Consider the following 144,179-nt stretch of genomic DNA (forward strand, 5'->3'; position numbering starts at 1 on the left):
TCGGGGATAACTTAATCCAATATTTATCATTGCAAAACCAAATTCTATCCGTCTCCTGTAGCCATAAAATCAATTGTACACCAAAACAATAAATTACAAAATTTATTACCTCAAAAGGAATGGAATGGAAAAACTTCAAAAATGCATTAATAAGTGATATGATTGATTAAGATGACTGGAAAGTTGCATAAATGACACACAAATAAGAATCGTTCAAGGAATGACTTTCTTAATCATGCATAAGATCATCAGACTGTAATTTCCAGAAATACTAATGTTAGAAGCTAAATAAGACAAATGCAAAGCATAATATCAATATAAGTACAAGAGGGCTTTGAAGATCCTACTGTGGGCCCAGCCTAGGGAATCAGAAAAACATTGAAGAAGAACCAAGCTATGAACTAGAATAAGACACTGCTTCCATTCACTAAAAATCTATTCTTATAATAAAATACTGCGAAACTTGCTTGACAATACAAAAAGCATAATCTTGCCTCTCTACTTGCTATTCTATGTTCTAGGGCCAATTTGAGTCTCTTATTTATACATAAAGTGGGGAGCATCCTCCTTGAGAGGAGGGATGCATTTACCTTCAAAAATCCTAAAAAGGGGGATCTTTTCCCAAATCCAACTCACAACAATAGAAGGAGGCAAATATACCGATCCATTCAAGTTTAAGTCTTCATGCTATAGGAAACAAGTCCCTAAAATCTCTCTAGTGCTGAATTCGTAAGAATATGCCCAATATCTCTGTAAATCCTGCACAATAAGAATATTAAGGCATGTACAATATGAAAACCACATCAAGTCCTCTAGGAACTCATTAAGGTAGGAAAGCATACCATTACATGCAAAATGTGGGGTAAAAAATAATTCTATGTGCCTAGGAGTGGACTAATGGGCCTTATAATTTACCTATTTTGGAGGTCCATCAATGGGAGAAATATATCATCACTATATATGACTATCCATATGTAAGGTTCAACTTCTGAGGAGACCCTAAACTAGTCCTTACTCCCTATGCCACATGGGGAGATATGGGTTAGTGATATTTGTATTTTAAAGTTATGTGAATTTTAGGACTTTTTTTTTTTTATGTAATTGAACTCAATAAGATTATATATATATTTTTTGTGGAACAAATGTACTAACAAAATGCATGTGACGTGCAATTATTGGATCAATCAGGCCTGAGGGGCTTCCATGACATTGACATTGAGGTATAGATGAGGAGCAGGCCACCAAAGAGTGGAAGAGAGAGTTCTCTAGTATGTGTAGAGGAACTTGGAGGCTTTAACCTACCAGGTTCCCATGACATAGATAGAGGATCTCCCTGAGGGGATTCAACACCATGTAATTGGTGTACCACAAACATGGGTTAGTCTCTTTTGATGGGTAACAAATGCCCTCATTTACTATCATGATGCACATTAGTTCCAAAGGCCCCAAACCTAGTTATGTATTATGATTAGACCGATCAGACACTAGATATGATCAGTCGACTACAAGCCCTATTTTTGTAGGGAATTTTTCCACTTTTTGTATATATATATATATATATATATATACATATACATATACACACACACACACACACAAATATATATATATAGATATATGCAACTCAATAACTACACAATATTCAATGATATTGTTAGTTGTAGTCCCAATACATGCAACACCAGACACAACCAACTGATCATAAGGTGAGTAAATCACTTAAGTTGCAAAGGTTAAGTTTTGAGTTTGATGACTTGCTCCATCAATGAAACCTACAAATATTGGATCATCCATCACCATTTGTGAAAGCATGTCAAAAAATGATCAGAAACATCGAAAAAAATCTAACATACACAAGTCATAATATATACAATAATTACAAAACAAAGTAAATGCATGGGAAATATCTCATGCATAGCAATTTTTGAGGTAAAACCCCTTTTTGGGATCCATAAGAACATTTCCATCATAATCAACCAATTCATAGGCCCCTTTATTAAGCACATGCCTTACAATGTAAGGCCCATACCACATAGACTTGAATTTTCTTTCCCCTAACGCATTCTTGTCTTGGGCATAAACCAATACAAGGTCACTCTTACGAACACTCTTAGATGGGCAAACTTAACATACTAACTTTTGACATGTTTCTTGTGTGCCTTGTTTGCAATAGTGACATCTCAACACTTCTCATCAAGATGTTCTAAATAGGCAAGACACTCTTCCAAACTAGACATGTCAGGAAGGAGCATAACTTCCATTTTTAAGGATGGTATTTCACATCATCTGAGGAGAATCAATTCTACACCATGTACCAGTTTGAATAAACCCAGTCGTAGTTTTAACTGGCATTCAATATGCCCAAAGGGCCAAATATAACATGATATTCTAGTTGGTCTTATTTTCATTGATCGTTCATTGCAATATGGCCTTAAGGAGTTATTAACTACCTCAAATTTTCCATTCAACTAAGGATAATAAGGCAATAAATGCTTCTACTTAAACCCTAATCTTGAAGCCAACTCAATGATATTCTTATTCGAAAAGTGACTGCCATGGTCATACTAAATTATGTGATGATTTGAATTAAAATAAATAATTTCACAGTCTCACCATCATTCAAATAGCTTGGAATGGCTTCGACACACTCAATAAAGTAGTTGGAAGCCATGATAATGTACTATTAGCCCCTATCCGAGGCTGAGCAACAAGTAGTAAAGTCCACCCCCCACTTGGTGAATGGATGATAATGATAACTAAAAAAAGTGGTGTGAGATGCATAAAATTTTTCCATGTATAGACTTGATGTTGGTGGCTATTTTTTATGACCTTGATATGATATTTAAACATTGAAGGCCAGAAGTAGTTGACGCACAAAATCATTTGGGCCATTTCCAACCTAGAGAGGTGACCACCGTGCTCATCTCGTGGCAGTTATTTAATTATTTCTTAGCTTCATCAAGGGTTAAACAACATCTTAATATAGAATCCACATGTCAAAGGTAACAAGTACCATTGATAATAAAGTAGTTTTTGGCTATATGTCTAATATGACATCAATCATCCCTTGAGAAAGATGCATGAAACTTCAAAGTTTCTGTAGAAAATAAATGATCTGCACCCTTAACCCTGTTTACAAGTTTGCATGTGTCTATTTAGGCCCAACCCAAATGTTTTGTCACGGTGATACAAATTTCAGTATGCATTTATTACAAAGATTAAAGAGTGCTTATACTAATTTTTTACTTTTCTATCAATTGATAATTACTGCAAAAGTTATGGAAGCATTCAACACATCTGAGAAAATAGTTTTTGGTCAATTTGACCTCGGAAAAACCCCACAGTCTCTTGAGGGAAACCGGTCTTCAAAGGAGGATTTTATTTCTTGAGAAATTTAGAATAAGTACATAAAACAAACATAGTACTTATCTCCCTTTTCTGCTACAGCATTAAATTCTATTTTTCGGAAATTTGTGCCCAATGATTATTTATTTATTTATTTTTATTTATTTATTTATTCTATTTTATTTTATTTTTATTTTATTTTTATTTATTTATTTATTTACTTTTTTAATTTTTTTAATTTTTATTTATTTATTTATTTTTCAAATTTCCACAAAATTACATGCCAATAATTTTTTTTCTCTGCCTAGTTCCTCAAAATTCGTGCTCAGAATTATGGCTTGAAAATTGTGCAATTGCTTCCTCGATTTCTGCACTGAAGGGACTATTTTGCCTCAATTTTGTGCCATTTAGTCGTTGAAATCCTCCTCGATATTCATGCTAACTGTGGTTGACTGTCCTCAAATTCATGCCTCAAATTTTGAGCCCGAACTAAGCAACTTCCTCTTTGAAATTCGTGCTCAAAACCTCCTTAAAATCGTGCCTTGAAAACCCTAAAAAAATATGCTATTGTCCATTGAAAACCATGCCTCAACTCCTTGAAAATCATGTTGTTGTTTCCTTTCTATTTTTGTGTCTGTTGAAGGTTCTCCTCCTTGGGATTCAAGCTCCTCTTCTCTAGCTACAATTTCTCTCCTCCTCCATGAAGTTTCTCTTGTCCTCTCTTCTCTTCATGCTCTCTCAAGTGTGAAGTAAATAATGAGATCCATTTTTCCTCTTTTGTCTCCTTGGAAAAGATTGAATCCTTAAACCTAGGATCCAATGGTTGATATTTCATCCTCAAATCTCAAGATGTGTGGTTGAGATCAATTATCCCAAATGACCCCCCTCATACATTGGTCCCATCACTTAAAATTCTCCTTGTACCTTTTTCAAGTTGTGTATCTTTTCTATTTTTTTTCAAAAAATGATTTTTCACCTCACTTTAATATTAGAAAAGTACATTTATTACTTTACACAAAAGTCACTATATAAAGTACACGTGAATTTAATATTAGAAAAAATACATGGTACAACACTTCCAAGTACCTTTTCCACCCATGAAATTAATATAACTCATAAATGTCTTTGAGACAAAAGTAATTTAATGTACTTACTAGGATAGAAGGGATAAAAGCCTAGTAACACCTCTCCTTAGTACTATTTTCATTACTCTCTCTTACCAAGGAAGGTGTTTCTCACCACTCTATCCTATCTCTAAAGAAAACATGCTTTCCTCTTGGTAAATACTTGGTGAGAATGTCTGTTACATGCTCATCAATGGATATATACTCAAGTTTCGCTGCCCCCCTCGTTGTACCCAGTCTCTGATGAAGTGGTATCTGATCTCTATATGCTTTGACCGATTGTGAAATACTGGATTCTTAGAGAGTTTAATACAACTATGATTATCACAATAAATCATAGTCGCTCTCAAAATTTGACCAAATAAACCATGAAGCATCTTGCGAAGCCACAATGCCTCACACCCTGCTTGACTAATTCTGCCTCTGTGTTGCTTAATACTGTTGATCTCTGTTTCCCGCTGAACTGTGACACAAATTTCGAGCCCAATGAAAAAGAACATCCATAAGTAATCTTCCGGTCACTGACATTACTAGCCCAATCTGAGTCTATGCAACTAATCAATCTAACCCCATCACATTTGACATAGTCTAGACCATAATCCATTGTGCCTTGTAAGTATCTCAACACATGTTTTGAAACCACCTACTGTACACTCTTGGGTTCCATCATAAACTAACTCAACGTGTTGATTGCAAAAAAAATATTTGATCTAGTGTTGACTAGATACATTAATGAATAGATGAGCTGACGATACAAAGTGGGGTTTTCCAACTCGGAATCAGGAGCATGAAACTTCTTCCAGTTGGTGATCATAGGAGTAACCATAGGACTACAACCATCCATACAAAATCTCCTGAAAATATCACCTACATATCTTTCCCGACCCACGAAGATATGTCCATCCTCTTGCCAAACCTCCAACCCTAGAAAGTAATGCATCAACTCTATATCAGTCATATCAAACTCTGAAGCAAGATCTCTCTTTAAGTTCTTGACGAGTCTGTCCTCCCCTGTAATAAACAAGTCATCCACATATAGAACCAGAATGAGTGGATCGTCACCTACTAAGATAAAGTATAGGTTTAGATTTGCATCATTCTTCTGGAAACCCATATTCTGCAAGTAGGCATCTATCCTCTTGTACCATGCCATCGTTTCTTGCTTCAGACCACACAAGGATTTCTTCAGCCTACATTCATGGGAATCCCTCCCATGCAACTCAAAGCCCTTAGGCTGCTCAATGTACACCTCCTCCTGTATAACACCATTGAGAAAGGCGGTCTTCACATCCATCTGGTGGATCCTCCATCCCATCTCAGTTCGTATAGGTATCACTTCTCTAATGGAAGTAAATGAGCAACTGCTACAAAGGTCTCCTCATAGTCAACTCCCTCTACCTATGAGAACCCTTGTGCCACAAACCAAGCTTTGAAATTCTCCATGCTTCCATCGGAAACATGTTTGATCTTGTAGAGCCACCTGGAAGTCACCACTGACTTCCTATCAGGATGTGGAACTACCTCTTTGACATCATTCTTCATTATAGAGGCATACTCCACCATGACATCCCTCCAGATCTGCTGAATAGCGGCCTCCTCAAAACTAGATGGCTCTGTCTCCACAAAATCTGCCACAAATCCACCCAACATCTTTAGTGGTCTAGTTCAGTGTCTCTTGAAGCCATCTTGGATTCCTCTTCCCTATAGTAGTCTCCTGTAGTGGTATGGGAAAATCCTCAACTGATTCCTCTCCTCCTGGTGAGGAAGGCTCTAAAATAAACAATGAAGATCTTGCACTCTAAGATATTGTGCCTGATGAACTTGGACCAGGTGATCTTGTACCAAGAAAAGCTGTATTATGTGAACTCGTCACCCCTGAAGAAGGTGAACCTCCTGATCCTGATGTACCACCTGATGCACCTAAAACCTATGGTGTTGGCCCCTGATGAGGAGCCTGCTTCTCTACCTAGTCAACCTCCCGAGAACTCCTCAAAACCCTCTCCTCCTCAACTGTCACATCCCACCTCAGGACAATCTTCCTTTGTGCAGGAAGATAGATATGATAGGTTTTGCTGGTCTCACTGTAACCCACTAGGATACCCCTCTTTGAATTTGGTTCCAACTATGTCATCTTCTCCTCATGGATGTGTGAATATGTAAGGCACCCAAATATCCTGATGTGCCCAACTTATGGCTTATTGCTGGTATACACCTCCTTAGGTGTCTTGCTCCCCAAGACTCTGTTTGGGCTCTTGTTATGCAAAGAAAGTGTTACACGCCTCGACCCACAAGAAGAAAGGTAAACTTTGATCATGAAACATCGCTCTAGATGCACCCACAATGCTCCTATTCTTCCTCTCTTCCACCCCATTTTGTTTAGGGTCATAAGGCATAATGAGCTCCCTATTTCCGCCAACACTCCCACAAAATTCCCTCATCTCCACAAAAGTATACCCGCCCCCATTTTATGATCTTAACACCCTGATTTTGTTCTCTGTCTTTTTCTCCACAAGAGCCTTAAACTCTTGGAATCTCTAGAAGACCTCAACCTTGGTCTTCAGGAAGTAAGTTAAGGTCCTCTTGGAGTGGTCATCAATGAATGTCACATATACTCATATCCACTCAATGAAACATGGGACATAGGACCACATACATCATAATGAATCAAGTCAAGGATACTTGTAGCTTTTCTGTCACTGCTCAGCAAAGGTGTCTTGGTGTAATTTCCCAAAGCACACCCCCTGCACACATAATGAAGCTCTATAGCTCACATAACTCACTGCTACTAGTATGTGCTACCATAGCTATAAGAGGTTGAAACATAAGTTTGTATAGCATCCACTACGAGCTCTAATCACACAAGCATACTCGATACTAGATCCCTGGGGATATATCGAAACTTGTACCTTTTGGAACGATACCTCATACCCCCTGTCCTCCAAGTTAGAGATTGATATCAAACTCTTCTTCAACCCCAAAGCATAAAGAACATCTGTCACCTTTAGAGGAGGTGATGACTCCCTTTGAAATGAAACTGTCCCCATACCTACAACTTTGAATGTGGAGTTGTCCCCAAGCACAACCTCTAAGTCAATATCATCCTCTAAAAGGCTCGTGAAGTTCTCTCTAACTTTGATCATTTGGAAGGATGCTCCACTATCTATGAACCATGCATAAGAAGATGTGACATGAGTGGCTAAACTCACCACCAAAGCACACTCTGAATCAAACATAGCCGCAAAATCATCCACATTTGTTGAAGCTGCAACTCCCTGTTTCTTCTTACCCTTCTTGTTGGGACACTGTATAGCATAGTGACCCATCTTCCCAAAAGTAAATCATTTCACTTTGCTCATGTTCTTCTCCTTAGCCTTCTGCTTCCCCTTCTCCTACTTTACTCCATTAGAAGACCGCTTCTTGACCTTATTACCCTTATTTCCCTTTGCGACAAGAGCAACATTCTCCTCTTCACCTCCCACACCACTCTTGTTGCTACCCCTTGCACTCCTCCTAATCTCCTCCTGGTTGAAATCGTCCCACATCCTCCTCCAACAAGGAAAGTGCTCTTTGGCCACTAAACAGTGGATAAAGAAATCCCACTTCTCGGTGAACCCATCTAAGGCAATCCTAACCAAATGCTCTTTTGGAACAACCTCTCCAATGGTAGCTAAATCATCCTTCACTTGTGAGACTCTGGTGAGGAAAGAGGTGACACTATCGATCTTGGTCATCTTGGTGTTTCGTAGCTTTTGTCTCAAAACCATCTTCCTATTTTCATTATAACTTTGGTGTAACGAGACTAAGGATTCCCACATATGATAAGCATATCTCATCCCTGAAACATGAGGGAATAAATGGTCCTCAATGACATCTAGAATAATCCTCTTTGCCTTCACATTCTTCTTGTTGAACTCCACCAACTAAGCTAGATTAGTGGGTTCTTGTACAACTGATTCAACAAAATCCCACACTTCAACTTCCTCCAGTAAAATCATAATCCTCTCCTTCCATGGGCCAAAGTTTTCAACCCCTCCCAATCTGTCCTCTACTCTCAACCCAGTATCCATGACCCCACAACCAACAAAATGGAGCAAATCTGGGAGCTAGAACCTTCCTCCCTCTGAATTTCTGAAGTCTTTGGGTTTCTAGCAATGCTTAAAAGGTATTGGTTCACTGTTTGAAGACTTTAGATGCTTGCTGTCCTCTCTATAAACTAAGTGAAAATTGAGATATGATCCTCAACTTTTTTTTTTCTAAGATTGTCCTATCAATATGATACAAAAAGTAATTATAGTGAGACATGACCTCAATAGTACTGAGCATCATTCATAATAAAATAATATTGTCTAGCCTTGACTGCCCCTACAAAGGGGAAACCAATCCAAGAAATCAATTTGACCCCAGAAAATCCCCATAGCCTCTTGGGGAAAATCGATCTTCAAAGGAGGATTTTATTGCTTGAGAATTTAGAATAAGTACATAAAACAAACACAATACTTATCTCCCTTTTCTGTTGTAGCATTAAATGCTCTTTTCTGGAAATTTGTGCCCACTGAGTTTTTTTAGTTTTCTACAAAATTACATGCTCAAAATTTTTGCATTTTTATCTCTGCCCATATCCTCAAAATTCGTGCCCATAATTCTACCTTGAAATCTATGCAACTTCTACCTCTATTTATGTGCTAAAGGGTGACTGTTCTTCCTTGATTTTCATGCCATATAGTTGTTGAAATCCTCCTCGATATTTAGACTGATTGTGGCTAGCTGTCCCAAAATTCATGCCTAAATTGAGCAACTTCCTCCGCAAAATTCATGCTCAGAACCTCCTCAAAAATCATGCCCAGAAAACCCTCAAAAATCCTATTGTTTTCCCTTGAAAAATATGCCTCAACTCCTCAAAAACCATGCTATTGTTTCCTCCTCGATTTTCATGTCTACTGAAGGTTCTCCTACTTGGGATTCAAGCTCTTTTTCTCTAGCTACAATTTCTCTCCTCCTTCATGAGGTTTCTCTTCTCCTCTCTTCCCTTCATGCTCTCTCAAGCGTGAAGTAAAGGATGAGATCCTTTTTTATTCTTTTGTCTCCTTGGAAAGGGTTGAATCCCTAAACCTAAGATCTAATGATTGAGATTTCATCCTCAAATCTCAAGATGTGTGGTTGAAGTCAATTCTCCCAAATGACCCCCCTCATGCATTGGCCCCATCACTTAAAATTATCTTAGTACCTTTTTAAGTTGTGTACCTTTTCTATTTTTCTCATAAAATGAATTTTCACCTCACTTTAATATTATAAAAGTACACTTAGTACTTTACACATAAAGTCACTTTATAAAGTAGAATTGGATTTAATATTAAAAAAAATACACAGTACAACACTTCTAAGTACCTTTTCCACCCATGACATTAATATAACTCATAAATGTCATTGAAACAAAATTAATTTAATGTGCTCACTAGGCTAAAAGGGATAAAAGCCTAGTAACACCTCTTCTTGGGACTTTTTTCAACTGTTTGGCGATATATAATAATATCTCCATACCAGGGATATTTCAAAGATATGAGGAACACGTGCTCGTCAAGAAATGAATCATCACCAAAATTTGTTTCACCCTCTCAAGGCAACTTTGAGATAAGTTTTGAGAAAACTATGAATTTTTTAGATTTTCCAACATAAAGTCAATATCAAATTCTTACAAAATGACAATCCATTTATTGAATTTCCTTTCGAACACTTCCCTAGTTAGAATGTATTGAAAATGATTGATGGCTGCTACCACTGTGGTTTTCTTTAGTAGGATATAATGACGGAGTCTTTGGACAACATAAATTACTACTAATGCCAATTTTTGGACATGCAAATATTTAAGGACCCATAAAGCCAAGAATGAGGTAATAGATGCAATGCTCATTGAGCTAATCATCTTCCTGAATGAGAACCATACCAATGGTAAATTCTACTACAACTAAATGAAAAAGGAAATCTTTGCTATAATTAGGTGAACTAAGTAAATGAGTAGAGGTTAATGCCTTTTTCAAAGCATCAAATGAAAACAGGTCATACCCATCCCATATGAATATGACTCCTTTCTTCAACAAAAACATAAACCATATTGTGATCTCAACATAATTCATGATAAAATGACTCAATTTTTTTTTCTTTACCATGAATATTTGAAGTTGATGAATGTTTGATATTGGAGGTGACTAAAATATTGCCTCAACCTTTAAAGGATCGACCATGATTCCCTTATTCGAAACAATAAATCCTAATAAGTGGCCAAAAGTCACATAGAAAATGCATTTCTGTGGGTTTAATTGTATCTTATAATATCAACATTGTTCAAAGATCTTATAGAGGTGATCAAGATGACTAAATACCTTGTGAGAGAGAGTAGTCAAATCATTGATATGAACCTCCACGATGTGATTGATGTCAAGAAAGGCATTGAAAGGTGGATCCACAATTTTGAGGCTAAATGACATTTTTTGATACATGAAGGGGCCCCATAGACATATAAAGGATAATTTATGTTGATCCTCTAGGTAGATCTCTATATGGTTATACCCAAAGAATCCATCCATGAAGGAAAAAATCTTGCTTCCCGCACACATTGATAATTTGATCAATAAAAGCTGTGGGGAAATTATTCTTAGGACAAGCCTTGTTCAAATCTCGAAAATCTATACATATATGTATGGTCCCTTGCTTCTTGTCTATTAGACTGGGGTTCAAAACACATTCAATCAAAGGGACTAGGTAGATGAAGCATGCTTTGAGCAACTTTTCTACCTCAACTTTGATTGTTGTTTTCTTTCTAGGATTAACCATTCATAACTTATGTCTAACAATATTTTCATTTTTATAGGTCTTTCTCTCATACTGAAAGGTTCTAGGATCAATTCCCAACATCTCTCCATAGACTAGGAAATGACATCACATAACTCCTTAAAGAGATTATATAAAAATAGACCTCTCTAAAAAAATAGTCTGCTCCTATAAAAAATTTCTCTATGATGCCAGGTTTCTTAGAAATTTTTATCTGAATAGTCTCAGGAATGTTAGCCATGTTCCCTTTGGTGTAGATAGAAAGATATGTTAAAGTATTCAGGGGTTGAATCTCATTTCTTGACATGATCGAAATGAATTCACCAGATTCATTTCTATGCTACTCTAAGAGAAAATATGATCGATGATGCAAATCATTCCACAATCTATTTGGACTAGTCATTGCTTGTAGGAGTTCCTCATTTGATGGAAAAACAATATTAAGGTAATCATAGGGTTAAATCGATGGTCTAAATGGGTACTATAGCAGGGTCCAAATTATCCATATAATATGTGGTTGGATCAACATCTATAGTGCTATCAACTATAGCTTGGTAAGCAATCTCAACTGCAGACAAAGGAACAACCATCCCTACCCTTTGAACTTCTTCAAACATGGTAGAAGGTGAAGGAAATTTCCAAGGGTCCTTGAAATAGTTGATATAGAAGGAATTTTTTCAAGGAATCGACATGGATGAAGTAGAGATGATGTTGATATATGAAATTTAAAGAGATAAATTAAAAGTGTATTTATCCAACCCCAAAATTTTCAGTAGGCTTCTGAGATTGGTCCACCACTTGGACAATGGATTCTGATGTTGCATGAGGGTCTGGATGACAATAAGTTATCTGATCAATTATAACAATATTTCCTTTAAAAGGAAAGGAAAACATGCGAAAGATCATGGATATAATTTCTTGGATTGCATAGACCTACTTCCATCCCAGCAACAAATTATAGTTGATTTTTGCTTTGATTACTTCCACTTTAACATTGAAGGTTTCTCCCCTAACCTAACTAGAAATGCATGAATAATCCCACAAGCCTATGAGAATGAATATCGAATATAGTTAACAATGTCGATGATGAAACCGACTTAAGAAAGCTTATATCTTTCCAACATGACATTGACACGACACATGTAGAAGTTTGTTCATCAAAAACCATCCTAAAGATAGTCTTAGCATGATAAGTCATCTAAATCTGAAAAGGAGGCATGGTTTGATGCTGTTAGTGTCAAACATGATAACTTGAGAGCTCTTAGGGTCCATAGCTTCGATAACATTTAGGAATGTGCTCCTTTGCTTGGGATATGATTAAAGCACCTCCAAAGATGACATAACACAAGGTGCCTGGGCTAGATCTTCTACAATAGAATAAATTTGTGCATCCATAGCATTAGGATTATGTGTCAAACACTTAAGTGAGCCTTTTGGCACACAAGGTATAAACTCAACCATAAGTCTCTTTATGTGAAGAGGTTCCTGTGGGGAAGAAGATTATTTTATCTTTAAAGACTTAGGTTCTTCATAATCATGGGTGCGAGTTGAAAGATATACCTTAGCACTGAAAATTTAAATGTTTGATATAATTTCCCCTAAACTCAAATCATTCTGGTTTCCCCCTTGCCGAGGACCAGAGTAGGAAAAACATTAGCAAGAAGTTTCTAACCATGGGGAAATGGTTGTTTAGCACAACCTGTTGACTAGAGGATTCCCAGTGTGCTAACAAGCGCCATGCATCTTGCATCTTAGGGAAAATATGGGTCAAATGATCTCCACTGTAGGGCTTGCAAAGGAAATTCACTTTTAATTTTCCATTCCTTCCCCCACAATAAATATTATCACTAGCCTTAGGTGCATTATCCTTACCCTTCACACTCTTCTTTCCACCCTTATTCATTTTCTTCCCTCTATGTTGTTGGTTCCCTTTAGAAGTACAAGGCTGGATTGCATTAACTACAAAATATTGTAAATGGGATGCGATTGTTGGCTGTGTTTTCCCTATAGATGGCTAATGCAAAGACATATACTACAATTGGATTACATTAAAATTAGAAACTATTGAATCATGAGAATCGATCACACCATTAACATGAGGTCATGGATTCAGTTTGACTAATTCATCTTTGATATCGACATGTTCAAAAATATATCATAAATAAACCCTAATTTAGAGTAAATTAGATCCACTTCCTAGGCTATAAAAATATCTTACTCTTCTTTGTACAATCCAGAGAGCAACACATCCTTTGAAATTGGTGGCTACAATGATTCCAAGAACCATTCTAGCAAAAAATAATTGAGTATTTCTTCCTTTATCATTTGAATTATCCTCGATCTTTCTTGAATATGGTAAGAGATATGAGTGGATTTTTCCTATTTGAAGTTATCTAGGAGCTCAATACCATCATCATATCTCATAAGGAGTTGGAAATGGTTTAGAAATACCATAGATAAAATGTTAAAGGTTGACATTGATCCCCCTTGTAGTTCAATGTACCACTTCAGTACATTCCCTATCAGGGTGTGCTAAAAGAGCCTCAACTTGATCAAATAATTGATGAATGGGTTTGAAGAAAACTAAAGATGAAACATGATAATGTTATTTTCTAGACCCTCACTTGAATTACCTTCAAACTTGGGAATGCCTTATGGAATCTTGGTGGGGATCAATGGTCAATTTCGATCATACTACACTAGGTCATTTGTTGGCTTTGAAATATTTGGAAAATTAAATGTTTCCAAAAAACCTATACATGGTTAGGCCATTAGGCTACAATCTCCAAGAGGAGGACATCCTGATGGCCCAAAGCTAAGAAAACAATAACTTGGATTTTCACTGGCCCCATGTTTCTAGTGGTTGTTCATAGAAGCCCTCAGGATCAAATTAAAAGGTTGATTTCTAAGAATAAATGAAGGGAAACCTCCACTAATGGGATTCCTAAAAGATTGAGAGGGTTCCCCCCTTCAACATTCCATAAGAGGGAGGAACCCCTTGTAAAGGGCTCTAAACACTTGTGATAGGTATGGACCCTTCTAATATTCTAGAGGGAGGGAAGACATTAATCCCATGTTGATCGAATGACACCCATCGAGCTGCTAGAAAGTGGAAACATTCCACCCATTTTCCCCACAATTGCTTGAAAAGGATTTTCCCTCATATAGAAACTAGGAAATAATAAAGGCCCACTTCCCATTGATGAACTCAAAATAAAGACATGGTTGAGGGTAAGAAAGTGGATAAAGCACTAGCATAATGAGCATAAGGTTGGCTTCTCCCACTCATGTTAGGAGTGAAAAAAGGCCCAATAGCTGCAAAAACTAGAATGGATGTAAAGACAATGGATAAAGGAAGGGGGACTCGCCCTCCATAGACAATAGGTGAAGAGGTGTGGACACACTTATTTTAAGTAGAAATTCTAGTGCTGCTTATGTTGGACATTGTGAAAGAAGGAGAGAATGAAGGAGAGTATTGAATAGAAGTCCCAACAAAGCATACCACCCATAGTGGTCTCTGGGTAAAAGACTAACATTGAGATCAAAAGTACTTGGAATATCCTCAACCTCAACACAAGCTAAGCTACCTTGTGGACATGATGGAAATAGAGTCCAGACAGGAACATGATCATTAAGATCATGAATAAACCCTTGGGATTCAAGTTCATCCTTAGATAGTGATCCCTTAAAGCGAAGTTTCACTTCCTCTATATTAGGTCTAACTGGTTCCTATGAACCAAAATCACCTAGCCTATGCCACACTTTTAGGAGAAATTTCGTGAAGCCTTCTTTATTGGTGATTTGATCCCTCACCCACCTTGGAAATATAAAAAAAAAAAGACTCAAAAATCCTAATTCAAGCTATGAGCACAAAGAACTCACCTAAAAATACCTAAAGCAAAAGGTTGATAAATATCTCTTTGGTTTTTCCACTTCAGGTGATTAGCATTGAACACTTAAATACAAAATTGTGGATATAGGGCCTTCTGGAGGTAAGCTTGGGATGATGAGGGTCTAGGTCCTACCGGTAAAGTTATGAGAGGCAGTTACCTTACCCTCTTAATATAGCCTTTACTGGTGCAAGTACCCTTTCTTCATGGGGCACCCTCGAAGTTCACTATATTAGTGGTATAATGTTTACCTCAGGTACTGTATGTATTCCCCCTATAGTTAGTTAGGTGGAATGTAGGAAAGGAAACTAAATTTCTAGCTCATAATTTGAATTTGAAGGGGAAAGTAATGGGAAGGGGTTCAAATAGGTAGGATAGAGGGTATTTCTCTTTCTTTATCCTTGCACTTCCTAGTGCTTAACTTCTGTGTTAGAGGATATTCCCCAACAATATATATGATGCTAGGATTTGCACTTGTTAATCAACTTCTATGTTTGGTTTAAGTGGCCTGAGAGAGCTTACTCTCCACACCTATTCCAAGGACCTAATTAAACCTAGACTAATTGTTTTACTAAACAAAGAAAAAAGTCTAATTTATTTTAATCAAACATTGCTTTTATTTTGGTATTATTATGGCAAGGTAAATGAAAGTGTGATTAATGGTGTTTTAGACTTAATAAAATAAATCAAACTAAGAAAACCTAACTAAATGCATCAATTCATTATTTTTATTCAGTTAAAAGCTTGAGTTTCTTCAATATTTATTACTTCTACAAAATTTTATTGCAATTTTTTCATTTTACAATGCAAGTTCCATGCCTAAAAAATGCAACATTTTAGACTACAATGCAATTTTCAAGACCTGCAATGCAACTTTTTCAAATTACAATGCAAATCTCTTAACTTACAACGCAACTTTTTCTTTTCCTTTTTATTTCTGGATTCAAGACAAAAATAACCTTTATAGAATTTCAAAACAAACAAACAAACAACCACACAAATTAACCTTACCTAAATGAAACCAAAACGAAGAAGATGCAAGACAATGAAAAAATTATAACAAAGATGCAATAGTTGCAACAAAGTGCAACAAATGAAAGCAGATGCAACAAGTGCACCCATGATAGAACAAGTGAAAAAAAATTCGTAGATGAAATGGGGATTGAACAAAAGCAAATGACCAATACAAAAAAATCCCAATAGTACTAACACTTCATCCAAAACAACCCAAAATTCTCAACAAGAAGTGAAAAAGTGCAAACCTATTTTTTAATGCAAAAGTATGCAAGTGGTCACAAATTTTTATTTTCTTTTCTTTAATTCAAGTTTACTGTAAAAATGAAAAAATAGGACTATAAACAATAAGAAAAAGAGATATTTTTTTCCCCAAGTTCTAATGAAAACAAGAAAGAAGTGAAAATATGTGAAGCTCACCAAGAAAGCAATCAATTGAATACAAAGGTATAGATGACCATAAAAATAGCCAAAACCACCCACATTAAATCAAGAAAAATGATGAAAGATGCAAGACCCTAAAGGAAAAGTTAAAGCCCATACCCTAAGTTGGTTTTAATAAAACTTGTACAAGAGAAGGCAAGAAACCCAAATACTAGCTTTCTAGAATAGAATGTAATAAAAGCACATAGATACACACTTAACAAAAAACAAGACTCTCTTGGAAAGCCCTCATATAGTCGAAGTGGATAATTTATTCAACTTCAAGAGGGATACATTACTATTGTTGAAGCAAAGCACGTGAATACATGACTGTACCCAAAATAAAGTGCATATATATGCGACTATTTCCAAAGGCAGTAGTGTATTGCAAAAGGAAAAAATAAAAAAAGAAAGCCTAGATCTGAAAGATTAGGTTGTTCCACTAGATAAAGCAAACTAAAAAAATTCAAAGATAAAAAAAAAGCTTTATAAAAACCCAAATATTGTCAAATAACCCTAGGAGATAAATTATAAGGAGTTTCTCCATAGTGGAGTTGCCAATTTTGTTGAGGAAAATCTGCCCCAAGGTTAGGGTTGAGAATCTTAGCATAGTAGATAGTTGAAACCCAAGAAATCAATCCAAATGTACATGCAAAAAAGGAAAATTATAATCTACTAGATAGGAGACCTATTTGGAGGTTCGATGGTTGTAATAGATCATTTTGCCTCTTGTTCGCTTGTTTCCCTTGAACTTTAGGCCTACAACCAACACAGGTGGAAAACAACCAAACAATGAAGAATCAAAGGATACATGTATTCATATTGTCAGTTTAATAAAATCTTAAATCAAAAAATGGAAACTAATAACATATAACAATGAGATTGAAATGAGAATTAGTTACTTTACTATTTAATTCGAAGCAATGATATATTCACATATACCTACTCCTCATGGCATGCACTAAATGGAACCATCCTCCAGATTCCTCTTGCTTGGCCACTAAATGTCTCCTCCTATAGTATTTTTCTCTAAGGTGACAAAGAATCAATCATGATATAGGTGAGGGATAAGGAAGACAAGGAAACTAGGGTTTCATAAGGGGAAATGCTTAAAATCACGTGGGGAGATAGACTTGGATCCTGGGAAATTTTCTAGAGCTAGGTTGACTATGGAAAGAAATGGATTTTCTCATACCTATGGCATCCTTTATACTACCAAAAACTAGTAGGGGTGGTTAAGGCACAAGCTCCAGCAAGTGGCTTTTGATCTAACCCGTAAAACCCACATGAAAATGTGTGCATTTAGTTTTGTTTGGTTGCATTTTGTAAGCATACATGAGTTTTTTTAAGGAGATTCTCTTATACATGCAGCTTGCTTTGATGATAGTAACAAGCATAAGCAGGATGTTAGAACAATAGGTGCATATGAATTAAAAAAAAAATGTTTTTTGAAGACTTTTTAGAGAACATTAAGTATGCCATAGGGAATAGCATAAATAAATAAATAAACAAAACATCACAAAGTAAAGTGTGGAAAAAGATGCTATAACACATTGACTTTCCCTTGTGTGCATTGATGATGAATGATTTTCTATCCTTGATGAGGCAGTATTGGTTGCTTTTCTGCAAGAAGGTCACATCCTAAATGTACATATAGGTAATCCAAAATACAATGCCACATACATCAAGTAGAACTACACTGAACTCTACTTCATCAATAAAATCAATACTAATGGAAAATTTGATCTAGCATTGTTTATTTAGGTTTATCTCTACCTCCTTGTTGACCCAACCCAATGGATATGGGATAGGATGGTCATGAGCCTCCACTCCCAATTTCTTAACCATATATGTTGCTATGAGATTCACTTGTGATCCCGAGTCAAATAGAGAATCGATTTTTGTCTTCTTGACCTATATCTTCTATGGAAGAGTGTGTTCATTTCCTTCTCATACTATTGTTGAAGGCTACTCAAATTCACCCCTTTTTGCACTGACGTACATACAATTTTCTCATCCACAAAGGAGTTTTTTTCCATTTGATTGCTTGAATCAATGGCCATGATATTTCTTCTTAGCATCTTTCTTTCTATTCTTTGAGTTGAGCTTTGGTTGCAACTTCCAACACTTCTACTTTATATGACCATGAATGCTACAATGGTTGCAGTGGTTGTTGGGATCTTTGCACTAGTGTGCTATGGTTGTTTAATTTTTGTCTTCCCCCCCTCTCCACCTTTTCTTCCCCTCCTTGGAAGCTTCTTGATGCTACTTTTTCTTTGACCCACTTGATTTCCCTTTCTTTTGGCCTATGTTCTCTAGGTACTATGCCTATACAAAAGCTTCATCCATCACTCTGGGTTTGAATAACATCATTGTCTTTTGTATATGGATGTGTGGACCCCCAAGATACCTGAAGAGTATGTATAGGTTCTTTGTGGAGATATACAACATTATTTCCATCTCCCTAAATTTCGTGGTGTAGTCCTATACACTCTACCCCTATCTCTTCTTCAAGTAATGCCATTGGATTCACTGGACCTCTACATACATGATAGGGTAGAACTATGAATTTATGAGAGTTTTAAAATACTCTAACTTAGTTACCTAAGGATATCCTTCCCATATTAGGGTTTCTATGTGGCTTTCCCATCAGGTTAGGGCATAGTCCTTGAATTTCATACATGTAAATGAAATTTTTTGTTCTTCCTCTATTTCATGAACATTATAATAATCCTATAACTATTGCAACCAATGAATTACCATTAAAGCATCAATCTCAATTTGATATGGCTTGTTTTCGACCTTCACTTCCATCTTGAATAGTTATTGGGAATACTTCACGATGGTTCAAATAGGTTATTGCTTTTCACGTTATTTCTTAGACTCCTTAGGTTCTTTATAATCCCTTGGTTCCCCCCTTGATCTTACCTTTGAGTTCGAACATTTATCTTCTCTAACCCTGAAATTGTTTTCTAGAACCACCATAATGAGATTCATGTTATGAATGATATTCGTGAACTATTCTTCTAGCCTAGAAAAACCTCTCCTTTGGCTGATCTTAAGGGCTATCAATAATTCATTGGGCATGGCTAGGGTTTTGTGACTTTATAGTTAAACCTATTTGAATCCTCTGCAACCTCCCACATAATACCCAAAGAGATATTATCTAATACCAATATGATCCGTAAACTTCAATGGATACCCCATTGGATAGCTCATCATAAAAAATGTACTAAAATAAGTTGAAAATCCGAAATCGACATTATGGGGGTTAATTTCTCCTTAGATTTATGGATTTGTTAATCACTGTGTTATGCTTATGCATGCAATAGATAACATATGAAAAATAGAGAAACAAAATAAACTCACAAACCAAATTGAACACAAGATATGATATGGGAAACCATTACAATCCCAAAACCTAACTAGAAGGTGAGTTTTCTCTACTCATTCTTTCTCTGAATGGAAATGGATGCAAGTATAAAGGAGTGAGTCATGTGGCCCATGGCATGAAATACAAAAACCATCTTTTTTTAATCTCTTTCTGTCTCCCCCTCTCTCCACTCTTAGCTACTCAATTAATCTATGGAACAAAATGCTCTTGTATTAATACAAACCCTTTTCCTCATAGTGGTCCAGTTATAACACAACTCGATAGCTTGTTGGCTTGTTGGGGCCTGACCCAGGTTCATAGTTAATTAGCCAAAGATATCCCGGTACTACTGGCCCTTTCGGCAATAGTCCACAGAGCACGGATTGAGGTCTCACCTGAAGTAGTATGGGAGGGTGCTAGAACAAAATTTCTGCACCCTGGAGATGTTTGATGAGTTCGCTCGGTCCACGGTTTGTTCCTGCGTGCAGATTGCTTCACGCACTTTCCCATTCCTCGTGGTCTGATACACTGCCTTCGCGCAACCCTACCTAGGGGATGTGCGCCGTGCTCTGTGTTATTACCCAAAACCTTGCTTATATTCCAATATTAGTTAATTATCTTTGCCTACTTGAGTGCTTTAAGTTATACTTAACAACATAGGACCTTCATACAGGTGCGCGCAGTAAATAAACAATATATTTGCAAATTATATCAATCATGCATTAACCCAAGAACAGATACACATAATTATATCAAAGCTTCTCTTTATTGATTCTTTCCCTGGTTACAGACTCGACTCACCCTGCGCACTCAGCTGCAGGGGTTCGCTCACTCAACTGTGGACTACTAGGCCTCTGTGCACTCAGCTGCAAAGCCTTCTCCTACTTTACGACCCACAGACACACTCTACACTTGGACTCCACCACTTATACTTCTCATTCTTTCTTCATTATTTGTTAGTCTTCTTTTACACTTAGAGCCTCGCTCTATTTATACAATCCCATGGTCCGCGGACCATGGGTAGGTCTATCCAGCCGACATTACATTACAAAACTAGGGCAGACAACCCTGTGACTCTATCATACTTTTGTGCCCCACGCCCGCAATTCATAGAGCTTTATAACAAGGTTCGGTCAAAACTTAGGCTTTAAGCCCCTAAAAATGCCTTGGGGGGATTCCATGCCCAACAGGCTCCCAACACAAACATCATGACTCGCCCTCGAGTCACTCTATTGGAGCAACGATCTTTGCACGGAGTCCCTCCAACTATTCTCGAACTGCAGCAAGGTCAACATCACACTAAGCTACTGCTTACTGGATCTGCTGCATACGTTGTTCCAAGACCTCTTTGTCAGGAGTGCTTCTCTGCATTAGGACGTGCATCCCATGCATGTGTGCGAGCTTGCCTTCAATTTCTTCCATGATGGTGAAGGCCTCGTCGATGCAAGGCTAAACGTGCACCTTCAGGACTAATTTCTTATGTCGTGTTGTGTCCACCTGCTCCTTTAGCTCTTTAGCCTGTTGCATCCGTGCAAGCCTCTGAGTGAGGACCACCGCCTGCGTAGTTCCTTGGACACTATCATACTGCTGTTGGAGTTTTCGCACCTCTGTCCCTAAGCGCTGGATGTTGGGGTCCTCCTGCAGATTTGTGAGGACCTCAAGTGATACTTCCAACATACTGGTGCAGTCTCGCACTACACCACCAATTTCCTCCAATCCCGTTGTGATAGCACTAGCGCGCTGTTATATGAATTCTGGGGGGTAGACGGCTGTGCCTTAAACCGTAGCTCGACGATATGAAGGTTCAACTCAAGTTGAACCTTTGTCATTTCTTCTCTTGCCTCGCAAGCCCCTGCTGCTAAACTGTGGATCCGCTCCTACAATGGTATGTCTGCTGGGATGGCCAGCTCCGAGACATTTTGGCAAGCGCCGTCTATCACCTGTACCAGCTATTGATTCTACGACATCACTTTGTCGCGCTACAAGCTTAGTTGTTCCATATTTATTTTCTGCTCACTGAGGAATTGTAGCGCGTGGCTCTCCCTAGCTCACAACTCTACAGTTATCCCATCCTGCAACACATATAAGGTCTCACATGGGAGTGCAGCTAGATTGAGACCGAGACCTTTCAGCGCGCTAACCGAAGGCCTATCGGCCTCATTTGATGGCATTAGTGCTTCTTCCGGTAGCACTATGGTGTTTGTCATCCGTGCACACAACATCTGCTCTGTTGCTGTTGAGCCGACTGCGAGGTTGGCCGAAAGGGTACTAGCCTGGGGGGCGCGCCTGTAATCTGGTTCTCCTGCATGAAATATTGAAAAGCCTCAGAGGTGACATCGCGCATGGTTTCACCAATGTCATGCAGATCACCCTCGGTTAGGGTGATCGGTCAATGGACAACTTTGATGCCTTGACCTTCTTACACGACCCTGCCCGCTTTGTTGGGTGCCGACGCTTTAGCTGTGTCAACGTGGTTCATGGGTTCGCGCCTCCTTCTTCTGTCTCTGCTTCCTATTCTTCCTGCCCCTGTGTCGTGTGGTCCTCACCCACCTTCACGGCTGCTTCCTATGCTGCTGCTGCTGCTGCGGCCTTTTCCTGCTCAGCTAATTTCTGTGCCGCGTCCTGCGTTGCCCACACTTCTGCTGCCACTGCTTCCTTCCTTCGTTTTTTGGCCAACTGTGTGATGCGCAGCTTGGCCTTGTCTTTCTTTCTTTGCACCACCGACTTCTCGATCTCTGCGATGTCTGGGGCACGCCACTCCGGCGGCCATGCCTCCAGGACATTGAAAATGACATTGTTTGTGGCTACAAAGGGTAGCTTTGTCCACTGTTTAGTCAGGTCCTTGCGCGCCCTGATATAAATGTTATGCATGTCTGCTTTAAATTCTACAAAACTCTGCAGACTGTTGTAAACAGTGGGTGACAACCATGGCTTACGGTTGATCCCCATTTTGAGGTTCATCTCCATGAACACCTAGAAGATTTTGCTGTCGCGTATTGTCTTAGCATCCTTCGTGGCCCAGAGCGAAGCGTAAATCCCTGTCAATTATGGGGAATTGACTATCCTCCGAAAATTCCCCTGCTAGGAGCACTATGGACAACAAAAGCCATGCATAGTGGAACATTTTTCCCTGTTCCTAAGCTTCGCGGAAATTTTCTAAAAACTCCTTGCAGAAGAACTCGGACTAGCTAAACTGGACCCCCTCTGTGCACTGCTCAACCAATGCTACCACCGACACGGTACTTCCTCCGCGCGACACTTGCGCATGACCTTTCCTACCAAGATTTGGGTCACCACGCGCACTGCTTTCTCCTTGATGTTGGAGATGGCATAGCCCCTCTTCTTCTTTTCCAGCTTGTACTTTTTCTTCATGGCCTCCACGATGGCCAAGTCACTACCCTTCCCTTCCGATATGTCTGCGGGGTCCTCTCCTTTACATGGAAGCTGGGAGATGCAGTGAATCAGGTCTACCGTGATGGGGATGGGCTCCTCTAGCCACAAACACCCATCATGCACTAGGCAGAGCAGCTGCTTGATGACGAAAATGGTTATTGGTGTGCGGTGGAAGTGCGGCACCTAGAGCAGATTCAGTAGCAAACCTTTTCCACTTCGCGACACCACTTTTCGCGGCTCTAGCTCTGTGACCCCCGCCACGGTGTTCTGCTTGCACTTCATGAGGTTCCCGGTCTCAAGGTGAGGGAACTTCTCGTGGTCAACGAGGTCCAAATCTTTGAATTTCAGGCTTAGAATGCCTCCCAGGTGCGTGCCTTCAAACATAATGCTGTCTAGGAGGAGCGGGGTCTGGAGCAAGCTCTTGGTCTCGTCTAGGTCCTTGGGCACTTTAGCCTTCCCTTTTCACGAGGGGACATAGGCGAGCAATTTTGTCGCGGGGTGCATAGGCTGAGTGTCCTCTTCCATGCCTTCATCCTCCTCCTCTGCAATGATAAGATCCTCCAGATCTTCTTCTTCTTCATCAGTCTCTATGGTGACGACTTCCCCTTTTCCTCCATTGACAGCTTGGTGCACAACGGGTTTCGCGGGGACACACGTACGAGGACCATTGCTTGTTTGTCCTTCTTGGGTCTTGGCATGCGCGATGATTTCGAGATTTCTGCCACAATCCTGGCGCCTTCTGGAACATCCCCCATAGTCAGGGCCTACGCGGCCTCCTCGGCGGTTATTTCTGTTATCTCCATAACATCCTTAGCTGTTGCCATTGTATCTGTGTAGAAATCTATCACTCACGATCTCAGGGGCTCAATCAACACTCGACACTCAACAATTAGGGCTCTGCTTAATAACTCAATTCACAAATGACCAAGTGTTGTTTGCTGGGCAGTCCTTTGTAATTTATAACTCTTTTTGAATTTGAATTTGACCGTTCCCCCCAAATCCGGTTCATTAATGCTCCCTTGGTGGCAGATTTTCCCAAATCTTACCCATAAATCGCGTCTTAAATGCCTGTCTTCTGCTCAATTTGGCCTCAAGTCAAGCATCCCATCGTGAATTTCAACGGTCACTTTCTGGCCAACCCGCGTGGCAACGCAACCCCCCTGTGCAGTTGCGGACCTTGTGATTTTTTGTTTTAGTGAGTAGATCCAACCTCGCACAACTTCTAGGCAGAGTAGTTTATAGTCCCGTGCTTCCTTTCAACTGCTGGGAGCGCTAAGACTGTTCCTCCTTCGGTTAGTCAGGTGGCCATGTCATTGATGTGTGGTTTCCTCCAGTCATCCAGAATTATTCCTGGGAAATACCTACCTTTTACTGTTACTGGTGGCATCGCACACCTTATCCTTTGCATCGCACCACCATGGTTAATTCTCTCAGTAATATGCGGTCCAATCTAAGGCATCAGACTGATCAATTCACGATTATAATGCTCAAACTTGTCAAGAAAATCGTCCCTTATCTCCCCTTCCAGCTTCTTGACTTCTGCTTCTACCAAAGCGCTTTTATTCCTTAATTGCACCCTTTCTATTTCAAGTTCTTGGAGCCTAAAATTTCCCTGTGACTTTTTCTCAAAGATCATCTTGCGCTTGTTTAGATTTATTACTCCATTCATGTCAGTGGCTCAATCTATTCCGAATAATGTGGGATAGGGATTGCTGTCATCCATAATCTCTATCACTTAGAAATCTGCTAGTGCGATCGCTCCTTCAATGTCTACTGTGATTCCCTGCAATCTCCCCATAGGTAGGATCTTTTGTTGGTTTGCCATTTGCAGTTGGATAGGAGACCATTGCAGCGTAGGCCTTCCCATGTGCTCCCATGTATACTTTGGCAGGACGTTTGCGTTCGATCCTAGATCCGGGATCAGTTGATCCATCTCATATTCCCCGATGTACGCGGTCAATCTCATCTCCCTTCCTGTTCATGTCGTGTGCTTCCCAAGCTTCCGGACTACGTGCGGTTCTCCTGGCGCAGTCCCAACGCATCTAGTTATGAGTTCTTGCAGTCGCTTTACAGCCTTGCTGTCACGCAACAGCTTCATGCATGTCTCCAAGAATGTATTGAGCATCAATGGGTCCATTTCTAGTTCCATTCTGTCTTTACTTCCTAAAGTGGAGGCATTCGCGAAGCTTCTCTTATCTTTCATGAATGTCTCCTTAGCATGCTCCAAGTGAAATTCTGGTTCCTTTGTTGGAGCCTTGCGAAGCCAGGTACTTTCTTCGGGCTGCTTGCTTTTGTCCTCCCCTGTCGTAATACTGCTTCGGAGCACGATATTTACATTGGGGTCTTCCTCGCATGGCTTAGACCTCATCATTTGCAGGTTCTGAGACGGGGAGGCTGGAGTGCTCCTTTATCACGCAACCTCGCTATCAGTGTGGGACAGTCCTCCATCTCATGATCAAACTGCATGCAATATAAGCATGATGGTCTTGTTGGATTTATACAATCGCGGGCATAATGCCCCGACCTTCCGCAATTGTAACATATTAGTTGTCCGCGACCTCTTCCTGGTCCAATTCCACCTCGTCCTCATCCGCGCCCCTAAAATTCAGTTCGCCCCATCCCTGTGTTCTAGTCAAGGGGCCATGTTTCGGCTTGAACTCTGTAGGTAGGAGTATGATCCATCATCAGCTCATAAATTCTACAAGTGCGCTCATCATGGCCACCTGATCTATAGAAATTACAGAACAAATGCTGTGAATTCTGCGTATACTTCTGTAATAGATGGCAGTTATCTGTAGCATGCTTTCCTCCTATCTGACAAATTGCACACCATAATGCAGGTGCCGTGCTTGGTCCTACTTGTGCCTCCGGTCTCAATGGCATTGGTCCTCCTCTCGCGAGGTAATTCGCGAACACTGGGCAGTGGTCCTTGTCGTGCCCCTAGCCCTTGCACTTTACACACTATACCTCATCGCACACTTCTGGACGAGCTGCCCTGTCCTGTTTCAAACTCTGCATCTCAAGGCACAAGTTTTTCAACTGTGCGTGAATCTGTTGGACTCCCAGGTTAGGATCTTGTATCGGAGTCTCGTGCAATCTCATCGCGACCTCCAAAGCCTTAGCTTGAGTGGTTAGCCTTTGTTGCGACATCGTGTTTCGTAGATGCGGTATTAACGAGGCTACAAACCATTCACGGTGTTTCCCGTCTGTTAAGGTCATGTTCGCTTTGCGAATTGTGCACTTTAGTCTTTGATGAAACTCCCATGGGGTTCTGCCTGGTAGCATTGAGATTTCCTTGAATCTAGTGATCGACTGTGCCTCCAACTTTGGCTTGCTAAATTCTTTGTTTAGCGCAGTCTGGATATCCCCTATCCTCGCATTCATATTGTCATTGGAATGCTTAATGTACCAAGTTAGCGCGCGATCCTGTAGAGTGCTGACCAACGTTTCCTTCCTTATATTATCGTTCGTGATGCCCTGTGCTTCCCATACAGCTTTTATCACGAACCAAAACTGGTATGGATCTTCATTCCCTACTCCCTTGAATACTGGTAGCTTTATCGTGTTGGCCATACTGCTTCACAGTGGTGGCGGAGGTGGTATGGGGGAAGTCGGGGGTGAAGATGATGGGACTGTTGGTGGTGTGGGTGGGGTGGTATGCGTGGAATTCTCTGCCTTATCAGGTTGATCACACTTCTTGGTGAAACCTTCGTGAGCTCTTCTTCGTCCCCTCGTGGAGGTGATATCAAGGGGCTAGTTTCTAGCTCTCTGTTACCTTCGTTTCTGTAGATTTTCCCACTCCGCGTAGCCCCAAACATCAATTTATTCGCATAACCCGCTTTTCACACAGTAGCATTTTAATCCAAGTGTTCAAAGATTTAACGTACTTACCTCGCGGTCCCTTGAGGAAGCGTCGTTCTACCTCGCTATAGTTGACTGAAGTATCTACCGCGAATTCAGTGATGAATCCTCCTATGATTCGATCGAGCCAGTGATCGACAGCGCGCACGATCTTATCTTCCGATGCTTCCAATCTACGCACCAATTCTGGAGTCCACACAATAGGTTTGTCGAGTTTACACCTTCCTTGGTTATCTGCTAGCTTTGCGATCCACTCGTACAACTCAGTAGGGAAGGATGCAAAGAAAATTTTGTGGATTTCTGTATATAAGTAGCAATCTAACCACTCTTCCTTCGATAATCGCGGATTCCTGTTTTCCTGCACCGTGAACTCGTGAATCTTTTTGTCCAACCACTCTTCAATTCCTTTCTTTTTCGGATTCCAGTGATATGACATCAGACATCTTTATGTAGATCCCGGTCCTGGCAACAGAACCATTTGTTGGCTTGTTGTGGCCTGACCCAGGTTCGGAGTTAATTAGCCAAACAAATCCTGGTATTACTGGCCCTTTCGTCAACAGTTCGTGGAGCGCGAACTGAGGTCTCACCCGAAGTAGTATGGGAGGGTGCTAGAACCAAGTTTCTGCACCCTAGAGATGTCTGATGAGTTCGCCTGGTCCGTGGTTTGTCCCTGCGCACAGGTTGCTTCATGCACTTTCCCATTACTCGTAGCCTGATATACTACCTTCACGCAACCCTACCCAAGGGTTGTGTGCCATGCTCTGTGTTATTACCAAAAACCTTGCTTATATTCCAATATTAGTTAATTATCTTTGCCTACTTGAGTGCTTTAAGTTATACTTAACAACATAAGACCTTCATACAGGTGCGCGCAGTAAATAAACATTATATTTGCAAATCATATCAATCATGCATTAACCCAAGAACATATACATAGAATTATAACAAAGCTTCTCTTTATTGATTCTTTCCCTGATTACAGACTCGACTCGCCCTATGCACTCAACTGCAGGGGTCCGCGCACTTAGCTGCGGACTACTAGGCCTCTGCGCACTCAGTTGCAGAGCCTTCTCCTACTTTGTGACCCACATACACACTCTACACTTGAACTCCACCACTTAGACTTCTCATTCTTTCTTCATTATTCGTTAGTCTTCTTTTACACTTAGAGCCTAACATTATTTATACAATTCCATGGTCCGCGGACCATGGGTAGGTCTTTCCAACCGACATTACATTAAAAAACTAGGGTGGACAACCATGTGACTCTATCATACTTTCGCGTCCCGTGCCCGCAATTCGTGGAGCTTTACAACAATATTTGGTCAAAACTTGGGCTTTAAGCCGTAAAACATGCCTTGGGTGGATTCCATGCCCAACATAGCCTACTAGTGGTTAAGTTTGAATCCTTCAAACATTAACTAGAGTTGAAATATTGACACATAGAGAGTATTCTTCATCATGCTCATGTGGCTAGAATTTTTTTCATGACTAATGGAGGCTTTCATGGCATCCTCTCGAATCATGGTGGTCAAAACAGGAAGGTCAAATTTTGGATGTTGTAACTTTTGGATACAGACTCCATTTGAGGTCTTTTTTGCAATGTTGGAAAGGAATATGAGTGAATAATAACACTATGGGTGTGTAGGTTTAGGGATCAACTTTATCCCTCAAAAAATTCCTTTTAATTCCTCGAACTTCTTCTAGAAGGTTTCAGGCCCCAATTTGCCAAACTCAAATCCGCCAAAGAAAATGGGGCCTGTGAGTTGATTCCTCCAATTTTTCCACTCTAAAGGAATGAAGATGGATGAAAAATAATATAATGAGCCAACCCATATCATTTTTAGTTACATAGAGGAGGGAAGTCCTATTACATTAAATGGATTCTTCATGTCTTTGAAGGACTCTTTGAAATTCGTAGGCTTCCCTGGAGTCCATGGGAATGTCACATAGAAACAAGCAAAGTTCCCATCCAAGATTCTTAATGGATGAAAACTTCTACATAAGATGACCCTAAATTGAAGAAACAAGAAAAATCCCAATACATCAAAAACCACAAAACACTACTGGAGAACCAAGGATCTATCTATTTTTGAAGTCAAATGAACTAGAAGGACTAGACTGAAAAAAAAATGCTTACCTCTTATTGATGGAGAAAATGACCATGATCAAAATTTTAAAGTTCCAATTAAACTCTTTTCCATTTGGAATAGTGATTTCAACTAGTTGATTGCTTCCAATTATCCTTTACGATTTTGCTTCAATAAATGGAGACTTATTATATGAGTATAATTAAATGGGTAAGGAAAAAGGAAATACACAAAATTTAAAGACTTAACCTAATTGATATAACTAGTAATTAATCTACTTATTAATCTAAATTTCCTTAAAATTTTGTGTAAGTGGAAATGAATGAAAGGAATAAACAAAGATTTATATCTTTGGTTTATTAAATGATATTGCGTAATTGTAAGAGAAAATGAAATTCATTTAAATAGTTAATGAATTGAAATTATTTCAGAAATAAAATTAGATCTTTAACATGAACAATCACAATTGATCAATAGTAATCAATAAAACCAAATACTAAAGCGTAAAAGTAATTAACGTTTTTCGAAAAGAAAATAAGGAAACAAATACAAGAAGTAGAACCACATCTATTTAGCTTTGATGAAAATACAAAATCGTGATGATTCAATTAATATTAAGGAAATAATAGTACAAAAGTGCATAATCTATTTTCTTCCCCAAAATTAGAACCCCGATTTAATTTTCTCAATAGTAAAAGTAAATCTGGAAAATAAGTAGTCTTTTTGGACGCGGTGATAAAAATAAATAGTTTGCTAGGGAGAAAATTCTATAGAATATTTGTTGGTTGATTGCCAACATGCATAAATATCTAGAAGGTTAGACAATTTTGAAAGAGTGTTGAGTCACATGTTGAATCAATAGTTATAATATTGTGCTTTAATAATTGGCGGTTCATTTGTCATCTTAGAATTAAGTAACTTGGTCGTTTTGAAATGACTTTGAGGTTTGAGTAGATATATTGAGATTGAGTCCAAATCAACTTTTTGTATCTCTCAATATTTCCTTGGAATTCCTTTATGCTTTCACAAGCTTTCTTCTTAAAGAACTTCTGGTTTTAAAGAATTCTCCTTTAAAGTCTCTGTTTCTAATTCTATTTCTTTTATTACCAGATGAATGAATTACATCAGGGGAGAACATGTTGAAATTTGAACTAGGTTCGAGCTTCATAATATCTTATATAGTCTTAATCTTATGTATTCGATAGAAAATAGAAATAAAATTTATTATTGTTATTTTATAGCATGGGTTTCATGCTCGAGGTCAATTTATTTTTAGGTCAAAGCACCCATTGTGTGCTTTTAGGGTTTGTCATAGAGTCAAGGGGTCAAAAGAATCATTGTCATATGTAATAGACCCTATTGGGCATTTTGTATCAAGTCAAATAGTGTCGAAGTGTCCCTTAAAGACAAAGTCGACCTGAAAAGAAGAAGTTGGCCTCATTAAGGGCAATTCACACTCCTAGAAAGCCTATATATAAGAAGCATTCAACCTCATTTAAAAGACAACCAAGAAAGTTCGTTTAAGAAATAAGTAAGTAGAGCGAAGTAAGATCTAAGGAATAATAAATCAAAGTCTAAACCCTAATTTTTGTCTCCTTTCTCTCACACATGCAAAGAAGAAGCTAGGGTTTCTACAGCTACAAAGGATGAAATTTCAGATCTCCAAAGCATGCCGAAATTTGTGATAAAAAAGGCAAGTCACATCATTCATTTGTCTAAGAAAGAAGAAGCAAGGCTAGTGAAAAAGAAAGGTAGGCTAAATTAGCCTCTAACATCCACATGTGTGAAATTTTATAAGATTATGTAAGGTTGAAGTTGCAGAGGTTGTTGAGGATCGAAATTGCAAAAATTGCGAGGGTCGAAGTTGTAACAATTGTTGGAAGGTCAAAATTTATTGCTAGAATATGTTTAAGGAAATGTGATCAAGAAGGAAGGTTGAATTGGTCTTTGATGGGTCTCAGTCTTGAGTCTAAAGGTCTTGGAATTTGTCATTTGAAGATTCTATAAGAAGAGAAGAATTTTTGGTGGGTTTTCCTCTGTAGGAGAGGTTTTGGCCCTGGATAGCAGCGTACAACTTGTGTCCATTTGTTTTATTGATATTCATGTTTTAGTAGCCATTTGATGATAAGAACACCATAATAATCGAGATAAGAAGAAGAAAAATTATAAGTACGTCAAGATAAAGTAAAATAACATCACAAGCAGTTATCAAGTTTGGAGAAATCACACCTAATCTAGCTGCCGTAGATTTCTCAACATGGTATCAAATCCAAGGTGACAAGGAAAGGAAACTTAAAGTTCACTCAATTGAAAAAGGATACATAAGGAACAAATATAAGAGGAAGAGCATCAATAAGATCTAGTCATCACATTACAAAGACCCTTGATGAAAGAACTATTGGAAGAATAAAAGAAGCCCTCAAGGAACCTACCTCCATCTCAAAGAAAGAAGGACATTACACATTTGAAGCATCTTGGGAAGCCTCCTATATTCTCATCATCATCCAAAGGAATTAAGAAGAGCCCTTCATGATCATCAAAAGAATCAAATTGATCTCCCTCATATTGAAGAAAATATCACACCCCAAGCATTTTGAAGAAAGAATAACATCTCTCCTCATCTTGAAGAAACAACATTGTCATTTTGAAGAAAGAAGATCATCCCTCCTTCATTCTAAAGCTCACACTATAGTGGAAGACATCATCATCAAGGAGGCATATTCATTTATCAAGTAAGTAAATTATATTCATGTCTCAATCTACAAATAAAATGACTACTTTTTGCAAGGAGAATAATAAACTTGTTCGGACATCAAACTACCTTGCATGGAAGAAGAAAATAGATTTGATTCTCATAGAAAATGAAGTTTTTGAGTATGTCAAGGGATCTATAACAAAGAATCCTCAAGAAAAATCTCAAGCATCATCAAAATATATGAAAGGAGAAATAAGGTCTTAAAGAATCCTCATTGAATCTACCAAGGATTCTCTCATTCCCTTTGTAGCAAAATTGAAGGCATAACAAAAAATCTATGACAAGTTGGTAGAGTTGTAACCTTTAAGTACAATTGGGGAAATAATATCTTTAATAACCAAATTATACAAAACGAAAGTATCAAAATAAGAAGGGATAGCATCATATCTCCTGAAAGTATCTCAAATTAGAGATCAACTACAAGATCTAGGAGAAACAATGTCTAATCCAGAGATGACCACATATGTACTCAATGCAATACCAAATGAATGGGGAAACGTTTGTATCCAGCATCTAATGAAAGAAGGAATCTACACCATTCAATGATCTATGGGAATTATGTAAGACTGAAGAAACTAGATTAAAAATAAAGAATGATGTTGGATCGAATGAGCAAACACAAGCATTTGCAACAAGTTTGACAAGGAAGAAAAGAAAATTTGGAAAATTTAAGCGTCAAAAGAAATTTCAAAAGAAAATTGACATGTCTAAGATTTAGCGTTATGAATGCAATGAATATGGGAACTTCAAAATGAATTGTCCTAAACTCAATAAGGGAAACAAGGAAAGAAAGGAGTGAATCCCATGTGACCGAAGAAGTAACGAGAAGAGAAGAAATCTAAGAAGGAAGAAGTGAAATACCTCTACTATTAAAGGTATCCCATACATTAAGTTTATTTTCAAGACAAAAATCATGGTAGGAAGCATTACAATTATGATAAAATGCATTATAGTAGTAATTGATATGGCATCATACTAGAAGTAAGAAAGGATAATAGAAACAACAATTTGCATGGCTGAAGCAAGTCATCTAGCAAAGATAATAAGATAAGAAATCATCACACCTCATCATCACCAGAACGAAGCATTTACAGAAAAAGGATAATCAAAGAGCCTCCATTAGAATATTTTCACCTTTAATTAGAAGAAGGAAGTACTACATAGATAGTCTACATTCCATGGAATCCACAATTTAAACAGATGAAGATATGGAAAAAAGTGCAACATGGAAATTCAGTTGAAGCATTTTCATCTTCAAGCAAAGAAAAGGAAGCCGCTGAAGGAAGTATATATGATCACATGAAGTAATATGTATGCATATATTTGGTAACTTTTAAATAGATAAATAAAGTCATATCATCACTTAATTGTAGATATAATGGTTAGAATTCTCTATCTCATGAGAATGATTGAAGAAGAAGGAACTCTTACATGAAGGCATCATATAATATGCTTGAAACTCTTCTACATGATGAAATGATAAAATCAACATTACATGACCTCATGGAAAATAGGAGATGGTTGGAAATAATTCTTTCTATATAGAAGGAACTATGTATATATATCCCGAGGAAGTTGTATATGAATAAGTTGGAAGGAGATTTAGTAAAGATGTATCTACAACCACTTAGATGAGATATTAATCAACATATGATAACAATAAGAAGGACTAGCTATGACATCTCCATGAAGAAGCTATGAATACTTTGATAGGTATAGTGAAGAAGGAGAACCCTGATAAATGTCTTGGAGATGGATTCATATAGTATATAAAAATATGGTGATGTTGCAAAATAAGATGTTATGATGAAGGGCCATCACGAAGAGGTAATTCTATTTTTGAAGTTCACTTTTGATGTTTGAAAGCAAGCATCTGGTTGAATTGGAACATGGTTACCGACAAAAGGTTGTTTAAATTCACCTACAACTAGAATTGAATGAATGATTCTGAGAGGAACATGAAGGATATCCAAATGATGACAAAGAAGTCCACTTTGCGATGAAAAGAAGGATGATAAGACTATCAATAATTGGTTCAACACTATGTTTTGTTGAAGCGAAGTGATATAGAAGATGGCCCAAGCCCTACAAAGAATTTATGGAAGAATATTTCTCCATGATAAAGAAGTTCATTCATGACATGATGATGCAGAAATGAGGATCCATATAAGCAACTGATAGTACCATTACCTCCATGGAAGAATAGATAATTGTTGTTGAAAACAAGTCCCTAATTAAGAGGAAGCTTGGGTATATTCCTTTCATGTAAAGGAATGATTAGATTCTCCCTAGTTGAAAGGGAGGGATAGAGACATGATTCTTGTCTTCACCTTATGAAGAAAGAATGGAGGATTATGTAAGCATCTGAGACCAATACAAATAAACTTTGAGGATGAGGTAGGGCATCCAACAAGAAAAAGTAGTCGAAGAGGAAATTCCTTGAGGATGTGTAAATCCAAGAGGAATGGTCCTAAAAGGATATACCTTATGAACATTTAGATGGGGTATGTGCATTGAGAGACAATTATGAAGGTGTCTATAAATCATTTTCTCCCAAACATTTTTCTCTAATCTAATGGAGAGGTAGAGTTATTAGTCAAGGCCTTTCTATAATGAGATGCACTGAGAATATAACTTATTAGATGGATTACCAATCCTACTCTTCTTATGAGAATTCTTCAGCATGATAATGTCCATGTACCTTCTATGTATTATGTATTAAGAGGGAGTGGCGAAATTTGTAACTAGGTTCGGTCTTCATAATATCTTATGTATTTGATATAAAAGAAAGAAAATTTATTATTATTATTTTATAACATGGGTTTCATGCTCAAGGTCAATTTATTTTTAGGTCAAAGCATCCATTGTGTGCTTCTAGGGTTTATAATAGAGTCAAGGGATAAAAAAAATCATTGTTATATGTAATAAACCCTATTGGGTATTTTGTATCAAGTCAAACAATTTATTTTGAGTCAAATTGTGTCAAAGTGTCCCTCCAAGGCCAAGTCACCCTGCAAAGAAGAAGTCGACCTCATTAAGGGAAATTAACACTCCTAGAAAGCCTATATATAAGAAGTGTTCAACATCATTTAAAATACAACCAAGAAAGTTCGTTGAAGCAAGAAGGAAGTCGAGCAAAGAAGAAGGAATATCTAAGGAAGATGAAATCAAAATCTAAACCGAATATCCAAAGAAGGTCAGAATATGTGATTAAAAAGGTAAGTCACGTCATTCATTTGTCGAAGAAAGAAGAAGCAAGGCCAACGAAGAAGAAAGGAGGTCTAAATTGGCCTCTAACATCCACATGTGCAAAATTTTAGAAGATTCTAGACGGTTGAAGTTGCAAAAGTTGTTGGGGAACGAAATTATAGAAGTTGCTGGGGTCAAAATTACATTAGTTGCTGGAAGGTCGAAATTTGTTGCTAGGAGATGTTTAAGGAAAGGTCATCAAGAAGGAAGATTGAATTGGTCTTGGAGGGGTCTTAGTATTTGGTCTAAAGGTCTTAGAATTCATCATTTGAATATTCTATAAGAAGAGAAGAATTTCTGGCGGGTTTCCCTCTCTAGGAGAGGTTTTGGCCTTAGCTAGCAACCTACGTCTTGTGTCCATTTGTTCTATTGATCTTTGTGTTTTGGTAGTTGTTTAATGATAAGAACACCATAATAATCAAGATAAGAATAATAAAAATTATAAGTACATAAAGGTAAAGAAAAATAACATCACAAGCAATTATAAAGTCTAGAGAAATCACACCGAATATAGCCACCCTAGTTTTCTCAATAGAACAAACCTTTTGTGTTGGTAAGATCGAATCTTTTGAAAAGTGAAAAATTTCCTTCCAAGATTCAAGAAATATATTATTTTTCATTACGTTGACCCTGTGTACACCAGGGAAATTCCTTTTTGTATCTTTTTCCAAGATAAAAACTCAATTAACTTTCCTTTTACTTCATCGTATTTGGTCTCTATATCAATCATATCATTCAAGAAAGAGTTGGTTAACTTTTCTTGAACTTGCACTAGACTGAATTTATCACAACATAAGTCTTGTTCTTTTAGGAACTGTTGATTGATATTTGCGGCCTTCAATTTAGACTGTGGAAAATATACCACATTTCCTGCTATAGGCTTGTATTTTATTATGAAAATTTCTTATCTCTACATTTTTTTTGTCTATTCATTGCTTGAATCTAACATTGCATATTACTCATTTCTTATTCACATAGCTTTAGTTTAATTTGATTTTGACTTCTATTCCAAGATAGTTATTGTTATAGATCCTATATCCTCTCATCCTTTCTATTGACAAATTCTTCTAATCTATCAACAAAATCCATATTGGATGTTAGGCCCCTATACTACTAGTGTAACCCCTTATTGTTATTAGTATAACCCACTTATTATATTGATGTACCCATGTAGTGCCCATATTGTTACTATTATGCCACATAGAAGCCCACCATTGTTACTGTTGTGCCCTAGAATATTATTGTTATGTAGGCTTTGATTGTATTGGGACCACTTAGACTCCTATATATAGAAAGGAGGTATTTTCATTTGTATCATCCAAGAATTGTTCATTTATGTAATGTAAAGGAGGTTGCCCCCTCGAAGAGGCTGAATTCTAAGGCGTGGATCTCTCTTTTCTATCTTTTTGTGAGCTGGTTTCATAACATTTGGTATCAGAGCTTTGGATTCTAGGGTTTCGCTGCTCCAAACAGACCATCGTGGAATTTTCGCTATAACTTTTTTTCTGTGACGTTTCAGAAGTTGCAACAAAAACCCATTTGAGAAGAATTGGCGCTGAACCTTGGGTCCGAATTTTAGATCTTTTCGCGCGATATTTTCGGAAATATGATCTGCGGAAGTTGGTCTTTTTGCAGACTCCTGAATTACACTCAAAACAGGTGACCTGGGGAAAATCGTCATAACTTTCTTTCTGAGCATCGGATTAAAATTTCGTAAGAAGGTACAGAAAGAGGACGGACTGTAGCTTCTGTTTATATATTTTTCAGAGTCAAAGGTTGAAACAGTGACACGTGGCACTTCATACAAGTTCGCTCTACTGAACTAGTCTATAATCAGGTCACTGCGGGAGAGTGTGCATAACTTTTTCTTGGAGAATCCAATTTGGATCAGACTTGTGGCATTGGAAATAGGACACAGAGGGCTACTACAGGTCACAAGTTCAGAACTTAAAGATCTGAAAGTACAGAGTTACGGTCATTTCAAGGTAGAGCTCCTAAAATCAAGAAAAAGCAAGATGAGGAAGTTTGATGGCAAGGATCCGGTAAATTGGATACTTCAGATGGAGCAATATTTTGATATACATGGTGTACAACTGTTACAAAAGGTATGTATTGCATCTTCATATTTAGAACCAGATCAATTTTTATGGTACAAAGGGCTTTGTTCTCGTAAAAAACTTGTTACGTGGTCAATTTTCACGGAGGAAATGATAGCACATTATGAGGATATAAAGAGCAACACCTTCTTTAGAGAAACACCACAACAATTGGAAAGAGTAAAAGGGCTTTGTGACATAATGGAAAGCAAAATTATGGAAACCAAGAAGCATACCCCTCACAACTATAAACATGGAAGTGTTGTTTCTCCCAGCCTTCCACAACCTACAAGGGTTACACCACAACAATTGGAAGAAAAAAGAGGAAAAGGGCTTTGTTACAATTGTGATAGCAAATGCACTAAAGGTCATAGGTGTGCTGAGAAGAAATTATTTTACATAGAATATGAAGAGGAGGAAGAAAAGGATCAAGAAACATCAAAAGAAGAGGATATACGTCAGGACACCACCCCAGAGAAAGAAGAAATGAATCAGAGCATATCTTGTAAAGCATTGGCAAGAATTACCACTCCTCAAACTCTCAAGATAGAAGGACATATCAAGAAGAAAAATGTGCAAGAAGTGAAAGATCACATCGAGAAAGAAGAAATGAATCCAACCATATCTTGTAATTCAATGGATGAAATTACCACTCCTCAAACTATCAAGATAGAAGGACACATCAAGAAGAAAAATGTTCAAGAAGTGAAAGATCACATCGAGCATCAAGAAATGAATCCGACCATATCTTGTAAAGGACTGGAAGAAATTACCACTCCTCAAAAGATAGAAGGACATATCAAGAAGAAAAAGGTTCAAGTAGAGAAATATCATATCGAGCATCAACAACAAGTTCTCCAACTTTTAAAGGATAACGCCACTTCGGTGCAAAATCAAATGAAACAATAGGTAGATCAACATCGTCGTGAACAATGTTTTGATGTGAGTGATTGGGTATTTTTACTGCCACATCTCAAGCAAGCTATTTATGAGAAGGAAATGTTGGCAATACTACATGCACTTAAAAAATGGCGACCTTACCGAATGGGAAGACGCTTCAAGGATGAGGATGTGGAAGCATTGTTTTTTGCTATTTATATTATCCAACCAAATTGGATAAACGAAGCAACGGATGAATGGAAGAAGAACAAAGAAGTATGGCCACTTATTCAAAAGTTGCAAAAGATCCCAATTCAAGCAATATTTCCAGAAATTGAAGAGGAAGGAAAAATCATATTGGAACCTGGAGCAGTCACAGAAACAAGAACCCGACAGCTACGAAATCGATCAATTTCAGAGTATCTCATCAAGTGGAAGAACTTACCCACTGAATATTCCACATGGGAGGACAAGAATTTTATATAGAAGCATCAAGAACTACTAAAGCGTTGAGGACAACGCTTTTTGAAGGAGAGGGGCATGTTAGGCCCCTATACTACTAGTGTAACCCCTTATTGTTATTAGTATAACCCACTTATTATATTGATGTACCCATGTAGTGCCCATATTGTTACTATTATGCCACATAGAAGCCCACCATTGTTACTGTTGTGCCCTAGAATATTATTGTTATGTAGGCTTTGATTGTATTGGGGCCACTTAGACTCCTATATATAGAAAGGAGGTATTTTCATTTGTATCATCCAAGAATTGTTCATTTATGTAATGTAAAGGAGGTTGCCCCCTCGAAGAGGCTGAATTCTAAGGCGTGGATCTCTCTTTTCTATCTTTTTGTGAGCTGGTTTCATAGCATTGGAATTAACAAATGTCGCACTATATATGTCCAAATATCCCATACCTTGATCAAGACTTAGTTGAGATCCATCCTATATTGTCTATAAAGAGACTTTTGCCACTGCCTTTGGACCTTCAATTTTCTGTCTTTTCCTGGTTCTTTTAACAATAGTTTTATTTTCTAAGCTATAAAATACTTAAATGGCTGGAATATGTTCTATTTGAATAGGATATAGAGAACTTGGTAACAATTCAATTTCTTCATAGTCACCAGGTCTAGAATTGATTGGAGCTTTGATTAAAGTCTTAGAGGGAACCATGCATATTTCATTGTTATCAATGACATATTGAAAAGGAGAACTTGAATGTTTCTCTCTAATTTGTCTACGATTATTGTGCATTGGAGTTGAAATTGTGGGAGGAACCTCGGGATGTACCTTAGGGACCTTTTGAGTGGTAGCATGAGTAGCATCTAGAGTAGTACTAGGAGCAACATTATTAACTACATTAGGAACAACACCTTTGACAACAAAAAGAGCTACATTAGAAACAGGAATTATCAAAGACACTTCTAATGTGATATTTTCAAATTGAATCCATTGCTCTCTCACAACAACGTCTTTTAATAACTCATTGAAAATATCAGTGACAATATTTTCAACTCACATAGGTTCTTTCTTAGGATAAAGTTATGCTTGTTTTGTTGTAGAAGCTTATGTTGAGATTGCTTCCCCTATTTCATGCTGCAAGATTAAGGGAAATGAGGCCCTTATTTCTTCTCAAAAAGCCAAAAACCGTTGATATGACTCTGGGATAAGTTCTCGTTCCTTTCTACAAACTTCTTGGTATGAACATGCTCTATATAGTAAGTCATAAATGCAAAATTTTCATGTACGTGTTTTTAATGCCTACAAAGGGTACAATGTTCATGAAGAACAACAATAGGATCATGGAATTTTAAAGGAATTTTATCAAGCTTTAATCCAAAGAATTTAATAAACTCCTTTTGGGCATGTTGAACATTTTGAAGGGCATAAGTGCCAACTTCAACTAGAAAGCTAGGCCAAAGTTTCTTGGAGCCCTTTTGAAGTTCAACTGTAATCCCTATTTTGAAATTTTGGTAGGAAACTTCTTTGCAAGCTAATTTATTAGCAACAAACAAAGGTAAATCACGTGCAGGAGAAAAACAATCAAATATAATGACATCGGTGAAAATTTCCTTTGAATACACTACTACATATAACACTAAATTGTGATGACATAGTCTAATGGTATGGTCCATACTGTCACAAAGGTTAAGAAAAATGCCATTTTTAGTTTTGGTTTTCGTGTTCGTCACAATCACGACGACATATTTTTCCTGAGTCATAATTGTGACAAATTATGTATTTGGTTGCAAGTGCGATGAACCCATCTATTGTCACAATTGAGACGAATGAAGTCTGTTGTCAAAATTGCAACGAATATTATATGTATGTTTTTTTTTTGTCTAAACCCAATTATATATGTTATATCTATATATATATATATATATATATATATATACTTCACCGTTTCACAACCGCCCATCTCGATACTTTTTATTCAGGCTGAGATTAGCTCTACAGGAAGCTGATCAGATTCTGTATGAGAGTCAAAGACTCTTCCAATTTCAATGAGTTAGTCTGGAGTTGCGTGAAGGGAAGAAAAATGTTTTTTTATAGTCCTACCCTACTTGTTTCCATTGATCATGCCACTTGGAGATCCAAACCCCACCGCTTGGAGATCCAAAACCCTAGCCATTTGGAGATCCAAACCGTTTGAGTATATTCAAAGCATGTTTCCGCCGATCGCGCTCTTGGAGATAAAAACCCTGTCGCTTAGAGATCGAAATGTGTAACACCCCACCCCCCATTTACCTGCTTTTACAAGCTCTCTAGGGTAAACATGAGCTGAGAGTTACTATTACATGACTTAACCTCCAAGTTTAAGTTATGGAAGTGGGGCCTACAAAACAAAAGCTTAGTGATACCTCTCAAGAACACCAGATCACCCATATGTCAGCCAATAACCTCTGACGATCAAACCTTGAGTTAAAACATCTTTTTAATTGATATCATAGCCCAACCACACACATGACAAGCTGTGCATATGGATATAAAGCTCCAGCGGCACGCACAAGCCTTCCTCCATGTGGTGGCAACTAAAATTTCCCAGTTAGGAGGGTGCAACTGGAAACCCTGATCCAAATTTTTAGGACCAATTCTAGGCCAACTTCCCAGAATTATCTAAAATCACTTTAATCACCTATAAGAGCCATTAATCACTATTTTTGACTCCATTCCTGCTCAAGCTGATCAAATACATGAAAATCATTTAGACAAACATTTGGTGAACACAACACCTACAAGTCATGAATGCATATTTGTTCACTGTATCATTAATTCCATCAAAGAACCATCAAGAAGGCTTGCTACCCTCTCTCGCTAGATGTATAAAACGCATATTAGCTCATGCATTCAAATATATAACCAAGAGCCTGCCAAACCATGGAATATATCCTTAACAAGAGAACATCACATAATGATAAATATACCATGCTTGTAACAAACATTTAACCAAGATAGAACCATGACAAACGGTCATAAAATCAGCACAATAACCAATACATGTGCTCACTGATCTCAATAAGAAATAACACATATTACGATATGAAAATTCCAACCAAGTCAGGGACTTCCACGTACCACTCGACCATTGATTGGGCTAAACGAAATCTTTCTTTTAGCCATCACCCTCATGCCATATTTAAAGCATGCATGTGGGATCACATGGGATAAACCAAAGCATAACCAACCAGGTCTTCTAGAGGGTAAACCACCTCAACCCTTCGCCATAGTGATTTCACCTAAACTGGTCCAGAAATCACCAAAACCAAACAAGCTTGGATGCCTTTTATTCTTCACCATACCCATAGGATTTTTCCTGTCTCCACCCATTCATAAAGAGTTCCAAGAGAATGCCCATCTCCACCCATCGGTAAAGAGTTCCAGGAGAATGCCCATCTCCACCCTCGACCCTTGGGAATTTTCTTAAGACCACCTCACCAGGATTCGAAATCTATCGACCATCCAAAACTTAACCAAAACAAGGAAACCGCAACATCATGGCTATCTAGGAAATGGAAAGGTAAGAAAAAAACTGCTGTCAATCTAGGAAAATCCCATGCCAATGAAAACAAAATAACCAAATAACCAAATGCATGTACCATGCATTCAAATCGAGGCATGCTAAATCACATATTCACAATGTTACCTGCAAATCCATAACTGTTTTCTTCCCTTACTTGTTGTTGTCCAAACTTCCTCTTGCACACCCTTGCTTTCCTTGATTGCTTACTCCCTTGCTTGTTCTGTCTACTTAGGTGAACTTGATTAAACTCTAAGCAAAAAATGTCAATTGATTCTCAGGTGCCTTTTTATCATTGATGTCTCATGTCTCTTCCTTTCCTTTTCTCCCATTTTCCTTTATTTGCCATATTAAATTGCCATTTATTGCCACTTTTCCTTTGCCAATGCCTTTACATATTTCCGTAGCCATTAATAAACCACAAGTGAGCCCCAATGTGATGTTCCCCCCTCATTAAACTTGGAATACATGTCCCATTACCTTGGTTTATTTTTTCCTTTTTACATGAAAATATAACCCGAGGCTATTACAAAATTCATGGCCACTGAGACTAAAAAATGGTAAGACTAGGGTTTTTCTTGTTGTTGTTTCTTCTATTTAATCCCCAATTCCTTGTGTATGGATGCAGAGGGAACTTTGGGTTGTGTGTTTACAACAACACAAGACATTTTTTCATGTTTCCATTTGCAAATTTTATTGCAGTGGATCTGAGTGATTCAATGCAAGGATGCAAAAGAGAGCAAGTCATTGACATCAAGGAATGTAGAAACAACCAGAGCATGGTGGAGTTAGAGCATATAGATTTTTTGCATTATCCTCCAGAGTCTCATGACTTCTATGGAGGGGTTTTAGACTGCCAACAAAAATGTCTCAAGAGTGAGAGCTGCATGCAGCAATAGCCTTAAATGATGGTTAAGGAACGTGCTGCTTTAAGGCAACAAATTTTATTAGTGCATACCAATCCATAACAATTCCGAGCAAATATTATATTAAGGTATGCGTTGAGAAATGCTTTCTGCCTCCGCCTCTAGCGATGCTAGCAACCACACCTTCGAGGACAATTGAAGTATCTATCACTAGAATTATAGTAGCTGTTATGGTTACTTTACTTGCCCTTGTAACCACTGAGGCAAGATTTTGGTGGTTCTTCTGCAGAAACAATCCTAGCTTTGGAGGATTGTTGGCTCAATACACACTTTTAGAGTATGCTTGTGGATATGTAGTTCAATTTTCTTACAAATATCTTCAACAATCAATAATTAATTTAAAAGAGAAGGTAGGTTTAGGTGGCTTTAGGGAAATATACAAGGGTACATTTCATAACAGGAGCTTGGTTGCGGTTAAGCAATTGGAAGGAGTTGATCAAGGGGACAAGCAATTTCACATGGAAGTAGCAACAATAAGCAACACTCATCACCTAAACCTGGTTAGGTTAATTGGGATTTGCTTAGAGGGGAAACATAGGTTGTTGATCCGGATCTTGGGAGGAGGCCCCCAAGATCTAAAACAATGAAATGGATCTTGGGAGGATAGACCCCCAAGATCCGAAAACTTGCAATGGATCTTGCGGGAAAGGACCCCAAGATCTGAAAAGTTGAGAAGAAAAATAGGAGAATGCCCAATAAACAAAACCACAAAGAATCTTTTTATTAAAACCCACTGATCCGAATTTAAACAGGAACACAATAAAATACAGAGATAACCATAAAGACAGATATGTAGCGGAAATAATACTTCATTTCATTAATGGGAAATACTAAAATATGCTTACAAATAGAAAGAGAAATAACCCAGCTAGGGCGATGGTAGCTCATCTCTGAGAAGAGATGTGTCAGCTACATGCCTCTGAACTGTTCCGAACTGTGTTTACAATGAGGCTCGAAGGCCTATTTATTATTGAGAAACAATGGAAAACCCTTCACATTCCAAAATCTAACCCTAGAAGATGAAACGCCAAATTGTGGGCCCCGTTTTGGGGTGAGTTGGACAGCCAACTTCTCGGGGTCGCGAATTGGTCGTATTATCTCCGTTTTACGCGCATGATAGCCCATTGGAAAGATCTCTCCGAGGACTACGATGAAAAAGATGATTTTTATCAGAAAAATCGCTGGGGTATATTTCCTAGAAAACATCGTTTAGGGCCTCAAAACGGCTCCGGAAGTTTAGGACCCGAAAAACTGCTAAAAATAGTAAACAGTGCTATAATTAAGGAAACTGAAAAACTGAAAGAGACAGTTATGGGGGTCCAAATGGGATAGGTGGGTGGCCACCAACATCCACCTGGATCATTCCTCCCCCCTTAGGAAGCAATGGTCCCCATTGCGTTGAGTTCCTCCTTGAGATGAGGAAGCTTCTGCTGAGCTAGGTCTCTGGTGAGCTGTTCTACAATCTCTGATGTGTCTAGAAATGGTGGGAAGCATGGTTGGCGATGGTCCACATTGAACAATCGGTGCAAGCGAAGGAATGGAGGAATGTTGTGCTTCAAAGCATTGTTGCCCACAGCCTTGTTACTGGTGTAAGGACCATGTTGAAGTGGTCTGAGTTTCTGATGGGTTCTGGTAAGGCGTTCTCTCTACAGATGTAACCAAACTTTTTCGCCCACCTGAAACTTGTGTGGTACCCCTCTGGGTAAGGAGAAGTTGTTCTTGTGTTCTGTCATGACTGTATCCCTATGTTGCTGCTGCTGCGTGGAGGAACCCTTTGCATAGGTCATGGATGTAGCAACGATCTTCCCCTTACTTTGGGAGCGAACCAGATAGAAAATAAATTTCCTAGTCTGTGAGATGAGCTTTCTACCTTTCTTAGCAGTGATCAAAGAGGTGGAAGTAGGTGGAGCTACCTCTGGTATCCTATATAATGAATTATCCAAAGAAATAATACAGCGCGAGGCCTTGACTCATACACAACATGTCGCCTCCACAAGTATGGCTGGCCTAATAGTACATCACAAACATCCAGAGGTGTAACATCACACAATACCTCATCTGTGAAGGGCTTGATGCTGTAGGGAAGGCGGAACTGCAGGCGAACTTTGAGATCTCGTCCTTCGTGAAGCCACCCGATACTGTACGGTTGTGGGTGTGGCGTAGTTGGTAGGCCCAATCGCTTCACGACCTCTGCTGAAACGAGGTTCTTTTGGCTGCCACTGTCGACAATGAATTGCAGCAACGAACCCCTCACCCACATCTGTGAGTGGAAAAGACGTTCCCCCTCCTCTGGCTCTTCGGGCTCATTCTTCTGGATCTTGGCAGTGGCAACAGTGGCACTAGGATCTACATCAATGATTTGCTTCCCTTTTCCATCCCCCTTGTCGGGTTCTGGCTCAGAGTCGGAACATGCATCTGATTTGGAAGCCTTCAACTCGGCCACCAGCGACTGCTTGGTCCGACACTCACTTGTGTTATGAGTAGGACTCTTGTGGAAATCACACCACTTTCCTCTGTCCTTCTTCAACTTCGTGGTGTTGTTCTTTTCTTGCAGCTTCGAGGGGTTGCCTTGGGTCACCCCGCCTTGGCTTTGTCCTTTGGGCTTCGGATTTGCAGATCCAAAGTCTCGCTTCTTCTGTTTGAACTTTTGCTCGATTTTGACAGCGTATCGGTATGCTGTGCCGAGTGAGGAGATGTTCAAGAACTCCATCTCTTCCTGGATGTATCTATGTAGGCAGCCGCGGTATTTGAGTACCAGATGCAGCTTAGAATCTTTGATACCCAACTGTGTGCGAAGGGTATGAAAAATATTTGTGAACTCTGGCACATCTTGGTCTCGTCCCTGCCGCAGTGTGGTCCATTTGATGTATTTGTCCTCATAGCTTTTGACAGGGCAGTATTGCTCCTTGATGGCATCCCGGAAGTCATTCAAGTGGGGGCGGCTGAAAACAGTGAGCCTGTACTTTCATCCTTCTACTCGCAGTATGTTTCCCACCAGTCCTTGACGTGGGGGGCTGCTTTGAGAAGAGCGAAAACAATCTTTTCCCGACTTGAAAATTCATGAACAGAAAAATACCCATCTAGCAGATTTAACCATTTATCTACGGCATCTGTGTCTATTTGACCCTCGAATATGGGGATTGCAAAATTAACTTGTACCTTAAACTGTGTGGCGTTTCCAGAGTAGCTGTTGGAAGCGATGCGTCACCTCTGGGTAGCCGCTGAAGGATCTGTGCAAAGCTATCCATCATCGCGTTCCTTTGCCGCTCGAGGGCTTCTTCGAGCAAGATTCTGATAGGATCTCCTGCCCCCTCGTCTTTCTTCTCATCCACCAGGGGAGGTCGTCGAGATTTGTGAGCCTGGTCTTGCAAAGGTTCGACCAATTCAAGCCCTAACTCCTTATATCCCGACCTCGTTGGGGACATGCAAAGGAAAATAGAGAAAAAGCAGACCACTCTGATACCACTGATCCAGATCTTGGGAGGAGGCCCCCAAGATCTAAAAGATTGAAATGGATCTTGGGAGGATAGACCCCCAAGATCTGAAAACTTGCAATGGATCTTGAGGGAAAGGACCCTAAGATCTGAAAATTTGAATTACAAGAAGAAAAATAGGAGAATGCGCAATAAACAAAACCACAAAGAAACTTTTTATTAAAACCCACTGATCTAGATTTAAACAGGAACACAATAAAATACAGAGATAACCATAAAGACAGATATGTTGTTGGGTCCCTATAATACTAGTGATTACCCCATTACTATTGTATTTATACCCCTTATTTATATTGATGTACCCATGTAGTGCCCATATTGTTACTATTGTGCCACATAGAAGCCCACTATTGTTATTGTTGTGCCCTACAATATTATTGTTATGTAGGCTTTGATTGTATTGGGACCACTTAGACTCCTATATATAGAAAGGAGGTATTTTCATTTGTATCATCCAATAATTGTTCATTCATGTAATGTAAAGGAGGTTGCCCCCTCGAAGAGGCTGAATTCTAAGGCGTGGATCTCTCTTTTCTATCTTTTTGTGAGCTGGTTTCATAACATTTGGTATCAGAGCTTTGGATTCTAGGGTTTCGCTGCTCCAAACAGGTTATCGTGGAATTTTCGCTATAACTTTTTTTCTGTGACGTTTCAGAAGTCGCACAAAAAAACCCATTTGAGAAGACATCGCGCTGAACCTTGGGTCCGAATTTCAGAGCTTTTCGCGCGATATTTTCGGAGATATGATCTCAGGAAGTTGGTCTTTTTTATGACTCCTGAATTACACTCAAAACAGGTGACCTGGGGAAAATCGTCATAACTTTCTTTCTGAGCATCGGATTGAAGTTTCGTAAGAAGGTACAGAAAGAGGACGGACTGTAGATTCTTGTGGGTGTTTTTCAGATCCAAAGGTCGAAACAGTGACTCGTGGCACGTCGTACAACTTCGCTCTACTGAACCAGTCTAAAAGCAAGTCACCGTGGGAGATTTCACATAACTCTTCCTTGGAGAATCCAATTTGGCTCAGACTTGTGGCATTGGAAAGAGGACGTAGAAGGCTACTACAGGTAGCAATTTCAGAATTGGATGATCCGAAATTACAGAGATACATCAGATTCAATATCAGGCTTCTATAAAGTGAAAAAAGGTGTGTAGTTTTTTTTTTATTTTTGTGTAAGCTTGGTTTAACGGAATTCAAAGGGCATAGTAAAGCATTATTATCGGTAACTGATGCCCCGAGGAAAGAAAATGCAAACACCTAGTAAGGAACCTAAAAGCTCTAGCATGACTCATGAAGAAGAGGAAGAAATGCTACATGATATATCAAAATTACAAGAACAAGTGCAACAAATGTCACGCTCACAAAAGCTAACAGAAGCTAAGATAAGTGGCGTGGAATCTAAGGTAAATGGCGTGGAATCTAAGATAAAGGGCATGGAAGCTAAGATGGAGGATTCGATGGCAAATTTGAAGATAGATTTGAATACAAACATGGAAGAATTGAAGAAGTTGCTACAAGAAAGGATCACTAATGGTGAAAAGGTAGTAAAGGAAACTCATGATGAGAACAAAAGAAATGTTAATCATGATTCCATAGACTCTAATGTTGGATCAAAGACTCACCATGTTCCAAAAATCGATATGAGGAAGTTTGATGGCAAGGATCCCGCCACATGGATATTACAGATGGAGCAATTCTTCGATCTCAATAATGTGCAAAACACACAAAAGGTACGTATGGCAACTTTATATTTGGAACCAAATCAGTTTGTATGGTATCAATGGCTTTGTTCTCGTAAACCATTTATCACTTGGGCCATTTTTACGGAAGAATTAATAGCACATTATGAGGATACAAAAAGAAACACTTTTTTTAGCCAATTGATAAGTCTCAAACAAAAGGGTTCAATAATGGAGCACATTGAGGAGTTCCAAAAATTGAACATAAGGGTAAAAGGTATTCCAGAAGATCATAGGATTGATGTGTTCATAGGGTCTTTAAAGGATAATATCCAACATGATGTGCGCCTTTGGGAACCTGATTCATTAGAGAAGGCATTCAGGTTAGCAAGAAAAATGGAAAGCAAAATTATGGCAACTAGGAAGCATACCATTCACAACTATAAAGAAGGAAGTGTTGTTGCCCATAGTCTTCCACAACCTACAAGGTTGACACCACAACAATTGGAAGAAAAAAGAGCAAAAGGGCTTTGTTACAATTGTGATAGCAAATACACAAAAGGTCATAAATGTGCTGAGAAGAAATTATTCTACATAGATTGTGAAGAGGAAGAAGAAAAGGAGCAAGAAAGGTCAAAAGAAGAGGATATATTCCAGGAACAAAGCCTAGATGAAGAACAAATAAATCCGACCATATCTTGTAATGCATTGGCGGGAATTACCACTCCTCAAACCATCAAGATAGAAGGACAAATCAAGAAGAAAAAGGTAATAGTGTTGATTGATTCAGGAAGCACCCACAATTTTATTCATTGTAGGGTAGCAAAAGAATTGAATTGCTTCCTATATCCAGCACCAGAGTGTCAAGTGATGATTGCAAATGGAGGAACAATAAATTGTTCTGGAAAGTGCCATAATATCAAGCTATCCATGGGAGAATATGTATTGACTAGCCCAATGCTTTCCATTCCAATGGGAGGGCTGATGTTGTACTAGGAGTCCAATGGCTACAATCCTTGGGTACAATAGCTTTTAATTTTCAAGAACTTTTCATGAAATTTTCTGTGGAAGGAAAGGAAGTTGAATTAAGGGGTATTGCAGGGAAACCAGGAAAGATAATCAGCTCTAATGGAATGACAAAGCTTCTAAAAAAGGAGCAAAGAGGTGTAATTGCACAATTATGTTCACTAGATGTTTCCACATTGGAATCATCTATTTCTCCAGATCTCCAAAAAGTCCTGGTCAATCATTCCAAGGTATTTGATACTCCCAAAGGTCTCCCACCTATGCGTGATCATGATCATGCTATTCATCTGATTCCAGGAAGTGTTCCTCCAAACATCAGGCCGTACAGATATCCATATGTCCAAAAAAGTGAAATTGAACGTATGGTTGCAGAAATGTTAGAGGCTGGTATAATTCAACCGAGTCAAAGTTCTTTCTCAGCTCCAGTAGTATTGGTGCACAAGAAGGATGGATCATGGCGCATGTGTCCAGATTATAGGGAGCTCAACAAGCTCACTATTAAAGATAAGTTCCCCATTCCTGTTATTGATGAATTACTGGATGAATTGCATGGATCAATTTACTTCACCAAGTTGGATCTTCGTTCGGGATATCATCAAATTAGAATGAAGGTCGAAGACATTCCGAAAACAGCATTTAGAACTCATGAGGGTCATTATGAATTTTTGGTCATGCCTTTTGGCCTTACCAATGCACCTTCAACATTTCAAGGTTTGATGAATTCAATTTTCAAACCATTCCTTAGAAAATTTGTGTTAGTATTTTTTGATGATATACTAATCTACAGCAAGTCTTGGAAGGATCATGTTGAACATGTTGACAGGGTGTTACAACTATTGGAGGAGAAACAATTATATGCAAAAAGATCCAAATGTTTCTTTGGAGTCCAGGAGGTGGAATATTTGGGTCATATTGTATCTCATGAAGGAGTTAAGGTAGACCCTAGCAAAATTAAAGCCATTAAGGAATGGAAAATCCCCACATCCATAAAGCATATGCGAGGATTTCTTGGGTTGACAGGGTATTATCGCAAGTTTGTTAAGAATTATGGGAGAATAGCTGCACCTCTAACAACATTATTGAAGAAAGATTCATTTTCATGGAATTCGGAAGCAACAAAGGCCTTTGAACATCTTAAAGAGGCAATGTGCCAAGCACCGGTCTTAGCTACGCCGGACTTCACAAAAACCTTTATTGTGGAATGTGATGCTTCAGGAAATGGAATTGGTGCTGTTCTAATGCAAGATGAAAGACCCATTGCTTTTGAAAGTCGTCCAATCAAGGGAAAGTTTTTAAGAAAAGCTATTTATGAGAAGGAAATGTTGGCAATACTCCATGCACTTAAGAAATGGCGACCCTACCTAATGGGAAGACACTTCAAGGTAAAAACGGATCATGATAGCCTTAAATACTTTTTAGAACAAAGATTATCCTCTGAAGAGCAACAAAAGTGGGTCACAAAGATGTTGGGTTATGACTTTGAAATCATCTACAAAAAAGGGAAGCAAAATGTGGTGGCAGATGCACTCTCAAGAAAGGATGAGGATGTGGAAGCATTGTTGTGTGCCATTTCTATTATCCAACCAGATTGGATAAACGAAGCAAGGGAGGAATGGAAGAACGACGAAGAAGTGTGGGCACTTATTCAAAAGCTACAACAAGATTCCAGTACTTCTGATACATTTAGCTGGAAAAATGATTCGCTATGGTACAAAGATCGCTTATACCTATGTAAGAATTCCCAGCTAAAACAAAAAATTCTTATGGAATTTCACACTTCTCCCTTAGGAGGGCACTCAGGATTTTTAAAAACTTACCACAGGGTTAAGAAGGAATTTTTTTGGGATGGCCTTAAATCAGATATTCAAAAGTTTGTGGCAGAATGTTTGGTTTTCCAGCAAAATAAAGTTGAAACAATTAAGACACCGGGTCTATTACAACCTTTATCCATTCCAAGCCAACATTGGGAGGAGGTTTCAATGGATTTTATCACAGGTTTACCCAAGTATGAGGGAAAGAGTGTCATCATGGTGGTAGTTGACAGACTTACGAAGTATGCACACTTTTGTGCATTATCACATCCATTTAAAGCCAGTACAGTTTCTACTGCATTTATGGAAACAGTTCAAAAGCTACATGGAAACCCAAAGATTATTGTAAGTGACAGAGATCCCATTTTCACTGGAAATTTTTGGACAGAATTATTTTCTTGTCTTGGTACTCAGTTAGCTCATAGCTCATCTTATCATCCTCAATCTGATGGGCAAACTGAGATAGTAAACAAATGTTTGGAAGGATACCTTCGTTGCTTTGTATCTGATAAACAGACACAATGGGTCAAATGGTTGCCTCTGGCTGAATGGTGGTATAACACTTCCTTTCATACAGCAACAAAAATGACCCCATTTATGGCACTTTATGGGTATCAACCACCATCCATCACATCATATTTAAGAGAAAATTCTAAGGTTCAGGCAGTGGAACATCACATCGAACATCAACAACAAGTCCTCCAACTCTTAAAGGATAACCTTGTGTTGGCACAGAATAGAATGAAACAACAAGCAGATCAGCATCGCAGTGAAAGAAGTTTTGATGTAGGTGATTGGGTATTCCTACGGCTACAACCATATAAGCAAATGTCCCTCAAGCAAGCTAAGAAGGATAATAAATTATCACCAAAGTATTATGGTCCGTACAAGGTGTTGCAAAAGATTGGTACTATGGCATACAAATTGGAGCTTCCTGTAGCTTCTCGATTACACCCAGTTTTCCATGTTTCATGCTTAAAGAAGGTTATAGGCGACAAGCTCCCAGTTCAAACAATATTGCCAGAACTTGACGAAGAAGGAAAAATTATATTGGAACCGGAAGCAGTTATAGAAACAAGAACTCGACAGCTACGAAATCGATCAATTTCAGAGTACCTTATCAAGTGGAAGAACTTATCCGCTGAAGATTCCACATGGGAGGATGAGAATTTTATGCAGAAGTATCCTGAACTACTCAAGCGTTGAGGACAACACTTTTTTGAAGGAGAGGGGCATGTTGGGTCCCTATAATACTAGTGATTACCCCATTACTATTGTATTTATACCCCTTATTTATATTGATGTACCCATGTAGTGCCCATATTGTTACTATTGTGCCACATAGAAGCCCACTATTGTTATTGTTGTGCCCTACAATATTATTGTTATGTAGGCTTTGATTGTATTGGGACCACTTAGACTCCTATATATAGAAAGGAGGTATTTTCATTTGTATCATCCAATAATTGTTCATTCATGTAATGTAAAGGAGGTTGCCCCCTCGAAGAGGCTGAATTCTAAGGCGTGGATCTCTCTTTTCTATCTTTTTGTGAGCTGGTTTCATAACATATGTAGCGGAAATAATACTTCATTTCATTAATGGGAAATACTGAAATATGCTTACAAATAGAAAGAGAAATAACCCAGCTAGGGCAATGGTAGCTTATCTCTGAGAAGAGATGTGTCAGCTACATGCCTCTGAACTGTTTCGAACTGTGTTTACAATGAGGCTCGAAGGCCTATTTATTATTGAGAAACAATGGAAAACCCTTCACATTCCAAAACCTAACCCTAGAAGATGAAACACAAAATTGTGGGCCCCGTTTTGGGGTGAGTTGGACAGCTAACTTCCCGGGGTCGCAAATTGGTCGTATTATCTCCGTTTGACGCGCATGATAGCCCGTTGGAAATATCTCTCCGATGACTATGATGAAAAAGACGATTTTTATTAGAAAAATCGCTCGGGTAGATTTCCCAGAAAACGTCGTTTAGGGCCTCAAAACGGCTCCGGAAGTTTAGGACCCAAAAAAGGGCTAAAAATAGTAAACTGCGCTATAATTAAGGAAACTGAAAAACTAAAAGAGACAGTTCTGGGGGTCCAAATGGGATAGGTGGGTGGCCACCAACATCCACCTGGATCAGTTGTTGGTATATGAATTCATGAAAATTACTTCTTTGGATACTTTTGTTTTTGAATCTTTAGAGTAAGCCATGAAGTTAGATTGGCAGACACGACCCAATATAACTCTTGGCACTGTAATATGAATTTCCTATTTGCATGAAGAATGTAGGGATTACATAATTCATTGTTATATTAAACCAAATAATAGACTCTAGATGATAATTTGAATGCAAAGGTCTCCGATTTTGGGCTTGCAAAGCTCATTAATTAAAGGATCGTCGAAACCATACATTCACTAGTGTTGGAAGGACTAGAGGGAACTTCGCTCTAAATTTGCTTGCTAATTGTCCAATTACTTTCAAATCTGATGTTTTCAATTATGATATGGTTTTACTAGAGATCATAAGTGGTAGAAGGAACTTTGATGTCTCTGCTTCTTCAAGGAAGAGGAAATTATCCACATGGGAATAGGAGGATTTTGAAAAGGGAAATATTTTTAACATTGTTTATAAGAGGCTCGGTGACCACATAAATATGGATGAGTTGGAGAGGGAAATTCAAGTTAGTTTTTGGTGCATCCAAGAGAAACCTTTGACCTTCTATGGGGAAGGTTATGAAGATGCTAGAGGGGGTTTTACCTGTTTACGAACCACCCACTCCAAGATCTTTTAAAGGACTTCAAAGCAATGCTAGTGTCAATTCCAGTGTTAGTGCCAATTATAGCATGATCTCATTGTTTACAATGTCTTCTCCTCCAACATCTTCCTCAAATGTCTTCCTATCCCCAACTTCAAGAAATATCATGGATTTTTCCTCAGGAAATATTCCATCTTCTGACAACAATATATCTGTTGAGCATGTCAAAGCCCTTCCCCAACCCCCCCGCCAAAACTATGCATTTTCTATTGCAATTTAGAAGGGTACTGAATTTTCTTTCTATATCCTGAAAATGTTCCTAATTTAGTGTTTTCATCTTCTAATTTTTGTGTCTAGTTACAAATGCCATTGTATCAATGGACCTGAACGAAGAAAAGACCCAAATTTTGAATGTTTTGTGGCCTCATGGATTTCAGGACTGCATAAAAGGTAACCAATGTATGAAATTTGAAACTCAAAAGAAGGGCGTATGTTATGTATTTTACTGTTATAATTATTATTCAATTTTCTTGCAAATATGATCTAGTTGATTAATTTTTTTAATCTAGATAGTATAAAAACGTAGGGTGGTATGGAAACACACTTGTAGTAGCTATTGTTAGAACATAAGCTATAGGAGGACATACAGAGAGAAGTTAGAAATATTTTAAAAATTTAAACCAATTTTCTATCTTGAAGAGTAAAGTTATACAAGACTAAGCCACAACAACAACATTAGTAGGATCATCATCATTGTTATTATAATCTTTTGACCCTAACCATGGTTGGAAGCAGGGTCTTCTTTTTATTCTTTATTTTGTTGTGTGAGAATTGAGCTAGGAAACAATGGAATGCTTATCCACGATGAAAGGATGGTTTGTTAATTCTGTGGCTTTTGTTATCTTTCTTTACCCTTATTTTGCTTCTAGATATCCTCCGTCCATCAAAATATTGTTGATCTTATGGTATTTTGCTAATAGTGCATAGATCATCACCCTAATGAATTATAGGCTCTTGAAATGGTCAAGTTCCCTTTGAACAAATGTTGTCTGTTTTAATTTGTGCGTCAAAATTTGCAGTTATAAGATGGTTGACAATGCAATATAAAACGAAACTAGTGATGAATTTAGTGAAAACATATTGTTATTTATAGAAAATGATACTTATGCTTCAAGGATTTGCTTATCCCTTTTAAAATTGGCAGATCAACCGCTTGAATCACGAAGTAGTTATTAGACTTAATTGAATTAATATATGATAGTAGAGGCAGAGAATTCAAGGATCCAAGTCCATAAAAGCATTGTTTGGGCACCACAAATAAAACGTGTTATGGATACCATCTCGCCATAGCACGAGCAGAGGTAGTCCAAATGTAGAGAATCATGGTGTGGTGTTCAGACTTTGTTATAGCATAAACCAAGCTAAAAGGGCATATTTTTGGCTCAAGTAGAACTTGCCACAACCATTCAAATCTCACTTGCTACATAAATGCAGAGTTGACAACCTTAAAAAATTTCCAAGTCCATCAGTGACATATTTCTATTTAATCCCCAATTCCTTGTGTATGGATGCGGAGCAAACTTTGGGTTGTGTGTTTACAACAACACAAGACATTTTTTCATGTTTCCATTTGCAAATTTTATTGCAGTGGATCTGAGTGATCCAATGCAGGGATGCAAAAGAGAGCAAGTCATTGACATCAAGGAATGTAGAAACAACCAGAGCATGGTGGAGTTAGAGCATATATATTTTTTGCATTATCCTCCAGAGTCTCATGACTTCTATGGAGGGGTTTTAGACTACCAACAAAAATGTCTCAAGAGTGAGAGCTACATGCAGCAATAGCCTTAAATGATGGTTAAGGAACGTGCTGCTTTAAGGAAACAAATTTTATTAGTGCATACCAATCCATAACAATTCCAAGAAAATATTATATTAAGGTATGCGTTGAGCAATGCTTTCTGCCTCCGCCTCTAGCGATGCTAGCAACCACACCTTCGAGGACAATTGAAGTATCTATCACTAGAATTGTAGTAGCTGTTATGGTTACTTTACTTTCCCTTGTAACCGCTGAGGCAAGATTTTGGTGGTTCTTCTGCAGAAACAATCCTAGCTTTGGAGGATTGTTGGCTCAATACACACTTTTAGAGTATGCTTGTGGATATGTAGTTCAATTTTCTTACAAATATCTTCAACAATCAATAATTAATTTAAAAGAGAAGGTAGGTTTAGGCGGATTTAGGGCAATATACAAGGGTACATTTCATAACAGGAGCTTGGTTGCGGTTAAGCAGTTGGAAGGAGTTGAGCAAGGGGACAAGCAATTTCACATGGAAGTAGCAACAATAAGCAACACTCATCACCTAAACCTGGTTAGGTTAATTGGGATTTGCTCAGAGGGGCAACATAGGTTGTTGATTCAGATCTTGGGAGGAGGCCCCTAAGATCTAAAAGATTGAAATGGATCTTGGGAGGATAGACCCCCAAGATCTGAAAACTTGCAATGGATCTTGGGGGAAAGGACCCCAAGATCTGAAAAGTTGAGAAGAAAAATAGGAGAATGCCCAATAAACAAAACCACAAAGAAACTTTTTATTAAAACCCACTGATCCGGATTTAAACAGGAACACAATAAAATACAGAGATAACCATAAAGACAAATATGTAGCGGAAATAATACTTCATTTCATTAATGGGAAATACTAAAATATGCCTACAAATAGAAAGAGAAATAACCCAGCTAGGGCGATGGTAGCTTATCTCTGAGAAGAGATGTGTCAGCTACATGCCTCTGAACTGTACCGAACTGTGTTTACAATGAGGCTCGAAGGCCTATTTATTATTGAGAAACAATGGAAAACCCTTCACATTCCAAAACCTAACCCTAGAAGATGAAACGCCAAATTGTGGGCCCCGTTTTGGGGTGAGTTGGACAACCAGCTTCCCGGGGTCGCGAATTGGTCGTATTATCTCCGTTTAATGCGCATGATAGCCCGTTGGAAAGATCTCTTCGAGGACTACGATGAAAAAGATAATTTTTATTACAAAAATCGCTGGGGTAGATTTCCCAGAAAACGTCTTTTAGGGCCTCAAAACGGCTCCGAAAGTTTAGGACTCGAAAAACTGCTAAAAATAGTAAACTGCGCTATAATTAAGGAAACTGAAAAACTTAAAGAGATAGTTCTGGGGGTCCAAATGGGATAGGTGGGTGGCCACCAACATCCACCTGGATCATTCCTCCCCCCTTAGGAAGCAATGGTCCCCATTGCGTTGAGTTCCTCCTTGAGATGAGGAAGCTTCTGCTGAGCTAGGTCTCTGGTGAGCTGTTCTACAATCTCTGATGTGTCTAGAAATGGTGGGAAGCATGGTCGGTGATGGTCCACATTGAAAAATCGGTGCAAGCGAAGGAATGGAGGAATGTTGTGCTTCAAAGCGTTGTTTCCCACAACCTTGTTACTGGTGTAAGGACCATGTCGAAGTGGTTTGAGTTTCTGATGGGTTCTGGTAAGGCGTTCTCTCTGCAGATGTAACCAAATTTTTTTGCCCACCTGAAACTTGTGTGGTACCCCTCTGGGTAAGGAGAAGTTGTTCTTGTGTTCTGTCATGACTGTATCCTTATGTTGCTGCTGCTGCGTGGAGGAACCCTTTGCAGGGGTCATGGATGTAACAACGATCTTCCCCTTACTTTGGGAGCGAACCAGACAGAAAATAAATTTCCTAGTCTGTGAGATGAGCTTGCTGCCTTTCTTAGCAGTGATCGAAGATGTGGCAGTAGGTGGAGCCACCTTTGGTATCCTGTATAATGAATTATCGAAAGAAATAATGACAGCGCGAGGCCTTGACTCATACACAGCATGTCGCCTCCACAAGTATGGCTGGCCTAATAGTACATCACAAACATCCAGAGGTGTAACATCACACAATACCTCATCTGTGAAGGGCTTGATGCTGTAGGGAAGGCGGAACTGCAGGCGAACTTTGAGATCTCGTCCTTCGTGAAGCCACCCGATACTGTACGGTTGTGGGTGTGGCGTAGTTGGTAGGCCCAAACGCTTCACGACCTCTGCTGAAACGAGGTTCTTTTGGCTGCCACTGTCGACAATGAATTGTAGCGGCGAACCCTTCACCCACATCTGTGAGTGGAAAAGACGTTCCCCCTCCTCTGGCTCTTCGGGCTCATTCTTCTGGATCTTGGCAGTGGCAACAGTGGCACTAGGATCCGCATCAATGATTTACTTCCCTTTGCCATCCCCCTTGTTGGGTTCTGGCTCAGAGTCGGAACATGCATCTGATTCGGAAGCCTTCAACTCGGCCATCAGCAACTGCTTGGTCCGACACTCACTTGTGTTATGAGTGGGACTCTTGTGGAACTCACACCACTTTACTCTGTCCTTCTTTAGCTTCGTGGTGTTGTTATTTTCTTGCAGCTTCGAGGGGTTGCCTTGGGTCACCCCGCCTTGGCTTTGTCCTTTGGGCTTCGGATTTGCAGATCCAAAGTCTCGCTTCTTCTGTTTGAACTTTTGCTCGATTTTGACAACGTATCGGTATGCTGTGCCAAGTGAGGAGATGTTCAAGAACTCCATCTCTTCCTGGATGTATCTGTGTAGGCAGCCGTGGTATTTGAGTACCAGATGTAGCTCAGAATCTTTGATACCCAACTGTGTGTGAAGGGTATGAAAAATATTTGTTAAATCTGGCACATCTTGGTCTCGTCCCTGCCGCAGTGTGGTCCATTTGATGTATTTGTCCTCATAGCTTTTGATAGGGTAGTACTGCTCCTTGATGGTAACCCGGAAGTCATTCCAAGTGGGGGCGGCTGAAAACAGTGAGCCTGTACTTTCATCATTTTGCTCGCAGTATGTTTCCCACCAGTCCTTGATGTGGGGGGATGCTTTGAGAAGAGCGAAAACAATCTTTTCCCGACTTGAAAATTCATGAATAGAAAAATACCCATCTAGCAGATTTAACCATTTATCTACGGAATCTGCGTCTATTTGACCCTCGAAGATGGGGATTTCAAAATTAACTTGTACCTTAAACGGTGTGGCGTTTCGAGAGTAGCTGTTGGAAGCCGATGCGTCGCCTCTAGGTAGCCGCTGAAGGATCTGCGCAAAGCTATCCATAATCGCGTTCCTTTGCCACTCGAGGGCTTCTTCGAGCAAGATTCTGATAGGATCTCCTGCCCCCTCGTCTTTCTTCTCATCCGCCAGGGGAGGTCATCGAGATTTGTGAGGCTGGTCTTGCAAAGGTTCGACCAATTCAAGCCCTAACTCCTTATATCCCGACCTCGTTGGGGACATGCAAAGAAAAACAGAGAAAAAGCAGACCACTCTGATACCACTGATCCGGATCTTGGGAGGAGGCCCCCAAGATCTAAAAGATTGAAATGGATCTTGGGAGGATAGACCCCCAAGATCTGAAAACTTGCAATGGATCTTGGGGGAAAGGACCCCAAGATCTGAAAAGTTGAATTTCCAGAAGAAAAATAGGAGAATTCCCAATAAACAAAACCACAAAGAAACTTTTTATTAAAACCCACTGATCTAGATTTAAACAGGAACACAATAAAATACAGAGATAACCATAAAGATAGATATGCAGCGGAAATAATACTTCATTTCATTAATGGGAAATACTGAAATATGCTTACAAATAGAAAAATAAATAACCCAGCTAGGGCGATGGTAGCTTATCTCTGAGATGAGATGTGTCAGCTACATGCCTCTGAACTGTTTCGAACTGTGTTTACAATGAGGCTCGAAGGCCTATTTATTATTGAGAAACAATGGAAAACCCTTCACATTCCAAAACCTAACCCTAGAAGATGAAACGCCAAATTGTGGGCCCCGTTTTGGGGTGAGTTGGACAACCAACTTCCCGGGGTCGCAAATTGGTCGTATTATCTCCGTTTGATGCGCATGATAGCCCGTTGGAAAGATCTGTCCGAGGACTATGATGTAAAATACCATTTTTATCAGAAAAATCTCTAGGGTAGATTTCCCAGAAAACATCGTTTAGGGCCTCAAAACGGCTCCGAAAGTTTAAGATCCGAAAAACTGCTAAAAATAGTAAACTACGCTATAATTAAGGAAACTGAAAAACTGAAAGAGACAGTTCTGGGGGTTCAAATGGGATAGGTGGGTGGCCACCAACATCCATCTGGATCAATCGTTGGTATATGAATTCATGAAAGTTACTTCTTTGGATACTTCTGTTTTTGAATCTTCAGAGTAAGCCATGAAGTTAGATTGGCAGACACGGCCCAATATAACTCTTGGCACTGTAATATGAATTTCCTATTTGCATGAAGAATGTAGGGATTACATAATTCATTGTGATATTAAACCAAAGAATAGACTCTAGATGATAATTTGAATGCAAAGGTCTCCGATTTTGGGCTTGCAAAGCTCATTAATTAAAGGATCGTCGAAACCATACATTCACTAGTGTTGGAAGGACTAGAGGGAACTTCGCTCTAAATTTGCTTGCTAGTTGTCCAATTACTTCCAAATCTGATGTTTTCAATTATGATATGGTTTTACTAGAGATCATAAGTGGTAGAAGGAACTTTGATGTCTCTGCTTCTTCAAGGAAGAGGAAATTATCCACATGGGAATAGGAGGATTTTGAAAAGGGAAATATTTTTAACATTGTTTATAAGAGGCTTGGTGACCACATAAATATGGATGAGTTGGAGAGGGAAATTCAAGTTAGTTTTTGGTGCATCCAAGAGAAACCTTCGACCTTCTATGGGGAAGGTTATGAAGATGCTAGAGGGGGTTTTACCTGTTTACGAACCACCCACTCCAAGATCTTTTAAAGGACTTCAAAGCAATGCTAGTGTCAATTCCAGTGTTAGTGCCAATTGTAGCATGATCTCATTGTTTACAATGTCTTCTCCTCCAACATCTTCCTCCTCTTTTGCAAATGTCTTCCTATCACCAAATTCAAGAAATATCTTGGATTTTTCCTCAGGAAATATTCCATCTTCTGACAACAATATATCTGTTGAGCATGTCAAAGCCCTTCCCCAACCCCCCCCCCGCCCCCAAAACTATGCATTTTCTATTGCAATTTAGAAGGGTACTGAATTTTATTTCTATATCCTGAAAATGTTCCTAATTTAGTGTTTTCATCTTCTAATATTTGTGTCTAGTTGCAAATGTCATTGTATCAATGGACGTGAACGAAGACAAGACCGAAATTTTGAAGGTTTTGTTGCCTCATGGATTTCAGGACTGCATAAAAGGTAACCAATGTATGAAATTTGAAACTCAAAAGAAGGGCGTATGTTATGTATTTTACTGTTATAATTTATTATTCATTTTTCTTGCAAATATGATCTAGTTGATTAATTCTTTTAATCTAGATAGTATAAAAAACATAGGGTGGTATGGCAACACACTTGTAGTAGCTATTGTTAGAACATAAGCTATAGGAGGACATACAAAGAGATGTTAGAAATATTTTAAAAATCTAAACCAATTTTCTATCTTGAAGAGTAAAGTTATACAAGACTAAGCCACAACAACAACATTAGTAGGATCATCATCATCGTTATTATAATCTTCTGACCCTAACCATGGTTGGAAGCAGGGTCTTATTTTTATTCTTTATTTTGTCGTGTGAGAATTGAGCTAGGAAACAATGGAATGCTTATCCACGATGAAAGGATGGTTTGTTAATTCTGTGCCTTTTGTTATCTTTCTTCACCCTTATTTTGCTTCTAGATATCCTCCGTCCATCAAAATATTTTTGATCTTATGGTATTTTGCTAATAGTGCATATATCATCACCCTAATGAATTATAGGCTCTTGAAATGGTCAAGTTCCCTTTGAACAAATGTTGTATGTTTTAATTTGTGCATCAAAATTTGCAGTTATAAGATGGCTGACAATGCAAGATAAAACGAAACTATGGACTATGAAAGCAACAGTGATGAAGAACATGATGAAGAATTTCAAAAGAATGAACTGTCACAGTGTCCACTTAGTCATAATCCTATGGACCATGAGAGCAACAATGATGAAGAGCATGATGAAAAATTTCAAAAAAATGGAGTGTCACAGTATCCTCTTAGTCCTAATCCAATGGACTATGAGAGCAACAATGATGAAGAATATGATGACGAATTTCAAAAGAATGGATTGTCACGGTTTCCACTTAGTACTAATCCTATGGACTATGAGAGAAGTAGTGATGAAGAACATGATGAAAAATTTCAAAAGAATGGAGTGTCACGGTGTCCTCTTAGTCCTAATCCTATGTACTATAAGAGCAAAGTGATGAAAGACAAGATGAAGCACTTAGTCCTAATCTGAAGGACTATGAGAGTAGCAGTGACAAAGGACAATATGTAGCATTTTCAATAAGTAAACAATCACATTTTCAACGTAGTCCTAACTCTATGGACTATGAGAGCAACACTGACAATGCACATGAGGAAGAATATCCAATAAACATCGGGTCAAATTTTCCATTTAGTCCCAATTCTAAGGATTATGACAGTAACACTGAAGAAGGGGAAGATGAAGAATATCCTCCAAGTCAGTATTTGAAAAGCACAACTGATCATAGTGTGGATAAAATTCCTCAAAATGATGATGAAAATGATTATACAAATGATGACCCAATGATGGATATGTTGCCAAGAAATATTGTATCGAGGAGTAGGAGTAGACATTTTTGTATCAATGCAAGATGTTCTAGTTATACAAGGGGTAGAGTAGAATATCTAACGAGAATAAGTTCTATCAGTGCTCTCATTTCAAGTGAATGTTGTCAAAAAGATTGCTTGAAACATATGGATTTAAAATTTGCATTAGAGAAAAGGAAGAGATATTTGTTAATGAATAAAAGCAAGCAAAATTAATATTTAGTTGGGTGCATGCAATCTACATTGTCAAGTTATGATTATCATATTGGGTCTTTATTTATCTGTAGAAAGGATTTCAAAGTGTTTCATTCAAAGGGTAATTTTCGTCTCTCGAGAATCCAAGAAAATTTGGAAAAGGATCCCACATTTTATTCAGAAGTACACCATAAACGACAGTTTGGGTCATTATCAAATACTACAATGTCATGTATGAAAGATTTCTTTCCGAAGCATGGAGAGTGTATGCAAAATAGAGAGACAATACATATTCTAGATGATTTTTCAAGACGATAAATCTACAACTTATACAAAGAATATGCAGAAGGTGTTGAGGGACATGGTCAATTTATTGCATATCAATATTTTGTGAAGGTATGGAAGAAAGAATTCAACAATGTCTGTATTCCTAAGAAGTCAAGGATGGGGATTTGCTGTACATGTGCTTCTCTTAAATAAAAAAGGGACAAATATGAAGGGTCAGAAAGAGGTAAGCATTTATAACTTTAACTTTTAAAATTGTATAGTCATCAAATATGAAAACATATTTCTTAATGGCTTTCTTTGATGTTGTGTAGATTCAATTGTCAAAGAACTTCAGGAGCATCGCAAACAACAAACAAGTGAAATAAAAAAGCTGTACAAGCATCGGAAGAAGTGTTATGATAATCCGAATAAATATTTGGGTTTGATAATTGAAAGGTATGGACCAGAAGAAAACACTTTTAGCACATTTTGTTCGCACACTCAAAAATTTACAGGAGGAAAATTTTATTCAGTATCACTTGGTCGGTTGTATGGTTTTCAATGGGAAAATGTTGCTAAGGGTGTACTTCACAGCTCCAAATATTCATAATGATGCAAATGACAATAACCATAATTCATGATGTGCTTTCTCATTGGTCTGGTAATCTTCCTGAAGTTTTGTATCTACAATTGGACAACGCTTGCCGTGAAAACAAAAATCAGGTTGTTTTTGGATATCTAAACATGCTTGTTGAATTGAGAATTCTTTCAGAAGGTATAGGTTGGTTTCCTTCTTGTTGGGCACACTCATGACCATATTGATCAGATGTTCAGTCATTTTTCAGTCACATTGAGGAGGAAGGAAGTTGGGAACTTGCCATCATTAATTGAATGTATTAAGAAATCATACATGCCAGAGCCTACTTTTAATGTGTTGGAAGAACCTGTTGACATGTGAAGGTTTATTCTAGGATCGCATGGTGAGGAGAAATGCATTGAACAACTTAATGACATTAGCTTCCAACATCAATTTCGTATAAAAAAAATTGATGGGAAAACACTAATATGGGGCAAGAAGTATTCAACTACTGCATAATGGGCATCGTCATCAGGTTTGGAATTTTTGAAGTTCATTCTAGATCATCCAATATTTGCAATAAAAATATTGTTATTACAATCAGTTGGTGAAGTTCATAATGCACACAGACAAAATAGAGATATAAATTATTCTAATTGCCTAGAAGAAATGAAAAAATGTATTAGATATACATATGAGTACTTTGACATTGCTGATTTAGTTTGGTGGGAGTCATTTTTCAATAATCAAAGTGATATCATTTCAACAACAACAAATGAAGATATATCTTTGAAAAATCCATTTATTTGGCCACAAAATGTGTCAAATGAACATGAGGAAATAAATATTGTTGAACAATAACAATCTCAAGGTATTATTAATTCTTCACAGGCAGAGGAAAGAGAGATGTATATTGGTTCCAGAAGGTCTCATGCACAACGTGAAGCCATGGAAGACCTTTACAGGGGTTCAGTACATGACATTAAGGAGGGTTGCATGATCACAGTGCTAGCAGATGGAGATCCCAATGGCTATCCATTCTGGGTTGCTAAGGTTATAAAGGTCTTTACAGAAAATGAGGATGTTATAGGTATTGAAGTACATTGGTATGCCACAAATACACACACATCCAATGGTGTGTATAAGCTAGATATGGTAGTTTACGAAAAAATGGTGAAAAGAGAAAAAGAAAGGGTACAAATATAAAATGCCGCCGCACAGACCTATTAAAATTGGAGGATGTTGACTTACTTGTTTATGACTTCAATTTCACAAAGAGAGGAAATCTTTGCTTCAAGACGATAGAGATTCTGAAAAGGTTGTTACCAGAAGGAAAAATGTTGAGATGGTAGTCTGCTAAAACCAGTCGTAGATCCAGAAGAATTTTGAAACCTGAAATGGTGGGCATGCATGTGGACTCAGATGGGGCACTAGTTGATGAAAGAGAAGCATATGGAACATCTTCGTCTGCATCCAATCATTCAGCTGAAGATGTGAATTCTGATGGTGTGCAAGAAAATATGAGTGATTTTGAATAATTGTCTAAGAAAGTTTATATAACTGATGTTTGCATCGTATCTTGAAATAAATTTTTTTATTTCCATATGGTGTTAAATCAGAAGTTATGAGTCATTTTTATGTTGTTGGATTATATGTCTTAATTATGATGATTTTTATTGTTTAGAATATCTACAATGCAACATTAAATTAGAGATATAATGTATGTTTTATTCAATATACAAATAATGGCATTTTGATTAATTTAGTCATGTAATTTGTTCATAATGTCATGGTTTTCTAATTTTACAGTTGAAAAAAATCCAATTTTTTTTGTATCTTTAATGTTATGGTTGAAAACAATTAGAATTTTAGCAATCGTTAGTGTGATATTATTATATGTTTAACAACATGGATGAAAACTAATAGAATTTTAATGTATTTCAGATCCCATTATTTTATCTTTATGGTCATTACTAAAACATGTTGAATTTATACTTAGGAAAGAAAAATGTTATTCTACCAAAAATATTAGTGTGTTTTTTTCCTCATAAACAACTATTTTTTTGCACATAAAAATTTGATTTTACTAGCATTTTTTAAAAATGTTGAAAATTGACCCTAAAAAAAAACCATCGTTCCAGTATCAACACTTTTCGTTTTCAGGGTGTTTTTTGCACGAATCACTGCCATTTTTAAAACATGTTCAAAATTGACCCTAAAAAAAAAACCATCATTCCAATATACACACTTTTCATTTTTAGCACTGTTTTTGATGTTTTTTCGGGGATTTTTGGCCAGAGTTCCCATTTTGAATTTATAGTTCCCGCTTCAAAGTTTACATTATTATACTTGCCTAAGTCTCCTTTGGATTTTATTTTTGGAAAAGATGTTGCTATTGATGGTCATAATGACATAGACAAAGCAAGAAGGTTCATTGAACAAATCTAATTGGTACACCAAAGAGTTCAAGAACAACTTGAAAAGAGCCAAGGCAAGTACAAAGCAAGGCATGACAAGCATCATGTAGATCACAAGTTCTAAGTCGATGATGAAGTTTGGCTTCACATTAGCAAAGAGAGGTTCCAAGGAGAAGGTAAAAAACTAAAACCAATTAGATATGGTCCATTCATAATCTTGGAAAAGATTGGAAACAATGCCTTCAGGTTGGATCTGATTTCATATATGCAAATTTATGCTATTTTTAATGTTGAGAACTTAAGGTTGTATAAGCCTCTTTTGATTGAAGATCAAGGAGAAAGTGTCCAAATTCCTTCCATAGAGGATTTTTCTCCTGAATAACTTGATGAACTACAACAGGACACCATTCTTGACAAAAGAATAAGGTCTTCAAAATGAGGGAACACGGATTACCTTCGAGTGGGGCTCAAGGGAAAAAATCCTTCAAAGGCCAAATGCATCAAGATTGGAAAGGTGAGGGAACTGTACCCTCACCTGCTGGACAACTAAAAGTTATCTTTTGGGGTCCTGTTGACGGTGCTGAACCTGCCAACATGTCAAGGGGATCTCCCCGGTAAGATAATTAGTAGCAAGGGTGTCACTAATGTAGTGAGTCAAGGAATGAGTATGATAGGTTCCAACACTTCAGAGGGAGAGGAAGGTGAAGGTGAGTTCTAGGTTGAAAGGGATCAGTCCCAACTCGGCTAGGAACACACCACACAAAGGACATGCACAACTTCTAGCAGAGCAGTCGACACGGATGCGGCAGTCCCAACATACAAGGTAATATAACACGAACAACACTCACGGATCAGTCTAAGACGAGTGTGTTAGTTGATATAACAAGGCTCAGAGAAAGGTCTGTCTGATGTTCGACAGAGCAGTCGACATGGGTGGTGACAATATTAACAACATATGCAACACATTAACAACAAGATTCATATAATTGCATACAAATCAGTTCATATACAAGTACGTAAGTTAAACAACATATATCATTAAGGCAACCAGAGCAGTCCAACTATAATAACAACATATGCATGAAAATGTGCTGGCTTTTATTATATAAAGAAGTGTAAGTCACAATCATACAATACACCATGTAAACCTGCTAGCCCTATCAGTAGAACGTTACAGCCACATCTACCTACTCCTCCAAAGAGATGCACTAGCTCCGTGCAGTGGAGAAGCCAAGGCGTGTTACAATACTGTCCAAGCCTTCTTCAAGATAGTCTTAGTAGAAGATTGGATGACCAAAAGCCCTTACAATGAGTTATGAGGGACTATTTATAGCAAAGGGTGGGGTGACCCTTAACATTTTCCTTTATGACAGTTCAACTAGCCTCATGACTTTTCACCTCCTCTATGACTGTTACATCCAACTGTTGACACTCGACTTACACTTGACATGACTCAACATTACAATGCACATGTACTTATGTGAGACAACATGGCTTGAGCAAACCTTGCAAGACATCACTGACACTCGGTCCGTTGTGGTGAGGCCAACTCTTTGACATGCTTGTGATGGTGAAGATGGTGAGCTGATGCTAATATTTCTCATTCGTGATGGTGTGCATGCACCTCATGGTGACATCTTGCTGAAGTGAACTCTTGCCTCCATTGCAACCAGTGCATTGGTTCGGCCCCTTCATCCAACTTGTCTGCTAACATGCGCATGGTCTTCTTGGGTACGGTTGAACCGAAAACACACTGATGCATAGTGTCTGTGCTGATCTTCAAGTGTGTGTTGGTGGTCATGCACATCAACTTGCCGAAGTGCATGTTTAGCCCCAGTTGGACTTGCTTCTTGTCTTCGCCTTGGTGAGTGTGTTGAATGGGTCAGATTGCATGCATGCACTCACCGACATGCATGCTGCTAGATCCTTTGCATGCGATCAAAAAGACTGCTCACCATGTTTTCTTAATGTCAACTTCTGAGATGGATCCTTAATTCGTACTAGCGCAGTTTCATTCATGAGTGCATGTTGCACCCACTGCTGTTCTTGTTCCTGCTGCAACTCATCGGACTGTCTGTGTAACTTCATGTTCTTCCTGAGTTGCTGCTTTAGCATATGCAACTCCTTCTTTGTTCCATCTTCTACCTTCGCGCGATATTCATGTCACGCCATCACTTCATAGCTTGAGTCTCCAAATTTGCTTTCATTATCGGTGGATCTGCTTGATCTTGCAACTTTTCTCCGCCTTTATGTTGTCAACAACCTTCCTCTTGCATTTGCTGCGTTCGCCTCATTTGATGCGTTCGTTGCATTCGATATACTGCCTTCAACTACTGTTCATGATGTTGTTGCTTGATGTCCTTGTCCACGAACAACTTGATGTCTTCATGACTAGGTAAGCCCATGGACACTTGATCAACTGCATCCCCAAGCATGCTTTGAACGGTTTCTTCATCTCTACTCTCATGGAAACCATTGTACCTGTACTGCTGAGAGGCAGATAAACACCTATGATACATGGAGACATGGCAACACTCATAGCAAGAAATATGTTAGTTGAAAACCAAAATGAATATGAGAACTAACTTGTAACATACCTAGGTGAATGATCATGAAGGTTACATAATTTCGGCCGGGAGGTCGGGAGACTGACTGCCAAAACTACACAAGGCACAGTGTGGGCTGCTGAGAGACTCGTTGACTGTTAGAATTGTGCCATGCACAATCCAGTCGGGTAGTTGGCTGCTGGGATTGCGCAAAGAGCAATCCCAGCTAGGAAGGACTGCTGGGATTGCGCAAAGAGCAACCCCAGCTAGGAAGGACTGCTGGCTCAGGGGCAGATTTGTGCAATTTTTTTATCCAAGCAGCCACTGACCTCCAGAAATGTGAAATTAGGTCTAGGAGGCCAGTGCTAGGCCATAATGCACAAATTTGGAGAGCGACGTGAGCCTTACTTCTCTAGATTATGCAATGCAGCCTTGGTGAAGGCAGAGACCGAGGCAAGGTTGGCCCGACTCGCCGACGGGAAACTGAAAGCAAGTAAGTCGATGAAATGCATGGCGACACTAAGTGATAGCAGAAGTGATAAAAAATGCATGCAAAACATGAATGGAGGATTGAGAAAACAAATCAACATGCATGTGGGTGAGGTCGTTCGTCGATTGGGTGAATGTCCGTGCAAAACAGTTTCATGCATGCGACAACAGTGAGATAGCAACGAAAATTGAAACAGAGCTAGGACAAGCTAGAATATATGTAAACGATAGCAAGAATTCAAAGAAATCGAGCAAAAAATACTCATACAAGTGAAAACCCAAAAAGCGACAGAAATGAAACACAAGGCATGGGAAGCGAGCTTACCCCAAAAAAACTGAGCTGAATGTGCCGAATACTCCTAGATGTGAGGTGGGATGTCAGAGCTACAAGTTTGATGTGAGGAATGAGCTCTGCAACGTCTGGTTGATGATTTTTGATAACATTGAGGTTGTGACGTGCCTGCCACAAATCTAGGGGAAGTGACACTTGGAGGGAGGTTTCTGAATTGTTCCTTGCATGTAACCTCCAATTGCTAGACATAGATCCCTGAAAAAAGGGATGCCTTTGGATGTTGCCTTGGGAGAAGTAGCCTATGCATGCAAGTATTTTTTGCTTAGTCTCGGAGGGAACCGGTCAACTCAGCTGCACATGTAAGAGACTGGTTGAATGCTAGAGAAAAATGTGCATTCCTGACTGTAAGCTGGGTTGACTGCCCAAGGGGATTGCACAATTTCTCAGCCCAACAACTGAATTCTGCCTAGATTTATGCAAATCCTGGGCTGAACTGCCTGTTGATGGAAAAAATTGCGCAAATCCTACTGGAAGGGTTGGCTGGCAGGATTGCACAATCCTAGAGCCCAACAGGCTGTCAGAGGGAATTGCACAATTCTTGGAGGGAAGGTTGGTTTACCCTCCAGAAATGCGAAAATTTCACTGGGAAGCTGCTCAGCCTGTAGCTGGACCAAGTTCGAATGAGTAGCCTGTGAGGGGAAAAGGTCAAACTGTGATTGACAGGCTGCCATTGCGCAAGAAAGACACTAAAGCTTGAGGACTTGACGAAGCAAGGCAACCTTCTGTGAAGGTTGGTAGGGAGGCTCCAAAACAGGCTAAGGCAAAATTTTGGAGGGTGGTTGTAGCTGCTACAACAGGGCGAAAAGGCTTCCAGTGGGGAGGAATGATGAGGTGCTCAAAAAATAGCTCAAATTTCAAAGTTGTTAGATTGGTGTAGAACCTAGATGACCGTGTAGTGCTCGTCATCCATAATCCGATCAACTTTTTTCGCGCTCTGACACAACTTGTTTTGCACGAAACGAACTCTATATGACTACAAAAATGAGTTCTGTTCACTTTCCTAGACATGGAAATTAAAAAAAAAAGTACAGGCCAGTCAAAAGTCCGTACTGCTGACGTAGAACTCACTCAAAAGGCGATGTGGATGCTGACTTGGTCAAAGGGATCTTCAGCTAATGAAATCGTGCCAATTGGCACATTTTGACTGGTCGAATTTGAGTGGTTATTGGTTGGAATGATGGCCAACCATGGACTGACACGTGGACCAGCCGAAGGCCGCCACGTGGCATCCTGAGAGGCCACCAAAATTGTTGTTATAGTCCAGGCGGAGGCAGCGGGGGTCGAACCTGTGACCTCCCAACACACAACAAAGCCCATTTCCAATGCATTACACATATGTTACTTAACCATTATGTATGTGCATTATTTATAAACTTTAAATGTCGCATAGTTGGGGGTTGGTGCGGACTTAACCACCCCATGTGAACGCTGCTACCATTAACTGCCAAGGTTTATATGACCATTCAGAAAATCGCCACCACTTAACCACCAGGTTAATCACCCATGTGAACACCACTTCGTTAGTCGCCAGTATTTATGCTTAACTGCCAAGGGTTATCCAACTGTTGGAGGAAAAGGGGCTAGCCCCTAGGTGCATGGCCCCCACATAATATTTCTCTGAATTTTAGGCATCGATGGCCAAATTATCCATCCGACAAATCCACCCGGATTTCGATGGATTTGGTGGCCTGTTAGTGGAAATCTAGGTGAAAATGAGGGTTCAGTGCCAGATTTTGTGCAATTTGTGGAGTGAATAGTGGAGAAACTAGGGGAGGTCATAACTTCTCCAGTTTTCGACCAAATTAGGTGTAGAAAGAGGCTAGGTAGCCATTTTTTGACATTTTAGACTCATTGGAGCATGTTGCAGAAGCATTTGAGCATTGTAAACACATATTTTTACACATTTGAGCATAATAGAGAGGCCCAAGCCATTGGAAGCTAGACCAAGGAGACGTAGCCCAGGAGGGGTGAACTCCTTCATCATGTTCTTGTTGTGATGTGTTGTTGGTGATGTTCTATACATTTATATGTTGTTGTTCAGTTTCTTATTTATGTTAAATTTGCTCATAAAATTAACATAAAAACTCATTTTCACTTGCAATAAACTCATGAATCCTTAAGCACATGAATAACATTTTGTTTATAATTTGAGGAGGATCTTAGCACAACAAAACTAATATTCTTAATTAGATCATTTAATTTGCTTTCCACTTTGCTTCTTTCCCATGGCTTTGAATTGCTTGAAATTTTCAAATGTATCATATTTGTTTTTTATGAAGAAGACCCATGTCATTTTGTTGAAATCATCAATAAAGGTTGGAAAGTAAAAACTTCCTTGTGTTGAATAGGTTTTCATTGGACCACAAAGGTCTATGTGTACTAGTTCAAGTGGACTTTTGGATCTATAGTTGGCAACATTTGGAAAATTATTTCTTTGGTTTTTGGAAAGGATACAACTTTCACATGGATTATAATGAAAATCTATCACATGTATAACTAGAATGATAGACTTCTTTTGCAAAATATTAAGACTGTTAAAAGTTAGATGGCCATATCTAAGATTCTATAATCAAGTTTCATCAGAACTTGTTATAAACTGAGCATATGATAATGAATGCTTGAAATTTCTCATGACTAGAGGAAACATCCTATTTTTGGTCATTTGGATCCTTGTTATGAACCTTTTATTAGGCGGCCTATAAAAATTTGTATAGGTACTCCCTTTAAACTTGACTTCAAAACCATTTTGACTCATTTGTCTTACGCTTAGCATATTATGTTTTAGACTTTGTAAATAATAGACACCATGAATGTCCTTCTTTTGATCCTGCTTAGTTACAACTGTAACAATATCTTTTCCTAAGGCATTAACAAGATGCTTATCACCCAACTTAATCTGTGTTTTAAATGTTTCATCAAATCTTGAAAACATATCTTTGTTACTTGTCATATGGCTACTATAACCACTGTACATTAACCATAGATCTTCATTGCTATTTTCTTGAGTTGTCGAACATGAAAGAAACATGGAAGATGATGTTCTTTCACATGTGCTTGAAACATTTGCACTACCTTTGTTCAAATATTCCTGCTTCTTCCTACATCCACTTTCAAAATGGCCATACTTCTTTAGTAGTAGCACTGTATATTTGACTTGTCCATTCTTCCTTTTCCTATGCTATTTTTGCCTCTTCCTCTTTGATTTTGAGGTTGATCATGTGGCTGCTCAAGTTGACTTAATGGATTGGTTTTGTTGCTAGAATATCCTCTTCCTCTTCTTCATCTACTTCTACTACCTCTGCCTCTTTCTCTACTCTTTGTGGCTTGAGTCTGAAAGGTAATTTTTATGAGTCATTTCTACCTTTAATTCTTGACTTATGATTCAACATTGAACTTGTCAGTTCTTCAATTGAAAATTGGGTCAAATCTTCACTTATATGACTATCACAAGAATGCCAAATAAAGGCGGGGGCCTTCTAAGAATTTCCTCAACCACCTTTTGATCTAGGAAATCCTCTCCAAGAGTTCTAAGCTAATTTACTACTTCCATGACCCAAGTCATAAATTAATTTACTAATTCAACATCTCGCATTTGTATAGTTTCAAACTTCTTTATGAGAATGTGAAGTTTAGCATTCTTGACCTTGTATGTACCTTGATATTCTTTTTTAAAATCTCCCAATCTTAGGAAATATGGAGTCTTCAATTGCATTGTGTAGATTCCATAATGCTTTTGAATCATTTCTTTTGCTCTCTACCACTGCATCTCTTTGGACTCTTTTAGTTATTGGTAAATCTTCATCATCTAGTTTTTCATATTTTGTAACTACTACTTCCCAATTTCACACATTAAATAATCGGTACCATTCAGTATGAAACCTTGTGTATTCTGAAGTGACTTCTATAATATCTCCTCACTGTAAATTAGAAAATTCTTAATTTTAAATTATTTTAAAACCTTAGCAAAACCAAACCACTTTTTCCTTTCGTCAAAACCTTAAAACACCTTTAAATAACTTTTGTTTATTATTAAAAAAGAAGAAAAAGAAAAAAAAAAAAAAACAACAACGTCACCCTTTAAATAAAAAAACCAAATCATGAACTCTCAATTTTAAAATTAAACTGCTTCACTTTTTCAAAGGAAAAAGCAAAATTCCCTCAAATCACTTTACAAAAAATATTTTAGCCAAACCTTTTTCACTTTCACTTTACCTTTTTAAATTTTCACATGATATTCATCATCCACATTTAGGGTAGTCAATTATGTATTTCTCTACAACTTTTGAACTCGAGATAACTCAATTTAAGCTTGATCAAGATTGTATGGAGTTGTTTTCAAATGACGGATCCACACTATGCAGTAGTCTCCTCCTGTGTGTCGAGTAGCCTTACAAACTATTTTCTCACAGGATTTTACTAATAGCACCTCCACAGATCTACAAATCTTCAGGCTTAATAGATCAAGCTACAACTTTGATACTATATTGTATTTTAGAGGCAGAGATTAAAACACGTTAAAAACACAATTACATAAAACATAATAGGGTAGATCAAAACTAATGGAGCTTAAAATCTCTTCTTATATTAAAAATGACAGTGGTTTAACCATTATGGTTTTTGTTTTGAAAGTTATGGAAATTCTGGTCATATTTTGAAAAGAATCTGACGGGGATTTTTGTAAATCTAAATAGAAAAAAGGTTCTTTAGAAGTTTTTGATGGTGCTGAATCCATTTCCACCTTCGAAAACATGATTCAAATACTGCGTCTACAAGTTTTTTAAATTTTTTTTTACCCAGATTCCAACGACATTTGGTCATGCGTGCAATTCTTCTACCTCATTAAACGACTCTAAAAATATTATTTTACCACACAATTACGCAAAAAAAACTGATTACATAACTGGTATACAGAACTACTTTCTTAACCAAATCTAAGAACTGTTTTATAAGATCAAGCATCTACCACTACTACCTAGAACTATCTAGAATCTGGAATTTGTCGTGTTCAAGTTCAATTTATCATTTTTAATCAGATCTTGCAAGTAAATAGCTGTGTCAATTCAGATGGGTTTATGAAGGGAAACTGATTTTGCATGTAAATAGCTGTGTCAATTCAGATGGGTTTATGAAGGGAAACTTTGTATATCACATGGTTTTAATTATTCAAAGAAACTTTGCTCAAATAGAAAGTATTGTTCATATGATTATGATCATGAATTAATGCAGATTTTTTATTAATTGAATTGGTTTAAATAGTAAAATTTGGCCAGTTGTATCCCAAATTCCAGCCCTGAGTATTGAATTGGTTTAAATAGTAAAATGTGGCCAGGTGTATTCCAAATTCCAACCCTGATTTACAGGGTTAAATTTGACAGGTCAGTGGGGATTTCAGAAGATTGTAAATTTAGTTGGTATAAAAAAATTGTTAACAAGATTCAGGAATGATCGTAGAGATAGCTCCAGTTCAAATTTTGGGAAGCTTTTGAATTCTTATAAAGCAAGGTGACATATAATATATTTTCATCCGCCAAACCACAGTGCAACCGACATCGTTTCACCGTTCTTCCTGGACCGACATGGTTTGGGTATATTTTCTTAATTTCTGCTACAGACAACAGTGGGGATACTAGTGGTTGTGTTCTGTGCACACAGTGAGCCGCGCGCGTCCATGTGTTTTTCTTCGAGGAAACAATATTTAATTGCGTACCATAAAACAAATTGCATAAATACGGTAGTTGGTCATGCTCTGTCTGAAAGTACTGCCTGAGAGCTTCTTCGAATCTTCTTTGCAATGCCCACGAAGCTGCTGGGAAGCGTAAAGGCCCACGAAAACCTGGACAGGCCCGCACAATATATTTATTATGAACATGCTCGACAATCAACATTTTTGAGATCTGGATTCGGCTTTATATCATTTGAGCGCATCAAGAGCAGGCCTGCTGTTATTTGTTTGTTAGTCTGAATGGTTCAAATGGATTTTCATCCGCTCAAGAGTCCGAGCGCTTCCAAAGATGTGGAGGCGCAGTGGTTTTTTTCACAGGGCGGGCAGATTGAGGAGAAGAGAGGCGGTGTTCATGGTTTGATTATAGTGGTGGCCATGATGGTGGCCTCTTTGAGTTTCCTGGCGATATTCGGCGTGCCGATGGGTTTGGAGAGAGAGATGGGCCACACTGGTGCAGAGACGGCCATGGAGAGCTTTCTGTTTCGTGTCTTCGTGGTCATGGACGTGGCCTCGTTTTTCCCGGCCATGGGCGTGGTTGCGTTGTTGTTGTTGCAGGGCGGATCAGAAGGGGCCACGATCGATCCATTGATGGTTGTGGTGTGTAGGAGAGTGACGTATTTAGCCATGGGATGCGAGGTCATTGCCTTCCTGGCCGCCGCTCTCACATTCACCAGGCAACCGTGAAAGACCTGTATGTTTTGGGCAAAGCTTAAGCTTAGTTTAGTTTCATTCCAAGCTCATATTTTCATATTTGTTGTGCTCTTGATTGGATGAATGACCATACCATGGGGAAATTTAAGATCCCGTGGAAAAATGTTTGAAGTATTGTATTGGGAAGAAGTGATGAACGATAGAAAAACATGAAGGGGATTATCCATCATGATGGATTGATTAATAACTTGCTTGAAAGATTTGCAAGCCTTAAAGAAAACTTTAAAGGCTTTCATTTTATTTCAAATTGAGATGCATTTATATCAATAAAATATATTTTGGCAGCATGACAGTTGTCCTTTCCGCGTTGAAATGGTGTTCGCCTTATATCGCTAAAATATATTTTATGTAATAATACAAATTGTTTTATGTGATGTTTAACTTGGTCATATGTTAATTCTAAATATCCAGATCCTAAATTTTGATATTTAGGAATATGAAATAAAGTTATCTCTATTAAATTTGCAATCAACATAAATTTAATATTTAAATTTAATATTTTTCCCTTTAATCTATATACATCTTATAATATGACATCATTCTTTTATGCTATATATATAATACGTTGAAATTTTTCAACAATAAATATATATATTTTGGCAGGAGTGAAAACCTGCTCCCTTAAGGACCAGCAGCGGGTTATTACAGGTGACGTGGTTTTCCTTGATAACAGTGATGAGTCAAACCGACATTGGCGGATAGCAGCCAGAGATGGCTGTCCTCACTGTTGGTTTGACACCTGAGTTTGATAGGTTTTGCCATTTTTGAAAAAAAAAGAAAAAAAAAAAAAAAAACGTATCACTGATATAGCACTTTTACAAGTTATTTAAAGAAAGATTATGGTGTTTGCATTTCCTTATGATTAAAAGACAACCAATCACATTTATTATTAGCTTATTTCATTTATTATTATGGGATAGAAGGAGGCTGCTGTAATTTCGTTTGGATGGTGAAATTGTCCCAAAAAAACAATTAATTTGAGGAATTTAAATTGTTTTTATTTTATGGTGGAAATTTCAGTACAATTAAAAAAAATTGAGAGACTTAAATTTTTTAAAATTAATAATTATAATTTGAATTTCCAAAAAAAATCTATTTTTCTTAAATCACACAAAATTTCCATTAATTTTTTAAACAAAATCATAACCTCATTAAAGTACCATTTATCCGAATTTGATATCCATTAAGTTTGTACGGTCCTATTATGGATTTGCTTTTTCATTAATAACCCCGATTAGAATCAAGATGAGAAGCATTAATAACCCTGGATAATTAGTTAATTAAGATGTGAGTATCGACAATCCCTCCCCAAGGTGTGTACATGATACTATACATATTTACAAGATAATTAAATTAAAAAAAGAAAAATATTAGGGTGGAGAATCAAGTAATTTTAATTTATTTTTTTTTGGTAGTTTTGAATATATAATAGTTTTAACATTTTGAAAAATATTTAACCTATTTAGATCGTGTAATTCAATAATTATTGCATAATAAAATTAAAGTTTTATAATGGAGTATTTTCTTTAATTTATTTTGTGACGATGTGATATATATGCCAGGAAGAAAACTAGGTCATTAAAGTATGTTTTAAAGTGAAAAAGTTTTTGATTATCATATTATGAATGTCTTAAACTCAATTTGTTGTTAGACAATTAGAATGAAACTTTATAAACCTCATAAGAAAAAGAAATTAGAGGAGTAGAGATAGTACACATTAAATTATATTATTTATTGCACTTTTGCATTTAATCACAATATATTTATATAATTAAACTTAGTTCTAACAACTTTTAACTTTAGAGATAGGAGTTGAGAAAATATTTCAACTACCTCCTACAAATCTCAAACCAATTCCAAACTCAGTATGTAAGCATTATCTCTAAGTCCCTCCCTTAGTGCTTACATGAGAAACATTGAAAACACACATCACAACAACAAGAATGATTTCTGTTTGACTAAACTTCATCAACACTCACACCCACTCTAGAATCTCGTAGACACTGCTCTTTCACCACCACAATCTTCGAGCTACCACTTGACCTCCATTTAAAACATAATTAGCTCTAACCATCATTGACGAACTTATAAGATCAACAATATTGACATACTTAGCTGACCGGGGCTTTCACGATAGGAGTTGTCAAGTAATGAACCACACTATGGACCTACCACCATCTCTCAGATATTTTGATTTCGAATATCTGTTAGTTGCTAGGAAGGTGGTCTGGAAGTTGATCAAACAACTTGACCTGTCTCACACACATGGATCCCATAATATAACCTACAACCGAGGCTTCCGGCTTATAACAAACTGTAATCATAATTAAATCAACATTATGTTCACGAGGCTTCCAAAACTGCTGATTTAATCAAGTTACTATGTTAATTAATTGGTTTTTCACCATATCATTTGTAAATATAATGGACAAAACTGACAAAACAAAACCAATAATTATGAAACTATCTGCCATCATAAACAAGTCTCCTTATTCTTTTTTAATTTAATTATTGTCTTGGATTGTCTTGTGATTTGTTAGAGAAAAAATTCTAGCAATATCACTCCATTGAGTTAGCTAATCTCAATGCTTCTAATTTCAAAACATTTATAAACACCACTATTAATTTTTTCTTCATTGGAGTTTCTAAACTTGCAACACTTCTACATTGAGCTGATCAGGCTCAATGTGTTCATATTCCTAAACTCCAATTTTGTCAGGTTGACCCGAGGAGAAAGAAGAGGGTCATAAACTTCTGATTGTGTGAGAAAGATTCTGTCCAAATTGTTGTCATAGATAAAAAAAAAATGTAGTTTTTCATAAATAAAGAGTGATAAAGTATCACGAACACATGATGATTGGTAAAATGGAAATTACAAGGAAACCACAAATTCTATCAATAATATCATATTCGATGTGTTAGGTAACTAATTGCAGTGACATAAATCAGAATATACAAAATATGAAGACATACACAAATAACTCATTCACTATTTCCTTGTAGGGTCCAACAACATAAGGTAACTCGTTTGGAATAAAATGATCTCCTCCAAAGACGCATTATTTGTGGTGGGACCTTCACGCTTGTTCTGACCTATATGTAAGGGAAATATTGAATGCTCTATGCAACATAGGTTCAGTATTGAGATTGCTTACTCACACATCAGAGTCAATTGAAGCATAGATCACACAATCCTTCTTTCAAGATAACTGTTCGATCTCCATAGGTACTACGGGCTAGCTTATCACTCATTACTCATATGTGTCATTGTTATGTACTTCACAGGGTTTTGAAATCAAGTAAAGTTCACACAAGATTTCATTTACACCATGCGTGCCAGTGACTTTGTATGCCACAACAATCACACAACTACAACATCATCAAAATGTCCTGGCCATCGACTAACTAGTCCCCAAAACATAATGAAGGTGTTGCCTATCTCTTCTCATGCACAATAAAGATCTCGATCCAGTGCTATTTGATGTAGAGGAACCCACAACGCACAAATAAAACTACTCACATGGATAATACTCAATCCACACCCTTATCCTATCTTTACAAAGGATCCATAACTTTACAATTTCCCCATCTTCCCGGGCCCTCCTTTAAGGGAATTAGGCCCATATGGGATCTGATACCAAAAGGGAAATTAGAGGAGTTGACATAGTACACAGAAACACACACAAACTTATATTCTCTATTTCACTTTTGCATTCAATTACAATACAATTATATAGTTGAACTTAGATCCAACTACTTCTAATCTTAGAGATAGAAGTTGATATAATCTCTCAAATACCTCGTACAAATCTCAAACCAATTCCAAACTCAACATTTAAGCATTGTCTACAAGTATCAGAGGGTAATATGCAAGACATTAAAACTAAAGAATCATCAAATTATCTAATAACTACATTGTATTAAACAAAATTTCCTATCCCTCAACATCATAGGAGGTTGGCACTATTGATTTCTGGTAGCATCAGATGTTCTCTAAGTCTCAAAATTTGTAGGGAGGCTTAGACATGCATTCTCCAATACCTAGAAATCGTTTTGGGAAATTCCACCCAGAGACAATTTTATTAAAATAATTAATTATTTTTAATGGGACCCTAAGTCTAAACTTAGGAAATTAAAATAATTAATGGGTATTAATCTAAAATGTGGGTGAAACTTCTAGAAGAAGGTGGAGATCAAGTTAATATGATCCTAGCCATTGATTAGAATCTAATCTAGGCCGTTGATTGATCAACAAGAGGATTATAAGAGGAGGTTTGATGGGCACTTGGAGAATACACTAGAGACAGATACTATTACCCGAGTAAGATCGATTTTCTCACTGGTCAAAGTTCGGCAAGAGAAAAAAAAATCAGAGGGAGAGTTGCAGGTGAGAAAGGAAGAGATGAAATCAACATCTTTCGAGAGTGCAAGGAAACAAGACGCAAATCATGAACATAGTGACGTAGAAAGAGGCAGTGCAGAGGCAAATTGACACAGAGCTTGCGTGGGTAGCTAGATGCTGGGCCAGTGTGAGAAGTTTGACGCAGAGGGACGCAGAAGGATTTCAGGGAAGAAGAGTACTTCACCTAGATCAGAAAGTTGTCAGGAATCATTTGTAAAATTTCTCTCTCTTGTTTTGCTAGTTGTAATTTGTACATGAGAATTAGTTGAAGAATAATAAAGAAACCCTTATCTGCTCCACCAATTTTCCCACATTGGGTTTTTCTAGGGATGATTGTCCAAAAATAACTGTGTCATTGTGATTGTATTTGTGCCAATATTTTTCCTTACATTTAATTTCTGCAATATTTTAATTGTGAATGCTGCAACATATTATATTTCGATATTTGTTGTAAGAGCACTCTGAATAACTTATTTATGAGATAATAAGTAGAAATAAATAATATTAATCACTACAGTAGGATTTCTATTTATAAATTTTCACATGGTATCAAAGCTAAGGGAAAATAGAAGGAAGAAGCCGGAAGACCCAATGTTGAAGGAAGAAAGGAATTCTAAATTCCTGCAAGGGAAGTAATTTGAATCTCCAAAGGGTTTGCGCAGTTCAAAGCCAAGCGGATTAGATTTTGTGGGAAAACTCTCTCTGAGTGAGTTGACAAAGAGGTAAGTCTTTTTAATCGAAATTCTCTAGTGGTAGAAGGAACAATGCAGTAGAAGATTCAGCGAGAGGGGTTGTCTCAGGTGGGAGGTAGTTTTTCCTGCAGTAGTTGCCGGGATAGGTTAGCATCAGAAATTAGCACAATATGGATACTCAAAGTGTCTTAGAGTTATCTACCAAATTATATGACGAATTCACATGCCTAGAAAATTCATCGTTGGTAGATGTTTGGTACATTGATAGAAGGGATTCAACTGATATGTTTTGAGTATGAGAACAATTCTCGAGCTATCAAGAAGAGCAAATGGACTTCCAAATCACTATGGGAAACATAACGAAATGTAATCCAGTAGGGAGAGGCACCATGGAATTTCAAACAGAATCAGGGACCAACATCCTAGCCACCAATTTTCTGCATGTGCGAGGGTTAGGAAAGAACTTGATTTCAGTTTCCCAGTTACAGGACAAGGGATAAGATGTATACTTCATGGGAAATAAAGTATACATCAAGCATCCAAGATGGAAGAATAAAAGGAAAATTGGAATTCAAAGCAATAAGTTGTATAGATTGCAGCTTGAGTCACCAATGGTACTGATAGGCAAAAACTATAGTGGTGAGAAGGAGTGAAATGAATTATGGCACATGTGAATGGGGAATTTACACCATGGAGCATTGAGGATGCCCAGAGAGATTGTTACAGGAGTACCCATCCTTAGTAGTGAACATGATGACTTATGTAGAGGATGTGTACTAGGAAACTACTCTAAAGCAACATTTTCCAGAAGTAACAATAGAGCATAATGTGTATTAGGATTGATACACTCAGATATCTGTGGTCCTATGTCCACAAGACCTCTTAGTGGTGGCGAATACTTCGTCACCTTTATCAGTGATCACTCTAGAAAAAACTGGATCTAATTCTTAAAGACCAAGGATGAGGTCTTTGATCGTTTCTGAGAGTTTAAAGCTCTTGTTGAAAATATGACAGGGAAAAAGATAAAGGTATTGCATTCAAATAATGGTGGAGAATATACAGACAAAGACTTCACAAATTTCTGCGCAAAGGAGGGCATCAAAAGCGAGTGGACAAATCCATATAATCCGGAGTAGAATGGAGTAGCAGAACAGGAAAATAGAACTATTATTAGGGCAGCTAAATCTATTTTGTATGATCACGATCTACCTAGGTATCTATGGGAAGAAGCTTGCAACACAACAATGTATATCTAGAATATAACTCCTCATAGAGCATTGGGGAATAAAATGCCCAAAGGGGTCTTCACTGGGAAGAAGCTGAAAATCAGTCATCTCAGGATATTCGGAAGCGTGGCTTATTGTCACATTCCAGATGAGAATCACAATAAACTGGATCAGACTGCAGAAAAATGGCTTCTCCTAGGATACAATGATACCTCAAAGGCGTACAAAATCTACATTCCTACCAGTAGGAATATTGTAGTGAGACAGGATGCAAAGTTCATGGAGGACAGAGTCTTCAGGAAATCTCGTGAGATGCCTGCAGAAGATCCGTCAGGAGATGTTCCATTAGTCCAAGAGCAGTATGGGTTACAAGGAGGATAAGCAGGAGGAAAAAACCTGGATCGAGTATAGTGAATAGTACCAATATCTCCTCAGAAGGGGGAAATGCAGAGAGTTCTTAGCAGATGGAACGAAAGGATCAGGAGGAGGAGTTGGTTGGGCCTCCCACCACTCATGGTATAACCAACAGAGAAGTATGACAAACACTGAGGGACACAGAAGAGTTTGTTGGAGCTCCTAGAGCCAAGAAAAGGAAATGTAGACAACCCGACAGATACCAAGCATTAGTAGCTCAGGTTGAAGAACCATCTAGCTTTTAGGAAGTTGTTCAACACCAAGTATGGGTGGATGCCATGGTAGAAGAATACAAATCTATCATGATGAATGATGTTTGGGAAGTATTACCTAGACCAGAAGATAAATCAGTAGTAGGATCATGATGGATCTACAAGATCAAGTATGCTGCAGATGGAAGTGTAGAGAAGTAAAAGGAAAGGTTCATGGCAAAGGGCTATGCTAAGAAAGAAGGAATATACTATGAAGAGACCTTCACCCCATTTTCTCAATACACCTCTATTAGATTCGTTATATCCTTAAAAACTCAAATGGGATGGGAGATTCACCAAATGGATGTCAATGCAACATTCTTGAACGGGGTGATAGAAGAGGAGGTGTATATAGAACATCCCGAAGGCTTCGAAACTCATGAGAAGATAACTCATGTTTACAGATTAAAGAAAGCCCTGTATGGGCTCAAATAGGCACCCAGAGCACGGTATGGTCAAATTGATAGTTACTTGCAGCAGTTTGGATTTGTCAAGCATGACGCTGATCCCAATCTCTACTATTTGATGGTAGAGAATGAACCACTTATTCTGATATTATATGTAGATGACCTGTTCCTAATTGGGTCATCCAGGCTCATACAGGATTTCAAAAAGAATCTTGAAGCTGAATTCAACATGAAGGACATGGCATTGATGCATTATTTTCTAGGGTTGGAAGTTTGACAGAAGAATGGGGAGATCTTCCTTGGACAAGGAAGATATACTATAGAAATTCTGAAGAGATTTAGAATACAGGATTGTCGACCCATGGCTACTCCCATGATCGCCAATTGGAAGAAAATAGATGCATTAGGAGACAAGGAAGTAGACCCCACCTTGTACATGCAGCTAATTAGGTCACTTGTGTATCTGGTCAACACTAGGCCATACATTTTCTTCGCTATTAATACTCTTAGTCAGTTCATGGTAGAACAAAAAATGGTGTATTGGGAAACAACTAGGCACATTCTTATGTATGTGTGTGGAATAGTCGGCTATGGGTTGAAATACTCCTGAGGGGAGGATGTTAGATTTAATGGGTTCATAGGGTATTTCTTCAGTTTTGGATTAGGGATGAAATATTGGTGCAACAGGAAGAAAAATCGATAGCTTTGAGCTCAAAAAAAGCAGCATATATGACAACCATCACAGATACGTGCGAAGCTATATGGCTCAGAAAATTGCTTGTGATATTTTCTAGAAAAAGGATGGAGGCGACGAGGGTTTACTGTGATAATCAGAGTTGTATCAAACTCTCTGAGAATCCAGTATTTCATGATTGGTCGAAACACATAGATATCCGATGTCACTTTATCAGAGACTGTGTTCAGCGTGGGGTAGTACAACTGCAATATGTCCCCACAAGAGAGCAGGTAGCCGATATACTCACAAAGGTTCTTGGAAGAGCTAAGTTCACTCAGTTCTGAGAGTAGGTGGGTATGGTATAAAATCCGTTTCAGTAGCAACAATAGTTTGCAGTGCAGCGACAGTTGGCAGTGGCAGTGGCAGTGCCAACAACAACAAATATACAAAAATTTAGAGGGAGTTGTAGTACGGATGCAGTGTTGATAGTGGTAGGGTAAAAAACAACACAAATACATTATTTGTGCAGAGGTTGGTGGACAACATGACATATATTAACAACACAGAGGGAGATGTTATAGAACATAGTGATGCTTCAACAGGTTGCATTTCTAAAACACATTCCTTGCTAAGAGGGAGTGTTGATTTATGGTAGCATCGGATGTGCTCTAAGTCTCAAAAGTTGTAGGGAGGCTTAGATGCATGCATTCTCTAATATCCAAAAATCATTTCGGGAAATTCCACCCAGAGATTTATTAAAATAATTAATTATTTTTAATGGGAACCTAAGTCTAAACTTAGGAAATTAAAATAATTAATGGGTTTTAATCTAAATTGTGAGTGAAACTTCTAGAAGAAGTCAGAGATCAAGTCAATATGATCCTAGCCATTGATTAGAATCTAATCTGGGTCGTTGATTGATCAATGAGAGGATTATAAGAGGAGGCTTGATGGGCACTTGGAGAATACACCAGAGGTAGATACTTAGTTACTCGAGTAAGACCGATTTACTCATTGGTCGAAGTTCGGCAAGAGAAAATCAAATCAGAGGGAGAGTTAAGGTGAGAAAGGAAGAGAGGGCATCAACATCTTTCGAGAGTGCAAGGCAGCAAGATGCAAAGCAAGAACATGGTGATGCAGAAAGAGGTAGTGTAGAGGAAGATTGGCACAGAGCCTGCGTAGGCATCTAGACGTTGGGCCAGTGTGAGAATTTTGATGCAAAGGGACGCAGAAGGATTCTGGGGAAGAAGAGTACTTCAGCTGGATCAAAAATTTGTCAACAAGCATCTGTAAAATTTCTCACCCTTGTTTTTTAGCTTGTAATTTGTACATAAGAATTTGCTGAAGAATAATAAAGAAACCCTCATCTGCTGCACTGCTTTTCCCACATTGGGTTTTCCCGAGGATGATTTTCCAAAAGTAACTTTGTCATTGTGATTATATTTGTGCCAGTATTTTTCCTTACATTTACTTTTAGAACATTTTGATTGTGAAGGCTACAGTAGAATATATTTCGATATTTGCTGTAAGAACACTGTGAATAACTTATTTTTGAGATAATAAGTAGAATAAATAATATTAATCACTGCAGTAGTATTTCTATTTAGAAATTTTCACAGGCACTAGCAATAAAAGATCCTAGTCGCTCCCTCAATATCAAAATAAGCACTAAAGGCCTTGAATTTCCTCAACTCCTGCCTTCCATTTTGATGATTAGCATGTACATGGAACAAATGGTTCTAGATTTTGCCTCAAAATGGTTTTGAAAGAGCACGCTCATTTATGCATGAACCTTTTCTTTCACCACTTATATGAAATGTGAATAAATACTAGGAGAGGGAACATCATATTGACCTAAATAACCTTCTCTTCTTGGAAATAAAATAGATTTAAATTCAATCATAATGATAAAATTTTGGAGAAAGTTGTTGTCTTGGTTAAATCTAAGTATGTGTTACCTATATTTCCTATGAACATTCTCCATAATGATTGTTTGGATATCTTGTAGATATATAGAATCAAGGATAAATATACTAGATTTTGGAAGAGTGTTAATATCCAAACTAAAAAAAATAAAAAGAGTAAAAACCATTACATATCAAGAGTTTTGATATCCCTACTTAACCAAATGCATGCAAGTCTCGAGAGTAAGAAAATGATTCCTCTACTTAGTAAGATAAGAATTGGACAAACAATAATTTGCTAGTGTAGGAAGGTAATAATGTGAAATTATCATCTTAATTATGATACCCCAATTTTGACCCCTAATTTTTAATTCATTAAGTCATGCAATATTTGTATGATAAGGCTTATTATAAACTTCTAACAAAATGGGATGAATTATAAATAACCCATGTTGTATATATTTAAAATTCATTTTAAACATTCCTAGTGTCGAGTTAGAAACAAAGGATTAAGCAATAAATATTTATGACTCTATTGGTGGGATACAATAATGGAAAGGCACATGAAAATGATGCCCCCAGAAGTGGAAATGAAGCCATTATGGAACACACTCTTACAAGAAAGCATACATGTTCCTGGGCATTCAGTTTCAACAAGTCCGAGATGCCAACCTGGAGGCTAGCAGGGTTGCCGACTCGACTTGGCTTAGGAATGCACACATGTTCTTGATATATATGTGTGTGTGTGTGTGTGCATGTGGTCCCATTTTTACCAAATTGGGATCGCATGATGTGTTTTTTGGAGACATTGAGCAAAATGATTGTTGTTCAAATAACTTCAAGCGCAAAATCAACACCGTGCCTCCTCTTTGGAGTTCAAGTAAACATTCTAAATTTTTTATTTATTTATTTTGTTTTTTTATTTATTTTAAATTTGGTTTAAAATTGTAAAAGGAAACTAAATTAATACCCTTAACACAATCATTGTATTCAATTGTAGAGAAATTGGATAATATGAAACTTAATTAGAACCCAAACCCACCATCACCAAACTAAAAAGTAGAATAACTAAACCCAAAACAAGAGCCAAGAAATCCAAATGACTAAATTGATCAATACTTAATTACACTAAGGTCACTGATACAGGATCTCCAAAACACTAGAGAGCTATCATGAGTGTCTCTTACAAGGTCATTAAACTGAATTGTATGATCCAATCAACCAATATTTCTTATTACAAGGCTAGAATGTATGAACATTATAAAACCAGTCTAAATATAGAACAAATCATATATCTCAACATTACTAAACAAGATTTGTTGTCTTTGTTTGTTGACCCAAGAGACAACAAGTAACCAAAAAATGCATTTGTATGGGTTAGTGCACTTACCACCCATTTCTAGATAATTAGATGGATAAGTGGTTTGTGCTATTCAATAAAATTATCCGTGATAATAGGGAGGTACATATATACTTCTTGAGGATGTTACAGGAAGAGTTTTGTTTAGGATTCAATGTTAGCTTCTTTGACATGGGAGAATTCTAGGGGGTGGTTCATGGGTCTACAAAAGATAGACAAAATACTAGGTGCAACCTAACACTAGGTTCTCGTCCACCTGGATGGAGGCTTAATCCCCTTGCCCAACATCTTATACTTATGAATAACATTTTTGAGACCCAAATGGTGATAGTGTTGGTTCTTAAAATGTTCCAACGACAATAATGTTTCAAGAAAACATTCGATGAGGACTAGTTCCTCCCACTCTAGGTGAATAGGGCTACTCTCCCTCACACCACAGGGGGTATTCCTTGCTAATAATTTATGAGAGATATTCAATAATCATAGATAAATGACCATATTATTGATGACTTAGAAGAAATTAACATGGTAAAACATCAATTTTAGAAGGAATTAAAAATACATATAAAATATATATACATATATATCGTTAACTGAATGAAACTACGTATATAACCAAAAACATGTGTCCAATAGTAAGAAATAATATATAAAGAGAACAAAGAAGAATACAAATACACATGGAATGTATACTTAGAGTTCATGCAAAGATAATATCACCAAATATATTGCATAAAGATCCATAATGAGTATAATCCATTCTACAATTAACAATGGCATCATTTAAGCAATAAACACATGTCAATAGTGTAGATATTGAAACACAAATATTATTGGAGGTATTGTCGCAAGTTGATTTTGATCAAGTCAAACAAATTTTAGCTCTCGTAACTACCGCGAGTCAGCTCTCGTAACTGCCGCGAGTCAGCGCCCTTAACAACTTTGATGATTATGAAACCATCTGTCGCCCATTCCAAAAATTCTGGAAAACAACTGCAATAATTTCCTTAATTTACGGAAACTATCTTCAGTTAATTAATTTCTTGTTGGGAACTCCTGGAGTGGTCCATTACTCCCTCTGTAGTTCTCTACCTTGATCTATGGAACACTTGACACATAGCCATCAGAAGCTTGATGGAAGCTTGGCTATAAATTCTTCTGTTTGGTCCCCAAGCTCACTAACTCAATCCCCTTCAGTTTTACATCATCAAGTAAAAGTGAGCAGAGCTTGGAAGATTACAGATATTCCTGAAGGCTTTAATTTCCCCTCTCACACTGCGTTCTCGTCTCTCTATTCTCCTTTTCTGTTGTGGTGTGTTTTTGGAGCGCATCTCTTTATTGTTGCAGGCACATAGCACATAGTTGTGTTTTTGGTTGATGGAAGACTCGGCTTCTTTTAAATCTTTAGAAGCTTCTGTAATATATACCGCCCTTTCATTGTCCAGTTCCATGTCAGTGCATAATCGATTGCTTCTGTAATTTCAATCGAAGGAGAGCTTTAGTCTTTCGGTTATTTTTGTAAGGGTTTCGTGTCAGGTTTCTGTTGGGGCATATTGTTTATCCTGGCGCATCTTGGGGACTGATTTTGCACTGGATTTAAACGGCCATCTATAAAACAATAAAGGGATAGATTGATAAGAGTCATTGAAAGTAGCAACAAATCTTTAACCGTGAAAGATCAAGTTACAGGCAAGCATCAATGGCCGGAGGTATTTTTCTTGGGCATTAAAGTTTATTCTGCATTAAAGTTCAAATTTAACATTGTTAAAGTTTTTGATTGTTATAGAATCGTTATTTATGCTATCATTTGGTATCAGAGCCCATCTTTTATCTCTGCCTTGGTGTTTACCATTAAAATGAGGGTTTTCTGGAGTTTCTTGATTTCGTGTGTTTTACTCGATTGTACAATTTGTTTTTACTTGAGTAAAAAGAGGAATATAATGAAATCAATGAGTGGCTTTATAAATAATGAATTTTTTTTGACATATAAAGAATTTTCAGAATATACAGGGGAATTCTAGACTCTTGACTAAAACGTAATGCATTACATAATAGATTCCCATTACAGAACCTAATTAGAGTTTTTAAGAATGTTATGCATGAATATTTTAGTTTTATTTATGCAAATTATCATTATTCTCATATCAAGTTATTTATTTATTTATTTATTTTTTTATGTAAGAAATAATGTCTAGTGATCCATATAATTTTAATTGATTAGAGAATAGCCACAACATCTCTAATTAAATAATATTATATATGATTGGTTAGGATCACATAAAAATTATTTAGACATTAATTGTAATTAATTATACTAAATATAATAAATTTTATCCCATAGGAATTTTTATAATTAATTAGGATAAAATATTCATAACTTACCCACAAGAATTATGAATTAATAGTTTTATCATAAAGTTCAAATCTAAGATAGAATTTATATCGAATTATAATCATAATATACCCTTTAGAATTATGAATTAAATGAATAATTTGATAAATTCTATCATAAAGAATAATTGAATCTGCTTGAATTGAAAATTTAGTCCACAGGCAATTTTTATATCAATAGATTCAATTTTAAGCATGATTTACATTGGTAAAGCATGAAATTTTATTTAGGCCTCAAATTTAACATAAGCATGTGATATTTAATTTTATGTAGTTGTACAACCTGCAAATGTCTCTGAAATTCGTTTTGATATCCCTGAACTTAAGGGAGATAACTATAAGGTCTGGAAGGAGAGAGTTCTCCTTCATTTGGGGTGGATGGACATAGACTATGCTATTAGGAAAGATGAACCACCAGCACTCACTGATACCAGCACTACAACGGACATCACGCTTTATGAACGATGGGAAAAATCCAATCGCCTAAGCATGATGTTCATTAAGGCTAAAATTTCAGCTGGTATTCGTGGTTTCGTTGATCAGCATGAAAAGGTCTGAGACTTGCTGAAAGCCATTGATGATCAATTCGTCACTTTAGATAAGGCACTAGAAAGCACCCTAATCATGAAGTTCTCATCCCTAAGGCTAACCAGTGTGAAAGGTGTGCGCGAACACATCATGAAAATGAAGGACACTTTGGCTCAATTGAAGAAACTCGAAGTTGAAATATCAGAGTCGTTCCTGGTGCACTACATTTTGAACACCCTTCCACACCAATACAGACCTTTCAAAATATCATACAACACACATAAAGATAAATGGTCAATTAATGCACTCATGACCATGTGTGTTCAAGAGGAAGAGAGACTGGTGATGGAACTGGGAGAAAGTGCAATGCTGGTAACACGAGGAGAGGGAAAATCTCAGGCCAATCGGAAAGGGAAAGGTAAAGTACCTCCCCAAGCCGATATCAAGAAGGATTCCAAGTGTTTCTTCTGTAAAAAGAAGGGACACATGAAGAAGGAATGCGCCAAATTTCATAAATGGCTTGCGGAAAAAGGTAATCCAATCTCATTTGTTTGTTATGAATCTAATATGGTTAAGGTCAATATTAACACATGGTGGATTGATTCTGGATCAACAATTCACATTTCGAATTCCTTGCAGGGTTTGCAAAACCTAAGGAAGCCAGTGGGAAGTGAGCAAAGCATCTTATCAGGAAACAAGATGGGTTCACATGTGGAAGCTATAGGAACATGCTATTTAACTTTAAGCAGTGGCTTTGTTTTAGAATTAGAAAAGACCTTTTATGTTCCAAGTTTTTCTAGAAACCTGATTTCAGTTTCAAGGCTTGTACCCTTTGGATATTCCTTCAACTTTTTAGAAATATCTTTCAGTTTATTTTATAAATCTGATTGTGTTGGGAATGGTATTTTGTCTAATGGTCTTTACTGCATTAATTTACAAAACAATGTCACTTATGATTCAATGCATGTTCACACTGGCAATAAAAAATGTGTTATTAATGAAGATTCCTCTAAATTATGGCACCGAAGACTAGGTCATATCTCCATAGAAAGAATTAAAATATTGGTAAATGTAGGGGGTACTTAATACTCTAGATTTTATTGATTTTGAGACTTGTGTGGACTGCATAAAGGGAAAGCAGACAAACAAGTCAAAGAAAGGTGCTAATAGGAGTTCGGACCTATTAGAGATCCTACATACTGATATATGTAGTCCAGCCATGGAATCACATGGTCAGAGATACTTCATCTCCTTTATAGACGATTACTCACGATATATATATCTCTACATGCTTCATAAAAAGAGTGAAGTATTAGATGCCTTTAAGATCTTTAAGGTTGAAGTAGAAAAACAATGCGGGAAGCAAATTAAGATTGTGAGATCAGATAGAGGTGGAGAATATTATGGTAGATACATAGAATATGGACAAGCACCTGGGCCATTCGCAAAGTTTCTTCAAGAGCATGGAATTGTTGCCCAATACACCATGCCTCGTTCACCCGACCAGAATGGTGTAGCAGAAAGAAGAAACCGAACATTATTGGACATGGTGCGGAGTATGCTTAGCAACTCCAATCTTCCTAAATCCTTGTGGACTGAAGCACTTAAGACGACAGTGTATATATTAAACCGAGTTCCAACCAATGCTGTTCCTAAAATGCCATTTGAATTATGGAAAGGTTGGAAACCGATTTTGCGACATATGCGCATTTGGGGATGCTCGTCCGAAGTGAGAATATATAATCCACAAGAGAAGAAGCTGGACCCAAGGACCATTAGTGGGTATTTCATTGGATATGTTGAAAGGTCTGAAGGTTACAGATTTTATTGTCCATCTCACAGCACTAGGATTATGGAATCAAGAAATGCAAAGTTTCTTGAAAATGACTTGATCGGTGGGAGCGATCAAACCAGGAACATAGTTTCTGAGAAGGATCATTCAGAATCTCAACCTTCCACCTCAAGTGATAGATTGGCTATTGTTCACAGCACCCCTCAAGTACAAACTGGTGTTGAACAACCAATTTTTGAAGTTCCACAAGCTGCTGACGACATTCCAGTAGATCAGGTAGTTCAAGAATTGCAAAGAACTTTTGAACAACGAGTTGAACCACATACTTCTCAAGAAGATGATGGTACAACATTAAGAAGATATACTAGACCAAATAGATTAGCTATTCCTGATGATTATGTTGTGTATCTACAAGAATCTGACTACAACATTGGAGTTGAAAATGATCCCGAGTCCTTTTCATAAGCCATGAGTTGCAAAGAATCATAATTATGGTACAATGCCATGAAGGAAGAGATAAATTCCATAAAGAGTAATGAAGTCTGGGATCTTGTTGAGTTGCCTAATGGTGCAAAAGCCATTGGATGTAAATGGGTCTTTAAGACAAAGAAAGACTCATTGGGAAACATTGAGTGATACAAGGCAAGACTCGTTCCTAAGGGATTCACTCAGAAAGAAGGAATCGACTACACGGAGACTTTCTCTCCTGTATCTAAGAAAGATTCCTTGCATGTTATTATGGCATTAGTAACCCATTTTGAGTTGGAGTTGCAACAAATGGATGTGAAAACGACATCTCTCAATGGAGATCTAGAGGAGGAGATTTACATGAAACAACCTGAAGGATTCTCCTCTAGTGATGGTGAGCAATTGGTTTGCAATCTTAAGAAATCCTTATACGGTTTAAAACAAGCATCCCGCCAATGGTATTTGAAATTCCATAATGTAATTTCTTCTTTCGATTTTGTAGAAGATATTATGGATCAATGTATATATCTGAAAGTCAGTGGGAGTAAAATTTGTTTTCTTGTTTTATATGTGGATGACATTTTGCTAGCAACCAATGATAAGGGTTTGCTGCATGAGGTGAAACAATTCTTCTCTAAAAATTTTGATATGAAGGATATGGGTGAGGCATCTTATGTCATTGGCATTAAGATCCATAGAGATAGATTTCGAGGCATCTTGGGTCTGTCTCAGGAAACCTATATTAATAAAATTTTAGAGAGATTTTAGATGAAGGATTATTCACCAAGTGTAGCTCCCATTGTCAAGGGTGATAGGTTCAATTTGAACCAATGCCCGAAGAACGACTTTAAAAGGGAACAAATGAAGAACATTCCATATGGTTCTGTTGTCGGAAGCCTAATGTATGCTCAGATCTGCACAAGATCTGACATTGCATTTGTTGTGGGAATGTTGGGATGATATCGGAGTGATCCAAGTTTAGACCACTGGAGAGCTGCAAAGAAAGTAATGAGGTACCTTCAAGGAACCAAAGAATACATGCTTATGTATAGACAGACGGACAACTTGGAAGTAATTGGCTACTTATATTTTGACTTTGTTGGATGTGTTGATTCATGCAAATCAACATCAAGATACATTTTTTTGATGGCTGGTAGAACTGTATCATGGAGGAGTGCCAAGCAGACCTTGATTGCCACTTGCACTATGGAAGCCGAGTTCGTCTCCTGTTTTGAGGCTACTTTACATGGTGTATGGATTAAGAGTTTTATTTCTGGGCTTAGAATTATGGATTCTATCTCTAAGCCATTGAGAATATATTGCGACAATTCAACTGCTGTTCTTATGGCTAAAAACAACAAAAGTGGGAGTCGAAATAAACACATCGACATTAAGTATTTAGCTATAAGGGAATGTGTTAAAGAAATAAAAGAGGTCATTGAGCACATTAGCAATGAGTTGATGATCATTGATCCTTTGACTAAAGGCATGCCACCGTTTAAATTCAAGGATCATGTAATGAATATGGGACTTGGTTCCATTATGTAGTTTCTCATTGTATGGACAATGTTATTTTAATGAAATTTTTAATTATTGTGATGTTTTTCTCATATTTATGTGCACCTTAATTTGATTTGAGAAAATTCATCTGTGTAGGACCAAGAATAAACATAGGGTTTATTCATTAAGAAATTGTTGCCACATAAATTTTAGTAGAAATAAATACATAGTAATACATGGAAGATAATACTCGTCATTAGAGGAGTTATCGCCATGATTCATGTATCTATTACTTAATACAAATTATCAATGGGTTTTAAAATGAGACATTAAGATTGGAAGTATGGACCAAGTGGGAGAATGTTAGCTCCCGTAACTGCCACGAGTCGGCTCCCTTAACGGATCCGATGATTAGGAAACCATTTGCCGCCCATTCCAAAAATTCTGGAAAACAACTGCAGTAATTTCCTTAATTTACGGAAACCATCTTCAGTTAATTAATTTCTTGTTGGGAGCTCCTGGAGTGGTCCATTACTCCCTCTGTAGTCCTCTATCATGATCTGTGGAACACTTGACACATAGCCATCAGAAGCTTGATGGAAGCTTGGCTATAAATTCTTCTGTTTGGTCCCCAAGCTCAGTAATTCAATCCCCTTCAGTTTTACACCATCAAGTAAGAGTGAGCAGAGCTTGGAAGATTGCAGATATTCCTGAAGGCTTTAATTTCCCCTCTCGCATTGCGTTCTCATCTCTCTATTCTCCTTTTCTGTTGTGGTGTGTTTTTGGAGCGCACCTCTTTATTGTTGTAAGCATGTAGCACGTAGTTGTGTTTTTGGTTGACGGAAGACTCAACTTCTTTTAAATCTTTAGAAGCTTCTGTAATATATACCGCCTTTTCATTGTCCAGTTCCATGTCAGTGCGTAATCGATTGCTTCTGTAATTTCAACTCAAGGAGAGCTTTAGTATTTCGGTTATTTTCGTAATGGTTTCATGTCAGGTTTCTATTGGGGCATATTGTTTATCCTCGCACATCTTGGGGACTGATTTTGCACTGGATTTAAATGGCCATCTATAAAACAATAAAGGGATAGATTGATAAGAGTAATTGGAAGCAGCAACAAATCTTTATCCGTGAAAGATCAAGTTACAGGCAAGCATCAATGGCCGGATGTATTTTTCTTGGGCATTAAAGTTTATTCTGCATTAAAGTTCAGATTTAACATTGTTAAAGTTTTCGATTGTTATAGAATCATTATTTATGCTATCAACACAATTGATGAGCCCCAAAAATGGATAATTATTTGGGCTCATTAAACCTCCTAATTCGACTTAATCCACCATTCTCATTAGTTTATTGCATGTTTTTTATTATATTTATGCTAATAGAGTGAATTGGGTTAGTCATTATGCCAACAAGTCTAATGTGTGCTTTGTGTAGCCTTTTTGGTCAATTTGGAGACAAAATCAATGGTTGAAATGAGCACTTGGCAGCCAAATTCGTGGACAGTATTTTTAGGAAGGTGTTCCCCTCATTTATGGGCCCTTACCTCGAATTCCTCACCATCAGCTTGGAGTTCAAGGGCCACCAAATCAATCAGCACAAGGGCAGCCAAGCAAGTCAAGTAGGACTGCTGTTAACTACAAGTCTTGGGCAGTCGAGTCCCTAAAGTTTAGGAGGACTGTTGGGGTCCTCAATTTGTATAAATAAGAAGGCTTATGGCCTCATTTTGGTTAGCTGGTAGTTAGTCATTTCATAGTCTTGTTGTAGTCATTTTGTAGTTCGATTTTTAGGCAATAGATTAGTTTTGCTGTTAGCTCATTTTCAAGTTCTCCTTGTGGACAGTTTTGATGTAACTCTTCATTTCTTGATCAATAAAGATGAATCCAGCTTTGCACCAGCTCTAAATCTCTCTTAGGAGGCTGTAGCTCTTGGGGTTGGGCCCATATCAAGCGCCCAGTACCTCCTTTGTTTACTTTCATGTGTCTTTGCTGCATTCTTAGAGTAAAATCTGCTATTTAGATTTAAAACTTGTTGTGTTATTTAGGTTGCTTTTGATGATTAAAGTAGATTTTCATGTTCAGATTGATTTGGATATATTAATAACATAAAGGATCCTTAGAAAAAGGGGCTCAAGCACCTCTGATCTTACCTCTCTCTCAGTGGGATCGTGAGTTGGGACAAAGGTGACCTTGCTGCCCACAAAAACGTTGTTTTGCTTCACCATGCAAGTAATAGTGTTGGATTCTTAGTTGTCAAACTTGATATCAGTTTTGACTGCATGCTTAGGGTTATGATTGCTTAGTTGCATAGTTATTTCATCTGATTTTGTGCAAATAAACTTCTGTTCCATTTCTTTTGCTATTATCTAGGTCAGATTAGGTCAAGGTAATTAGGTTCTTGATTTTCCAAGTCTTCATTTGTTAAATTCGAAAAATAACTTGCAAAGCACCTGTTATCCTTCTCTATCTACCCATAATCCATTAGATAATCTGCTCCAACCCTTAGTCCATGATTCGTACCCTTCATTTGCCATACTTTCCCCACCTTGCCCTAATTCCTACATTCTTGTGCATCATCACTTCCTCCATCCTTGAACAAATCCAATCGCTCCTTAGCCTCATCCACCAAGTCCTAGACCTCTTCACACCCCTATTTCACCTCCATATTCATTCCTCCATCTTTTTCCCTCCATCCATGCTCCAAAATCCCATTTCGAAACATCCTGTAGAAGAATTACAGAACATCCTGTAGAAATCCTAGAAATCCTGTAGAACCCCTGCAGACTTCCTGTAGAAGCTCATAAACGCGGTTTCTTGGCAGCCAAACTTTGTGAAACTCTCTGGAAGGGTGTTAGGAACTCCTTAGACCCTCTCTGAACCTTCCCGACCTCTTCCAAGCATTTCTCCTCCTTGATCCACCTCTGCACAGTCAAAAATAGTTAAAAGCACATGCATGATAATTCCAACAACTTAATCAAAAATGCGAAAAGATGTTTTCTTCAGATAGAGGTAGTCTAGACACATGTATTTTACCTTCATAGAAGTAATGGCATCTCTTTCAGTAGTTTGCATGCTCTCCTTTGCGTCAGTAGGACTAGCTGGTAGAATTAGAGTTTGCTAGGGTTTGCGTTTCTTTTTGGCTTTCAATTTCTTTTTGCAATTAGATTAGCTTCCTTCGAGTTAGCTTTCATCCATCAATTAAAAAGCTTCTTCTAAGAGCTCATAGAGGTTGGCTTAAGCTCCTAGTGGACTTGTGTCAGCTGACCAAGTGACAGTTGCGGCAAGAGCTAGTACTTGTGCATACAACACCGTCGCTTCCAAGTTTGTTACGAACTACCGGGTTGATAAAATTAAAGAAGGGAGTTCCAGGAGTTGTAGCATTATTGCTACAATACTGGAGCCCACCAACAATCTTGTACAGATGTTGAATCATAAGGACATAAAATCAACACAAATCATTGCAAATGAAAATTACATTGTAGATAAAGATTATCTTCATTAATTAACATAATAAGATAAATGAGTCAAGCTCTTGGAACCTCAACCTGTAGAACTTAAAGAGAATTTCTCAATTACTTCACTCTCAATAATATGGTATCGAAGAACAAAGGTAATCAATTCTAGTAGACACAATCTGAATCATAAATCAAGTTTACAATTAGAGAACATGTATTTTTACATACAAACATACAACATTAAGAAGAATGTTGAACATCCATTTCTAAATTGCATAAGAAAATAATTCAGGTTAAACGATCGATCTCTGCAACAAGTACATTCAGATTGTTAAATATCAAATATGTATCCTTCTGTAGCCAACCACCTCACAATGAGAAATGAGATCTTATATACAAACATCAAAATAACTGAAAGGTTTAACTGTCTCTTAACGTGTAATTGATTCAAAATAAATGAAATTAAAAAGGTGGTTGACTAGTATTCTTTTTCTTCGTGGGCTTCTTTACTTTCTTCAGAGTTTGTGTCGGAGCAGTGACCGAAATATGAATCTCTGGGACAAGCACATTTCTTCTTCTAGGATTAGGGAAGATGGCGAGGGAATCCATATCTGAGAGTTGAACCTACTCATGTGTTGATTGTAGGGGAGGCACTGATGTAGTAACCTGAATAATTGAGTCCAAGATATTCATTCTCCCAAGGCCCTTTTTTATTTTCAATTTTTTTTCCCATTCAAAGTCTGCTAACCAAAAAATTGACTCCAGGTTTGACCTGACATAAATTAGGTCTGATTTAATCTTATACCTAGCTTTACGAATTTGTTGTACCAATTTATCTAGTAAAGTTAGAATGCCGAATTCTCGTAGAAAAGAGTCCAATATGGCTTGACTTGTAATACCCCCTTATTCATCGTATCAAAACATTTTGAGATCACATGTCAACTTATTCAATGAATATTGACAAGTATGTTCTACTAACCATCCCCCACTGGTCCATAAAGAGTGAAAACTAAATATTTGAATATAATTCCATTCAGATCTAAATATTTCAATACTTTCCATAGCCTTGGCGACTTCATCACTTGTTTCTTGAAGTAGTCTCCTATATACTTCGACAGATGTCAGTACTACAATGCCTTCTTCCCTATCAGAAAAATTCAAACACTGCAGTTGTTCATTAGTTAGAGAATCAAAAAGACCAACGATGGAATTAAAATCCTTAAATTTTTCTTCAACTAAGGGCATCATCATCTTCTTGAATTCATTTTTAAAATTCTGAACTACAGTCTTTTCACAATTGTCCAAAATTTGAGTATAAGGCTTCATTAAATTAGTTTTCTCATTAATCATAAACCAGATTTTGTCTTTGACTTCCAACAATGATTCTTTTTCCAAGGTGGATTCTATAAGACATTTATGTAAGGATATAGCTTCTTCGTGCCTCTCAGTTAGCAAGGCTTGCAAAAATTTAATGTTTCTATTCTTGGTTTCAGGGATCTTCTCAAGTTTTGATCTTTCAACCCTTCTTTGTTGCTCTAATTTGTCGACTTTGGCTTCGAGGAGTTTGACTCTGTCAGAATTTACATTTTGTGATGCATTCTTATCTAGGGCTTCATCTAGAGCGTTCTTAAATCTACTGACTTCTTCAGAATGTATTTTCTCCTTGTTCTTGAGTTCTTCAGCTGCATTATTTAGTTTTTCTTCTAGTTATTTACATTTGGCTTCATTAATGTCCAGAGACCCATGTGAAGACCTATTTTGAATGCATTGTTACAGTGAGGAATCAACGTTGAAGAAGTATGTGTGTGAGCAAGCTGTGTGTGGAGGATCACTGTGTGTGTGAGAAATCTCTTTGAAACTCCCTGTGGATCACCGATTTCTGTGGCAGGTCGTTGTTCCTTGATCGTGGAAGACCGGTGTAAAGTTTGATTGTTTCCATTGCATCAATGGTTGTCTTTTATTTTATGATTGTTTCCATCACACCTGTGACTAAATATGGCATGTTTAAGATTGCCCCCACATCGCATTTGTTACTGAATCTGGCACGTTGAAGACTTCACTCTGCAAATTGATTTCCAATTTCTACAGTTTATTAACCACCAAAGTGGTTTTTCTGTTGACGGAAGTGTTATTGTTGTCCACCATTTGACAAGAAGAAATTGTTGATTTTCTCGCCTTGAGACTGAGGGCATGAGTAATGATAGTGAGGGTGTGTTGTGTAATTCTAGTCACAACAGAATGAGTATTGAGTTCTTAAACTACTTTGCATGTGACAAAATATTGTTGCTGCAATTGTATCTTGTTTTCTTGGTGTGTGAAGTAAAGGATCAATGTCTGTGGCTTCGCTATGTGATAAAGCCATGTGGAGGGGAATATATGCATTCGTGGCGTGTTTGAGTTTGAGCTGGTTCAAGAGGAATCAACTTGTGATTCAAATCCCTGTTGGTTGGTCGGGATGAATTTACTGTTTGGTGGAGTTGTAAAGAGGTAAATAAGACACTCGTCCCATGGAAAAGATAAAAGGAGAGTGCATAACAGTCATGGGTTGACAATGGAGCTTTAAACAGTTTGAGGGAGTATCAAAGGGCAGAGGAAGAATATGAAATGTTTCTATCCATAGAACCCATGCCTAAGAAAGACATGAATCCAAACATATATGGCAAACAACCTGAAAAATTTGAAGAAACTGGTGCAAAATTGGAATAATTAATGCCAGTTATGCCATCTTTCTCATGTAAACATTTTAAACTTTGGGCAATGAAAATTGAAGGATTGCTTGGTTCAGTAGATTTATGGCAATTTTTTCAAGAAAATTCTATAAATTCCCATTATAAGAGTAGAGATGCAATAGCATTGCTTCTTATTATATCAACATTGGATGAAAATATTTTGTCTAGCATTTTGCATGAATTTGGTGAAGTATGTAATGCAAAAATATTTTGGAATATTATTGGAATGAAGTACAACATGAAGTGGAGTGAGAAAGCTCAAGTTCATGAAGGTGTTGTTGAAAATGGTGATTATGTTGAAAGTATCATAGCTGAAATCAAGACTGAAACTACAATGATTAATGAAGAACTATATATGTAGATGACAATAAAGTAGTGTGTGATAGTAAGGAAAATCCTTGTGATGCGGTATTTAATGATGAATTTGCAAGAACTTATGAACCACAATGTGAATCCTTGTTAACTTTAGTTACAAATGTTGCAATAGAAGAAGCTTGTAGATAAATTGCTCAATGGAGCAATAACCTAGGTTGAAGATTAACTAGATGAGCAAGATGAAACCGAGTACAAAGATTGTAATGTAGAAAGAAATGAGAATTTGGTAGAGGAAGGCAAAGATGAAGAAATGGAGGAAAATCTCAACATAAAGGAAAATGAAAAGAACTCAAATTATGATGATTTTTTGAATCTTATGAATGTTTCTCAATGTGTAGATATTGGTAGAAACTATGAAGAAACAACAAATTTTGAAGAAGAGTTAACAAAATTTGAAGACGAATTACAATCCATTAAAGCATGGCTTGAAACACCATATTTTGATGGATCTTGCACAAAATTTGCACCAATATACACTATAAATGAAGAATCAATGATGGAGATGACATAGAAATTGAAACAATGGTGGATACATCTGAAGAGGTTCATGGCATCTTGATGCATTGGAGCCCTGAAGAAATCAAACATTACTATGAACTAGTGTGGCAACAATCCATTGATCAGGGCATAGATGGATATAATGACAAAGTGCAACAACCCACGTATGAATGTAATGAAGAATTTGCAAGAACTGAAAAAAAAAAATCTAGGTCTCATGTAGGTAAAGAGAACAAGACCACAACCTAATTGCAACATGTAGGTAAAGAGAAGCAAGCCAAGGAAGAACACCATCACAATTTAATAGCACGAAATTTCAAGATGAAGTTGTTAATGTCAAATTGTAAGTCCATATGAGACTTAGACAAGCAAACATTATTATTCATGTTATGTAGAAAACACATTTCTCCATTAAGGAGGAGATTTTAGATTAATGGAGAAATGTAGTAGTTTCTAGATTATGTAATTGTTAGTTGATTGTTGTGTCTCATTAAAGTTGTGGGTCTTATTTAGTTCTTAGATGCTATTTATGAGGAGATTGTTCTAACTCCTTAATTGATTTGTAACACTATATATGTATGATCTTTCTGGTTGATCGAATGTAGAGTTGAGTGAAAACACTCTCCAAGTTGAGTTGGTCTCACATGAGAGCTACACATTTCTTCTTCATACTTGTCATTCTTTAATTTTATGCAGTACATAGTTGAGTCAATTCAAATGGATTTATGAAGAGGAACTTTTTATATGACATGGTTTTTTACTTTTAATACGTCATTTTATATTATTATGACAAAGATTTACATAATTAGTAATTTTTAGTTTCTAGTCTATTTCATGGAAACCAAATCAAAGGTTTAACTTCATAATCTTAATGTTGTGGAAATTGGACCATGGGTTTAACTTCACAATATTAAGGTTGTGGAGACTTTTTTTTACCATTGCATCCATCAAAGAAAAAGAGTAGCACGATGACTCATTGTGCCTATACATATGTTAACTGTACATAAATTGACAAGAACAAAAGACAAAAAGATGAGCTTTCATAACAACTAGTAATCATAGTTTCCCTATTTAAGGACTTGCGCTGATACAAAGGCTGACCATACACAAATTGACAAGAGTTGTTGTTGCATTTACTAAGAATGTTGATTTTGTGGTCTATATGATGTCCAACTTCTGCTCTAGCTTTTCTAGCTTGTGGGAATTGTTTTTCTTAGCTTGGTTATTGTCAAGAATAATTTTGGTGTACTAATATACGTTGACCACTTGCATGATTAGAGGTGCCTAAATTAGGAATCCATTTCATTGTTTGGGCTTGGACATGGTGATCTAGCGTAGATTGATGTTCTGGTGGAGTGCCACTTTGATTCTTTCGATATATTATCTAACAAGCTACAGTATGAAGTGCTAATATTGAGATATTGGATCTATTTCCTGTGCTTAGTCTCACAGCTGAGAACCCAACACCAATTTTTAGTGAAAAGGTGGAGGGATGACTTCTTCCTATTCCTTTGTGAGGGGTGGTAGTTCAAATCCCTAGTCATACTCACACTAATGTTGGGAGTGAAGAATTGGTTGTGACAGAGGTAAGGAGGGACTACAAAAAAGGGATGAAGATGGGAATGAAGATCTGGTTGTGACAAGGGTAAGGAAGGATGACAAGCCAAGGGTGAAGAAGGAAAGGATTTAAAAACAAAGACAAAGGGACATAATATGAAGAATAAGGCTGGAGACAAAATCTGGGGCAGATCATCAAAGTGGAATTGACAGTAGAGAGTTCACTGAGGGTGAAGGGCATAGGTTGACATGGGAGGCTATAAAAAATTTGGGATTCCTAGAATGCCAAACATAATCGGGGTTCGATCTCGAAAAACATAGAGCCATAGTGCCGAAAACCCAAAGAACGAACCAACAGAACATACGACAAGACTGGAACCACCGAATTGAAATGAAAAGTCTTACCTGCCAATTCGAAGAGTTGGTAACCAGGTTGTTTGAATTTCTAAGGTCCCACCTTACCAACCATCAAGGGTGTAGAGAAGTAAAGGTTACGTTGAACATTATCATTCTTTTTTTTAATTAATTATTATTATTATTATTATTTTAAATTTAATTTTTTATTCTTAATCATAATATGACTAACTTGGTTATCATGAAGATCATGTTCCTTCATCTATTTCAATAAAATAATATAACAAAATAAGTCAGGGATAACATTCCATTAAAACCAATTCCAAAACACATTTCTCCTCATGTTTAAAAGAACATAGCATGTGCTATTTTCATACTTATACGTGAGTTCTAAGTAAGACTGGAAATAAATTCCATCATAATGCCATGTGTGAGCATTAAGCTTAATCAACCTATTTGACCCCCCTAGATTATGCTAAATAGGTTCCACTTATTGAATCTTTACATCATAACCACAAAGTATGCCACAAGAACCTAAAATATCCTGCTTCTATTACAAAAATCACATATAAGGGCATGATTAATAATCTACCTGTAATAAGGTAACTGAAGAAGGAATATATCTCTCTTCATTAGAAAATCTAATGATATGTTTATGAAATGGAAAAATGGAATCACAAAATATATTGACCCAACAATGTTTCCAAATTCATCATCTAAAAATCCTCATTCCCAAGTATTAAGGAAAAACAATTATTTGCATAATGACATTGCTTCAATCATGAGACTCGTATAATGAATGTTACAACAAGAGTAGTTACTGTTACAAATTCAGAAGCATATTATTCTTCAAAAAGTTCCAAGTAGAACAATGGACTTGCCAAAATTAGGCACAATTAGTTGTTTTCTACAACTACTCAAGTATAAGACTACACTCATGAATACATGCAACTTGGACAACTTATTATGCTCACTTGCACAAGTAATTAAATCCTACAGAATTTGTCATTGTAAAATTGTTTCCAACAACACCCTTTTTTTATGATAGCTTTATATGATAAAAGTGACACTATCTTACTGATCTATTCACACTTCAACAACTTTACTAAAATTCATTTTCACATTTATACAAAAAAACTTGCAGACATAGGAAGCTACATCCATTGAATAATCTATTCATAAGTTTCTGGTACATAAAATCTATAGTCAATGAGACATTTACTCTAAGAATTTATGTGCATAAAGGCTATAATCATTGAGACATTTTGACAAATAGTTTGCAAGCATACAATATACAACCATTGAGGCATTTTGTCAAACACTTGGTGACCATCATCTCTTAAGACAATTTTGACAACCATTAGTAACATGAATATAAGATTTTTACTCAACCTATTTAACTCATAAAATTCATAAATTAAAACTTCAAATATTGGCATATTAAAACAGAAACTAAATCATCTTAATCCTTCACCAAAAAACTCGACAACATGCACACAAAGTTGGCAGCAGTAATCTGCAAAATTGCCCAGATTTACGATTTGGGTTCAGAAAAGTATTTTTTGGGAATCAAATGGGGGGTTACAGGTCCTTATGGCACGGATACCCCCTGATGTTGGGCTGAATTGCATCCAAAACACCCAGGGATGCGATTCTTTAAAACAACAAAAAAATAAATTCCTACTATCTCATTTAAAACTTTGTCAAACACTAAGAATGCAAACTTCATCTACAACTGTACATGGATAAATAAAACTCAAATTTATGCTAATATTATATTTTCATCAAACTCATGGCATCCTGAATGCTTTAGCATGTAAGACTTTATGTCAATTAGTTTGCAACAACACTGTACAATTTTTTATTATTATATAAAATGAACTACAATTATTGCAAAATTTATTCAAACATTTTGTTCGCAACATTTTATATATATCTAAGTTTCATCTAACAACCCAATTCAAAGTAAGCAAAAACCCTGCAATCAAACATAGAATATTGAATTTGGATAATAGATATGACTTGTTATGGACAAAGATTCATTATAAACTGAACTTGAAAACTTTGGCAACACATTCTTGTTTTAATCCCCCTGCATGCACATTCTCAGCTATAGCTGCCATTCATTATTGGTTAGCTCATAACATAAACATTCACAAGTAGAATTTATCATAAATTGAAATTTATACAACAATTTAAACTAATAATGAACTAAAATTTCAAGAGTGTTTATGAATATACCTGACAATGTATATATACAACTCCAAAGATGAGAGTATGCTTCAACTCCAATATCCTTACCAACTTATTGTGAACCATCCGATTTTCCACCCAACCATATCCAAGGAGAACTTCTCCCCCTGGAACCCCCGAGCTGTAAGAGCTCACAAACAGTACCAAAATACAATAGTAGAGAGATATCTAAGGCAAGCTAAGGAAGATAAGTTTCACTTCCTCCCAATACCACTCATGGTCAGCCCCACTAGGTAGAGCTACTTAGTAATTTAGTTTAGGAATTTCAAATTAATTTTGAAAGCAATTGGATACTCTCCAAGTCTCTCCTTCTCATAATTTTTTTTAAATAAATCTATCCAACTCTTGGTATCAAAATTCACCTCCCTCTCCCCCTAAGTGAGAATACATGAGACACATATATAGGAGGAGAAACAAATTCTTGTCATAAAGGAGGTGTAATATGCATGCCTTGTATTCCATTTAGAGGAGTGTAACTCATGCCATTAAGGAGAGGTATGCATACCTTGGTTAAGGAGAGTGTAACTTATGAATTAAAGACAGCATAAGAGGAATCTTTTATGACATGTCTTTAATGAGTGTAAGATGAATATGCCATTCTTTGATGAGTGCATAAAATAGAGTGTAATGTATTATTAAAAGAGAGAGAGATTTACATAGAGCCATGAGAGTCATCAAGGAGAGAGGTGTGAAGTGATTGAGGAAATGAAGGTGACTTGTAATTCCCTTTTAATAATAATACCATAGTCTCATAAAAGATAATAATAATATTATTAATATTAATAATATTTAGGATTAAGTCGAGATTGAACTATTAGGATTGATTAATGATAAGTTAAGTGATTTTCCTTCAACTATACTTGATTACCAATTTATGCAAGGTGATTTACTATTTTTGGAAAGTCATGCTTGAGATGCTAGACACGACTTTCTATTTTTAGAGAGTCACTCTAAGATTGTTAGAAAAGAGGTTTTATTAAGGAAATTCATCCCTGAGCTACCCATGAGGGGTATTTTTCTTCCGAAGAATAGGGATTACACACCCCTATTGCATGCATCTCCATGCCTCAGTAGATTGAGGACTCCGCGCCTTGATCTACTCTAAAGATCCAAGATTCCACACCTTGACCCTTTTAAATATTTAGGACTCTGCGCCCTAAACATTTTGTTATAGATACAAGACTCCATGTCTTTATCTTTCATGGATTTACGACTCTACGCCCTAATCCTTTTATTATAGATCCAAGACTCCACGTCTTTATCTTTCAAGGATGTATGACTCCACGCCCTAATTTCTATGGCTTCTCATCTACTCTACTTTGAAACACCACACTTCACCTTAAGGTATTGATTGTGAGCTCATACCCATCTGACGGTTCGTTGGTAAGGCCTCGTTCCAAGACCTGCACACATCACAATCTCATAGATGAAAGGAGTCAATGAATTTCATAATTAACTTATTCACATTTTACCAAAGATTGTGCATGACTTCCATAGCCATTTTGGTTTTAGAGAAATGACTTTTGTAGCCATATATAATTTGAACATCCTTGTTTGCAAATAACCACGTCCCCTGTCACATCCTGCTCAATACAAGATTAAGCATATATAATCATAAAAATCATGTATCATGACTTCCATGGTCATTTATATTTTGAGTATCATTGTTTGCAAATAACTAGGCCCCCCTGTCACATCCTGCTCAATACAAGATTGAGCATATATAATCATAAAAAAACATGTATCATGACTTCCACAATCATTTATAATTTGATCATCATTGTTTGCAAATAAACATGTCCCCTAGCACATCTTTATCATTACAAGATTCAATATGTATAATCATATAAATCATGTATCATCCATAAATAATAATTAACCATATGTTCCATATAACCATGATCATCCATGGATCTATGTGTCTCAATCCTGGATCACCATCCATGTCATACACCTATGTCCAAACTAGGATAACGAAAGAGAAAACATCGATAATATGATCTTAACCAAAATCAGTTCTTATACACACAACCATAGATATTATCATAAGCACATAGAAACTAGGTGACCCAAACTAGGTCTATAGCATATAAGCATGTACATAAGCCTATCATGCATAATATTATATCATTACATAAAAATAACCCTCTCTAAGTGTCACAAAACTAACCTTTTCAAGGTGGATTAAACTTGGCCCAAAGTTTTATTATAGTCACACACACACACACACACACATATAATCCAATTGGGTTGTCCATGAAGACCAAAAATACCATTATTAATCAAGTACCATGTATAGTTATGCCATACTAAATAGATTTTAACATACACTACAATACATACTATATCAAAACAATCATCTAATCAAGCATATTATATCTAGATACTATTATTTGACAATGATCTCACATTACAAATGATTGTCTTTTCCTTATCTAATGCATTAAGAATTCAATAATATTTCTTGTGTCATTCTCTTAGGTTTCTATAGAAAAAATGAGCTTTCCAACTCACAAACAACTCCCACATTAGTTGTATAAAGTCCATCCCATCTCACAATCAAATTTGCATACAAGAAGCACCAAACCATCCACATACAATATCCATTGAAACTATGCAACAAAACATGTCATATAATAACCCACTCTTACATCCCACTTGATTTATGTCTTCTCAATCCAAGTTTTCCCTTTTTCATTCTATAAGGCACCCTTGCAATCAAAATCTTTAAGATCTACCTACAAATTTTTTTAACTAAATGTTTACTCTTTAGGAAAAATCACAATTTGAGGTTCAAGACATAATTTTTTTTTAATCTTTTTTTTAATTAATTATTTATTATTATTATTATTATTATTTATAACTCTCAAAATATTATAACTTTTTGCAGAATTACTAACTACTCATACAACTATACATCCAAGCACAAAATTCATAAATCCATCAATCTCTTCCATTCCACATATAATACAATCATCTTAGGCTTCTAAATCATGCAAGAATACCAATTCATCAAAATGTGATCTTACTCTCCTTCGATTTCTCCCTCAAAAAATATCACAAGCACACATTCTTGTAAAACAAGAACTCAACTAAGATTTTCATTAATCACATACTTCAAATAAAACAAAGTTCTCAACACATAAAATGTTTATCTTCTAAACATGTTATTCTCTTAACAATTTACAAGTTAATCAAATTCCAAGAAAGCAGTTCATCAAGTTCATAAACAATATGAATTTTGACTCGATCGTCTAACTAGCAATAGTTTGAAGCAATTCATGAGTTCAATCCTCATAATTTCTCTAATTAATTTGGTTAAATAAAATTCAACCAATATTCAACTCACAAAATCATTAAAGAGACTATTATGGCTTTCCTAGACCTAATTTGTCTTAAGCCAATAGAAAAGATATTTCATCAACTTATCACAATAATCTTTTTCTACATTTCAAGCATTTGAAAATCATTTTAATTCTACCTAAATCCAACACATACAAAAGAATTACAATACTAGAGGATAGATACCTAGTTCACACTTGACTCCATATATCAAAATCAATTATTCCAAACATTCTAAACCACCTAATGGTGTTCAGTATACCAATCTTAGTATCTTCATTTGTAATAAAAATAAAATAATGGATTTAAATCTCAAGCAAATTCATGTTACGAATCTCTATCCATTTAACTTTAATTACACATAATCAATCCTCCTTAATCATGTCTATGAGATTTCATCAAAATATATTTGTTCATTCTAACTAGAAGAATTACTTAGCTCATATATATATGTTAGTATGGATTCCACACCCATACCTTACCTCATTACTTAGCTCATAGATATATGTTAGTATGGATTCCAATCTTAGTATCTTCATTTGTAATAAAAATAAAATAATAGATTTAAATCTCAACCAAATTCATGTTACGAATATCTATCCATTTAACTTTAATTACACATAATCAATCCTCCTTAATCATGTCTATGAGATTTCAACAAAAATATATTTGTTCATTCTAACTAGAAGAATTACTAAGCTCATATATATATGTTAGTATGGATTCCACACCCATACCTTACCTCATTACTTAGCTCATAGATATATGTTAGTATGGATTCCACACCCATACATTTTCTCATAGATGTATGCTAGTATGGATTCCACATCCATACATAACTTAGGGAAAACATAACCTTCAAGTGTTCCTTAAAATGGCTTCCACAACCCTTCATGCACTAATCATTTAAGCCTCTTGTTCATTAGGAAGGTCATACCTCCACCTAGTATTTGACTAATTTCAAGTTATTTGATGCATAATGTCGACCCAAACTACACAAAATCATGTCAAAGAAATCATAGGAATTCTATTCTTACTCATTAAGAATGTATTCCCAGATCATATTTTAAGACTTCAAATTAATGCACATACATTACTCTTGGATCTACATTCACAGTTAAAAGTGACATCCTTCAAGGTAGCTTCTATTAAGTTTCCATTAGTGTAGGTAAGAAAAGAGTCAAAATTAACATGACGAACTCAATCATCATGTTAATTGAATCTTGGCCTTACACTTGTTACACATTCCCAAAGCATACACACCAAGGTCATCATACTATAGTTTAGATTAGGCCAATATTTTTCTTGGTAAATACAATTTCAGCTTGTAAAGATGGCTAGTATGCCCATGTCACATTGATAATGATGCATTAAACATATATGAAACAATGCATCCACTCCACATATCTCACTCACCCAGTGAAAATCAAGCCATTTACATGCTTGGTTTTAACCCCAACTTCTCAAGCACATCCTTTCCCAACATGCCTTTAAGTACTTTATCATATTTCTTATAATTTGTCTTAACAAAAATATAAAGGAATATTAAAGGGCATTATTTTTCTTTCATAAATTTCTAAATGACATAATAATAATAATAATAATATCCTTTATGCAACCAATATGCTTCCAAGTCAACATACACAATAATTCAACATGCATGCAAAATAACCATTCATGCATCAACCTACAAGCAAGCATGTTGGCCCATTAAGCCCTAGTGTTTTAAATTCGCTCTGATACCATATGTAAGGTCCCGCCTTACCAACCATCAAGAGTGTAGAGAACTAAAGGCTACGTTGAACACTATCAATCAACTTTTGTTTATTTTTATTCTTATATTTATTTTTAATAATCATAATATAACTAACTTGGTTATCATGAAGATCACGCTCCTTCATCTATTTCAATATAAGAATATAACAATAAGAAGCTTACCGTCACTCTCTTTGATGTAGAGAGTAGGCTTACTATCACATTTGTCAAAGCCATTGTCCAACAAGTATGCATCTATCATGCTATACCATGCACACGGTGCTTGCTTCAGCCCATAAAGAGAATTCTTCAACCTACACTTTGTCTTCTTGGCCTTGCGCCTCATAACTAGGTGGTTGTTCCACATAGACTTCCTCTTTCAGCACTCCATTCAAGAATTGCAACTTTAGATCCATTTGGTACACCTTCCATCTATGTTGTGCATCTATTGACAACACTATGTGCACTATCTCCATTCTTGCGACTCATGCAAATGCCTTTGCATAATCTCTTCCATGCTGATGCTTGTATCATTTGAAAACTAGCCTTGGTTTATGCCTTTCTATCTTTCCTTCAACATTTTTTTGGGTCTTATAGACCCACTTGACACTTATAACTTCTTTTCCTTCTGGAAGGTCCACTAACTCCCATGTTTCATTCCTTTCTATTGCTTCCATTTCTTCATTCATTGTTGCAACCCATTTTTCTTCTGTAACAACATCTTCAAAATGAATTGGATCATGTACATGAAAAAACAAAGCATATAAAGAATTCAAACTTGCACTAATTTCAACTTCATTTTTCTCATAAATTTCGCTTAAATTTTTGAATTTTTCTTCTTCTCATGATTGCAAAAGATGGAATTGACATGTCACTTGATGATGTGCTTGAATAAGATGTTGTTGTGAGTCTCTACGTTGCACTTGGAGTAGTATTTTCTTGACTGCATGACATTGTTTTATTGCTTGTTGATGGTGTCACTTGATGGCTACTTTGTTGAGATTGAATAAGTGTAGGAGGAATCACCAATGAGGAATTACTTGCCACTGCCAAATCCTCTTTGTCTTCTTGTGGTATGCTTGCAGTTACACTGATTGTCTTCTCCAAACTTCCATCCCATGCTTCCTCTGCGATGAATTGCACATCTCTTTTGATTATGACCTTATTGGTTAATAGATTGTAGAACTTGTAAGCCTTGGATTGATCACTATCTCCAACAAATATGCACTTCTCCCCCTTGTTGTCCAACTTATTCCTTAATTCATCTGGCACATGCACATATGACACACATCCAAACACTCTCATGTGAGTGACACTATGCTTCCTTCCACTCCATGCTTCTTTAGGAATCATATTCTTGACATTTTTGGTTGGACACCTATTTATAATATATGTTGCGCAAGCGACAACTTCAACCCAATAATCATTTGGCAAATTTTTTTCCTTCAACATACTTCTTTCCATTTCCATAATGGTCCTATTTTTTCTTTCTGCAACACCATTTTGCTGAGGTGTATACCTTGTTGTAAATTGTTTGTGAATACCATGCTCCCTACAGAAATGAAGGAAGTCATTTGAGATGTATTCTCCACCTCTGTCAGTCCTCAAAACTTTTATGTAGTGTCCACTTTGCTTCTCAATAAGTGCTTTGAATTGACAGAAGCGCTCAAACACTTCACTTTTCTATTTTAAGAAGTAGACCCATGTCTTCCTTGTATAATCATCTATGAATGTCAAAAAATAATAGCTGCCACCAATTGATGGTGTCTGCATTGGTCCACATAAATCTAAATGGACAATCTCCAAGGGTGCCTTTTCCCTTATTGACTTTCTTGCTGGAAATGATTCTCTATGTTGTTTTCCCAAGATGCATCCTTCACATAAGTTGTTTGGTTTTTCTATGAGTGGCAATCCCTTCACCATAACTTTCCTATGCAACAAATTTAAACCTCCAAAATTAAGATGACCAAATCTTAAATGCCATAATCAGTTTTCATCCTTAACCTCTGCTTGAAAATTTGTTTATGTAACAACAACTACATTTTTTTCATCTTGTGAATTCATTGACAATTGTGCTTGTGCAACTTCTTCATTCATATTTGGTTTTATTTTGACGAGAAACATCATGTTGCTTGTCATTTGCACTTTTGCAATCAGCTGTTTGCTTGGAAATTTATTCAAGATTGTGCATTCACCAATTTTGAAGAAAACTTTGTAGCCTTTTTGCATGAGTTTTCCAATGCTTATCAAATTGTGCTTCAAACTGGGGACAAAATATACATCTGAAAATATATTTCTTCTCCCTCCTCTTTATTAGAATGTTGACTTTTCCTTTTCCCATAACAAAAACTTTGTTATAAGTCCCCGATGTCACTTCAAATTTTACACTTTTATTTAGATTGGAAAACATTTCTATGTTCCCCATCATGTGGTTGCTGCACCCTGAATCTAAAATGTTAAAACCATACATCTTTTTGTTTTTCTTGTGCTACATTGCAAGCTAACAACGTGTTGTTTTGGTTCTGATTTTCCTTTGTGAAATTTGCATTTGGTTTGTTACTAAGATCATGTTGCTTCTTCCTACATTCATTTGCATAATGTTCATACTTCTTATAATAATAACATTGAACTTGAGATTTATCATACCTCTGACATTGTGCTTGACTTTGGCTCGGACCTTGACTTGAATTTTGATTGTTGCCTCTTCCACTTGAGCTTGAAGGGCTGCCTCTTCCACCTCCGTGTGGAATTCTGCATCTTCCTCTGCCTCTACCTTAACCAATAGAAACTTTTGTCTTGAAGGAATGCTCCAATAAAGAACTTGATGTTCTATTCAGTCCATGTTCATGAGAAATTAGTGATGCTTGAAGCTCATCCACTAAAATTTGTGAGAGATCCTTTGTCTCTTCTATAATCACAACAATAAGGCCAAATCTTGATGAAAAACTTCTTAAAATTTTCTCAACTTTCCTCCTATCTTCAAGTGTCTCACAATAAAACATGATTTGAGTGACCAATCCAATTATTTGTGTGAAAAATGAGTCCGGTACCAAATAGGTACTTAGCGTGCTGTTTGAAGTTAGATAGATCGCATATCTAGCCACACCTGCAATTTCCGCATAAAATATTTTGGGAAGCTTTTGAATTCTTATAAAACAAGTTGACATATAATATATTTTCATACGCTCAACTACACTCCAACCGACATTGTTTCACCATTCTTCCTCTCCACCAACATGGATTGGGTTTAATTTCTTGTTTTTTTGCTACAGACAAGAGTGGGGATAGTAATGTTTGTATTCTGCTCATAAAGAGCCACGTCCATATGTTTTTCTTCGAGGAAACAATATTTAATTGCACACCATAAAACAAATTTCATAACTCTATTATGCATATAATATAGCAGTTGGCCATGTTCTCTCTATAAGTACCGTCTCAGAGTTTATTAAATTAGATTTATTTTAATTTTGGATCTATTAAATTTTGGTTTGTTTAATTTATTTTTTTAAATATTTCCGATGAGTATTATGAGTTCTTATACATAATTCAATGAATACTACCCACATAGATCTATTTTAAGTTCAAATCTAGCATGAGCTAAGAATGATCAAATTTCTTCATGTACAAATTTCTTTAGAATGCAAAATAAAATGTGTTATTTTCATTGTTTAAATTGTATTTTTGAATGCTAAATATAATATATATAGGACCAAATAAATGTTTTAACCATAAAAACTTAATTTTTTTCATGATATATACAATATTTTTTTTTAAATGATATATAATATATACTTAATTTACATCAAATTATTTTATATCATATGTATATAGAGAAATTTTATCACATAAATTAAAATGATTTTTTTATTATTGATATATTTTCAATTATATGTCAATGTTATTTCTTATTAAAACATTTTATTGATAATCCACATTGAATATTTTTTTATATACAACATTAAAATGTTTTATTTTAACAATTTTTTTCTATATATAAATATATATGAAGTTAGGGTTCGGAGCAGCTCGCAGTTGCCCTCAGTGGCCTCCTGCTGCTGAGGAACGATCAACATGGAATCATCAGAGGATGAAGAGCCTCCCTTAGATAACCAACGAGAAAATGAAGGAACAACAAAAGCTTTCGCTTCTCTCATTTCTGCAATGGGTCCGGCAAAGAACCAACCATCAGTCACCAAGTTTGTTAAAAGATTGGAAGACATCCCGAAAATATCACTCCCTCCAGCTCTTCCTTGTAAAGCAACACTCTCCCTGGCGGAACGTGGATTAGTTGGGCAGTTTACAGGGTTATGGCCATCACCCAAAACGGTACAAAAATGGGTAGAAAGGAACTGGTCTGCAACAATAAACGAAAAAATCTCAATCAGGTTCTGTGGAAGAGGATACTACACCTTCCACTTTGAAACCAAGGAGGATCGAGATCTAATATTTAGGAATGGCCCGTACTTTATGGATACAAGGGGTTTGTATCTAAACAGATGGATGCCAGATTTTGACCCAGAAATGGATATACCCAATGTCATCCCCATTTGGGTCAGATTGCCGCATCTTCCCCTCCACTGTTGGGGAGACGATTCAGTTAAAGCCATAGGAAATGCAGTTGGGAAATACATAGACAGGTGTAAGCCAAAGGAAAACATGCACGCATGTGCCAGAATCTGTGTAGAGGTGGATCTAGGAAAATGGCTTCCAGAAGCCATCAAAATCAAAGTGGATTAGTGGATGCATATAAAACAACTGGACTATGAACAAATCCCCTTCAAATGCAAGGTATGTCATGAATATGGTAATTTTAATAATAGATGTACAAAAAAAGGATAATGAAAATGAAAAGATTGAAGACCCGGAAAACAACTGAGAACAAGTTAAAAGAAAGAAGGAAGTCCATAAACAACCAAATCTTTCTTCTACGCAACCTTCCATATCCTTTGATCTCCATCCTCTATCACCAAAAGCTAACAACAATTCTCTTGCTAGCCTCAACCCTTTTGAGCCACTAGATCCCTCTGTCCCCCATTCCCCGGACCTAGATCCAGATCCCCTCACCACACTCCCTCCCCACCCCCATCCCCTCTGGCACCATCCACCCAAATCTCACCCCCTCCCTCAGTAGACAGAATCCTAACTAGAAAGCAGTCAAAGGAAACTCTCCCAAATGTAGAAAATTAAAAAAAAAAAAAAGCAGGAAGAAAGACAAACAAAGAGCTGAGGGATGAAGCAACAGAAAATGAAATGGCATTAGGAATGCAGGAACCTATGGAAACCTTCTTAGGAAGGAACACAGGAAACAACAAAAAAATCCAGCAAAGAGGGAAAGGAGCCATGCACCACCCAACAAGCAAATAATGATAGTGGTCTCCTAGAATTGCTGAGGATTGGGATCATTCGTTAAAGAAAATGCCACAAGAGACATTCTGGCAAAAGAAAACCCAGACATCCTTATGATTCAGGAGACAAAAACAAATAGCCAAGAAACTGAAAATATCAACAAAAAAAAATCAGAAATTATGAAGGTGAAGCAATACAGGCAATAGGAGCATCAGGAGGTATCTGCACAATATGGAAGAAAGGAATATGGGAATTAATACACCACAAAAAATATTAGCATTGGATGGAAACAGATCTAATGCAAATCAGTACAAAAGAGAAGTATAGTGTCATCAATATATATGCCCCAAACCACTACAAGGAAAAAGAGCAATGTTAGGCCACCATAAAAGAAGCACTAAAAGAAACACAAATAGGAAAAATAATTCTAGAGAAGATTTAATTTGGTAAGAAGTATATAAGAAAATTTTGGAGTCATATATCACACAGACCCATCCAGGGATGCACTAGAAGAAATAATGGAACAACACAATCTTTTAGACATCCCCCCAAGCAACGGGAAATACACCTGGAGCAATAAAAGAGTGGGCAAAAGCAACATAAAAGAAAGGTTGGACAGAATCCTGATACAAGAAAACATAGCAGCAATGTACAGTGCCATTAAAACAAAAATCCTCCACACCACGACATCCGACCATAAACCGGTGGCAATAGTCATGGGCAAAATGGAAAATCAAGGACCGCTCCCATTTAGATACAGCTCAATTTGGGACAACAATACAGAAATCAATGAATTAATTAAGGAAGCATGGGAGCCAAGAGTATCAGGATCACCACAATATATTTGGGAGACAAAATTAAAAAATGCAAGAATCAAGTTAAAGGAATGGGCAAGAGCAAATGAAATTAAAAAAGAAAAGAAAAAAGAATTACAACAGAGAATGGACAGCATGCAAATTGAAAAAGAAGGTAGAGAAGAAGGCAAGCAAGATTATCTAAGAGAAAAGGAAATCTTTTGGGAAATATACAGGGAAAACATAAAAGAAGAAGAAGAGGTTACACTGAAATCTAGAAGCTTGTGGCTCAAGGCAGGGGATAAAAATACATCTTTTTTCCATAACTCAATGAAGATTAGAAGAGCAAGAAATCAAATAGAAAAAATCCAAGTGGAAAATCAAGAGGTCAAAGGTGCGGAGGAATTAAAAAAAGCAGCCCACAAGCACTTTAAAAATTTACTGTCAGCAAAAGAAGAAATGGCTGAATATGAAGATTTCCTTCAGCACACAAAAAAAAAATAAAAAGAGATCAAAACACAGAAATGTGTAAAGAAATCACAGAAGAAGAGGTAGTGGCGGCTATATGGAGCCTGCATCCGGATAAAGCCCCAAGGCCTGACGGATTTACAATAGCATTCTTCAGATCTCATTGGTATACAATCAGAAAAGATTTCTTAAGAATGGTGAAGAATGTTTTCAAAAAAAAAATAGGAAGCAACACAAAATCCTCCTACCTCGCTCTAGTCCCAAAGGAGTCAAATCCCTCCACCTTCAACAGGTATCGCCCTATATCTCTGTGCAATTCCTCTTATAAAAAAATAACAAGAATAATTGCAAACATAATCAAGGAAGTGCTACCAATAATCATATCTGAAAATCAAGGAGGATTTGTGCCCAACAGGAAAATCATAGATAATGTAATTATTGTACAGGACGTTGTACACTCTAGTATGCTAAGGCAAGAAAAAGGAATAATAATTAAATTAGATATTTGACAGGGTTAGCCATCCATATCTCATGGTTGTTCTTCAGAAACTGGGTTTCTCAAGAGAAATAATAGAAGTCATCTAGGCATGCATCTCCACCCCTTGGATTTCCCCCCTCATAAATGGAAGGCCAAGTGAATTTTTTCAAAGCACAAGAGGACTCAGGCAAGGATGCCCTCTCTCACCCTTCCTATATATTATAATGGCTGAAACTCTAAGCAGAGCTTTGGAAAAACAAAGAAAAGAAAGAAACATTACAAGGCTCAGAATAGCAAAAAGAGTAAAAACAATCAACCACTCACTTTTTGCGGATGACACCCTGCTGCTGGGAGGGGCATCAACAATAATAGCAAGAAGGTTCAAAAAAAATTTAGATGATTTTTTACAAGTTTCAGGTGGGCTTCTGAATAACACAAAATGTAGAATATATGGATGGAACACCCCCCCCCCCCCAACCAAATCATGCAAAGGATTTCACAAATATTAGAAATCCCAGTACAGGAAAAATGGACCCATTTCTTTTACTTGGGACTTCCAATCTCAAAAGAGAACATGAAGGCAGAAATATGGACTAAGCAGATTGAAAAAATGAAAAACAAAATTCAAAGCTGGGGTATGATGTGGTTAAATATGGCAGGAAGGGTTATTTTAATCAAAGCACTCCTTGCAGCACTACCTATCTACCAATATGCAATAATCATGGCCCCAGCAAGTGCACACAAACAAATGGAGTTAATCTTAAGAAGCTTTCTATGGCAGGGGGGAAACAAGAAAACAAAAAATTCAGCCTGGTGAGGTGGGAGCAAGTAGTGCTACCATACGAACAAGGAGGCCTTTCTATTCGGATACCTGGACTCATGAATGCAGCCCTGGGAATGAAGATAGTATGGAGATTGATCACAGGAAAAGAGAGCTGGTGGAAAAAAACTCTCATCTCAAAATACATGGATGGTTCAAGGGAAAGATTGCTCAATGGAAATATCCCAACAAGACAATGTACTCAAGCTTGGAAGCTAGTAAAAAAACAATTCCTCTAATGAGTAGCTACATCTCTAAAACCCCACGCAATGGAAAAACAATATCGATATGGGAGGACAGAATCATGGGAAAAGAACCACTAAAGACTCATCCAGAAATAGAAGGCATCCAAGAGTGGATGAAAGGAAAAGGTATTAACACTTTATTCTCAATTTCTCTATGGAACCAAAAGGATTGGCAAGACTGGAAACTCTCAACAATACCTGCAAATCTGGAAGGGCAATGGAACAAAATAAGGAAACTCCTAAAAGAGGTAAAGCCAATCAACTATGATGAAGAAGATGGATACCTCTGGGATCCTAGTGGTGGGCATTACATAGTCAAGATGGGATACAAAATCCTACAAGAACAACCAAACCAACAAGATTGGGACCCTTGGAAAATAGCTTGGAAATCTGAAAGCTCGCCTAAGATCAAAATGTTCATCTGGAATCTTTTAAAAGGGAAGGTATTAACTAGTGAAAACTTAAAAAGAAAAGGTTTCCAAGGTTCATCAAGATGTCTATTATGCCAACAGGCTGAAGAAAACATTCAACATTTATTTCAAGAATGAATTTTTGCCAAAGAATGTTGGCAACAACTTATAAGCCCCTTGGAAATAAGAATAAATTTTGAAAAGCCGTTGCCGGATTTTCTACAAACACTAGAGAAGACCTATCCATATACAACAAAGAAGAAAGTCACAATTCAAAGAATCTGGAAATGCATCCCAAAAGTACTATGTTGGCAAATTTTGTTGACAAGAAATAAGTGCATCCTCAAAAACCAAACTCCAAGAATAAGGAAAACTCTATAAAAAACATGGGGATTAAATTCTGAAATCCTCAACGTCAAAGGAATAGCACCAACATATCACAAAATTCTACAATAAGAAGAGCGAGATTGGCTCAGCAAAGCCATAATAAATAACAATGGACAAAAAGGACAGAGGAAAGCAATCTCAAGAAATATTTGGAAAATAAGAATGAGTGAAGAGGAACTAGAAATATGGAAAGAAAATCAGAACAAATACTACCTCTACTTTGATGGGGCCTCAAATCATAATCCAGGAAAATCAGGGGTAGGGGGGTTAATCTTTGATCCTAATGGGAGAGAAATTGTCACATATGAATGGGGACTTGGAAAAATCTCAAATAATAAGGCTAAAGCATACAACCTGTTGATGGGATCAAGAATGATAATAAAAAAAGAGAAATACAAAATCCTATAATAATAGGAGATTCAACCATAATAATAGAGGCAATGGCACGAAATAAAAGCCTAATTAATGAGTTCATGAACAGAATTCTAAGAAGAATCAGGAAGAACCTTGAAGACTCTGGCGATGTAATCTTCAGACATGTCTTGAGAACACATAATCAATAGGCGGATTATTTTGCAAATCAAGCAGTGGAAAAAATTGAAGGGAATATTCATGAAATTAGGAGGAATATCACAACTCAGTTCGATAATAATCAGCAAAAGATCATAAGTATGAGGATCCTCAAAAATAAGGAACAAAGCACAATGATAAAAGAAACAAAAAATAAATCAATAGTCAAAAATCATCAAAGGACACTCCATTGCAGACAAAGGCAGAAAGTCACGAGAACGCAATGGAAACAACTCAGTAGTTCAGAAATTCGCATGAGTATAGGAAGGCAGCAAGATTACAATCTTGGTCACGAGAATCATGTTGTAGACCATCCCATCAGAGGCAGTCACTGGAGTGCTTAGAAATGCTATAAAAGTAGAAGGAAATCGAATATTTCAAGCAAGCGTCTCATGCAAATTTGTGCTCACTCAGAGTTTCTTTGCTCCCCAGTTCAGTAATCAGGGCCATCGCCCTCTCCAAGCCCTTCATGCAAATCTATTACCTTCCCTGCCTCTCTGCGAATTAATTCGCATGGAGCAGAGTTTGGGAACAAGAGCCGTCTGATAGATAGATCAATAGATCTAACGGTCATCGCAAGGGGAAGGCACGCGGAAATTAGCCAGTGAAAATGTGGTTTTCCTATAGGAAATGGTGTTTCGGGCGAGCAAAAAGTAGTAAGTGGTAATTCGGGTTGGGCACTCGGTTCCATTAACTCCTCGACACGTAGCAACGAAGGAGAGAGGAAAACAACTTTTCAGGTGGGTAACCACCATGCAAGTGGTCCACCCAAAATCACTGTCAGCCGTTGGATCGAGTGATGATAATCAATGGTGGAGGATCGTCGATCATTTTGTTGACCGGGTGAAGTCACTACCGTCGGATCTAAAATCAGATCAACGGCTTGGAGCGGAGTATTGCATCAGCGGATTGTTAAAGGGGAGTGAGAGCCGTCTAATCAATAGATCGACAGATCTAACGGTCATCGCATGGGGAAGGCACGCGGAAGATAGCTAGCAAAAAGGTGGTTTTCATACAGGAAATGGTATTTCGGGCGAGCAAAAAGTAGTAAGTGGTAATTCGGGTTGGGCACCTGATTCCATTAACTGTTGGACACGTAGCAGCAGAGGAGAGAGGAAAAAATAGCTTTTCGGGCGAGTAACCACCGTGCAAGTGGTCCACTCGAAATCACTGTCAGCCGTTGGATCCAGTGGTGATGATCAATGGTGGAGGAACGCCGAACATTTTGTTGACCAGGTGAAGTCACTACTGTCGGATCTAAAATCAGATCAACAGTGGAGAGTTAGATCCGATGGAGTAATGGACGACAAAGATTAGAGCGGCGCATGGAAATGCGATGAAGTTTGGATCGTCGGAATGGAGAGCTGGCAGGGAATGGATGTGCCGATTTGCGATGGGCCGATACTCCGATGGCTGATGAAGCGCAGATCAGAGATCGGAGATTACGAAGGAGCAGCGCTCCCACGGAAGGCATTAAGCAGAACTCGACCTCAGTTCTATTATGTCACATTCAGAATAGCAGTCAGGAAAGCGCAGAACAAAAGAAGCGTGGACAACAATAGTGAAGGAAGCAGTAGCTCAGGCAAAATAAGACTCAGGAAGCACAACAGAGAAAGAAACAGTAAGCATCACAAGAGGAATATCAAGAATCATTCATCAATTGTAAGAGTCACTCAAGGATCTCAGAAGAAGCAGTGGCATATTACAAAAATAACACAATGAGTAATGAAGGAGAGAACTCAGTCAATTATGATAAGAAGAACCAGCCAACTCAAGAACAATCAGTCTACAAGCCATGAAGAAGTTACAATGAATCTATGATTTGTAAATTTACTTTCCTAGTAGGTCAGTTTGTTAGGCAGCATTCAAGAATAATCATAAAATTACATGAAATTTTGAACTCAAGCATAGGAAAGGGGACTGCGCTCACATCTCATTGTTCAGTTTACTATCATGCTATAGTCGATTGTAATAGGAGCTTGCTCCAATACAACTTTTGGTAATATATCAACTACCCGACCTTGTTAGATATATATATATATATATATATATATATATATATATATATATATATATATATATATATATATATATATAGATATATGAAGTTGATATCAACATAAATTAATTAACATAGATCTTTAAATAGTTTATTTAAATCTCTTGTTAAAATATTTATGAACAATATAATATTTAAAAATCTTGTATAATTTTTTTTTTATTACAACAGACATTATTTTCTATTTAAAACATTATTTTTTATTTTTTATTTTAAAAAAGATAGACAAATAGACAAATTTACATATCTCCTCATTTCAAATTATAAAATAAACCTCTCTACTCAATAAAATTATTTTTAATTAAACTCAAGCTTTTGTAATCCATATTTTGATTATTTGAAGACATTTTCGGAAGAAATCACATTGGTAGAATGAGGCCGACACGTTTCGAACCAACCAGTGTGGTTCATCATCATGACATATTTTGATTATTTGAAGACATTTGGAAGAAATCACATTGGTAGAATGAGGCCAACGCATTTCGAACCAACTAGTGTGGTTCATCATCAAGACAAGATGAACAACCAGATCATAGCTCCAAGTTAAATAGGGAGTCAGGATCATGTAACAGCTATAGGGAAAACAACTAAAAAACCGCTATTTTTTAACAACTCTAGGGGAAAGAGCTAAAAAACGGTTATTTTTGACGGGATAAGAAAATGGGACAAATTATTATTATTTGTTAATAATTAATAATAAAATAATAAATCAAATATAGTATATAATTGTAAACCTATAATTATAACAAACCAACATGACCCTTCATTTTTTTCAAATAAAATAATAATTAAGTCAAATGAATTAAACGTAAAAGGAATAATATTGAGATAATCTAGTTAAATAATATTAAATAGATATATTATTTAGTTATAAATTAATTATCTTGATATAAATGAAACATGTTTATGTCCTAAGCTTATTTATAATTATATGTTTAAAATTATAAAAATAACCAATATGACCCTTATAAGTCAAAAAATTATTATTCAAATGAAACAATAATAATATTAAATTATTTAAGTCAAATAGATATACTATTTATTTATAAATTATTTATCTTGGTAGTATAAATGAAATTTGTATTAAAATCATATATATATATATATATATATATGAATAATTATCAATTAAATTTGAATGTATTCTAATTTTTATTGTTTTTCATAGATTATAATTGTCTATTTTTTGCTTCATAGATAGTAGATATAAATGTAATTTCATTAACTAATTAAAAATATAAAAATAAAAAGATAAATAAATAAATGAATTAATGATTTTTATTCTTAATTAATTTTCATTTCTTTTGCTCTAAGGAAAAAAAAGGGGGGTGGGACAAATAAGCAAACCTCAGGGGGAGAGAAACCGAAAAGAAGAGACAAGAAAGGGAAGGGACTAAGAGGAAAGGGCTGGAATCCAACAACTGCTGATTTTCCAACCGTCGTCTCTATTAAGATTACTGGGCCTCCTCTCAATTTCAATGGCTTCCCTAAATTTACAGTGATGAAATTGAGAAATCTTAGCAATGACCTTAGCCTCTTTAATGCATATCTAATGCTTGGTTTTCTTAGCGTGCTCTGCTAAGGCCGAGGAGCGGGCCCTTCCATGCTTAATATCGGCAGCGTGTTCCTTAATCCTTTGATTAATAGAATGACCTGTTTCACCAATGTATGAAGTTCCACAGGAGCATGGGATGACATAAACACCCTTCATATCCTTGGGGTCCACAAGGTCTTTTGTTGATTTCAAGGAACTTCTGATGGTGTTAAGGGGTCGAAAGGTAGAGGGAATGTTGTGCTTTCTCAAGATTCTCGCAATCCTGTTAGTCGTCTCCCAGAACTACGCTCCTTAGGCTTTGTCTTAACCTTAGGACTTTCGCTGGCTTTGAGGAAGGCTTTAAGGCCTTGTTTCTTACTGTAACCATTATTAGCAAAAACCTTCAAGAGATGGGATTTCTCTTTGGAAAAATGGTCAACATCAGAAACCCTCATAGCATGGTTAGCTAGAGTGTAGAGAACACCCAATTTCTAAGCAGGGAAATGATGGGACCTCGCATGAAGATATTGCTCCGTATGGGTTTTCTTCTGAAATACCTAATGGGAAAATGAGCCACCCTCTTTCTTAGAAATGAGGACATCAAGGAAAGGGAGGAAACCATTGATTTCTTTCTCCATGGTAAACTTAATGGAGCTAGATTGATTATTAAGACGCTGAAAGAAGAGATCTAACTTATCCGGACCACACTGCCAAATAGAACAGGGATTGTCTACACATCTTTTCCAAAGCTTACGTTTAAAAATAGCTGAGGCCAAAGCTCTGGATTCAAAATCCTCCATAAACAGGTTAGCAACAGTAGGGGATATGAGTGAGCCCATGGCTATGCCACATGTTTGTTCATAGAACTCACCTTCGAAACAGAAGAAAGTGGAAGTAAGATAGATCTCGACTAGTCTAGCAGTGTTGGGATCGGTAAGACAAAAGATAACATCTAAGGCTTCTTTGATGGGAATATTAGTATATAAGGAAACCACATTGAAGCTTACTAGAATTTCCTCTAGATCAAAACTCAAATCGCTTAACTTATTGACAAACAATGAGTCTTTTACAAACAATTCCGTTTGGCCAACTAGGGGCTTAAGTTTAGAGGCTAGATACTTAGCTAAAAGGTAGGTTGGCCCACGTATGGTGTTGACAATGGGCCTAAGGGGGTCTCCCTCCTTATGGATTTTCGAAAGTCCATAGATCCTGGGAGTGATGGGGCTACTCTCGATAAGTTTATGGCATCGGCCTCATTCTACTAATGTGATTTCTTCCAAAAATATCTTCAAAATTATATTTTTATTTTAACTTTTCTTTTTTATTATTATTTTCCCAGCATTACATTGGGATACACTTCCATTCTCCCTGTCTTGAAATTGCATTATTTTCACAGAGTACATTACATTAGGATACACTTCCATCCTCCGTGTCTTAAAATTGTGGTGCATTTATATTGCTATAAGATATTTTATATAAAAATATTACGGTGTTAAGTTTAAAATAAGAATGGTAAAATAAAGGTGTTTAAGTTCCGTCTATTTTATGTCAACCGCAGAGAAGGGTGTTTACGTTCGTTATGTTTTATGTTGACCGCAGATTTCAATTCATGAAATTGTGATGCATTTATATTGTTAACGGATATTTTATATAAAATTATTGTTGCGTTAATTTAAAATAAAAATAGCAAGGTATAAAAGTTGTTTCAAGTAGTGTTTAAGTTGGTATTAAAGGTATAGAACAAAGTCATATTTGCTCGGATGTGTTTTAAATTTTCAATCCTTATAAATTTAAAGTTCAAATTAAATCAAACATTTTTGTAAAGTTTTGGTGCTTTTTTAGTATATTTATATATATCTTATAATTTATCATATTATTTTTTTATTTAATAAAATTTATTTTTATTTATTTAACTAAAAATATATATCTAATATAAATCAGTGTAGTTTAATTTATAGACGAAATATTTTTTTATTGAAATTTATTAAAATTTAATAATATATTTTTAAAATTTTTTGTTGTTTAAAATATATTTTTGAATGCATAAATAAATTCATAACTTTGAAAAACTCTCGAAGCACTCGAATCATACAAATTAAACCATTTAAACTTAAGTCTTAAAAAATCTCTAATAAATTTTGATTAAAATTAAATTAAATTAAACTATATTATTTTTTATTTAATAAAAAGCATTTCCACCTCATCTATATAAAAATATATATCAATATAAATAAAAATATATTTATTGAACTTTCAATCCCCATAAATAAAAAGAAATATATATGAATGTTTCACCGATATGGCACTTTCACAAGTTAAAGTTATTTAAAAGCGAACGTATCGTGTTTATATGTCATTATTACACTATAAACCAATCACGTTTTTTTCATTATAGGAGTTTGAGATCCGCGACGTCCGTACTTTCCCATTTTGTATTTGGACCATAAATAGCATCAGGTATCTTATATAATTAATTAAGATGAAAGTATCGAAAATATACTGAGGTTGGTTTGAAACGTCGAATACAACAAAATTTAAATGCGTTGATTTTAGAAGACAACAATATACAAATTATAGATCGCAGAAGATTTAAATCAACCATTATTGAATCTGTGCTCGGTGTATACACAATACTAGAAATAAATAGTGACAAGATAATTGAAAAAAAATAGAGATCGAGATTCAAGGAATTTTTTAAGTTATTTTGTAGTTGTTTTTGTTTTGTTTTTTTATTTTTTTTAAAATTATAATATGTTTTTTCTTTATAACATAGGATTGTAATGTTTTAATTGATTAATTTGTAGTTTTGAAAATAAAAATAAAAATAAATTTAAATTTTTAAAAAGAAATTTGGGGAATTTAGTCTATGTAAACTTAATATATTAAAATTACAATTTTCCTTATTTATAGTTCAATTTCAGTTCAAAGGGATCAGAAAAGAATAAAAAAGTTACTCATTAAACTTTGTTGGAGAGTACCCTTTTGATCTATGATCACATGATTTCGTGATCTTCTACTTAAATGTTTCCTTCATCTCATTCTTGGAAAATTTTCCATCCATATTATTTTTCAGCATTATATTATTTTTTAATTAGAAATAAATTTTAATTAGAAGCAAAAAAAATATTATATTAAAATGGATTGTGTAAATAGAAACATTTATAAAATAAATTATATGGAAATCAAAATAAAATTTATAGGTTTTAGAGATTACATAAAAAAAAGGTTGCAATTAGTTATGATATTTACATTCCAATAATAGGTAGAGTGGTTGTAATAAACATCTAAAAATAAATTTGAAAAAACATATAGATTATTATTTTTTTCTAAATAAAAAATATCTATTAATTCTGGTAAATGATACACCATTGAGAGTTTTTCAAAAGCATATCACCGACCTCATTCTTATCGGTCTTGTTGGGTAGGTGGTAAAAGCAAAAAACATTTGACCAAAATAACAAAAAATTACTATTCTGCAAACAAATTGTCCATCTTGCCCAGAAGAGACCCAATATCTGAATACAACCCACATTGTTTTTTGGAGCCTGGTCCGCTGGACCATTATCATGTTGCTAATGGAAATCTTCGTGCACATGAGCCTCTGTGTGTTCCACTCTCCCTTCTAGGTGCTTTAGGGACTCCTAAAGGTGCTTCTGTCCACGACATAGGGATGCCATTTGATCCAATATTTTCCATTGGTTGTGTTGGAGATCGTTCATGAAGGCTATTACATCATTCCTGTCATCGTGATAATCCCGAGCTAGCCGCTCCACTAATAATAATAATATGCATTTGGCTAATATGCACTTCTAGGGAGTCGAATGGTGGAGGCAATTCAACCTGCACAAGAGATAACCCGCGTTGTTGTTTGACCACTTCAATGAAATCACTTTGTTTTCCTTGATGCCCCACACCTTGGTCTCGGGGTTCCACTCCCCTCCTTGCATGACCCCACTATCACTACATATTTTTTAGGCCAAAAATACCATCCAGAGTTTGCCATAGTCTCACTATTAGCTCACTACCAAAACTAACCCAGGTACAACACTTCTATTCTAGTATCAAGTTTGCTGAAACTGTGCAGGGCCACAACCTATTCTCATCACTGCCAGAAGCCAAATCACAAACCTCATATTTCTAACAGCCACACCTGTGCTACTTCTTAAAAGATACAGACATTAGCCAAACATTGAACCTCTCGTTCCTAACACCCAACACCTTTTTCCACATCACCAACTTGCTAGGGAATCCCATATGGAAAGACAATTCAGTCTCCACCACTGACACAAAGGTGCCCTTGCGTCTGAATCCTCCGAACGAGGAATGCGACACTATTGGGTCCCGTGTTTCCAAATACAATCTGTGTATAACAAAAATTTCCACCACCACATTCGAACAATTTCTGAAAACTCATTGGAATTGAAGTTTGAAAATCCACATGCACTTGCTCGTCCTGAAACCCAAGACAAATATTCTGGAGGTGCAGGGCCCTAGACCCTCCAATGCAGAAAATCAAAGGCAGGGGTATCCACCTCCAACCCCAACCATCCTCTAAAAAAATCATGAAAACCCAAATTATAAAACTTCTGAGCAAAAGAGCGTAGAGTGGCAAACAATATTACCTGAGTTGAAGATAAAGGTTGCCCTTCTGCTGCTCGCCTAAAAATGTTTTCGTGAGTCAAACGTTGCTCCCTCCACAAGCTTAATGCTTATGTTACCTTCATTGGGCTTGGGTCCCAAATACTAAATCCTTCCACCAATTCACTAATCCAATCAGTCCACCTACTGAATGTAAGAATATACCCGCGTATCATTGCAGGAGGGAAGCCATGGCGTAGATTTCTCTAGTGACCACCCTACACTGCATAAACACATAATTTTGACTACAACACTCCACCCATAACCAAAGACCTTCCAATAACTCCCACTGCTATCCACACTAACATTATTAACCTTGCTTCTTTGGAGCCTTCTCAACCAAGGCACACAAACAATCTTCTTTATTACGTTTCATATCCTCTACGTGTGGGGGTATTGAATGGCCCTCGAGGCTCATTGCTTTCCATGCTTATCTCCCCCATTGGGGAAACATATAGACTAATTAAAAATGTGCTAGTTGGCAATTTATTCATGTTCTCCCATAGAATGATGAGAGTTTTGTTATCCACTTCCATGGATGCTTTTGATCCACATCCTCATCTACTTTGGGTTCACCTGAAGCTAGATTAATAGAAATTTAATGATTCAATGATATGGATAGGGAGTCCGTAAAACCAGATTGTGAAGCATGTTGAATTCAACTTCAAGCATGTCTATTTTTTGTTTTGTTTCATCATAAGATTCATAAAATCTACATTCTTAGTGATGCATTTTTGTTCATGATAATGTCTGTTGACTAAAAATGAGTGCAAAGCTATGATATTTCCATGTAGAGTGTTTATGCTAGTGAAGTATACTTCAAATTTATCATAGGTCCCTAGGATCCATACTAGCTAGACCCTTCTCCAAAACACTAATAAGTAGCAACATGAACATTACAATAGCCCAAATAGGTACTAGATATATGAGAAAAACCTAGCATCCACACTTCATTGAACTAAACCCATAAAACTATGGAGCATAAAGATTGATTTCCCTATAAATTAGAGTGAAAAGAAAAGACCAAGAGATAAGGAAATTTCAACTTTCCTAGCCAAAGTCTCCTAAGACAACCACATCGAATAAAGATCAAGGCCACAACCAAGGGGAAAAGCACAATAAAATCCTTAAAAGAGCACCCCTAAAACCATATGACTTAATTGGTAGCCAAAATGAGACAAAGTTCCTGACATAAATTGTTTTGATAGACATAAAGCTTCCAATTATTCTTGGAATAAAGAATGTAAGCAATCAATGGATAGGCTCCACAGATCACCATGGAAGCATTCAAATTAGGAGAATGGAAAAAATGAAAACGCACACCATATATCAAAGGAAACAAACAAGAATGAAGCTCCACATTGGAATCCGGAAATTGACCCATAATTCCCATTATCCCACCTTGCATAAGAATTCCCATGGCATAGGGAACATAAACCAAAGCAAGGATTAATTCTTGCATGTCATCGATTAGAGAATGTCTCATTTCAAATCCAATACACACGCCTGATGATAGAGCTATTAACTACTGAAACATTTGATTAATAAATGAGGTTCATAGGAAATTTATGGGATAAATGGAAAACTATGTCCCCCATTTTTAAGCAAAGCCCCTTGAGCTAGGGAGGATGCTTCATTTGCTAGATGATTGACTTGAGCATTAAATTGCCTTAGCACATGATAGAACGAGACCCTAGTTATGGACTAAACAAATTTGTTGATTGTAGCAAAGATAGAAGAAGTTTGTTTTCTTTTGTAGTTGTTTTAGTAATCAATGATTTGATGATCACCGTGGAGTCTCCAATTATGTTTAATAAATCTATGTTTGATATTATGGCTTCTTGAAGGCATCAAAGGAGCACATAAGCTTCAACCTCATTTTTTGATACAATTCTAAGTTCCCACGCAAAAGTCATTTTATTCCTTCCCTTACTATAAAAAATGACACCCCCAACCTCCCACCCTCGCCCCCGCTAACCCGCTCCTTTGACCCTTATCATGGGTTCATTACTCACTGTCCCTATAGAGCTTCATTTTCCATATAAAAAATTAGTGTTCACATTTTCTTTAAGTTTTTAAGTGATTGCAAGATTTATTGGAGCTTGAAGATGACATGGTAATGCTATTTGGGGTCAATAGTAACCGTTGCATGATGAAACTAAGATTTCAATATAAAGGATTGGTTTCTTCATTCTTTTCCCTTAGGATGTGATATATGTAGCATGAAGAAAACTAGGTCATTAAAGTACACATGGAAATGAAAAAGAGTTTGATGGTCAGAAAATGAACATCCCAAACCCAATTTAGTTGTTGGGTAACTAGGAAGAAACCTAAAAAGAAGGTGACATGCAGGGCATGAAAGCTAAGGAATCATCCAATTCTCCAATAGAAATAGAGTATTCAATAAGATTACTTGCACTCAACATCATGGGAGGTGGCACTAGCAATGAAAGAGCCTAGTCATTCCCTCAATATCTAAGTAGACATTAAAGGACTTGTATCTCTTCAACTCCCACCTTTCATTTTGATTTTTAGCATGACATGGAACACGTTGTTCCATAATTTACCTCAAAATGGTTTTGAAAGAACAAGTTCATTTTTACATGAAATTTTGCTTCACTAATTATATAAAATAAGCATGAGCATATACTGAGAGAGGGAACATCATACTGATCTAAATAACCATACTTTCTTGGAAATAAAATATCGATATAAATTCAGTAATAATGATGAATTTTAGGATAAATTCATTGTCTTGGTGAAATCTAAGTATGTGTTAGGTATTCCCTATGAGCCTTCGCCATAATTTTTGGAAGTATCATTTTTATATATACGAGATCAAGGATAAATATATAGGATTGTGGAAGAGTATTAATATCCGAACAAAAAAATGATTCAAAAGAGTAAAAACCATTACATATCAAGGGTGTTGATAGCACTATTTAACGAAATTCATGAAAGTATCAAGTGCAAGAAAAGGATTCCTCCACATACCAAGATAAAAATGTATTCTTGTAGATGTCCTCTTCCTTAATGCGTACCTGATGGTATCCTGATCTCAAATCAATCTTCGAGAACACCGTTGCTCCCTTCAACAAGTCAAATAAGCCATCAATCCTCAACAAAAAATACCTGTTCTTGATGGTCACCTTCTTCAACTACCTGTAATCAATGCACAACTTGAGAGTACCATCATTCTTCACAAACAATATCGGTGCACCCCACGACAATACACTTGGCCTAATGTATCATTTTTTAAGCATTTCCTTCAACTGAAATTTCAATTCCACTAAATTTGGAGTGCTCATCCTGTAAGGTGTTGTTGATGTTGGTGCTGCCCCTAGTACCAAGTGAATTAAAAATTCCACTTCCCTGTGAGGCAGTAACTCTGAAATATATTTTGGGAAAACATCCTAAAAATGTTGTAAAATTGGGTACTTTTCCAATACCTCCACATCCTCAACATCCTTACCTTTATCACTAGAAATATGCATTGCAAACAATACACATCCTTTCCTGTGACTACACTTCACCTACATAGATGTAACCATTCTAACTGACGTTGCCTTCTTCTTACCCTGCAAGATCCTCTGTTCTCCATTGTCATCCAAGTACTCAATAGTCTTGTCATAACAATCCACCTTGGTTCTATTAAGATACAACGATTTCATACCTAACCACATACTATATGATCCCAATGAAAGCACATTCAAGTGCACTAATGTAGGCATACCATTCAACTCAAATGCACAAGATCTTACCCAATTATGAACTCTCTTCTTTGTACCTGTAGCCAATTTCACTAACAAAGATTCTGCATGTACTTCTTTATTCAAACCACACTTATCCACCAGGTCAGGATTAACATAACTATAATGAGATCCATGGTCAATCAAAATTGAAATAAATTGATCACAAAGCTTACCGTCCATCTCGATAATATATGCTTGGTGATCTGCCTTCCTGTTATCTAACACTGCATAGATTCAAGGAATTATTTTTCCAATAGACCCAACTGTCTACTTCCTGTGCACTATATATATGAGGCCTACCGTCCTGATATGACGAATAATCCTTCTTTAGATGTTCCTTGCTACATATCCAACATTGCAACTATCCCTTACCATCACCTTTATTTTGCTACCCTCCAAGTTGTGACCCATGTCCCTGCATGACTACATTAAACGTCTTGTAAGAACTACATTCTCTTTCTCACCTGCATCCTAAGGTCTTGTTCGCTTCGGTGGCCACTTTACCTTAGCTTTGCCTTTCCCTTTCCAACCTTGCTAAGATTCTATCTTACGCTTTGATTGCTCATGACAATGATTCAATTTTATGATGGCTTCCTCCAATGATCTAGGCTCATCAAACTCGATCATGTCTTTGAATGCTACTGACAACCCACAGATGAATCTCTAAATCTTAGCTTTACCCTCCTTAATATATGGTACATGTCGTAATAACTCCAAGAATTTGCTAGTATACTCCTCGTCCATCATCGATCCCATCTTTAACTTATAGAACTCCTTCGCCCTATCATCATAATATCTCTTCGATAGATACTTCTTCCTTAAAAGTATTTCAAACTCCCTCCAAGTCAAGTCCTCTTCCCAAATGCCTCTGACACTCTTCACGTCTTCCCATCAAATGTGTGCTTTACCTTTAAGACTAAAAATAACTATTTTGGCCTTCATGTTCTCTAAGTAATCATGTAAGCTGAAGAACTTATTCTTTCCAAGCAACCAAGCTTCTACATCTTGTCAATTCTTCATTTCTCCATCAAATGTAGGTGGCTTTGATTTCTTGAACTCATCTGACAAATAGCCCCTGTCACTCCTCCTATATGGATGATGGCGATGATGACCATGGTACTTGTATGAAACAAACCTATAATAATGCCCATGTCCACTGCCTCTCCTATCAGGTGTATCCAGGAATCTTCCATCCCTAGCAGTATCATCCTTGTCCAACCTGTGCCCATTATGAGATTTACTACCATAGGCTCCATTAGTCCTTTCCTCATATCCATGACTGATCATAATTGGTCCCCGCCTCTCCAAATCTGACAAACTCTGAAGGATAATTGCATTAAACTCTGCTTGTTTCTCCTGTGCCCTGGAAAGTCTCTCCCATGAATGAATTATCCTGTCATTATCCACTTTGCACTTATTTCCACCATCAAACTTCTCAAAGTGCCTGCTATGTGAGGGGAGTACTCATCACCATGCTGCTCATCTGATCTATAGGAAGAATCTTGTGAAATATAGTATACCATCTTGCTAGTCATCTTTGATCTTATTCCTACAAGTATATAATGTCAGCTAAACCAAAATATAAACATAATCAACATACCTCAGTATAGTTTAGGGGAGGATATCTCACCTGCAAGATAAAACAAATTAGCACAATACATGTATACACATAATCATAGAAATATATAATCATCATCTAGTTACCATGCATGACCATTCCAACCGCATAGCATGACCCCATGCATGACAAATATAACCATAACAATGCGTGCATACGTCCACATAGACAACAAACATACACAACAAGTGCATATTCAACTGACATGAATTCATGACAACACATCTCAACAACAACACCTTCAACTTCTATATGACAACACAACTGCAACAATGACCATCACTATGCATACACAATAAGCACACATACAACCTACATGCATGCATGACAACCATATTTCTCCCATCCAGTCCAAGGGGTGAGCTATGCTCTAATACCACTCTATAACACCCTCCTCCCACATTTACCCAAGCTAACCGGTCCACCAGCCCCTCCTCTTGAGATAACAACTTGCCATTTTCCTAAACCGAAAGTAACCCTGGAGGGCAGTAAACACGTGACAAAGAGTTACTATGATATGATTTAACTCCCCATGTATAGTTAAGGAAGTGGAATCAACACACCAAAACCAAACTAACCTTCCTCAGGAGCTACAGGACCCCCAAGGACTAACCAACCACTCCAGGTGCCCAACCCCTAAGTTAACTTGCCTTTTTACATACCTAAACCCACAGTCTCTCCCATGACAAGCCCTCCATCCAAATGAAAGCCTCCAGTTGCTCCCACAACAAGGCCTCCCTGTGAGTACAATTTTTTTCAAGAAGTTTTGTGCTAACGACCTTGAATTTTGTGCCACCTTTTCAAGGCTATACTCCAAGTCGCTGCCCAAAACTTGATGAAACTTTCCAAAACAATAAATGACACAAGAAAAAAGGCTTTAACACAAAACTTAGTAAGGAAATTGACCTAACCAATCCTGACCATGATAGACATTCCTTTAAACACATCATGAACATGTAATCTATAGGTCTTATAAACACATTTGAACATAGGGACCTCATACTTATCTGAGATTCATCAAGAAGGTCCAATGCCCTCTTAGAATAACTACATTATCATCTATTAGGTCACATAATCATTAACATTTCATATACTAAACAAAACATGATGAGATCCACAACCAAAGTCTCTCATAAAACCATACTTATAACCAACAGATTAGCAATGATAGAACAGCCACCAGAACCACATAGTAACAAACACATTTACTCATGTAATACAATAGGAAAGGAGGTTTTATTGACATATGAAAAAGACAACCAAGTCAGGGACTTCCATGTACCACCCGACCATAAATTGAGCTAAACCAAATCTTTCTTTCAGCCAATCACCCGTGTGCCATACTGCAAGCATGAATATGGGACTCACAACAAAACCAACCATGGCTTCTCAAGATTTAACATGAATCCCACCATTACCAGTCAATGGATTCCTAGGCCAAAAACCCTCATCTATACCACCAAGCTTTACCGTGTATCCCACCATTATTGGTTAAGGGATTCCTAGGCCCAAACAAAGAAACATACACTACAGGCTTTACCACATTCCTACTATATACCAGTCAAGGGATCAATAGGACCTAAAAAAGCATGGATGCCTTCAGATCTCTCCACCTAAACCGTGAGGAATTTTCCCGTCTCCACCCTCAAGCTTTACCGTGTATCTTGCCATTAACGGTCAAGGGATTCCTAGGCCTTTGGGAATTTTCTTGAGACCACCCCACTCAGTTTTGAAACCATTTGGAAATCCATCTCAACCAAGTAAAAGAACCCCATCACAACATGGATATCCATAAATGGAAATGAAATGATGAAAACCCCTGTCACACCTGGAAAAACCCATGCCAATAATGACAAGAGAACCAAATACACACATGCATGTACCATGCATGCCAAAACTAGCAAGGAAATCATACATGCAACTCGATATGTGCAAGTAATCTTGCTGTAGTCGCTTGATCCAACTCTTCCTTGCTTGATATTTTCTTTCATTTTCCTTCTTGTCCTTCCTTTGCTTTCCTTTCTCCAATGCTAGAGTTCTCCAAGAATGATCTAAGTGTGCAAGAGTAGCAGAGAGAGAGAATAAAGAGAGAACTCCAAAACTGAACTAACAAAAGGTTGTGAACTAATTCTCGAAAGCCTTTTTATTAATTAGGCCTCTATTTTTCTTTAATTTCCATGACTTTTCCTTCATTTTCCTCCTCACATGAAACCTGTGACCTTTCACCTTCCTTTTCTCCTAATTTCATTTATTTTCATAAATAAAATGCCAATTAATGCATGTTTCCTTTTCAAAGCCTTTGTCGTTGTCTTTGCCAATTTACCTTAGCCATAATAAACAAAATTAACACCCACTAGAATGTTTTTCCCAACATTCATCTTAGAATAAGTGTCCCTTGACCTTTGTTTTATTTTTCCTCTATTAAATTTATTACATGAACTTTTAACCTGGGGATGTTACAAAAAGGCAACTCTATTGCAATCACTTCTTTTGGTTGGTTCTAGCATGAGTGTGGTAAGGCCCTATACAAAGATACTACAATTGCAAAGAAGTGGAGCCAACACACGAGGTAACAACCATAGAACAATTTTTCATTTAATTATGGAAGATATATTTCTTGAAAAATTTAATGGCCTAAACTTCCATGCTTGGAAGGTAAATGTCTAAATGCATCTGATGCATAAAAAATTATAGAGCTTAATAAAAGGAATAGAACTAGCACCTCAAGACGCTAAATTATTAATAGATTGGATTATAAAGGAGGAGAAAGGTAAGTCCATTATTGTACTCTCTCTATTAAATTGGCAACTTCATCTTAGATACTTAGAAAAATCTTCTGCACAAATATGGGAACAATTAAGTAAAATATTTGGGGAAAAAGTTGTGAATGAAAAGTTCTCCTTGAAATTACAATTATTCAAACTTAAAATGCATGACGGGGTATCATTGTCTACACACATAAATGATCTGAAATCACTAATAAGGAAGTTGAAAGAAACTAGGGATAAAGTAGAATATGAAGATGTTAAGTTTATTTTTGTTAAATATTTTATCTTCAAATTATGATAATGCTATTTTCATTTTGAGTCAATTTTCCTCTCGATCACTAGATGAAATGATAGCAACACTATTGTTGGAAATAAACCATTTGATCCCGATCTCTCCTTAGATCTTGTTCTCCATCAGCCGGTGAGATCCCTCCTTAGCTCAAATCAAGCAATGCATCATCAACCCATAACCTGCATACTGGATCTCATACTTCTTCAGATATTCAAGACTTTTCAGATACACTTGCCTAATGATCTTCTTCTCCTTTTATAGTCTTAGGCCTTGCTCAATACCATGGTCCAAAACCATAATAAATCAATACCAAGAGCCCAATACTTGGGATCAACACACTTGTCGAGATACCATGGTCCGAACCATAGGTTCAAATACCGAGGACTAACTACCATGGACCAAAAGTAAGCTTTCCGACATGTACGCGCTTTTCCATGCATGAAACTGCGTGTATACCCTACTTGGTATATAGCGAACCTGCGTACACGCGACTTGGTATATAGTGAACCTGCTTGTATATGCGACTTGGTATATAGCGAACCTGCGTATACGCGACTTGGTATATAGTGAACCTGCTTGTATACGCGACTTGGGCTTAATGAACCTGCGTATATGAATTTTCTCTTCTTCTTATAGTCTGATAATCAATTCCTTGCTGTTGACCTTCTGCACTATGATTTGTCATCAGTGTGTTTTGCCATCAAGGACAACACTTGTCTCATAATGCCAACAATCTCCCCCTTTGGACTTGATGGCAAAGCTAACTTGTTACACTTAGAACTTGATCTTCTTGTTCCTTTGAGCTGTCCTGCATCCCATGCATTTAGTCACATCTGTAGATTGATCTAGTTATATGTAAGTGAGATGTTCTTCTATGAGAGGGTTGCCATCAAGTACAACACATGCATCATAATGCCAACAATCTCCCCCTTTGGACTTGATGGCAACAACACCAAATCACTCTCCCCTTTGACATCAAGGGCAAAGGGTGGACCAAGATATTCTCTTTCCTTGATAAACATTCTGCTGTCCATACTCCCCCTGAGTACCTGCTGAAATCTCCAAATGTGCTCGTTCTCCTGAAACCAACAACAGTTGTGAACTAGAACCAAAAGCATCCAAATGCCAACAATGCTTCATTAGAAGATTATCTGCTCCCCCTGAACCTGTGCCAGATGGTCTCTGTCAGACCCATATCAGAATCTTCTTATTCTGGGTTTGACCCGCGACTGTATCCACATAAACGAGCGTATATACGCGGATACTCCTTATCCAACTCGCGTACACCAATTTCAACAACCTGTAACCAGATATGTCTGAACATAGATGTCACACCACCATAGCCATTTCATCAACATCAAGCTCTTCATGATCCAAGTATCATTACTTGGGAACATTTCTCCTTATCCTTATGAAGATCACCATGTAAGCACCATATATGCATCATCAAAGAATCAACCATAAATCTGATCTGATCATCAACTATGTAACCCCAAGAATCATATGAGATTTTATCATGGACAACTCATAACCACATCATTGCAAGATATATCATTTAGCCATCACCAAGGACTATTAACCATAATGCCAACAATGAATTATTAAAGGCATATGCTCCCCCTCAACCAGTGCCATCTGTTAGATGTTAGATTTGAACATGCATACATCAGTAGTAAGCATCAAGACATCATCATCATCAATTTAGGATTAAAAAACTTCTAGCATCTTACAAGTATCAAGACATTTCAAGACATTCTCAGCAGACTGTAACTGTTATCCAATAGAGCAGATACTGGATTGAATCATATCAGACCCCTTTTCTGAGCCTGTCCCCACTGCTTTTCCACGGATTGACATATACGCGACTTTGTAGTGTATAACTCGCGTATATACGCGACTTCCATTTATGAAACTTGTGTATGAGTTTCAGGACACTGAAGTTTTACACCTTCAGCTCCCTCTGAGTTTATTATGTCTGTGTTGTGCTGAACCTGAGTATTTTGTGCTGTGCCACATCTTTCTGTCTGTACTTCCTTCTTCTTCCATATCTTCAGGTGTGATGTTGTTTTCTCCTTTTGGTGTGAAGTCCGTGCTTTGTTCCTGCATTCCTTTGCTATATGTCCAAGTTTGTTACATGCATAACATCTTACATGTTTCATATTTCTCCTGTAGCAATCAGCAGCTTTGTGACCAAACATATTGCAAGCAAAGCAATATCCATTAAAGTACCTTGAATGTGATGATCTTTCTACATGATGGTCTTGAACCCTTCTTCTTTCACATCTAGCTGCAACATGTCCAAGATTATGACATACATAACATTCAACATTATTCATAGGAGGAGTAAAAGATTTTCTTTGAAGACTTTCTTTCCTTGGTTGATGATGAGATTGACCTTTCATCTCTCTTTTCTCCTTGTTGATCATTTTAGATTTCTCTTTAGAGTTCCTTGCCTCACCTTGTGAACTAGATTCACCTTCAATAGATTCATGAAAACCAAGACTAGCCTTGATAGCAGGAGACCTTTGACTACTAAGAATATCATCCAAGGCTTTAGTACTATCTTGAAATCGCAACAGTTTATCCTTTTCTTCTAATTTACCTTTCAAGATATTTACCTCAACTTGAAGTTGTTCCTCCTTTTCTAGACATTGCTTCTTCATGTCTTCTTCAGCTTTCTTTCCTTCTTCCAACTGATGCCTTAGTTTGAGAATCTCCTTTTCTTGTTCTTCATTCATATCCTGCTGCATTTGATGAATTTTGAAGGCACATTCCAGTTGAGATTTTAAGCTGATAACATCGTTTACATGTTTTTCAATAGCTTGGAGTAGATCTTTATTCTGCTTCTTTGATTCTTCAAGATCTTCCTTTAGCGAGTGGTTCGTGGCTTCAAGACTTTCATAGTAACTTGATCTATCTCTGAGTTTCTTGATGGTTATGCTTCTTTTATTGGCTTCATCTCTTAGTGATGTTACTTCACCCTGCAACTTTTGACATTGATTTTCCTTGTCCTCGAGTAACTTTCTTACCTTGTTTCCTTCCTCTAATTGAGCTCTTAGTTTGGTAACTTCTTCTTTGAAAGCACATTCCCTTTTGTTCAAAAGATCTTGTTGATCTTTAATTTTGTCTGCAAGCCTTCTAAATACTACCTCTATTTGATACTTTTCTTGCTCACCCATAAAAGCATGTTCAGTAGTTTCACTATCACTTCCATCTCTTTCACAAGGAAATATAGCTGTAACATCAGAGGATAACACATTCATACCTGATAATGATTCTGAATCTGAAGAGCTTCTTATACCTAATCCCCAATCGACTCTCCCACTGTCATAGTCCTTCTGAGATGTCTTCTTCTTCTTATGAGCTTTCTTCTTAAGCTTCTTTCCCATTGTTCCACGGATCTCCTTCAAGCGATCAAGCTTCTATCAAAGGACCTGCTCTGATACCAATTGTTGGAAATAATACTGAGAGGGGGGGGGGTGAATAAGTATTATCAGATCAATAAAACTTTTTCAATTTCATACTCAGAAACATATATGCTACTTCAGTTAAGTTAACCCGCGTGTACACGCTGCTGTGTCTAAAGCAACTAGCGTATATCCAGAAATCTTATGATTCAGTTAGCTTATCTTCAGTAAATGCATCAGAACATTATTAACCATATTAACAGTAAACAGGTGCAGTATAACAGAACAGATCATCACACAAAAGCCACACACATGAACACCAAGATATAAGGTGGAAACCCAATGTGGGTGAAAACCACCTACTGCAAGTCATCTCAATCTTCTTAATAAGAAAATCCTTTTACAATATTTGTACTGGTGCAGTCTTATACCAGTACGGGATCTACAACCCCCTTTGCTCTTGTACTAGCCGATCCATTTACTAGTACGCAGGCTGCTACCTGCTACAATGCTCCAAAGATCTCCCTTAGCTTTTGTACTAGCTTAGATACTAGTACGTAGGCGCTGGCCTACAATCTTCTCTCCTCCAGGTACCACGTTTCATCAATTTTCAGACTGGATACACTGAAGAACAACACATAATCTGAAAGGCCACGTTTCATCAAATTTTCATACTGGACCCATAACTATCATTGAAGCTCAAAACAATCATCAAACTCTGAATCACTGAAACCCTGTTAACAACACCGTCACCAGAACACAGAGCAGACACAGAACTCTGCAATAACCATCAGACCCATCTGCAACTTCAAATATCAAGCTTTACAATGTATACGCTACTTCAATGAATCAAACCCGTGTGTATACGCGCTTTTGCCAAGGACAACCCGCGTACAGATCTAAAAATAATTTCTCATAACTTGCAGCTGTACCAGACATCAGTCATACTCATAACACTTATAGAACAATACATGCGTCAGTATGTAGATCTAGAATAAGCATCATAAAGATAGTTCATTTCAAACCATTTGATCCCGATCTCTCCTTAGATCTTGTTCTCTATCAGCCGGTGAGATCCCTCCTTAGCTCAAATCAAGCAATGCATCATCAACCCATAACCTGCATACTGGATCTCATACTTCTTCAGATATTCAAGACTTTTCAAATACACTTGCCTAATGATCTTATTCTCCTTTTATAGTCTTAGGCCTTGCTCAATACCATGGTCCAAAACCATAATAAATCAATACCAAGAGCCCAATACTTGGGATCAACACACTTGTCGAGATACCATGGTCCGAACCATAGGTTCAAATACCGAGGACTAACTACCACGGACCAAAAGTAAGCTTTCCTACATGTACGCGCTTTTCCATGCATGAAACTGTGTGTATACCCTACTTGGTATATAGCGAACCTGCGTACACGCGACTTGGTATATAGTGAACCTGCTTGTATACGCAACTTAGTATATAGCGAACCTGCGTATACGCGACTTGGTATATAGTGAACCTGCTTGTATACGCGACTTGGGCTTAATGAACCTGCGTATATGCATTTTCTCTTCTTCTTATAGTTTGATCATCAATTCCTTGCTGCTGACCTTCTGCACTATGATTTGTCATCATTGTGTTTTGCCATCAAGGACAACACTTGTCTCATAATGCCAACAACTATTAGCAGAATAAAATAGGATGAGAACATGTGATACAAAGGACAACTCACATGCTAAGATGGAACTATTTTCCAACGGCATGATCAATAAAAATAGAAGCTCAGTGGCATGTTTTTACTACTGAAGACATGGACATACAACATCCAATTTCAAAAATCATGCCAAGATATTTTAATGGAAAATTAAAAGAATTAGCTAACATAGCTACTTCTAAAGACTCACCAAAGGTCAACCTTGATGATTTCTCATATTGTGACAGTGAGGAGTTCAATACAAAGCATCTCATACTCTTCTAAAATAGTTATGAGTTATGTATGTTATGTTCCAGTTATGTATATTTTTGGTTTTTAAATTGAAGGTGCAAAACCAATAATTTAACATCATAACATAATCTAACACGATGGTTCTTGGTGCTTAGAAACCCATGAACATATGATTGGTTTAATTATGTTTACATACTATTACGATTTATGGTTCTTGGTGCTCATAAATCCAAGAAAAACACCCAATGGTTATAGTATGAGATCCTTGTGTGATAGACATGTCAAGTTTATGATCAAATTCTGAATACATTTAGTATCCATATTGTCTTCCTAGAAATAGATGGATAACCAAAATTTAAATATCTGACAAATGGTGGTATGTTCATAGAGTGTTCAATTACTTGAGAAATTTTCTTGTGGAAGTCCCAATGAGCCAAGTATGTCAATATTGTTGATCATTCCAACTACATCAATGATGGTAAAAGGAATTTGTGTCTTAAATGGGTCAAGTGGTAAGCTCATAGTTGTGATGGAAAAAGAGTGCATTTCGAGCGATTCCAAAGTGGGTATAAGTGATGATGAAGACCATACTAGACTACTAGATAAATGTGACTTGAATGTGAATTCTATGTGTTTTCTATATTTTTATTTATAAAATAAACATTATGGGAGGGTGTTAGGAATAATTTTTATTTTATAGAGTGGTTTGAGGATTGTTAGAATTTGTTGAGAGATTTTCTTAACAACATTCTCCTAATTCAGAATTTGTTGGATCTCATATGCACTATATTAGTGTGATATATCTTGGTTTGAAACAGAATATACAAATAGTTTTTGTGGTGTGCAAATTTATTTTCTTTCTGTGCACATGCATCATTACATCTTTCCATTTTCATTAAGAACTTGTTTACAACAATCAATTGCATATAATTAAAACCAATAATTGGTATTAAATTAGTTTGGCTTCAATGAGATGTCTTTGTGGCTAAGAGTTTTGACTTAGGCCTATGGAAAATAATGTTTTATTGGGAGATATATAGTATTGATCCTTGTGATGAAAGACAATGGTGAGCATTTCAAGGATAAAGATCGATAAATTTAGTGGAAAGAGTTCTAAGTTGTTGAAGCTCAAATTATCTCTCTAGATCCTAGTATTACATTGACGGGGATGTCAACAAATGTATAGACCATGCTAGATTGGAAGGAAAAGAGCAGAATATAATTGTGTCTGTTAAATTCAATATTAATGAATGTTTCAAGAGAACCTACAACAAAGGAATTGGGGAACAAGCGATCCGAATTGGATCATTATATTTTTTTCATTCATCCCTATGCTTTTAGATTAGAAAAAGTGGAGGAATTATCTCATTGGACCATTTTTAATGACAGGACCCGGTTTGGCAAAACAGGGTCCGAAACCTTCCAAGAGGGTTTTGAGGCATCAAATGACATTTTTTGGGGGTAAATATTTGTCGCTTTAGCGCACACCTTTTTTCTTATTCTATACACAAATACCTTTCCAACGATGCAATAATCGTGTCAAAATAGAGTATGTATACTAAAGTTATGCCACTCAGAAGTTAACCTTCCTATTTTCACCACCATAATTTGAGAGGATGCCATGTCAACCCCCATTATTCATGAAAAACGGGCTAGCCATGTGATTATGATTTAGAACACTCTACAAGAGTATATAACTTTGGTTAATATTTGAGGTAGTCAAACCTAACCACTAGTAGGCTATCGGGTTGTGTTATAACCAACCACTAGGAGGAAAAGGGATTCCATTCTTTCAAGTGAATTTATTCCATAACTAAGCAAAAATAACCAAGAGGGATAGGAGGTAGAGCACAGAGAGGATTTTAGCACCATAGTAGCCCATGGGCCACATGCCATACTTCTTTATACTTGCAACCATATTTCCATTTAGAGAAAGAGAGTGGAGCAACCTCACCTTTTAGCTGGGTTTTTCTCCAAAAAGGGTTTCCTAGAGCATATCTTGTGTCAAATATCTTCTTTGATGAATTGTCTAGTGAGATATCCTCGACAATTTATGGATCAACAAGCTAGGGGCTTTGTGTTGGTCTAAGTTCCTAGTGAACAAATTGTTCCTACATAAGAAAATGTATAACATAAGGAAGAGGGATTGAGACTCAGTGACAATGCATATGAATTCCTTTAATTCTATGGTAATTCAAATATTATATCTTCATATTAATATTTTAGATGAAGATAAGTGAATTAGTTTGTTGCGTTCTATACTAGACTCATGGGATAGTCTAGTTTTTGCCATAGATATTAATGCAACTACTTTAAGTTTTAAAGAAACAATCTCATCCCTGTTATCAAAGGAGTTG

At 37.0% G+C, this 144,179-nt stretch overlaps 1 pseudogene; it reads left to right on the plus strand.

The window, feature by feature from the left end:
- Positions 1-23,742: 23,742 nt before the first annotated feature.
- On the plus strand, positions 23,743-61,114 carry LOC149229637 (G-type lectin S-receptor-like serine/threonine-protein kinase At1g34300; annotated as a pseudogene).
- Positions 61,115-144,179: the final 83,065 nt, after the last annotated feature.

The sequence above is a fragment of the Pinus tabuliformis genome, chromosome J, assembly GCF_031772625.1.
Source record: "Pinus tabuliformis cultivar Carrire ecotype Pingquan chromosome J, CPIR1, whole genome shotgun sequence".
Lineage (NCBI taxonomy): Eukaryota > Viridiplantae > Streptophyta > Pinopsida > Pinales > Pinaceae > Pinus > Pinus tabuliformis.